Here is a 109283-nt window from a genome sequence, read left to right on the forward strand (position 1 = left end):
ATTTTGTTCTGTCCAGCACTCAGCCTTCTCCAAGTCCCAGGAGAAGTCTGGTGGGAATCCACAACAGCTTTCTCTAATGGAGGTCCTTTCTCCCAGGCAGAGCCATGGGAATGGTATGGATTTTTCAAGTCCTTTGTGTAGGCAAAAACTATTTTAGAAAGATTCTGAAACCACACAATTTTGGATTGAAATATGCCCTGGAGAAAGGAGGTGAGATAGGGAATTTTGCTGCACACACTTTCTTTAAGTTGCCCCCACCCTGGATTTCACCATGTGCTTTTGCTCTTGCCCTGCAGGCCGGGGTGCCATGGCAGAAGTGTGGACCATCGTGGAAAGAGTTAAAAAGATCCTTGAAGAACGGGATGTGCCAAGGCAGAGCTGATGTTTTGGCATGTAAATGGTGGTTTTGTGCCTTCCTGATGGTTTGGAGATAAAGCCAGCAGGAAGCTGGGTTCAGCTACCCTGGTACCATGGCGTGCATACCTTGAGCTGCTCTCCAACAGAAGGAGCCAACGGTTGTCTTCCAGCTGGTGCCAAACTGAACTGTGGTACCTCACCACAGACTTTCAAAAACCAGAGCCAAGAATGTGCTGCTTTAGTGTGGAAAACCCTGTGGTATTTTGGGAGTAACTGTTCCTGAGGCTGCTCAGCCCCCAGTGCTTCACACCTGCTCTGTTCTGGGCAGGCTGCAGAAGGTGTTTGAGCTCCTGTGGTTCTAAAGAGGAAAAGGCCCTGCAAATTCTGGTGCAGGGTAATTGCAGCCCCTTCTAGCAAGTGTCTCCTGGACCATTCCTGCTCTACAAAGCTTGGTCCATAGCTGTGCTGGCTGCATGTTCCTCCCAGCAGGAGTCACTGTCCAAACAGATTTTTCCCTCTGGGAACTTAATAAAAAAGAGTTTTTAATCCTTCTCCTGATGAGTTGCCTCTTGTAACTGCTTTGGCCAGTATCTTTGCTAAGTTGTGTCTGCTTAGGGTTTTTATCAGAGAAAAAAAATGACTGAAAGGAGCTCTGCAGTCCTTTTGCCCTTTTGTAGCTGTTGTCTGGAGAGGGGTGCAGGTGTCAGCCTCATTCCAAAGTGCTTCCTGCCCATCTGGGTGCCCCAGTCAGGAAACAGGCAAGCCAGGCCCTCATGGAAAGCCAAGGCTGTGTGTTTCCCATGGGAATGAAGTGAAACTTCACCTTTGATGACCTTTTCAGCTTGAAAGTTTATTGCCTGGTATGAATAAACTGGGAATCCTGTGCCCTTGTGGGCCAGACCAGGCAGGGCTCTCCCAGTGCAGCCTTTCTTTGGGAACATGATCTTGCTCCTAAGGGGACTGGGAGCTGTGGAACATACTGCTCCAGCAGAGCACTGCTGACCTACAGAGTTCATTTTTGGCTAAACCCAAACAAATCTGAGGCCTTGGGTACAGCATGTGCATCCTGCCAGTGAGAGAAACCTCCAGCCTGCTGTGCATGAGGGAAGAGGTCATTAGGTTAGGTTTGCTTAACTTACCCATCCCACAGAAATAAAACCTCTGAACCTTCCATGTTTTGGCTCTTCCACTGACAGAAATCCATGTAGTCACAATTTCTGAGAAGGATCTTGGTGTGAGCAGAGCTTGTGGCTCAGACAGAGGGCTGGAGTGGGGTTGTGGCTGTGATTTCTGCATTTTGCCAGGATTTATGGAGTGAACTGCATTGTTTGCTCATGTTCTCAGCCTATCACAGGACCTTCCCTTAAGCTCACTGACAGTAGCAGAGGTGTTTCTGGCTTCCATGACTTCTGATGTGAATGGTGTTTCTTCTGCTCACAGGACAATGTGTCTTTTGGCTGCTCAAACTGGCACTTGTCCTTGGGATCTGTCATAGCTATCTCCTGTGCCTGGAGTTGTTTATCCCTCCTCCTGCTCCCTGACTTGGCAGCACAGAAAATCCAACAGAGATTCCTCTATCCCAGGACAAAACACCACGTTCCTGATAAGAGCCTTCCTCTCTTCCAAGCCTGCTTTGCTGCCTTCAGCTGCTCCAGAAATGTTGAGAAGTGATCTTCTGCACAATTGCTGTGATTTTTCTTTGGCAGCAGGTTGTGATGGCTTCCCAGGCTGGGATAAACCTGTGCCCAAACCACCTTTCCCTCAGGGCAAATAGAAGAAACAGTTAAGCTCCTTCTGGGAGGCAGGAGCAGCTTCCAGCCTGGCACAGGTACAGGTCCCCACACGTGGCCAGGGAGATGCAGGAGCTGTTCCCTGTGGAAAAGGAGCATGAATAGAGCTGGGGGAAGCCCTGTCTGCTTGAGGAGGTGACTTTGGGACACTGTTTTTGTAGGATGAGGCTTGGGGTGGTGATGAAGGACGTGATTCCAAACCAGGGCTCTGTGCCAGCTTGGGCAGTAGGCACTGCCAGGCTCTCCTTAGTCAGTGAGGTCACCAAGAGGTGTTGAGGGATGGATCCCTCAGGGCATTCAGGCTTCCACCTCCATCCCTTACAGCTCTGTGTGTGACCCAGGTTCACAGGGCAGGCCCAAGACACTTCCCATGAGCTTTTTCTTTTCCTTCAGCTCTTCTTTTTGAGCCTCATGCTGATTTTTTTGTTTCACTTTCCCATGAAACTGTCGGGTGACCGAGGCAGCACTCCCATGAATCTTGCTGTGTTGCAATTTCATTCATCCTGCTTAAAACTGTTTCTCTCAGCATGGCTTGGGAGTGGTAAAGAGCCAGGACAAAAGCTGAGCAAAGGCAGCAGCCCACCTCCTTTCCTGGGCTTGCACATGCCTCTCAGCATCCCTGGCTCTGGCTGCTTCCCCCCATCCCAAACTCTGTGGGATCCCTTTGCTGCTTGGATTTGGGGAGCACCAGAGGAGGATGGAGATGCCGTGGTGGTTTTGGTCTGGATTTGATCAGGAGTTGGGATGGGAATTGCATCATCTCAAGTGCCTGTCCCATCCCACTCCTCCATCTTGGGACAGCAGGAAAAGAGCATCTGAAAAAAGTGACAAAACCTCCCAATATTTAGATTTTGAGCAGCGGTGTCTCTGTGGTGCACCTGGTGCAGTGGCTTTGCACCCCAGGGCTCCAGATTTGACACCTCTTCCCCCCTGGGCACGGGGATGCCACCCACTCCAGATGCCCAAAGCACGTGAGGTGGCAGGAAGTGGCTTTGTCCCCAACCACAGCCCAGCCAGGCACTGAGGGAGGCCAGGGCTTGCCACAGGGTGACAGATCAGCGGTGGCAAGTGAGAACAGGGGGTGTTGGGAGGTTTTCTCCTTTCCTTGCTCTGGCAGGGTTCAAAACAACACCATGAGACACAAATCTTCCTCCTGTAAGAGGAGTGACAGTGGAAAAGGGAGATGATCCAAAGGCATAGTGGTGGTTCCAACCTCTGCCTTCATGTTTTGCTTTCCATGTGCTTAATTTTTTTGTCTGGCCAGCCCTCCTGACTTGGGAGATGCTGGAAAGCAGCTGCATGACCCTGACTGGTGATAAGGTGGTTGCCAAAAGAGCAGCAGGGCTGGGCACAGACTCCTTGGCACCAGCAACACAGATAGCTTAACTTTGGTGGGGCAAGCACCCAATTAAAACTTGCAGGTGCAGAGTTCTTCCCCTGGCCACCTGCCTCCGTGGGTGCTTGAAAAATTGTGTTCAGGAGTAATTGAGCTTAATTAGAGCTTGAATTCCCTGGAGCTGGGATGCTCAGAGATGCACAGGGGACTGAAATAATCTGATGGGGCAGTTCCCTCCTAGGTCTCTGGGGTTTTCCCTCCTCTGTCTGGGGTTTTATTCATGGGATCTCATGTTGTCCTTTAAATGGGGATGGAGTTTTTTCTCTGGGATTGCTGGCTTTGGTGTTGTACCTCACTTTTCTGACTCTCTGGGAAAATGGGATAAAGGGGACGGAATGATCAAAAAGCCTTTGTGCTGTCCAGGGAGATGAGGAATAAAGGTCACTTTAGTCATCACAATGACGATAAAATGAATATACTCTTGACCACAGGCTCCTGGGATCCTAAAGAGAAATGGGCTTTGCATGGAGACTCCTAAAATGAGACTTAAAATCAGATTCCAGCAAGTGTGATCACAAAGACCCCTCAGTCTAAAATCAAGGAGTGCCTGGGTGCTCCCAATCCCTGTCCCATTGCATTCAACCCCTGGCAGGTCATCATTGGCCACTGCCAGCTGTGGGGGAGAGCACCCCAGTGACCCTTTGTCCCTCTAGTCCCACAGGAATATTCAGAAAATTCCCCCCCATCCTTCTTCCAGCACTGGGTGAGCGTGCCAGGAGAGGCAGTGCCAAAACAAGCTGGGGAGGGCCAGCACAGCGATAAAAGCTTTATGAAAGGGATTTATTCCTCCATGGCTCCTTGGATGGCTGCAAGAGCCTTTCCCCAGGAGAGTTGTACCCCCAAGAGCAGCCTGAGCCCCCAGGCCTGGCTCTGCTCTGTCTTGCTTGATTTCCACGGGGTGCTTGGGTGGTTTAGGAGAAATATGATTCATGAACTCCAGTGTGATAAGGATGAGGGAGGAAAGAAAAGCCACGTCAACCTGAAGGAATGTGGCTGGTAGAGAGCCCAGCCTGTGGCTGGCAACAGCCCTGGGAGAGAGGATCAGGCATAAAAAGGGACAAGATGAGAACATGTGCCGGAAAAAATGGCTGAAAGCTTCCCATCCCTGCTTCAGGGGCTCTTGTCCCCCAAATGCACTGCAGCCTGAGGCCATGGGATGGCTCCAGATAAACTCCATGGACATGGATCAGCCAGACTTCCTAACTGGGGTAATTGATGGCCCAAGCTGCTGTGTTTGCACTGGGCTGACTGTGCTCCCGAGGCTCTGCATCCCTGAGAATCAGGAACCAGCGTGGGGTTAGGAGCCAGCCATCCCAAAGCAAGCTCCTGAGGGGAGCATTGTCCCTTTGTCCCCCTGCTCTGCTGGGCAGCTCCGTGTGCCTGCTGGGCACATGGCTTGGGCAGCCAATGCCATGCCCAGATTTCCTTCACCGGTGGGAATGAGGGTGGCAGGGAAAGCCCTGACCCGGTTCTCGCTGCCCCCTGTGCAAACACACCACGATTGCCATCCTGGCAAACACAGCTCCTTTATAAAGGCAGCAAAGTTTGGCTGTGATGAGAGAACACGGCCATTATCAGAAAGAATTCCAGCTCTGGGATGTGCCAAGGCACACACAGGCAGACCTCTGCCCCCTGTTCCCATCCAGAATATCCTTCCTGAGGGCGGGGAGCTCCTGCTCTTGCAGCAGCATCCCCAGGGAGTCTGTATCCTGCATACCCTCGGGCTGAGTGTGCTCTGAGATGTTCAGGGTGGATGTTATTTACAGCAGCAGTTGTCATCGATAGCAAATCGCTCTTGGTGCCGGGAAAAAGCTGCTGGGGTGCTGGCAGGGTGCGGGCAGGGTGCAGCCGGAGCACCCAAATGCCTGCAGCCCGTGAACCCCGCCGGTTGCCTCGGCACAAAGTCAATATTGACCCTTGCACGCAGCGCCACTCCCGCTGCCACAGCAGAACAAAGCCCAGCGCGTCCCTCCAGCACCGCCTCTCTGGGCCGCCTCTTTAAAAGCAATCAGCATTAAATTGTTAGGTCTGCTGCGGCTTTGTTGGAAGTCAAATACCTGGGAAAAGCCGTAGAGAAAGAGAGCTTCAGCTGCTCTGCTTCTTACTCCTCACCCTTCTCTCCCTCCCCTGACCCAGCATCCATCCTCTCCCAGAGCACCCATCCAAGCTGCATCGCTGCAGGGAAGAGGCATCACTTCACATCCCTGTCACATCCCCAGCTCCTCGGAGGGCACTGTCGTGCCAGAGCCGGGACATGGGAACTGGCAGCACCCCAGGGAAATAAAAGCTGAAGTGCTTTGAAGGCTTGGCCTCCGAAGGGGGAGGGTGATGGGGGAGCGGAGAGGAACCAAAACCCAGCAGCGGAGGAACAGGCGGAGGGCGAAGGGGAAGTGAAAGCAGCTGTGATTACTGAAGGCTCAGATGTGAAAGAGTGGGAGCACTATCTTGGGGCTCTCACTTCCCTGTCTGTGCAGGTTTTCTTGGCTTTGGGCTCTTTTTAACCCCGTTCCTGTCTTTGCTCATAAATTCCACCCTGGGGTGGGTGGGGAGGTGAGTGCCACATGTGCCACCAGATTTTGGAGTCTGGGGACTGTCGAGCATCCCTGGATGGTGGGGTTTGGGGGGAAAATCCACATCTCTGCATGGTGGGGTTTGGGAGGGGTCACCCAGCATTCCTGGTCTGCTAAGTTTTGGGGACTGTTCCCTGCCAGGGATGCAGATATATCCAAGCTACATCACCCCTCTCCATCCCCTTTCCATCCCATGGCACCTGGGCTGCATCTGCATGTTTGGCCTCCAGATAAGGAGGTATTTTAGTCTTTTAAGCAGACTCACAAATATGTGGTCCCTGTCCCTGAATATTTTCTGCAGGACTGAGCCCTGGTGGTGGGGCAGAGTGGGGTGTTTGGGTACATCAAGCACCTCAGTAAAAGCCTTTTTAACGTGGAACACCATCACCAAGGGTTGAAAGAGCTCCTAGTCTGGTATCAAGCAAGGGTTTTCTTTCTCAAAAACTAGTAAGTGATGCTTCCTCTAAATGGTCCTTATCCCTGCAACCTCCACACTTAGTTTTGGTTCACAAAATTCTGCAGGGGTGTGGATTTAAGCAATTTAACAGCACTCATTAAAACCCTGCAGACACACACCCACACACACCCCACCCAGCCCCATCCCTGGAAAGTCAGCATAACTCAGCGGTGACCTCGGCTGGGCTGTGTGACTACTGTCCTCTGTGGGACCTCAAACCTGGGCTTAAAGTTAAGCCTGGGATTAGAGGCTGTGCTGAAGCCAGCAGGGTGAGCCCCTCGCTGTCCTGAATCAGCAGTGGCCGCACAGGGAAGCCCCAGAGCAGGCAGGAGGGAGTCTGGCAGCTCGTGGGGTGTTGGATGCTCCAAGGAGGGAGCTGGTCAAGGGTCCCCTGAGCTGCAGGGGACAGAAATCCCAGTGAAATTAACACCACTCCCACTGGGTTTAACCCACTTAAACCTCTGTGCCTTGTCCTGGTGTGGAAGAAGCACCCTCATTCTCCCCCAAAATTCTCCCAAGGCTGTCTGCCTTCCTTTTAAAGCCTCTTCCCTCTGCTCTTTTAATGCTGCTGGGTCCATTTACCCCAGTTTAAGGACGGTATCGTTTCCTCTATACCGTCCTTAAATTCCATCATTAACAGGTCAATGCAGTCGGTCCTGTTCCAGGGCTCGGGAGGGAGACAGCTCCTGCTCCGTGCTGAGGAGGGGATGCAGAAGTGTTAAAAACGAGAGCAGGCTCCCGGTACTAAAGTGATTTCAGCATTTATTATAATAAAAATAAAGGCCTAAAGCAAGGGGGGCCGAGCAGGAGCGTTCCCTCGAGGATGCTGCAGCGCTGGGGCTGCTCCGCAGTGATGGCCCCGGTGTTCCAGGTGGAGCAGCAGGGGCTCAATGGGTTAGAAGCCCCTTTTAATCCTGTTTTTTGTCCCTTTGGATTGGTTTCTTTTCGGATCCTTCATTTGCATGAAGGTTTGAGGCGCCTGATTGGCCCATTACTGTTCTGTCCAGGCTGGCTCGTTTCACTTTACTGAAACTGAAATACTGCACTTTACTGAGTACAGTATTTCTTATAACTACCCTTTTACAATATAATAACCAAACTAACAGTACGTGTTTAACAATTATCAACTATTTTACAACAGTTTCTAACCTGTTTTTAACAGAAGGAAACATCTGGGGACTTTCCCTTTGAAATAAGCCAACACAAGAAAGAAAGGATAATATAATTAGGCAGAAGAAAAGCCACTCCCTAAAACCCAGCCCCTTTCATCCCTCAGGGAGATCACAGGCGAAGCTGGGTCAGATGTGCTGGGACACTTCCAGGCTTGGAGTGTTTAAATAGAAAGGTTATGTACTCGGGAGATTCATTTCATCTCTTAATTGCTTGTTTGTTTGTTTACATGACTCGGGAGCTCTTTTCTCCTGTTGGCTTTGCTGGCTCACTCAGCTGCTGAAAATCCCGGCCGGCCGCGTCCCCACCCGGCCAGTGCCGGGCACGGGGCTGTCCGTCTGTCCGGCTCCTCCCCATGAGCCCTTCCCATGCCCCGGAGCCAGCAGCCCTCCCGTGGCACCCAGGTGTGCCCCTGGGATGCTCCAGCTGAGGCTCCACCGTGCCAACATCTCCTCTGCCCTTGTGGAAAATAGGAGATGGTGGGGATGGATCCTCTGAGCCAGGATTTGAAGATTTCCCTCTCCCGAGCATCCTCCCAGGCCCAGCAGAGGATGAGATGCAAAACGCCACGGGTTTGGGTTTGGTTTTCTCCCTGGTTTTGGTTCTCTGCTGGCTTCAGCCTGCACAAAATTTTGGAGCAAAATCAGCTTTCCCCCACCATGGCCCTGGAGAGGAGTTTTAGAAATACCTGGAGAAGTGCAACAGCTTCTCTCTCACCCCCCTCTCTTGGCTATATATATATTTTATGCTAATTTTCTCTTGGTTTTATCTCGGTTTATGTTAATTTCCCCATATCCAAGCGTGCCCAGACAATGGGCACGAGGTGCCCCGGGGCTCTTTGGCCCATCGAGTGTCCTGGTGGCAGATGGTCCCCTCCACCTCGTGCTTGGATGGGAGAACCTCTTTCCATCGAACCTCTTTCCATCCCCCTCCCTGGAGCCAGTGGATCTTTATCTCAGCCTGGCATCCATCCCTGGAGGGGAGAGGGGAAGCTGCAGCTCCTGGTTGGGCAGATAAGGAGCAGCCACCCAGATGGATCACTGGGATGACCTTGGGAGGAGCAGCCTCGGGGCGATGGGGAAGCCGAAGATAAAGGAGGGCATCGTGCCCAAGATGAGCTGGCACCAGCACCCTCGAAATGAGGGAAGTGTTTCCAAAACAGGCGGCTTAGCCCCAAAACACGTCCCAGCTCCTGCGGCTCTCCTGGAACTGATGTCAGCAGTGGCCACGGGTGTTTGGGAGGAGCTGATGGGCGTCAGTGCAAGAATGTGAGGATCTGGGGCTTTTTTTCCCATGGGTTTTTGGGTTGCAAATGTGTTAACATCTGTTTTTGGGGTTTTTTTTTCTTTCCAAAATCAATCCCTTTCTCAATCTTTGCTGGATGCAGAGGAATACACATTGCTAAGAGCTCAATCAGAGCCTCTGCTCCTCCTCCTCTTCGTCCTCCTCTCTCTTTCCTCCCTTTGAAGTCTGCATCAACACTGATAATTAAAACCACGTTTGGGAGAAATTTATTGATTTATTCTCTGGAATTTATTTTTCCTCCTGGACTTTTGAAATGCTGTCATGGAAAAGGACTTCTCCATGTGCTGCCCACACGTTTTTGTGGGGATATGATGGAGATTTTAGGGATGCCATTTGCTTTTGTTAAAATTTTAGAAGTTTAATAGTAATGAAAATAGTAATAATAATTAGGACAATAAGTCTGAATAAAACAAAAAGCAAAGGATTACTGACATAGGGTGCCTGGCACTCTGCCACAAAGCACACTTTGCTAACAAAGGATTTCCCCTTAAAAGCAATAGCCTATTGCATATTCATAGATCTCATACATGATTCAAACATTGCTTTCAAACTAGGGGGTTTCTGCTTAATTTCAGCTGCCCCCCCTCCCCATCTTGTAAATCGACCTTCTTGGTTCCTCAAAGTCTGAGCTGTCCTGATAAGGAGGCAATAATTCTTCTCTTGGGATCTTGGTGTCTGTTGCTGTTATCTCTATCCACATAGGATAATGCGAAGAATTTCTTGATTATCTTTTCCATTCCTTGAGCTAGGAATGAAAAAGTATACAAAATAATACAAAAAGTATCTTACATCACGTAGTTTCTATTTTAATATCATGCTGTAGCCTAAAAACCATATTTATCACACTACTTAAAAGAGATTAATACAGAATAACTTTCCAACATAACACATCTAATATTCATTTTAATATTTGCAAAGAGCCAATAATGCCATATGCATTTTTCACAGCACCAACTTACAACCATCCCAGGCTGTGATGGTGTCTCCAAGCTTTGAGGCTGTGAGAGCATCCTGTGCTGCCTCCCCAGTCTGTCCCTGATCCCTTGGAGTCAAATCCACCAGGACACAGCCCCAGGCCATCCACTGAGCCCCATGAGATGTTTGGAGCAGCAAGGAGGTTGGGAAAGCAGGAAGCCTCCAAGCTGGTGGTGGCCTGAGGTGGTGGGATGGGAGGACCAAAGGCTATGGGGGATTTTTCCCTTTTGCTGCAGGGAAAAAATATGTCAGGATGTGGTGATGGGATTACCCAGCCAGGGCCATGCTGGGTAATGGAGCCTTCTCCAAAAATTCATCATTGTTTGAGGCTGAAAAGTCCTGCTGGGGCTAGAAGGCCCAAGCTGGAATTGTGAGCTGGGAATCACCTTCTGGAGAGCAGATGGGACCCTGCCCTGAGCATAATTCTTCTGCTGGTGCTGAGCTTTGATGAGAAAGTGCTCAGTGGGTTTTGGGACTGTGGAAAACAGCAAAGACTCATCCAGGATTTTCCTGGGCTGGGATTTATGTATGCCACTGGCCAGCTGATGAAAAGTCTGGAAAACCCAGGACCTGCCATGTCTTGCAGAGCCACTGGCTTGGCGCAGGCAAAGCCCAAGCCACTAATTACCTGCCTGAGGACAAAAAACTTGTGGATTTGTGTTTTCTTAGTGTCTGTTCCAAGGAGGTCCCCATCCAAGTGGCACCAAGAGTGCCCCAGGGAGATCTGGCGTCCTTCTGGAGAACATGCAAAGCAGGAAAAGCTTTGAAAGCCAAGAGGAAGACGAGATCCCTGAGTGTCACTGAGCATCTCCTCCAGGCCTGGCTGATGCAATGTGAGCCCTTCCAAAGCTGGGATGCCCTGGGAAGTCCCCAGGAACTTTGGTAGCATCAAGGCCAGCTGCCAGCTGGGGCTGGGGAGTCCCCAGCCCAGGGGCAGATGCTGAACTGGAGCCAAGCTGTGGTTCCCTGTGGGAAGGGCTGATCCAGCTGCTGTGAATCAGATGGCATCAGATATCCCTGAGGGAGGGTCAGCCAAGAGTAAACCTCCTTCTAACAGGTTTCCATGAGCTGCAAGATGATGAGGACATGGAGTTGGGTTGGGGAAGAGCAAGGCAGGGGGTCATTTCAGCCCTAACCCTGAGCAGCCATTCCTCTCCTCTCCCTGGCATGATGAAGCCATGCCTGAACTGGCAGTGGGGTTTATCCACCACCTCCTCATTCCCAGCCCTCTCTCCTGAGGGTTTCCATAATAAAAACCCTGCTGAGGGAACTGGGGTCATCCCCAACATCAGTGTCCCAGTAACAGAGGGATGGGAAAGGACAGATTGTGCATCCAAGCAGTCAGCTGGGGCATGTCCTGTCCCACACTGGGCTGGAGAAGGTCCTGCAGCCCCATCCAGGGATTCTGCAGCAGGCACAGCCAGAGCCTCACTCATTTATTGTTATTTTCTTTTCCTTTGCAGGCACTGAAAATTGCTGCGTGGGAAGAGAGGTGTCTGAAGGTGATGAATGGCTTTGCTATGTTTGCCAAGGAGATGTTTTCCTTTGATGGGCACCAAAACACCTGGGCTTGCCCTTCCTGGCTGGAAGAGTGAAATTCCCTAAAACAGCTCACAAATACAGGCCAAATCAGTAGTTTCAGGAGAAAAAGAGGAAGGCTGGAGGTGCCATTGCAGAGGAGGGGAGAAGCCAGGCTCAGCAGTCTGAGGTATGTGATGTCCATGTGCTGCATCTGTCCCAGCCAAAGGGATTTTCCAATGACCTGGATGTGAGCAGGGCACACTCTGTCCCTCCCACCAGTCCTGGCTCAGGGGAACTGGGTTAGATAAGCATCCCTGAGTTTGGAGGAGGAGAACCACACTGGGATGGAGGCTCCCAGGTCCCAGGGGTGCAGCACCCCAACCTCAGCTCCTTGGTTTGCGTGTTGAACTCGAGGTTTTCCCATAACAGGAAGATTGTGGTGTTGCCTCTGCTTCCTTGGTGGAGCAGCATGTGGGCTGTGAATCATGCCTTGGACAGCAGAAGGGAGATCTTCAGGGCTTGCTCCTTGCTCCTCTAAACATCCATCCCTTCATCCATCCATCCATCCATCCATCCATCCATCCATCCATCCATCCATCCATCCATCCATCACTCCCTCCCTCCCTAAGCCATCCCACCAATCCCAGGTGCTCCCTGTCATCCCAAGCTCTCTGCCACTGCTGCTTTCCTCCCTGAGGGTGCGATCACAGGGAATCGGGGCTGTGGATGTTGGTGCACATTGTTTATCCTGGTTTATCTGCTCTGTTTGGGATGTATTTGTACTTTCTCATGGTACTTCTGAGGAGCAGAACCCAGACAGCTGTTGGGCTGGAAAAACTTCAGTGAACTGGCACAGATGGATTTCTTCAGAGAAATATTTTTAATCAGGGAAAAAAAGGGATATATTTATAACATTTATTTATTTATTTATCTATTTATTTATTTTTAACAGCTTTATTTATTTTTTTTTTTAACTTCTTAGCTGGTTCTTCAAGGCATTCCTCCCCCAGCAGCATCCCGTGGTGAGAAGTTCCCTGGATGAGCACGCAGCCTTAGCTCACCTCTGCCAGGGCAGGGACCTGGCACTGGAGCATCACCAGTAATTTTCCACCCGTCTCCACGCTGTGGAAATACACCCAGGCATGGAAAAAGCCTAGAAGGGAATAAAGAAGACACTTGGCCAGTAGAGCTTGGCCAGCTCCCAGCTCAAGGAACAGCTTCAGGTTCATCCCCAGCTCTCCAGTGCTTGGCAGGCTTGGCTGTCTCAGCTCCTACAAACGGGACAGGCCAGCAGCATTCCTGCCAAAAGCCCGGGTGCTCCAACAGCTCCCTGCACCCACGGGTTAGCTGCAAGACAAAAGGGGGGGAAAGTGGCCTTTTTGTGGGGTTTGCTTGGGATTTTTTCCTTCTCACCGCAGAGAAAAGGAGAAGGAAATACTTGGCACGGAGGGCGGAGCGGAGCGAGGGGCAGCTTGGGGACAGCGGGGATGTGGCAGTGGGAGGCGAGCGGGCCCTTTATGAGGCTTTAATTACTCCAGCCAAAACCCACATTAGCCTGATGAGTGAAAAGAGGTTTTTACGAGGGCAATAAGATGTCCCAGCCTGCCGGGGCGGTGATTGCCAGCCCGTGGCCTCGGGCTCTCCGTGGTGCTCCTGCTGCAATCCGACTCCAGCTCGGCAAGAGGGTCCGGCCGAGGTTTCCCAACCTCGCGGTGCTAATCCCTCTTACCTCAGTGGTGCAGCAATAACCCCCGGAGCCAGCAGCACCTCCCACTGCCGGCGGCTGCAGAGCACGCCGTGTTCCCAGCCAGGGCTCCTCACACCCTGCACAGCCCCGGCAAACAAGGGCGGCTCCCCAAATCCCACCAGCATCCTTCCCCCAGCAGCTCTCCTTGGAAAACACCCTCGAAGAGTCACTGTCCCCAGCCCACTTCCTTGAAAACAGGCTGGGAAGGGGGCACCAAGGGCACAGTGACCAAGGTCTGTGATACCCTCATGAGTCCAGAGAAGATAAGTGATGAGAGGGTGATGACTCACTGCCTCTTGTGCAAAACCCAGCACCATCCAATGCATCCAGCATGTCCAAAGATGTTTCTCCGTAGGATATCTCCTGACAGGAGAGGATGAGGGTGGCTTCAAAAAGCAATTCCTGGACGAGGAAACCACCCAGGACACCAAGACCACTCACTCTGCTGGGTGTAAAAGCTCATTGAGGTCTGATGTTTTTGTGGGATCTTCTGCTTCAGCCCATGGTTGTGGAGGAAGAAAACCAATCAGCAAGGGTTGCTCCCACATCCAAGGGACAGGGAGTTCCTGGGGACAGGTTGGCCAAGGGTTGGCCAAGCTGCAGGGTCAGGAGGGGGTTATTTGGTAGAGGTAGTTATAAAGGAAACAAGATAACTCCTTTCCCAAGGTGCCTGAAGAGAGTTGAAGACACCAGGATTTAGCTCCTGGGAAGAATGAGTCAGTCACAGGGGTGACCACAAGGATCTGTTATCACAAGGATCTGTTATCGGTGGAAAATCTGTCTCATGAGGGCATCAAAGCAGCTCCTTGTGTGCCAGAAGGAAGGGGGAAGGGGAGGAAAGGAGGACAAAGATCTTCAATGCCAGGCAAGGAGAGTTCTGTGTCCCCCAGCCCCTCTGGGATGGTGCAGGAGGGGGTTCAAAGCCCTGTGTCCTTCCATTTGAGAGCTTCTTCAGCCCAGGGGCTGGGGCAGCTGTGAGGGGAAGGTCTCACTGACAGCACTAGGGAGCCAGAGCTGGGCCCAGAGTGTGTTACTCACCTCGAAACTATGTGAGTAAACAGAGAAGGCTCCTCTTCCTGGTCCCACCTGCAATTAGCCTGCAGACTGGAGCAGAGGAGCCTGAATGCACCCTGGCAGGTCATGGGGATGCTCTGCTCTCTCCTCTGCTGAATTGTCAGGCCAAGCCACCCAGGAGAGGAGGATGGTGAAGCTCCAGTTGGCCTCCTGGACCATCTCCTCCTATATGGAGCTTCTTGCAGATGTCCCACCCGGAGAAAAGCACCCCTTTCCCATCACTGCTGGTGTTTTTATATGGGAATAAATCACGTGGGACTTGATTTTCTTCATGGTGGAAAAAGCCCATTCTTTATTCACATAACTCCTGTTTATACAGTTTTACACACCTTGTGTGTGACTCCAGTGGGTTAGTAGCTTTCCTGTCAATTATTGGTTAGTAACAAGTTGCTATTCTGTATTGATTAGTCACTCAAACCCCCGGGTGTGCATGCAGGAAAGCTGTTAGTGAGAGATACTTTTCATTTTTCTACCTAATGGTGTAAAAACGGTTTATACAGGTGCCAGTTGTTTTTCAGCCAGGAATAGATTGTTGTGCTAACAAACTGCTCACAACAGGATTGCTTTTACATGGGAACTTGGAAAGTGCCTTAGAAGAAATGACAGGCTAGCCAGAGCAGGCCTGATTTCATGAAGCCTTTCTTTATGATTTTTCTACCTTACTGCAACATTTTTATAACCTGTATCACTATTTTTTGTTGCTGAGCAACACTCATGGCTCTCTGTGACAAGGGGGAAGTGGAGCCAACTGGGAAGAACCCAGTTGAGAGACTCAGCACCAGCTGGGAGGACGAAGAGACAATCCCACAGGAAAGGGACCTCCCTGCTGGCACAGCAAAAGCCTCTGAGCTCCAGGGCTTTGGTGGCTACCACTGCAATCAAGAGTCCCATTGGATCCTGACACTTTGGTCCTTGGGGTTCCCAGAGGGGCTTGGCTCTTCTCTGTGGAAAACCTTCATCCATCTTGGTGTGTTGTTCCCCACCAGTGCCTAGAGGAAGAGGAGAGACCACCCTGGAACATCCCCTAGAGGGAAGAGAGCAGCCTGCAGAGCAGCACTGAGCCAGCCCAGGGCCAGTCTTGCAGAAGACTGAAGGGTTTCCAGGATTGACAGTGGTTTCTGCAGGCAGGAGAGGGAATAAAATGGTCAAATTGCTCACAATTCCATGCCTGTCCTCCCACACAGGGTAAAGGAATGCAGGAGATACTGCAGCAATGCCATGCAAACACCCTGGAGAGGTGAACCTCCTCCTTACCCCAGCTAGGAGAGAACAAAAACTGTTTTAAAGACTTTTGGAACATCTTGATGGATCTGTGGGAGGCTTGTGGGCACTGGATGTGTGGGAAGCAGCTGATGGGTCGATAGCCTGCAGGAACACCAAACACATGGACATCAGAGATAACTGCTGGAGACAGAGTCCAGAGATGTTACAGAGACCTCCAGCCATTCCCACACTGGGAATCATGCAGAAATAAATTAATTAATCATTCCAGAGCTTTAGGTACAGGCAGCAGCATCTGTGCTGGCACAGACACAGGGATTCTCTTTGGAAATAAGGCCACAGATGGGAAGAGAAGGGGAAGAAGGTGCATGAGTTGCTGAGGTCAGACTGGGTGACCTCAACCAGAACAGAAACAAAGGGAGGGTAAAAAAAAAAAAAAAAAGGTAAGAAATGGCAGCTTCCTCAGGCTGATCCCTTGCAAGACTTACTCAGAGTTACATCATGGTGCTTATTAGGATGCAGATCCCTGAGAGCCAGGGCTCCAGAGCCTCTGGAAGGATCCCTGGGGATGTGGGGATCCCTGCCAGCAGCCAGGGCAGTAGGGATGGCACCCCAATCCCAGCTTTGCCACTGAGGCAAGCTCCCCAAACACGGGCACTGCTGCCGTCCCCACAGAGGGACTCGGCTTCGTTTGGGAGCCCAGGGAGGTGAGGGGTGTTTGGGCACGGGGCTGCCTCCTCCTGGTGCTCCTCCCGGTGTTCTGTGACAGGGACTGCACAGCTGCTGCTGGCCAGAGCTTCCCTGAGTCGGCTGTCACCACACCCAAGGCTTTCCCAAGGCCACAGGGCTATTCCTCAGCACACAGCACTGAGCACGGTGGTTTCCCTGCCCTGGCTGCTCTCCTCCTCTGAACCAGGAGTGCTGGGGTGTCCCTGGAGGTGCCCAAGGAACAAACCCAGATGGGGGGCTGCTTCCCCCTGGAAGGACAGGATGTGGAGGTGGGGCTCACAGGGGAATCCCAGCCCAGGAATCTCTGCTCCTGGGTGTGAGATTCCTGCTGAAGGTCTTCTCTCATGCCCCAGGATGCTCATGAGAAACTGTGCCGTGGGACTGGCCTGGGTGTTCCATGGGTGTCCATCCTTGGGTTTGGAGGTGTTTCCTTCCTGCAGGCAGGGAGCAGGTGAGCCACCCCAGTGCTGAGAGAGCAGGGAGCACATCAGGAGCATCCCCAGTGCTGCCACCATGCCAGGGCTTCCCACAGAGGAGCATCCAAACGTGCCAAGCTCAGCGAGTCCAGCCAGGAATTCAGCGCTGGAGCCGTGGACTCCAGGCCCATGTCCCAATACACAAGTGACTTTCCTCAGCTTTGGATGGGTTCCATCAGCCTGCAGGCTGCTCCAAGGAGCTTCTCCCTCCCTGCATCCTCCCCCAGGGTTTTGCAGGATTTCACGTCCCGTACTGGGAAACAAAAGCAAAAAGAAACACCGCGGCTTTTTTGTAATGAAGTGCAGGAACGGCGTGTGAATGCCCGGGCAGTAATTCAAGTGGAAACATGGAGCTGGAAAGCTTTCAGCTCCCAAACTCAACCCAAGCCTCAGCACTTGGCTTTGTGCTGCTCATTCATCCACAGGGTTATTTTTGGATTCCTCCTCCTGGGAGAACAGGATTAGTTTTGTTTTCAGTGTTCCTTGGAGAGCAGCTTGCTGAGGGAATGATTTAGCAGAGAAAAACCCTCTTGGCTGGTGGGGTCTGCTTGATTCCATGATTCTGGGTGGGATTGTGATGATCTGTCACGTCTCTTGGGGATTTATTCCCACTCTGCTCTTGCTGGAGCATGGGTATCTCATTACCTATGGATAATTATCTAGAGATAATGAGGTACCTGCATCTCTGTGTTGCTGGGCCTTGTCTTTATTGCTTTCCTGGGTCAGCAAGCAGAGTAACTTGGGATTTTTATTTATTTACCAATAACTGTAGACCCTGGCAGGTTCCAAATCAAAGTTTTGAAGGAGATAAAGCTGGAAAAATGTTGGATGAGCAACCCATGCCATATTTTCTTGGAATCATAGAAGGGTTTTGGTTGTAAGGGACTTTAAAAATCATCCAGTTCCAGACTTAATTTTCTCCTAGTTCAGCCTAAAAGGGGATTTTAGAAGAGAGGAGAGAATAGAAGGAGAATATCTCCCACAGAAAGAGATACAGAGCAAAGAGGGGTGGGAGAAGCTGTAAAGACCCACCCCAAAAAATTCTTAAAGTGTGGGATCTGACCTCAAGGACAGGGAAAGATGTGCAAGTGGGCATTTCAGAGGATATTTGGGTCTCCTTGTCTCACTGCCAGCAGTTATTTGGAGGTTTGGAAGGAGCTGGCAGCTTCCAAGGCCTCAACTCCCTCTTGGCTCCAGAAGAAATGAGTGGGATGAGGAAACCTGGATCACTCTCTTCACAATAATTGTACTTTAAATTTAACCACAATGACAGCTCTTGGGAGCCCTCCCTATAATCCTCCCTAATCTTCCCCCCACCTCTCCATCCCTTCATCCCTGTTTTCCTCTGTCCCTCTCCTGCAGCAGGCTGTGCATTGGGACTGTCTCTACAGCTCTCTTATTCCAATTAGCTCGCTAATTAGAGCCTCATCAGGGGTGCTGCTGCCACCAAGGATGTCTCCAAGGCAAGAGCTGCTAACGAGGCTGGGAAGTCCCTGGCAGGAGCCCTGGGGATGGTGGGGTGGGATAAAGCTCCCTCTTGTCCTCTTGGACAGAGCAACAGATGCTGGTGTCCCAAATTCCTTCTGGTGGGATGGAATTTTGGGATTTTTTTGGGGGACCAAGGAGATTTGCCTTCATTCCGTTTATGGGATGTGTTTCATCTGTAGAGGAGGGCCCCATCCATCTCCCACTCCCTTCCAAATGGCTCCTGAGCCAAAGAAACCATCCCTGTCTTGGCTCTGTTGCATAATTTGGGGGATTGCCCGATGATTTGAGGTGTGGAGAGGGGTTCTCTGGTCCTTTGGAGCAAACCCAAAGTCATTTTGGAGGGCTGCTGTGTTTAAAACCAGGGAAGCCGTGGGGTTTGTGGCAGCAGGTGACTTTTAAATGCCACCCCTCCCTGTCACCAGGGCATCAGTTGTGTAGCTCATCTCTCCTGAACCTAAAACATGACTTTATGGGGAAGCAAATCAAAGAGAAGAGAGGAAAAAAAAGAGGGAAAATGAATAAAGGTAGATGTTCCTGGACAGATCTGCCACAGGTCTCTGAGCTGGGGACACCCACCTTTCTCCATCACTCTGGGTTCTGTCCTCCTAGAGGGGGTTAAATCCTTCTGGGGGGTTGAATTAGCACCAGGACAAATTGGGGAGCAAAATCTGGGACAAGAACCGACCCTTTTTGGGGAATGGGAGGAGTGGGGTGGCTGTGGAGCAGCAATGAACTCCAAGTGCTGCCTGGATGCCCAAAATCCCACCTGGAGCCCCCACATCCCTGTGTCTGCCAGGGTGAACCCCAGGATGGGTGTCCCACAGGGACACGGAATTTGGGGACCCTGCAGGCAGTGACAATGTGAGCACTGCAGGTTTCCTGAGCACTGAGGGGGAGCCACAGCCCAGAAAACAACAGATTGAACAGAGATGCTGAGAAGCCTCAAAAAGAGAATTGAAAACCACACGGCCAAAATTTGAATGAATCAGTCAAATCCTCACCTCCCCAGCAAGCCTTTGGGGATTCTGGGGCTGCTCCCATCACTGGGTACCAAACAGAGAGGATGCTGATGGCTGGAGGGGCAGAAAGGGTGGGAATGGCCATGCCCTGAGTGGGAATCACCACCCACCTTTCCCCCAAAGACAAACTCCCAAGTCTTTAAAAATTAATATAAAAAAATAAAACAATTAAAGTTAAATCATGAGGATTTTTTTAAAGTTGGTGTCTCCTGTTCCAGCAGGTTTGATGCCTCAGCAAAGAGCAGCTCAGATCGTCTGAGTTGCCAAGGCAGAGATGAACCACACAGGGAGCTAAGAGAAGGAAATTCACAGGAGAAAGAACAAAACAGCAGGTATTTGCTGGGACAGCAGGTAGAAACTCCCCTCTCTGCACCAGAGAAATGTAAGATTGAGAAAATGTTGTTGAAATTTAGCTTTCAGAGTCCAGCTGGATGCCTGGCAGCAGGGATGTGGCCAAACCAGTATGAGGAAAGGTGTTTCTTGAGTAAAGTTATGTAAATGTATGAGCCAAGTCAAGCTTGAAGGGATTATCTGCCATTCTGAGGGAATTGTAATTCTGTTCAGTTAGGTCAAAATTAACACTGATAGTTTTAATGCCCATAACTCTAAATAACAACCTGTATTATGCACCCATTTGCTTGTTTCAATATATATTAACTGTTCTGTGCGGCACACTAATATATAACATTTCATAATCGAATGCAATAACCATCCTCTAATTGCATTACCAAAGAGAATATTAATGGCAGCGCCTGATCGATGAGCTCCAGACAAAGCAGTGTGTGTAAACTTTGGAGCCAAGGGACTGGGAATTCCACCCCTGCTCCTCCCAGATCCTTGTTTTCTTTGCTGCTGCCACAAAACTGCTATAAATTAAATCTGTAAGTTGAAAATAATGCTTGTGAGGCCAAGGAAAGGAGAATTTAAACCCTGCTTTCTTGGTCTTTGTTCCATGAAGTCATGAAAAAGGGGAATTATTTCTTTTTTCACTTTGAAATCTTCATTTCTTACTGCCTGAGGGAGCTGAGCTTCTGCCACTGCTTCACTCCACGGCCTTGGGTAACACACAGTCTCCCAGGATCTGTGTCACTGGGTTAATCATATTTACGTGCCTTTTATGAGGGTTAATGATTAGTCTGGGAATGTTTGCATGGACTTTTCCAGACGCGACTCCTTAGATAAACGCTCCGTGTTAAGGCTTGGGGCTGGCAGGGGTTAAATGCAGGAGGAGGGGCTGTGCTTTGGGGCGGGGAGTGACTCTGAGGGGGCTCAGAAGCCATCCCCAGCCCACCCCAGGCTGCCAGCGGATCGCTGGCTCTGCAGACGGAATGGGAAAGCGAATTTTTGTGAGCACAGGGAGTTGTGTGCGGCCAGAGCCGGACCTCCGGCCGCATCCCGGGAAGGCTCCTCTGTGCTCTGTAAAGGAGCTCCTGTTTCACAGGAACCCCCACAATGCACGGGCTGAAATGGGGGGTCCTCTTCGTGGGGACTGCCGGTAAATTGGGAAATAAAACTCCTTAACACTGGTGGAGGTCTAAGAAGCACACCCGGATACAGGGCGGGTTTCTCCGCCTAAGGTGCGCTCATGGCTCAAGATGATTCACGCCTTTATTGAGCGGCGCCAATTCATCAGAAAAATGTTACATATGGAGGTCTTTGCTGTCAGGGTGAGCTGTGCGCGCGTTTTTGAACCATTTGTTACTCAGGCAGCCGTGGAGCCCCTAAACTGGATTGGGCGGCACGGAGTTATTACCGATCCCCTCGATGTCCCACAGCCGCATCACCTCCCGTGAGCCGGGACACCCGCACCGGGGGTCCCCTCCATGCGGCTCCTCTCTTATGGGATTCCTGTAATTGGGGGCACATCCCTAATGGGCACTGCCTGTAAGTGAGGGGTCCTTCAGGGGTCCCTCCCTAATGGGGGCTGCTTGTAAGGAGAGTGCCCGTAAGGTTGCTCCTCCCTAATGGGGTCGCCTCTTAGTGTGAGGGTAGTTCCTAATGGGGACTGCCTGAAATGGTGGCCCCTTTCACTGGGGGCTCCACAAAATGGGGGTCCCCTTCATGAGTCACCGTAAAATGAGGGCTGCTCTTAATAACGCTCCCCTGCACACCGTGGGCTCTCCATGCGGCGCCTCCTCTATAATGGGGGGCTCTGTGTAACGGGGACCCCTCCGTGGGTGTCCCCGTCCCGAGAGACCCCGCTCCGAGCGCAGCCCAGCTCAAGCGCACATGTGGCTGGGCTGTCCTCTGCTGTCCCGTCCCGTCCCCTCCCCTCCTCCGGCCGGCCCACACGCACACCCAGCCCTCCTCCTCCTCCTTCTCCTCCTCCTCCTCCCACTTCCTCCGCACAAGGCGGGCTGCCGGCCGAGCGGGGCAGCGCCCCCCGTTCCCCGTGCGCGCCGAGCCCCCAGGCGAGCCCGTAGCGATGCGCCGGGGGAGGCCCCGCGCCGCAGCCGCAGGTGAGTGCGGGCCCGGAGGGATGCGCGTCCCGCAGGAGCCGCGCAGCGATGCGGGGGCAGCGGGGCGGGGGGACCCCCAGCCAGCGCCGCGCCTGCCCTGGGCTCCCCCCGCGGCTGAAACCCTCGGGCAGGAGGGAGCCCTGCACGCCTTCCTCGGGATCGGCTGCTTCTCCTCGGGCCGTGCGAGGAAAAACGGGTTGTGAGCTCCGCATCCCGGGATTTTACCCATTTATGGACACTTTGGATCATGCGGCTGATTCGCAGCGTGAGTGCGCTCAAGCTCCTGCCAGAGGTTTCTGTGGGGCTCGCCGGAGTGTTGGCCACCCTGATGCGGTGGCCGTGGCCGTGCGGAGGGGACACAAGGACGGCCACGGCCACGCAGCCCTGCCACATCCACACCTCGTGTCCTGGCAAGCGCCTGCCAGCACCGAGGAGGTCCCAGCCGTGACCGTGGCCAGCCTTGGATGTGAGTGACATCGATGGGCCGGGATGGCATCGATGCCTTTATGAGGGGTTTTAATTCCCCAAGCAGAAGGGGACGCAGTCGCTGAGCACTTCTGGTGACTGCTCATTGCCCCGTGAAGTTCTGGGGTTTTTAAACAAAAGTGAGCATTCCTTGGGGAAAAGGGGAGATTTCAGCTTGAATCGACCAGCCGTGGCTTGGTGCATGCATTCCAGAGGGATACTGCCTTAAAAAGCAGCGGGCTTGGTTCACGGGAAGGCTCCGGCTGGGAGAAGCTGGGGAGCTGCAAACTTTGTGGAAAAGGGACAAGATGTGGAATGAGGGGGGGCTGAGGCCGCTTGCTTGTTCTCTCAAATGCCCGAAGTTTGGGGGAGCGATGCCGGTGAGCTCATCCGAGCCCGCCGGCCATGGGAACGGTGACCTCCAGGGCAGGATCCCAAAATCCCCGAGGTTGTGAAACCGGGATTGCAGGCGGCCGGGGGAATCCGCCTCCTTCCCGCTGGAGTGCGGGGAGAGCCCGGGCCCCCCCCGTGCCGCAGCCCCTCGGGGGGCTGGGCTTGCCGGGTGCCAGCGGCTCCAGGAGCTTTTATTGCTCGATTCCTGCGGCTCGGCCGGGAGCTGGCGGCTGCTTTTGGCATCACGTGGCGGTGGAGGAGGCGGGAGAGTGCGGAGAGAGGCTCCCGCTCCGGGCATCGCATCCCAGGCAGGAAATTCCGCTGATAACACCCGCGGGCGCATTGCTGGCGGCTATCGGGGCAAAAAGGGATGTGTGAGGTGTTCCCCACGGCCTTGGCAGGCCGGGGGGGAGAGGGAGCCCTCCCGTGTCCTTTGGACAACCAAAGCGCGGCAGATAAGGCTCCCCCCGGTGCTTATCAGGGAGGTTTCGCTGCTGCGGACACGTGTTCACTCTGAGCTTGGTTTTACTTTTACTCCCTCCCGGGCAAACGGCCCCGTGTGGGAAAAAGCCCTGAGAAGAGGGAAGAGGGGGAAAAAGGGAAAAGAACACTAAAAAAGAGGAATAGGGGGTTGTGTTTGTTGCACCCGCCGCTTTTCTCAGCTGTAGGGTTTCGGAATTACTGGCTGCATGTGTTGGGGTTCTTCAAGCATCGCCCCCAGCGCTGATTCCCACGTGTCCCTCTCCTTCCCCCTGGCTGGGACAGTCCCCGAGGGAAAAGGCTGATGGTGGCAGCAAAAGCAGAGCAGTTTTTTCCTGTCCTGGCACAGGTGTGGGGATGGCACAGGTTGGGCAAAGTCGCTGTGGATTTCATGGAGAGAGGGAGCCCCTGTCCCGAATTTGGTTCATGAGCTCAGCCCTATCAGACAATTCCTGCACTGGGATCCCTCGTGCTGCCCTGCAGCCCTCCAGGCAGATTTTAACTCGGAGCTGGGTGGAACAGGGCGGCTGCATGTTGCCCGGTGGCGTCACTCGATCCCGTGGTGACAGCGGTGTCACAATGTCCCCACCGAGGGGAGTTGCAGATCCCAGGGGCTTTGGGAAAGGGAAGCAGCAGTGGGGAAACATCGGGACTCACAAGATCCTGGATTTCTGTCCCAGCTTGTCCTCCCCTAACATTGTCCCAGCTGGGAAAGGATCCCACGCCTGCATGGCCCTCCCATGCAGCATCTCCCAGGGAGATGGATTTAAACACCACCCTCCCAAGAGATCCCTTTTGGAAGGAAAAGAACCCAGCCTGGGCTTTTCTTCAAGCTTGTTTCCATTTGAAGGGAGCTGTTTTCCCTGGATCTAAGTGCTGGAAATTGAATTGGCCCTGCACATCTTGGGAATGACCCCAAGGATTTATCCTGAGGCTAAAGCTGTTGGAAATGGTGTGGGGGAGCTGCTGCCAAGGGTGCAGGCAGGGAGGAAAGCACTGTGGCTCCCGTGGGGGTTTCCAGGGGATCCAGGGGAGCAGTGTCCTTCCTGGGAAGGGATCAATTGTTGGAGCTTGCATGAGAATCCCACCAGGAGGGCTCAGTGAGGGGTGCAGCTGTTGCCCGATTGATAAATGACACAAAACTCGGATAAGTTTTGTGGGTGCTTTATTAAGGGCCCGGGGAGCCGGTGGACTAACGTCCCAAGCCCGAGCCCCCAATTTCACGTATGGGTGCTTCCTTTTTATACATGCGATTCATAACAAGGTCTCCAAGAAACAGTTCCCCTTGCCTAGCCACAGACCCCTTGTGATACATTCCTTAGTTCACAAACAAAATTATAAATCTTCTGCTTATCTTATTCTTAGAGCATTGTATGCTGCCTCCAGACAGGTTAGCATTCTTACTTTCCTACGCTAGTTTAAATATTTATTAAATCCCTAAGACTACCTGCTAGGTTACACACAAAACCCAACACCACACTATCAACGGCTACAAAACTGCTTTTAACAAACCAATTCACACACAACTCATAACTGAACTATAATTAAACATTTTGCTAAATTTCATTTCTTTTCCAACACAGCCTCGGCTGTGCTGTTCTGGGCTGAGCTGGGGCCCCTCCTGGCAAAGCTGCAGCAGCACCAATGGCTCTCTCCCTTATCTCCCCCACAAGTCTCCCTCCATATCTGCCCTGTTTCCTCTGCTGTTGATGTGGCTTTTATCTTATCTCCACGTGCTCTTCCTCCATTTCCTCCTCGGCTTCCCTGCTAATGCTGCAACAAAAGGAGAAAACCACCCCAAAATGGAGGAGATCCTACTGCAGGGAGTCCATCCCTGGGCTTGGGGGTGCTGGGCCGTGCTGTGTGACAGGGGTGACATTTGGCCATGCTGGGAGAGTGCTGAGTGAGGCTCAGGTTTGTCCTGGGTCTGCTTGGGTGATGTGCAGGATGCTCAGGTGATGCTGAGGGATGCTGGCTGATGGTCCAGTGCTGCTCTTGGGGCTGTGGGATGCTCAGGAGACGTTGGGTGTTGCCAGCTGATGTTCAGAGGACACTTGGGCCTCTCAGGACGCAGGGCTGTGCTGGGACAGGCTGCCAGCTCCACCTGCTGGCACCCACCTCCTGTCCCTGCGGGCCAGCCCCACCCCACAGCAGCCCCAAATCCCCTGAGGGAGAGGCTGAGCTGCTGCCTGGGCGTAAAAACCTCACATTACTTTACAAGGTGATGCCGGGGATGGGAATTTTGGGCACTCTGGGTCTGTCTCTGCTGGCTCCTCACCCGAGCTGACCCAGCTTTGCTCCTGCTGCCTGCAACAGATGCTCCTTGAGCTGTGGAACCAAAGCAGCCAGAGCTTTCCAGGGCATTTCCAAGGAGATGGATGAATGGAGAAATGCCCCACCAGCCTCCCAGGAGTGCCCCCACCGGCAGGGAGGGCCGGATCCTGTGGAAAGGGGAGATCCCTGCACAATTAAAGCCCTCAGGACTGGCCACACTGTAGAATTGTACAGCAGACTCTGCATCTCCAGTTAACGCTGCACACACAGGTGTTGGACCTGCAGTGACATTCCCCTGTGGAAATGGACTCAGATGTGCAGAGATTCCCTGTGTTGATCTGAGCCCTGCCTGATGCACTAAAAGTTGTGCTAAGATTATCAGACATTATTATATCTATAGATGTTTTATTTGTGTTTTCATCAAAAGTAACTCATTTGGAGACCAAATATTAGTCAAACAACTTTTATACATTGTTAGTTTCATTTTTGGTAAGTTTATTTACTCTTTTTACTTGAAAAAAAAAAGTGGCAAAAGTTTATTTTATAACAAGTATATTTATTTTATTTTAGTTTAGTTTAGTTTATTACAGAAGTATATTTTTTATTTGAGTTTATTTTATTACAGAAGTATATTACCGAAGTATAATTTTGTTCCAGCCAAACTTAGTGTGGGAGTTTGTGCAAGGATTAATGCATATTTGGAACAAAAAAGATATGTACTAACCTTCCATGTTCTGCCTCAGAAGGTTTGGAATTTATGATGGTGAGGCTACATTTTTCAGAGATATTAACAGGAGATTTGGACAAAGTAATAGAAGAGAATGTTACATGACCACCTGTCCCATTACATTGAAAGCCACCACGGTGTGAGATTTGGAGCGAGCAGCAGCAGAAGAGAACCGATGGAATGTTTGAGTCGGGGGTGGTGTGTGAGGCTGGAATGTTCATGGTTAATGCCTCAAACAATGGAGCATTTGCAGCAAGTGCCCGAGTGCAGAGGGGCACACCCCCAGCCCAGGCTGCAGGTACCTGTTGGACAAGATAAGGGGAGAGGCTGATAAGAGACAAATCCTGCCAAGTGCCGTGGTTAGCCTGTAGGTATTCATCCCCTCTGATGGGCCATAATGCACCTACAAGCAGTTGTGTCACAGGCAAACAAATACGCAGATAGGTGTCCCGTGATCCGCAGCATTACATCATCCCAGTAAAACTCCCTGCCCCAAGGGAGGTACCTGGCTGTTCCCACTGAGCCTGAGCATTTTATTACCCCCTGGAACTTTGTGCTTCTTGCCCTTTCCTCACCCCAGGTACATCATCACCGTGCAATTGCAACCTCCCAATCTTGTTGGAAGATCCATGGGTGATGGGATCTTTCTGCTCTTACCCTTTCCTACCTTCTCTTTTCCTTAGGCATTTTTGAAGTGTTATTTTTGTGTTTTTATATTGCTTTATTAGAGTAGATAATAAGCAAAACGGCACCACTGCAACTAAATTGTTCTAAAATAAACTTGATATTTCTATATATGTATATATATATATATATTTATAAACACCATTTAATCAGCATTGTTTCACTCTAATCAGCCCCAAGGGATCAATTAACAAGAACCTGGGTTACCCTTATATCGCAGCTGACACTGACACATGACACCACACTCGAGGTTCATGTGGCAACAGGAAAATTTTTTTTAATTGCAGTTCCCTTTATGTATTTTCAGAAAGCCCACACAGTTGGGCCTGATGGGCTGAATTTAGTTACCACCCAGCTCACTGGCCAATAGCTAACTGCATCTCTAATGGCCCAGACTGGTTCCCCAATGACCTCAAGTTATAATTGGGGTTATCTATGACTGTGGGGCCTCCAGGCCAGCTGTTAGCCACCACAGTTCCCCCTTTCTGTTTTTAAATACAAAGGCAATGTTTGTTGTCTTCTGCAGGGCCCTTTGCAGACAGGGTGACAGACACTGCACAATGTCCAAAATAATTGACACAAATAATAAGCTTGGGTTGGATGAGGCTCTGCATCCATCTTGATAAGTCTGGCCTTACCACTTGTTGTGTATCCCATGTACCATCAAAAAGGATTTTTCAAGCATGTCCCAGAGCCATCAAGCACGGCTTCTCAGGGTGGTATGCTGCACACTATTCACATTCATAGTTACACTAACAAAGAAAATTGCATTTGACTTGCTTATAAACTGTTAAACTTTAAAAACTATCATGCTTCTGCTTTTGATATGTCCCTGTTATATTTGCCCAATTATCCCATCATCAAAAAAACCCAAACAATATTAGAGGTAGTAGCAATTTTAATTGAATAGCTTAGAAAATATATAAAATCAGATACACTTGAATTATTGACAATATAATTTGGTTAAAATAAGGGATAATTTGGTTCCAATAATAGCACATAAGCAAAAAAAAAAAAACTGCATGGGGTATGGAGCACGGGGTTCTGGGACCCTTGCCACCTCATGTACAAGCTTGTCAAGCAAAAATCCCCCCTTTTATGCCGTGTATCAATGCCATCTCTTCCCATTTTGGATTCATCACACTTCTACCTCCGCCCTCATCACCACCTTTACCATGTGTGCTCCACCACTCTTTTAGGTGGTCGCACCACTTTTTGGAGGTCGTCATTGATGAAGACCTCTCCTCTTCCTCCATGTCCTTTAATTCACCTTCGGGTTACACATGTGCACCAAGCTAGTATAATGTAAGCCAAAACTAACATAATATAATATTTAAGCATCAAAGCAATGAATCTCATATAATTAACATTTTCCCGGGACCCAACCAGATTTTACTTTCTTTCTGGTAATTTTTAGTAGCTGTTATCTCCTGCTTTTTCCCACCTTGAACATCTGCAGGAAAGGGGGGGTTGTGGAACCCTTCCTCTCCCTTTCTTTCTTGGCATTACACCTTTTAACTGTTTTATTATTTCCAAATATTAATTACTGTATCAACATTGATTACTGTTTCAATTTTGTCAGCACGAATCATACCTATTTACCACATACACTAAAAGCAGCTTCTGTGCTTGTGCCCAGTCCATGCCTCTTACACCATGACAGCGAGGCTTGTAGAGCCTGTTCATAATATTTTATCTCAGTTTGCATGAAAAGAGGGTCCATACCTATACAACAGCCTTCTCCTCCAATAATGATACTTGCATCCCCATGTTCCATCATTTGCCTCACGACCCTCACAAGGACAGAGACCCGGAAGACCCCGACTGGAGTGCTGGCAGGTTGGGGTGGATGCTTGCCAAGTGATTGTTTGCAGGTCTGCATGCTGTGCTGCCACGGTACACTGCTTTGGGCAGGGACTGGCACGGAGCAGCTTGCTCTGTACTCTTACACCTGCTTCATGGAGCAACAGGCCTCTCCACAATAGCCCATGAATTTCCCCACCTCTTGGCCAGATGCCACTCGCTTTAGACAAAGACTATAAAGAGTAACTTTCTGAGGTAACTTTGATGATTCCCCACGGAATGAAGATGAATCTATTGGCTGGACCATGAGGACTTTGTCCCTCTGTTGGTAGCAATACCCTCACTTCTCTCTCTCTCCCCTTTACTTTGTTTTCTTTGTATCTCTCTCTGTGGCATAATTGTTGTTGGCCCTCAGTAAAGGTGCGCTGCTGTGATTAAACTGAAGGTCCCCTGCTGTGTGTCCTTAGCACTCTGAGATCAGTGAAATCATGACCTCTGCTTGTACCAGCGGATGGTGGCACCTTTATATAGATTCAGAAGCCCTGTGTGGTTGGTCCTGACTGGGTGAATTCAGTTACCCCCCAGCTCAGTGGCCAATAGCTCTCTGCCTCCCTAACGGTCTACACTGGTTCCCCAACGGCCTCGACTGGTCAAGGTATAATTGGGGTGATCTATGACTGTGAGGCCTCCAGAGCAGCTGTTAGCCACCACACTTTCACCTTCTGGGATGGCTTGTAGCCCTCTGGCACCCTGTGCCATCACAGGCTGCTGGCTGTGGGGACTTGCCTTGCTCATGGCTCGTTCTCTCTCTTTTGCAGGCAGGCCAGCTCACCTCTCCCGTGGGGACAGCAGCACCGAGGTATAAATGGCCTCCAAACGGTACTCGCAGTCTGCAGGCCCCGTGGTTCTCAAGAAGCTGCCTCGTCTGGCGCCCGCCCCCAGCTGCCTGCCCGGCAAAATCCCTGGCACATCCAGCCCCGTGCCCCACCCTGGCTCTGGAAACCATTTCAGCTACAAGGGCTCCTACTTTGCCTGCCCTCTGCAGAGCCCCGAGGGCCCCGAGCAGCCCCCGGCTGGCTGGAACCCCACACCTGCTTACCTGCACTATGGCCCTGGTGCTCTGAGCCAGCCCGTGCCGGCCGAGGGGCCACTGCTGGGCCTGCTGCTGTACCCCCCAGAGAGCCTGAGCACCAGGCTGCAGCCCCCAGACACCCAGAAGAGCAAGGACAGCCTGAGCCAGGAGCTGCTTATGGCCAGGAAGAAGCTGGACAGTCCCAGGTGCCCCTTGCCGGTGAAGAAGCCGGTAGTGGTGAAGAAGGCAGCTCCTCTGGCAGTCCCCAGGCCTGTGTACGGAGCCCCCGCCTCCTTCCTGGCTCCCAGGATGGCTCTGCTGCTGGGAGCACAAGCAGAGAGCCTGCAGCAGCGACCAGGGGAGGCAAACTGGGCCCTGCCTCCTGCCACCCACCCTCTGCACCCCAGCGAGCCCCACAAGAGTGGTCCTGGTGCTGAGCACAGCCTCCTGCCGCTGCCCTCCAGCCTGGCCCTGCCTTCCAGGGAGCAGCTGAGCTCCCCCGCTGCCTTACCCCACTACTGCCTCACCTTTGATAAGTATGGGCCACCCCCCAGCACCCCGTTCCTGGAAGCAAGTTGTCCCTCTGCCCAGAGCCAGAAGAAGATGCCGGAGATCCCCAGCCTCAGCCTGGAGCCCTGGCCCAAGCTCCAGCCACCTGACAGCAGCCCAGTGATCCAGGAGAGGTCAGCAATGTGCTTCCCACCTCCCCCCTACCCACTGTCACCCCACAGATCTGGCCCCCTCCACCACACCCCAGCTCCCACTGTGGGGGAGCCCAGTGCCCTGCCCAGCTTTGGCTACATGGGGAGCAGGGAGCCCTTTCCCAGCACCTACCTCAAGCCCCAGGAGCCCAGGAGTTACTTTCCCAGCCCCTTGGAGCCCTACGTGCCGAGGCCAGCGGGTGCCAGGCTGGGGGTGGCACTCAGGGATGCTGAGGCAGCCAGGGATGCCGAGGTGCCCAGGAACAGCGGGTACCCGGGGTTTGCCCTCAGCCCGGGCAGTGCATCCGTGTTCCAGGGCTCCTTTCCCGGCACGGAGCCGGGCTGTGGGCAGCACAGGGCGGGCAGCCCGCAGTGGGGAGCAGCACCGAGGCACAGCAGCGCTTTCCAGCCTGTCTGTGCCCCAGAGAGGCTTTCTGGGGGCTCTGCTGGACTCACTGAGACATTTCCTGAGAGAGGAGGGAGCTGGGAGAAACCCACGCAAGGGGAGGAGGAGCCCCTGTACCCAGGGAGGAGGAACAGCAGCCCAGCCCCTCAGGACACCCCCCATGGGGGACCAGGACAAGGAGATGCCTGCAAGGTCATGGATCCAGCCAAGGAGCTCATCTGCCCTTCTCCATCAGGTCTGGAAGGGCTGGAGCACCTGAGGGACACCAAGGCTTTGTCATCCTCCCCACCAATGCCTGTGATCCACAACGTCTTCAGCCTGGCACCTTACCAGGAGTACCTGGAGAAGGCCAAGGGCACAGACCCCATCCTGTTCTGCAGGAAGCACCTGTGGGAGCACTCCTCACCCCAAAGCACGGCTGGCAGCCAGGAGCCTGCTGCCCTCAGAGACGTCTCGGTGGTGCCCAGCCTGAGGTCGGGCAGTGATGCAGTGCAGAGCCAAGGGGAAAGCTGTTACAGGAGCGTCCCTAAAAAGCCAAAGCCTGTGCCCCAAGAGCTGGAGTCTCAGGAGGGCAGCCCTGACAGGGTGGGCACCAAGGAGTCACCGCCTAAGGACATGGTGCTGGACCTTAGCTTCAAGAAGAGACTGGTGGAAGCTGGGGACACACAGAGACCCCCTGGCTGTGCGGAGGGGCCACTGGAGCGAGAGGATGAGAAGGAGAAAGAAGCTGGAGGAGGGAAGGTGGGGTTGGGAGAGAGGGCGCAGCCCCAGGTGCCTGAGGCAGACTCAGGGGACAGGAGCAGCTTCCAGAGCTCAGCCAACTTCATGTTCCAAAAATACAAGCTGCAGCCCTCCCTCCTGGGCAGCACGGAGCCCCCCCAGCAGGATGGCAGCTCTCAAGCCCCCCAGCCCAGCCCCCCCAGCAGCACCCCCACTCCAGCTCCTCCAGCCTCCTCTCCATCCAGCAACCCCCCGTTCCCACCGCCGAGCCCCCAGCTCAACGTCGTCCAAGCCCCAAACCCTCCCCAGACTGTGCTTCCCAAAGCCCCCCCAACTCCAGAGGAGGAGAAGGTGCTGGTGGTGAAGAAGGTTGGGATCCCCTCAGGGACCCCCTCGGGGCAGTACTTCAGCAGCCTGCACACCTTGCTGTGTGACACCATCTCCGGCTCGGTGTCCCGCTCCTCCCCGGAGCTCCTGCGGCAGTGGCTGAAGAAGGCTGAGCTGGCAGAAGAGCTGGGGGAGATGCCCAAATCCCTGCCCAGCCCCAAAGAGGCCTCCAAGGCTCCCAATGCTCAGAAGCCCAGCAATGGCAAGGAGATCTGGCTGGCTTTCCAGGACGTGGCCGCGCTCCTCACCAAGCTGCTCTCCCAGCTGAGGACCTTCATGTCCGCTTGCCCTTTCCCGCACGTGGTCCGGGCGGGAGCCATCTTCATCCCCATCCACGTGGTGAAGGAGAAGCTCTTCCCAAAGCTGCCCGGGAGCTTCGTGGACCAAGTGCTGCAGAAGCACAAGGTGGAGCTGCGTCCCACCACGCTCTCGGAGGAGAGGCACCTCAGGGAGCTGGAGCTGAAGAGCTGCACCTCCCGCATGCTGAAGCTCCTGGCCATCAAGTGGCTTCCTGAAATCTACCCCGACCTGCTCAACCTCCACTGGCACAGCTCCATCCAGCAGCAGCTCGGTAGGTAGCCTGGCATCTCCTGGGGATGGGTCCCTGGGATGTTCCAGCTGCACCTGCCCTCCAGGTGCTGCTGTTCTTGGGGAGCATCCAAAGGTGCCTCAGCATCCCTGTCCTGCTGAGGGTTCTGCCCAGATTTCCCTCCGTGGGTTGTAGAGGGGGAAAGTTTGAGCTGGAAGGGAGAAAACTCATCCTGGGCATGTCAAGGAGGTTTCAGACAGTTCCATGCCACCGCTGCCCATCCAAGGGCACAGTGTCAGACCTGTCACCCATGGCTGTCCCATCCAGCTGATGACTTCACTGCTGTGTCCAGATAACCTTTTGTTGCTGCTCAAGGCCATTAACAGCACCTTTATTTCTTTCAGATTCAAGCTCAGAGACTGGCCAGCAGCCTTCCAAGTAAGTAACTCCTCTTCCCAAGTGTTTTTTTAGGAATTTGTGGGTTTTGTTTGTCATTTTGTTGAGGGGTATGTATGTGGATTTCATGTGATGATGAGCAGCTGGAGCTGGCTGGGGTGGCTCTGTTCCTGGGGCTGGGCTGGAGCTGGGAATATTCAGGATGTGGAGGTGTGCCCTCCCTAACCACTCCTTCCTCTCTCCCAGGTAGCCCTGGCCTGGAGGCACTGGTGGAAAAGCAACAGCCACAGAGAGATCAAGGAAAAAGGGGCACTGAGGAATGTGCCAAGGGCAACAGCCAAACGATGACAGGAATGGGAAGGTCCTGAGTCCCCAGAGCTGAGGGTGCCGACACCACCAGCAGCCCTGCAGGCAGGTGCTCAGGTCCCACCGGCATCAGGATCATCCAGGATGCTGATACCTTGGCAGGGACCCTCTGGGGTGCTGCTCAGGGTGGACAGCAGCTCAGGGTGCTCCAGGGACACACACAGAGTTGCTGCTGGTAGGTTATCTGGGCCCGCAGACATGGGCTCGAGCCCCTCACGGCAGCTGGAGCTGCTTTTCTTTGAATGGATCATCTCTCAGTGCATCTCCCGCCTCCATCTGTGATTGCCCTGGGGAGCTGAGAGGGAATCGCTGGAGTTCCAGTGGAGCTGGAGCAAGAGGAGCATGGAAATGGCCACAGCACCGTCCCCAGCCTTGGAAAAAGGGACTGCAGGGATGACATCCCACCTCCTCCTCTCTCCTCTGAATCCCCCTCCTGCTTTATCCATGCCTTTCCCAATAAACATCCCCTTCGTCTGTGATTTTAACCTTTAAAGTAACACCAAGACCTGGCACAACAGCAGGGGCAAGGGAATCGTGACTTCCATAGTCCCAGGACTAAGTTGGTTTTGTCATAAATGAAGACATTTTACAAACGTTCTGGATTAACCTTTATAAGGAGCTGCTGCCTTCAGGTCATGTGTTTTGGGTTGGTTTTTTCTTGAAATACAATAATTTATACATGTCTTTTTATTTAAACTAAAAGGCTGCAAGAAACTCTTAAAGAGACTGTTAAAGAAAACGAAATCACTTCATGTCCCAGATCCTGTCCCAAAGGAGAACATGGGAGATGCACATTTAGGGACCACCTTGGTGGAGACTGAAGGGGCACAGAGGGGAATGATGCTGCCAGAGCTTGGCAGGAGGGATCCTTTCATCTCCAAGGGTTATGGGCATGCCAGGAGGGATGTGGGCATGCCAGGACCAATGGACAGCCCCTCACCCTGGGGGGCTGCAGCAGGGTACACAGCAGAGGCCTTAAAAACTCATTGCTCAGGTGTTCTTCAAGCTGCTGCAGGGCACAGGGAGAACAAAACAAGGGTTATTCTAATTTTTTATTTCACTACAGGGAATATTTATTTTGGGGTGGGGGGTGGGTAGAAATGACCCTACCCAAACTGTACTTTTTTTTGCCAAACGGTGTGTTTGCTACTGGGGGATTTCTGTGGGTGCCTTCCTGGTTTTCCATGGGGATGGGGTGGCTGTGGGTGTGAGGGAGGTGCTGCTGTTCTCCTCACTCCCCCCCACCACTCCATGCCTGTGCACAGTGATTTGGAAAGCAGTGTTTGTTAATAATGTTGGTTTTGTACATATATAAGGTTCCAGGGAAGAAAGTTCCTTTCCTTTATTTAATTTTTTTTGTAAGAATATGAAGAGTTGCCTCACCTCACCTGGTTTAAAGGAGTTTGGCTTGTTTCCAGACCTGCCCTGCTTCTGTCTCTGCTTCCCAGCTTGGGCACAACGGGACCTTCCTGGGGCTGGGGGGTCCCCAGATCCCCCACCCCATGCACTTGTCCTCTTCTCCCTGCAGCAATCCACAAGTGCTGTGCCCAGCCCCTCTGTGCCATCCCTGGGGGCTGGATCCAGTGTCCAGGATGCCACCACAGGAGCACATCCCAGCCTCCGCTAACCCCACAGGTGACAGCCTGGGAAGAGGCTGCTGGTGGATGTCTGAGCATCAGAAACGGGGCAGGAGAGTCTGGGGTGCTCAGGGATGCAGCCTGGGCTGACCCACGAGACTCTTCGCCCTTGTGAGCCTCCATCAGGCACAGAATCCGCCTGATCCCAAAGCCAAGTGCTGCAATCCACAGCTGGTGGAGTCCAGGAGGTGAACACTGCCACAGCCCCACAAACAGGGAGTTTTGGGGAGCATCAACAGGGTTTGGGGATCACCCTGCCTGGAGGGACAGGCCCACCCCCTGCTGCTGCTGAGAGCTCCATGAGGAGCAGAGGGAAGCTGAGACCCCTCCAGCTGCACCTGGGGGAGCTCCGATGAGTTTGTGTTAATTGGGAGCAGCTGGGACAGAGCCACCTCCTCCCCTGGGAAAGCAGATAAAAGCCAGGGCCTGGCTGGGCCTTGGTGCTCTCTCCTCTTGGGCTGCTGCCAGGTGAGGGGTGCTGGGAAGCCTGGGGAGGTTTCTGGGGATGAGGAGGGTGTTTGGGGCAGGGAATGAAGGAATGTCTGAGCCCAGGGCTGTTACAACCCTGGGAGCTTCCCAGGAGGTGCTGAGGCTTGGCTCAGCCTTTCCTGAGCTGGGAGCCTGCTGGCGATAAGGGAGGGGTTTTAATGGGAAGCTTGGGAATGGGCTGGACACTGGGATGTGGGAGTGCAGGGAGTCACCCTGAATCCCCTCCTGTCCCTCTCCACAGCTGAGCTCTCGCCGTGGGCTCTCCCAGAGGAGCGGAGGGGTCGGAGCACCGGGAGCCCCCTGCGGCAGGAACGATGCCCCGCGCTGAGCGGGGAGGGGCTGCGGGCACAGCGCCCTGTCCTGCTGCCCCCAGCCGGTGCTGCAGAGCCCTCCTGCTGCTGGCCGTGTGTGCGTGTGCCACTGCTGTCCCCTACGGCCTGGCTGCTCTGGCTGCTGTCACCTGGGCTCCCCCGGGCTCAGCAGCCTCCCAGCCAGGGGCGGGTGACACTCTGGGGACAGCCTGTGGGGACCTGCTCTCCTCGGGCTGCGTCCAAGGGATCCAGGGAGTTGTGACTGCTGAGGGACAGAGCCTGGGGACACAGACACCTAGGACCTCCCTGCAGGGGCAGCCTGGCTCTGGGGACAGGGAAGGGCTCAGGCTGGGCACAGCAATGGCTGTCACACTGTCCCCCACACCATGGCCTGGCAAAGGGATGCCTGCTGCCTCAGCTCAGCCCTTCCAGCCTGAGGGTGTCCCCAGCCCTGGCTCCTGGGATCACCTTGCTCGGGGTGGCCTCCACAGAGCAAGACCAGGTGATGCCACACAGATGCCAGCAGTGAGTGCAGCTGGTGGCCTGGGGCAGCCAGCGGGCACAGCAGAGCCCCAGAGCCCACAGAGAGACTCTGAGGCCACCCCCAGAGCTGGGATTGAGACAGCTGCTGGTGTCCCTGCCACCTCCCAGCTGTGGCTGCACCCTCCTGCCCTCCCCACAGCTGCTGCTGGCCCCTCTGCAGGGGCTGCAGTGACTCAGGTGCCACCCACCCAACTGGTGCCATTCCGAGGAGCAGCTGTGGGGTCTCAGGTGCCGCCCGATGTCTCCACATGGGCACCAATGGGTGCTGGCTCCTGGAGCCCCAGCCCAGCAGAGCAGGTGGTGGCCTCTGCTCTGCCAGCACAGGGGACACCCAGCTGGGCCCAGCTGAGCCCTGGCACGCTGGGGGTGTCCCCTGCCCTGGCACCAGAGGGGCTCTGGGGCACTGCTGGCACTGCCCTGCCTGGGGCAGCTGCTCCAGGAACTGGGTCTGGACTCCTGGATGCTGTCCTGGTATCACTTCCTGCCACTGCAGCAGCTCCTGGTGCCCACCATCAGCACCTGCTGGCTTCTTCCCTTCCCATGGAGGCATCTGGGGCTCCTGCTGTCACCCTGGGGACACAGAGTGAGTGGCCTTGTCCCCCTGCACAGCCCAGGGCTGCCAGCCCTGCAGGTCCCACCGTGACTGGGATGGGCTCCACAGCCCCTGGTGTCACCCCAGAGCTTGGACAGACGTTTGTGACAGGAGAACCCAGGCCCAGCCAGCCCAGGACAGCAGCAGTGGGACCTGTTCCCACTCCAGCAGGAGCTCCAGGGCCCAGCCCTGCCAGCCCAGGCTCTGTGCCTGCCCCCAGCTCCACAGAGCCAGCTGTGCACCTCACTGCCACCAGCAGCACTGTGACGTCTCCATCCTGCCTGCTGTGCTCTCCTGGGGCTGGCTATGCAGCCAGCTCCCTGCCCAGCTCCCAGAGCCTGGCTGTGCCCACAGCACTGACCCTCCATGCCCATGCTGTGCCCAGTGGCTCCAGCGCTTCTCAGAACTCCTCCGCAGCCTCGGAGCAGCTCCCTGCAGCCACCAGAGCGGCCTCCAGCCCAGCTGAGCTGATGACAACGGGCACACCTGGCTCTAGAGGGACAACACGCCGTGTATGCCATCCCTGTGGCCTGCCCTTGCCCGCCCAGCCTGTGCACGTGCTGCCCCTGCAATTCCGGCTGCTGGGCATCGCCTACGCCCCGGCCCTGGGCAGCAGGAATTCCCTGAGCTACCGGCGGCTGGAGGGAGATGTGACACTCGTGGTGGGTGCTGGGGGTGCCTGGGACACGTTTGGCACTGTGGGGTGGTGCCAGGCTCTGATGGGGGGAGCAGCCTGAGTGCTGCACCAGCCCTTAGCTGGTTGGGTGCCCACCTGACCATGGTGAGGGTGGCAAAGCCCTGGAACTGCTTCACTGGAGCTTGGTTAGACCTGGGACTGGGCTCCCCTCAGCCCTGGCAGCCTGCAGGGCCCTGGCACAGGGCATTATTGCTGGGGTATTCCCTCCTAGGATGGGGGTGGCTGCTCTGGGTGTCCCAGCTCATCCCCAGCATTCCCAGAGGGCTGGCACTCCCCTGGGCAGCCTGAGCTGGCTTCCCTCTATTTGTTATTTACTGCCCACCTGCTCCTGCAATTCCCCTTCACATGGGGGAGCTTGGAAATCCTCCTCAATTAGTTACCGGGTGCTTCTTCCTTCCAGCTCAACCGGATGCTGTCCAGCTATGAGAGCTTCCTGCAGGCGAATGTCCTCGAGTTCAAGTGAGTGTGCAGCTGCAGGAGCGCTGGGGTTTGCAGCAGCAGTGGCCTCTGGTGGCCACCCTGGCCTTAAGGAGAGTCCTGAGTAGGAGAGCAACTTGTTACGCTTTGATAGATGCTGTGTTCCCTCGGGAGAAGCGCATTTCCAGCGGAATGGCTGCAGCCATAAACACCGCTGTGAATGGTTTTTCTTTGGCTCCCAGAAGGCTGCGAGGTGGATGCTGGAGTGAACGGCTGATAAGGGCCGAAACCTTGTGTGCTTTAATGAGTGTTTGGTGGTGCAAGCTATTTTGTCTTTGCCCTTACACATTAATGAGATTTTCTTCAATCTTTCCCATGCTAGAAACATAAATATTGGAGTGTGTGCAATAAAGATGGACCCTGCTGGAAGAAGCAGTGGTCTCTGTTTTTTTCCAAGCTGTTGCAGCTTGGGCTTGGAGGGAAGGGTTTGCCCAGAAAATGCTCCAGACAGGAGCATTGAGGGGCTTCACTCCCTCCCTGGTGTTACCATCCCGAGGGATCCCTGTCTGAATTCCTGGATAAATGCACCTGGAAAAAATAAAAAAGCAGTAGCTGCGCTGCCCACTGTGTCCTGTCCCTGCAGGAACGGCTCCGTGGTGGTGAGAGGGGAGGTTCTGTTCCGGGGGGATGCTCCTGCTCCCACCAACTCCCACCTGATCCGCACCGTGGTCACAGAGGCGAGCAAGGGGAGGAACATCTTCAGCTGGCAGCTGGAGCCCCAGTCCGTCCAGTCTGCTGGTGAGTGCTGAAGGTCTTCCCACTGCAGGGCTGCTGCTGCTGCCAGGTGCCCTCCTTGTGCCTCTCTCCAAGCCAATACCCATGCAGTTTGGGTTCCAGGCTTTTCCTTCACTGAACATCCCTGTGTAAAGCCACTGTAAGGATGTGGAGGGTGGTGGAGGGCACATCTGTAGCAGCTGGATCTGTGTGGGCCAGGGCTTCTGCTCAGCTCCCTGGCCTCCCCTCTTTGCCCCAGCTCTGCTGGTAAATGGTGCATCCTGACCCCTTCCCACATGCAAAGGGATCCCTCCTCACTCAGCTGCCCTGCTGCTTTCTGCCTGTGCTGTGTGGCCGTGGGTGAGCTCTGGGCTGAGCACTACCTCCCAAGGAAGCTGCAGGAACAGGTCTGAGTGTAGCTTTTCCCAACTCCCTTAGGCTTCAGCCTGGAGAACCTGGACCCAGAGAAGCTGTCCATCTCCCTCACTGGCTCCCAGCTTGGGGTGGACAGGATGGACCTGCTGGACAAGCTGGTCCAAGAGGTATGCCAAGCCCTGGGGGCTCTTCCAAAGGGAGATGCTGGGGGAATGGGCACAGCCTGGGTGCTGGATTAACCTGTGCTAAACAGGGAAAGGTGTGAACTGTTGTCTTCTCCCTGCCCAGATTACTGCATCTGTCAGTGGCCTCTACAACGTGAGGAATTTCACCATCTCCCAGCTCAGGTATGGGGTGTAGCTATTCCTATGCCAACCTCTTAATTTCATTGTCTTCACTCTCTCCTGTGCCCTCTGCAGCTCATCAGCTGTGCTGCAAGGATGGAGGGGAGGGGAAAAGCTGGCAGGGGATGTGCAGCTGGAGCAAACTGGAATTGAGCCCCTTCTGTGGGCTCTCAGGAGAAAACCTCCAGTGAAGGTGCTGGGGCTGGGTCCCAACCCTCCTGCCTTGCTCAGAGCTCTTGTCTCCCCTCAGGAACCTGGGTGGGCTCACGGAGATCACTGGAGACCTCTACCTAGACACAGTTGTCCATGCTGACGTTGAGGAGGTTCTGGAAGCCCTGACTGCACTCTCAGACCTCTCCAAGGACCTGAGCTCCATCTCGGTGGAGGGTAAGGATGGTCCCTGTGTGTGCTGTGGGCAGAGTCGCTCCAAATGTGCTCAGCCAGGGCTTGTTTCTTGCTCCTTCAGGGTCCAAGCTGGGTCTGCTCGTGTACCCTCTGTCCTTTGTCGTCACCAACAGACCCTTCAGCCAGAAGCTTCAGGATCCTCTCTCTGAAGAGCACCACAATCTCTCCAGGGAACTTGGTGATGTGGTAGGAATGGGGCTGGTGGGGTTGTGGTCCTCCCAGTGGGGTGATAAGGGAGGGAGAGGGGCTGCTTTGGGGTGTCCAAAGTGCCCCAAAAGCTGACAGAGAGCTGAGCACACCCTTTCTTCCAGGTGGCCAGAGCCCTGAGGGATTACCCATCCTTCCTGACAGCCATCATCAAGGAATTCCTGTGAGTGGGAGCAGGGGTTCTGTGGGGCAGGGAGGGCTCCCTTCAGACATCAGCCAGCAGGTCATGGCTCACAGCTGCACATTTTTGGCTGCAGAAGGATCTGCAGAAAGCATTAAGCCATTGCAGCTGTGGTGACTTGCTGGACCTCCAGGGATGTCCCTTCCATCCCAGGGCTCCCTGAGTGCACAGATCTCTTCCTGCTGAGCAAAACCCTCTGGGAGGAGGCTGGGAGTGCCCACCCATCCTTCCGTGGGGTCATGGTGGGCCTGGCAGGTGCTGGAGCTGTTCCCAACCCTGTCTGCAGGCCTGGCTCCTTGCTCTGCCATGGGAACATGATCTTCCAGCACCCTGCTCCAACCAGCATGCAGGTGCTGAAGACCCTCGTGCGCTCGGTGGGGCCAAACCAGGCTCTGGCTGGCTCTGACATCCACGTGGATCCATTCTCTCTGGCTGTGGGAGGTAAGCTCCCCTCTGGCACCTGGGTACCTGGGAAAATGACTGACATGATGATTGAAGAATGTTTTCTGGTTTTCACTGTCAAGGTGATATCCGTGGGTACAGAAATCACTGACAAAAGAGATTTGTCATTCTAAGTAGATGAGGACTATCTTGTGAGCCTTCATGGTGGCTGTTTTAGAGTTGTTGTAGGTTTGTTGTCTTTGGAGATAAAGAGGTGTGTCTTTAAGCCTTTAGGGACAGCAATTATTTCAGCATCAATATAAGGATTTTTTCACCCAGTGGGCAGGGGATAACAAAGCTCCAGAGCAAAGGGTTACAGAATCACGGGATCATCAAATTTGCAGGAGACCTTTAAGAACATCTAGTCCAACCATTAATTGAGCACCACCACAGTCACCCCTAAACCAACCATATCCCCAAGTGCCACATCCAGATTCCAAGCTCCGCACCTGCACTGGGAGCAGGGTGGATCCACAGCTGACCCCATCCTGATCCCCTGTGTGAGGAGAGGCTCAGGTGTCTTGGCTGCTGAGCTGAGCAGGCAGTGACATTTAGTGGCAGTTGTGCCCTCTGCATGGCCTGGGGCATTGGGGTTGGGGACCTTGTGCTGCAGGCTGCTGTGGGATGGGAGGAGAAGGCATGGAGGGGGTGGAACGGGAGTTCTTAAATCCCCTGTGTTCATCCTGGGGCAGTGGGTGGCTGGCAGCCTGTGGGGCAGAGCAGCTGCTCCAGGCTCTCAATGCTCTGTTCTGCTCCAGAGGACACTCTGGATCCTCCCAGGCCCCAGCCAGGATTCCCAGCCTATGGAGTGGCCTTGGTGGTCATCGGTGGCCTCTGCATCGTGGCTGTGCCCATCGTGCTCGTGGTGAGGGCTGGTTCTGTCTGCTGGGCTGGGCTGGGGGGCTCTGTGGGGCTGCTGGGGCTGCAGTGCCTGTGCTCTCCTCCCCAGTGCCTGGGCACCAGGAGGCTCGGCTGGCAGGCTGTAGAAACCCTTTGGGACAGGAGAGACCCTGAAGTGGCAGTGCAGACGTTGGAAATGGATAACCAGGGCTTCTGGACAGAGGTGAGTGGCCTTTGCATCCCTTGGATTATCTTCTGTGCCTGGGAGCTGGTGTTTCTGCAGCTCACAGGTTCTCCTGTTAGCTGGTGAGGATCTCTGGGGCTGGAGAACCCTGTGGGGAGCTGGAGGGCTGGGACCCTCACTCCTGCCTTCACTGGAGGGGTTTCAAGTGACTTCTTCCCTCTCCCCTGCAGGACTCTGAGGATGGTCACTTTGAGTGGCAAAGCACTTCTGCCTGAGGAGAGAAGCAGAATCTGCAGCTGGGGGGAGCCTGGAGAGGGGCTGTGTGTGGGAAGGAGATGCTGAGAAGCTCTCCCTGACCTTATGACAGCAGCTGCCAGGTGCTCCCTGAGCAGAATGCAGACTCAGGTGTGTTAAGGAATCATTTTGTGAATTTTGTATGTTAAATAAACTGTTTGTAGACCGTGAAACCCAGCTGTGAAGGATGTGTGTCTGCTGTGGGGGTGGTGTTGAACTGACATCCCTCCTTGGCTCCCAGTACCACCCCAGCCAGGTGCTGCTGCTCTGACTGGTGCCTGCGAGCTGGGCTTGGTCCTCTGCAGCTCTGGGAGGTGTGTTGGGGAGGTAAAAAAGCAAATTTTTAACCCATCCATCTCCCACTCCCCTCCAAACAGCTCCTGAGACCAAGAAACCATCTTTGTTTTGGCTCTATTGGATAATTTGGGGGATTGCCCGATGATTTGAGGTGTGGAGAGGGGTTCTCTGGTCTCTTGGAGCAAACCCAAGGTCATTTTGGAGGGCTGCTGTGTTTAAAACCAGGGAAGCTGTAGGGTTTGTGGCAGCAGGTGATCTTTAAATGCCACCTCTCCCTGTCACCAGGGGATCAGTTGTGTAGCTCATCTCTGCTGAACCTAAAGCATGACTTTATGGGGAAGCAAATCAAAGAAAAGAGGTGGTATGTGAGGTCATTGGATGGAAACAGGGATGGCCCAAATTCTCAGAGATCCATGCCACATGTGAAATTGGGTGATTAGGAATCCCAGAGTCTGCAAACAACTGACAAACCTCAATTTAGTGAGGGATTGGATAATTATTTCTGGATAATAATTCCCAAGCTCACTCTAGAAATAGGTTCAGCTGTAACATATAAAGGGTCAAATTGCCAAGTTAAAGTGACTTGAATCTAGTTTTGATGCAGAAGACATCTGGGTTTATTGGCAAATTCCCCATCCAGTTAGACCCAAACCATGCCACCACCCAGGCTCCAATTGGGAGGGAATTCCCTAAACACATTTTAAAACAAGGCTCCTAAAACTAGCAGTTATGAGTAAAGGCCTTGGGGTTAAAGACTAATCAAACCACCTAGCTCTGGCATCACTCTGAAGTTTCCTTCAGGATAGAGATGCTTCAAACACAGCAAACTGCTGGAGTACTTCTGTAATAATAACTGGGAAAAACCACAAGACTAGCAGTTTGGAGGCTTTCAACAAAGCTCAGATGTCTTTTCTCGGAACTCTGAAAAATGCTTAAAATTATGAGACAGCATTGGGTCAAACCATAGAGCCAGTGCAGGGACCAGCCAGAGAGCTAACCTGATCTAAGAGATGCATAAACAGCTAGAGAACAAAGAAGAAGGATCCTGAAATGACACGTCTTTTAGATAATTACACAAAGAGATGTTAAAGCATAAATACACTAATAACATCTTATGAATAATGCCTATTATTGAATTGGAAAATTCACATCGTGTAATCAATATATCAGCCATAAACCTCTGAGGAAGTTGAGATAATGCCTTTCTAAACAGTCATATACCTATGACAGGAAAATAAAGGAAAATGCTAACACAGCTTATAATCAATAACAGCCATAATATAAAATCATCACTGACTCTTACTGTGTTATCTCTGGAAGACAAGCCAGCAATTGGAACAAAGATTGTAACAAGCAGTAGAATCTTAGACAAAATCAAAGGTGAACACACTGTATGTTTTTTATCCACAAACAGGTGTTTATCAGTGTTCCATCACAGCTCTTTCAGTTGGATTTGTCTTACCTCTTAAAAGAAAACAACTATATATCTTACAATGTAGAAAATATTTAACAGTCTTAGATTGCAATGCAAGATGTAACCAGATGTATTCTATTACCATCTGTTAAAACCAGGTGGGGCAGGGTTCTTTATCTCTTCCATGACTCATCCTCCCACCAGGGAGATATCTTCTGTTAATGAGCCATTGTCACTGCCCAACTGATAAAATTCCATCATCCCATTGTGAGATGCTCTGTCCAGGGGAGGAGCCAAGCATTCCTACCTGGATACAATCTGGGACTTCAAACTCCACAGCAGCCTTTGCCCACTGCATTCCCAGAGGAGAAACTTTCCTCTCCCACTGGTTTCCCAGAGGAAGATCAGACCCTTCTACTTCACCAGTGGGCCTTCAGAGGAAAACTCCCTGATTCTGCAGGATCACTGCTTACACAGAACCACAGCTGGCACTGCTGGAGGGCTGCAGCCACCACCCTGACCCACAGGGTGTCAGGTTGTACTCTGACTTTGCTTGAGCAGCAAAATTTTTTTTGGTGAGCTAATAATTCCTCAACTTTAAAGAACTACTGCAGATAAAATTCAAGGTTATAGGACTTAGTTAAGAACTTTCAACTAATTGCTGCAGATAATCTTGGAAGAAGAGGAGAGCTGCGGGCTGGGCGTGGGGCAGAGCGGACGGTGTACGTGGTCAAGATGGTACTCACCATTTTTTTACCAGCTCCAACCCATTTGTCCCAGGATCAGCTAGAACTAGAAGAAAGAGCAGAGCTCAGAGATCCAGGCAGACTGCTCTGGTCTCCTCACAAAGGGAACCTCCCCCATATGGTTACCGGAAAGGAGGGATACCACAGGCCCTAGAGGATTTTGGAGATGGGGGTGCCTTCCCAGAAATTCATGTGGCCCAATATCCATTGGATATGGGCCAAAAGAAGAAAATTTCCAATGCTTTGGCTCTTCAGGTGGATGCAGAAGGAAAAATAAAATACGATGCAATTGCTGGACAAGGGCAGTCAAAGGACAAGGTTATTTATAGCAAGTACACAGATCTTGTGCCAAAAGAGATCATGAATGTGGATCATCCTGAACTGCAAAGACCAGATGAGAACACAGTTAGAGAGATAACAAAGAAGACAAGAGAAGCCTTGGAGAAATTAATCTCCCAGAAAGTTGCAGCAGCCATGCCAGTTGGAGCTGCAGAGAAGGCAGCTCCTGCACAGTACATTCGGTACACGCCATCTCAGCAAGGAGCTGCATTCAACTCTGGAGCAAGGCAGAGAGTTATCCGGGTGATGGAAATGCAAAAGGACCCTCTGGAGCCTCCAAGATTCAAAAGCAACAAGAAGATTCCGCGAGGACCACCGTCTCCTCCAGCACCTGTAATGCACTCTCCGAGTAGAAAGATGACTGTGAAAGAGCAGCAAGAGTGGAAAATCCCTCCGTGCATTTCAAACTGGAAAAATGTGAAGGGTTACACCGTTCCCTTGGATAAGCGTCTGGCTGCAGATGGCAGAGGATTGCAGACTGTTCATATTAATGAGAACTTTGCCAAACTTGCTGAGGCGCTCTATATTGCTGACAGAAAGGCTCGTGAGGCAGTGGAGATGCGAGCCCAGATGGAGAGGAAGATGGCTCAGAAAGAAAAAGAGAAACATGAGGAAAAGCTCAGAGAAATGGCTCAGAAAGCCGGGTAGAGAAGAGCAGGGATCAAAGCCCGTGTTGAAAAAGAGGATGGAGAAGCTCGAGCAAGAGATGAGATCAGACATGACCAGCGCAAAGAGAGACAGCACGACAGAAATCTCTCCCGGGCAGCTCCTGATAAAAGGTCAAAGCTGCAGAGAAATGAGAACAGAGATATCAGTGAAGTTATTGCCCTGGGGATGCCCAACCGCAGGCCATCCAACGAAATCCAATATGACCAGAGGCTGTTCAACCAGAGCAAGGGGATGGACAGTGGCTTTGCTGGAGGAGAGGATGACATCTATAATGTTTATGACCAGCCATGGAGAAGTGGCAAGGATATGGCCCAAAACATCTACAGGCCAAGTAAAAATATGGGTAAGGATATATATGGGGATGATCTAGAGGCTTGAATAAAGACCAACAAGTTTGTTCCTGACAAAGGGTTTTCTAACTTGGATCGTAACAGCAGTGGCAGGAGCAGAGATGGACCAGTGCAATTTGAGGAGGATCCATTTGGTTTGGACACGTTTCTGGAAGAAGCCAAGCAACACGGTGGTTCTAAACGGCCATCAGACAGCAGCTGCCCTAAGGAACATGAGCTTCAAAGCAAAAAGAGGAGGAAGGACTGAATGTGCTCCTTGGGAGGGAGGGAAATGGACTGCAAACTTGGATTTTATCAAAAAGGATTTTTAATATTGGGTGTACAGGAGGATGGTGGTGTAACACAGCAGTTCACAACTCTAGTATGCACACACTAATTCTTCTACACAGGACAGCTAGCCAGGGAGAGAGAAGACATGGAGGCCACCTGGAAACATTTCATAAGTGAATTAATTCTTCTTTAGCAAGTTCTCTGACTTTGTTGATTCCCCACTGCCAGGCATCTAAGGATAAGAGTGTAGCCCCCCTCCTACAGCTTTAGATTTTTAGGTACCTCAAGCTTGATCTGTTAAAAGCTTTCCTGCTGTATATAATGATTGTCTTAAGATGTAACAGATGCTGGGATGTTCATGATTCAGTGTTTTAGTTTGGCTATACTGTTTATTCGAACAAGGGAGGGGAAACAGCTGGATTCTGTTTTAAAACAAACATTCATAGTTTCTCAGTAATCCTTGTTTTAGTTTCTTTACATTTAGTGAAATAAAGCCTCCTTCTGTGGTAGCAGCTCCCTGGTCAGAGAGACAGAGAAGCTAGATAAGTTTTCCCAGAATTGGCCCCAGAAGCTTTAGGGAGCTGGAGAGAAAGAATTTGAAACAATTCTTATCTTGCTGCACCTGATGTTGGGAACATGTGGAATGTGTTATGGAGATTTGTTCACCTTTTGTTTAACCCTTTACCAAAGGGTGGTTTCTTTACCTACTCAATGGTGATGGTGTTTTAATTAAAGGACCAATTAGTTCCACCTGTAATGAAGTAGGTTATAAAAATAATGGGTTTCTTAATAAAGATTATTAGTCTTCTGTGAATATCTTGAGAGTCTATGTCACTTATTACGTGGTCCTGGCTTGCTGCGCTGACATCCTTCCAACACTCAAAAAAAGGAACAGAGCTGCACCAGGGCAGGGTGGGGGGAGGTCTACATGTGGCCCCATATCTACATCAGGTCTCTTAAATGAACAGCAATTAAATGTTCCAAGTGATGGGCAGGCACCACCCCAAAACGTGGGGGGCTGAGCTGCCCTGCACTGCCACTGCAGCCAACAAGGGAAGGGAAAACTCTGTGGCACCATCCTGTGGCTGTGAACCAAGCCTGCTGTACCATATCGCATCCATAGGGATTAGATTCTTAACTCTGGCATGACTGGCTAGCAGTGGCAGTGGAAGACCTACAGACCCATCACAGCACCACCCTGCACCTCTGCAGCTCTATTCTCCCCCAAAATACACTTGTGGTTGAAAAAGAGGAGGGGAAAAGCAATAAAAACCAAACACTAAAAACTGCACACCAACATGAAGTTGGCTGAGCTCTGGAAGCTGCTCCTGTCCCCTGAGTCTGCCTCAGGCCCCCGGGGCTATGCCCCCTCTCCCAACCCCACCTTCCCTCCTCCAGCTTCTTTCTCCTCCTCATCCTCTCGCTCCAGTGGCCCCTCCGCACAGCCAGGGGGTCTCTGTGTGTCCCCAGCTTCCACCAGTCTCTTCTTGAAGCTAAGGTCCAGCACCATGTCCTTAGGCGGTGACTCCTTGGTGCCCACCCTGTCAGGGCTGCCCTCCTGAGACTCCAGCTCTTGGGGCACAGGCTTTGGCTTTTTAGGGACGCTCCTGTAACAGCTTTCCCCTTGGCTCTGCACTGCATCACTGCCCGACCTCAGGCTGGGCACCACCGAGACGTCTCTGAGGGCAGCAGGCTCCTGGCTGCCAGCCGTGCTTTGGGGTGAGGAGTGCTCCCACAGGTGCTTCCTGCAGAACAGGATGGGGTCTGTGCCCTTGGCCTTCTCCAGGTACTCCTGGTAAGGTGCCAGGCTGAAGACGTTGTGGATCACAGGCATTGGTGGGGAGGATGACAAAGCCTTGGTGTCCCTCAGGTGCTCCAGCCCTTCCAGACCTGATGGAGAAGGGCAGATGAGCTCCTTGGCTGGATCCATGACCTTGCAGGCATCTCCTTGTCCTGGTCCCCCATGGGGGGTGTCCTGAGGGGCTGGGCTGCTGTTCCTCCTCCCTGGGTGCAGGGTGTGACTGCTGTAGCTAGTCTAAAGCTACACAGATAATTTGGCCTAATAGACACCAACTTGACTAGCCTAGCTCATTAGAAGATAGGATTAAACAAGTCCCCAAGTGTACTAATGATAGTCTGGACTTAAGCTCAAACAGGGGATCTGAGCCAATTGTTTTAAATCATGGATGCTCTCCTATCCTTGGCTAGTGAGCTGGACAGAGTTAAGATCTTTAGCCAACCATGTTTATATGAACAAGGGATTTGAAACCCCTATAAAAAGACCATTCAGACAATAACCCTTGGCTCTTGCTGCATGAGCACTATGTGTGCCTGTAGCATTCCTGTCTCCAAGACCCAAGCAACATTTGGTGTCCTGTGTGAGGATAACAAGCTGCTGCAGTGTTGCAGAGAGACAGGGCAGTGGAGATTGCTGCCAGGCACCTGGGTGGGCTGTGAGAAGCTGCGGGCAGTGGAAAGAGCTGCTGGCAGCTGAAGGACATCAGAGAGCTGTGGGCAGTAGAGAAAGCCATGGGCAGAAGGGACCTTGTCTTAGATTGCAATGCAAGATGTAACCAGATGTATTCTATTACCATCTGTTAAAACCAGGTGGGGCAGTGTTCTTTATCTCTTCCATGACCCATCCTCCCTCCTGGAGATATCTTCTGTTAATGGGCCATTGAGTGTCACTGCCTGACTGATAAAATTCCATCTTCCCATTGTGAGACGCTCCACCCAGGGGGAGGAGCCAAGCATTGCTTCCAGGATATAATCTGAGACTTCAAACATCACAGGCAGCCTTTTCCACTGGATTCCCAGAGGAAGACCAGACCCTTCTACTTCACCAGTAGATCTTCAGAGGAAAACTCCCTTCTTCTGCAGGATCTTGCCTTCTGGAAGCAGACACCAGTCTTTCTAGCCAAGACTGAGCGGCGGGCAGCAGAGGAAGCTGCGGGTGGGCAGAGAGCACTGCAGGCAGTGGAGCGCTCTGCCTGAAGTGGAGAGTGTGGCAAGGAACAGCAGGGAAAGCCACGTGGATCCAAACACCTTTGTGATTTACAGACACCACTGAGATAAATGGGAGCGTGGGCATCAGTGCCAGAAGACCCTACACTCCAGGTATGGACTCTTATTTTAACAAGAAGAGGGATTAAATATGATAAACAGGCTTTACTGGCCTTACTAAAGTGGTGTGGGAGCCATGGACTGGACGTGTCCAAAGAGGCAGCCTTGGACTTAAACACATGGGATTGGGCTGGCAGATACATACTTGCAGCAGCTGCCACAGCTGATGAAACTGCCATCAATGTTGTCAAACCCTGGAGGCTCATCCTGGACCTGATAAAACAGTTAGAGAGTGAGCGAGACATGAGGTTGCTGCAGGGGATGGCACTGGGCGGGCAGGGGAGGAGAACGGGCGGAGCATCCCCCACGTGGTGCCAGGGAGTCTCCCCAGGAGGGGGTGACCTGTCTGCAGAGTGCCCTGTGGCTGCCTGGGGCCATGCCACTGCCCAGGGCAGGGACAATGTGCCAGCCAATCATCCCACCATGGCACAGAGCCGTGGGGTCAACCTGCACAGGGATGAGATGCTGGTAGAGCGCACCGACACTGAACAAAGCAGTGGAGACAGCCTGCACTCCCAAGCTGAGTTACACAGGTGTCCTGCAGCCACCCTGGGCTCTGCCTCTTCTCTGTACCCTGCTGCACCAGCCTTTGGAGCCACCACAGGCTGCCCTGCCTTTCCTCTGTGTCCTGCTGCTTCAGCCAAGACCACCGAGACCACAACCACCTGCTGTGAAATGGCAAGCTGCTGTGGAGCCTCCTCTGCCTGCTGCCAGGCAATGCTCGGCCACTGCAGGGTAAATGGCTGCTGTGGAGCACATGGCTGCTGCAGAGGGCTGCCTGCCACCGAGCCTGGCTGTGCCACAATGGCAAATGAGCACTCTGTGACCAAGCCTAGCTGTGCTGGCTCTGCTGCTGCGCTGCAGGGACTCCCAGCTCTCGCAGAGTCAAAGCACCTTAGAGCTGTTCCAGTTATGCCTGTGCAGTCATTCCAGCAGCATGCACCAGGGACACACACATGCCCGGATACAGCACACATGCCAGTACTGCCTCCTCCCAGAGCCCATTGGTCCAGCTCTGAGACTGCACTTTCTGCCCAACTGCCATGGGGTGAGTCCAACCATCGCTGCAACTCAGGGACAGGCCTGGGAAATACATCACCAGAAATCCCTGGAAAAAACAGCAGATCAGGGAATCCCTCAGCAGTCACTGCTGTGACTGCACTGCCACCATTGGAGCAGAAGATTGCTTTGGATTGTCTACCAGCAAAGGATACGAGAGAGAACCAGAGCCATCATCCCTCAGCAGAGACACAAAATATCGTCACCATTGCCGCATTACCAACAGTTCTGCCCAATCCTACTGGGCAAAAGGAAAACGATCATCTTAGTCTCCTGGAAATAAACCAAGAAGTTGCTCCAGCAGTTCTGTCATCTAAAGCTGCAAAAGTCGAAGACTGCATTCGGATGTATGAAGAGATGCACAGGCTGAAAGCAAGGGAGAGGCTGAGACAGCGGCAGGAGAAGCTGGAGCAGATGGTGAGGGCAGCCTATGCCCAGGCCAGTGGGCAGCTGAAGCACTTTGATGAACTGAGGGAGCTGAAGCGGCATCAGGAATTCCAAGAGCTGCAAGAAGTAATGGAGAAGAGCTCAAAGGAGGCTCAGAGGCAGCAAGAGAAGTTGAAGGAAGAACACCGACGTAGAGCAAAGATATTGAACCTAAAATTGCGTGAGGCAGAGCAGCAGAGGCAACACCAGGAAGAGCTGGAGCTTCTGCGCAGGAAAGAGGGCCAGGAGAGACTGCACCGCCTTTACTCCATCCAGGAGGAACTGCTGCAGCTGAACCAGCAGATTGATCCCAGCTCCAGGCACAAAGATTTGCCCAGAATGGATCTGTCTGTGTGCAGCAATCGTGGCAACCAGATCTGTGCACGGGTGTCAGGGCTCATCCGCACCACGAGCAAGAGGGGGCTCCCAGATCCAGCAGGTGTGGCCAGCTCTGAACAAGCCCTGCAGGAGATGAGAGGGGTGATATCCAGCATGCAGCAGGAAATCACTGCAGCTCTAGAAGGAAGAAAGAGGAAATATGAAGAGGAAAAGAAACAAAACCAGAAAGAGATAGAGAAAAGAGAGCAGATGATGTGGCAGACTTCTGTCCCTGCACAGCAGTCGTGGGGAAAGCAGGAGAAGGAAGGACTTCAAGTTGAAACAGAAGGAAGCATCATGCAGTGGTACTGGCAGCTTCAGGATGCTGCTGAGCAATGTGTTGCTGCTTTCAGTGATATTGGAAACTGCAGAGGCGACACTGAGGTGAAGAAGATAAAGACAAACCTGCAGAAAGCAGCTACAATCCCTGTGAGCCAGATCTCTAGCACATCAGGCTCTCAGCTGAGAGAGGTGTTTGATAAGATCAATAACCTGCTGTCTGGGAAGCCTGTTCAGACTGAAGGCCAAACGGTGTGGGTGACTCAGCATCCACAGGGGCTGGAATTTGTTTGTTACAAACTTGCAGAGAAGTTTGTGAGACATGGGGAAGGAGAAGTATCTTTTCACCACGATTCAGCTTTCCCAATTGCTGCAGTGCTCTCAGGAATCTGGGAATTACACCCTCGAGTTGGAGACATCTTTTTAGCTCATCTGCACAAAAAGTGCCCATATTCTGTGCCATTTTACCCCGCTCGGAAAGAAGGCACTTCTATGGAAGAGTATCAGAGGATGCTTGGATATGAAGTTCATGATTCTAAAGTGGAAGAACCAGATCATTTTCTTAAAAGGATGTCAGGAATGATTCGTCTCTACGCTGCCATCATTCAGCTCCGCTGGCCTTATGGAAGCAGACAAGGGGCTCATCCTCACGGTCTGAGCTATGGATGGCGCTGGCTTGCGCAGATGTTGAATCTGGAGCCTCTGGCAGATGTGACAGCTGTGCTGCTTCTGGATTTCCTGGAGGTGTGTGGCAATGCTCTGATGAGGCAGTATGGGATTCAGTTCTGGAAAATAATGCTCTTCATCCAGAAATTCTATATCCCAAGAATTGAAGCTGTGACCAGCTCGGGCCAGATGGGCTGTTTGTCACGTTTGAAGACTTTTGTGCAGAAATGTCTACAGGCAGAGGAAATTCCATTACCAAAGGGCATTCTGACACCTTCCTTTTGGAGAACATAAGTCAGTCTGTATTTCCTTTCCCCTTCATGTTTAATTTAAGAAGATTTATTTTTTTACACTTAGAAGCTAATCTTTGCATTAGATCTTTATAAGTTTTTGTATAGTTATTTTGTATAAGTTTTGTATAGTAAATTACCGAAACTTCAAGACTTTTCCTTCATATGTTTAATTGTGGAGGCTGGTAAACTGAGGAGAAGCTTACCATACTCCCTTGGAGGGACAACCCTTAAGCAACAACCTCCCTAGTCATGGTGAGGAAAAAAGCTTCCCTCAGAATGCATTGTTGCATGTTGGCTCTGTGTATCCCATTTGCCCTTCCCCTTTGTTCCACCCCTGTGCCCTCATTTAATTCGTTCTGATGTTCTGCCCTGCCCCTCAGTATCCCTTTATAAACCCTGCTCTCATTGCCTGGGAGAGTTCTTAATCCCTGGACCCTTTGGGGGTAGGAGCTCAATAAAGACCCTCTTTGGAACCCCATACAAAGATTCTCTCCTTTTCTTCTGTGTTGCTCGTGGCTGAAATCACCCAAGAGCTGAAATCACTGGACGAGAGCACGATATGCCTGTGCACCCAGGACCTGTTTTTAGAGATGCTTCTCTGGGAAGGTCGCAGCACTCTACCACCTCTGCCTGCTACGACATTTAATCATGTAGAAAATGCTTTAAATCCATTATCCTGATGGCTCCAGAGATTAAGGACTCTTGGACTGAAAAGCTGCACAATGTAATGCAAGTTCCATTGTGCAGTTCATCTCATGGAAGTGAAAATACCCACAGAGCAGAGTAGCAAAAGCTGCTTACACACTGAATCACTTAAGAGGACCAGAACAATCCCAAAACCCAGTAATCTTAACCCATTTCCTATCATTACAGTCATCAGGTGATGCCCAATCACCTAAAGCAATGACAAAAGACATTCTCACAAACAGGAGGGAAGGTCCATGGGGATGTGGATATGGGTGCATTTCCACAGACATCAGAACAGGATGGACACCAGCCAGGTGTGTCTGCCCTGCCCTACGTCCTGCTGGGGACCAGAGACTGCATCCTCCTGATGGTCCCTCAGCAGATATCATGGACCAGTGATTTTAACAACTTCTACACCTCTTACACGGAGATTTGGGACCTTCTGAAGTGACAGTTTAAGGATTTTACCTATTCAAACGACGCAAAGATTTTATAATATGAGGTCTTCAGTATTTTATATATTTAAAAGTCAAAACCTGAACTTGAGAGGTTGTTTTCCATGTTATCTTCTCACAGTTCTAAAGTTAAAATGTTTCCAGTTCATAGAGTTAAGTTATAAGTTTGTAACCTCCCAGTTATAAGCCTGGGGCATGCCAATTTGAAAGTTTGTATTGTTTGTGATTCCGCCTGACAGCTCCTGGGAATGAATGTTACAACTTCATTGTAACAACATCACCGGCTGAGAGAATCTAGGCTTGTTGAGTTGAGCAGATTCATCTGTGTCACCACTCTGTCCTGCCATCCTGTGTGCAAAGGGCCCTTGCAGAGGGATGACAGAGAACACCTTGCATGTTTTAGAACAGAAAGGGGGAGCTGTGACAGCTACAGCTGGCCTAGAGCTGCACAGGAAATTTGGCCTAACAGACACCAACTCAGCCAGCCTAGCTTGTTAGAAGAGAGAAGTAAACAAGTCCCCAGGGACAGGATGGATTTAAGTTCAAACAGCAGACTGTCACTGATGGTGGAGACAGGAATGTGACATACACACACCGAGGTTCATGCAGCAATAGCCAACATCTATTGAAGTGCACCCCCTTTCATAGGGGCTTTGAATGTCCTGCTCTTACAGACAGGAGGGGATAAAGGTCATAACTCTGCCCAGCTCACAGGCCAGTGATATGTGCGCATTCTCGGTTCAAAGGGATTGCCTGGGTTCCCCTGCGGCCAGGTGCAGTTGCTCGTGCACCAGAACAGGATCTTTATTTCAGGTCGAGGCCTGTGAAGCTTCAGCCCTGGCTCCGAACGCCACATTTCCTCTCCGGCTCTGCGGCCGCGGGTGCGAACGCGAGTGCGGGTCTGAGGCGGCGCCTCCGCTGCCCTCAGGGCGGTATGAGGGGCCGGGCTGGGTCGGACTGCGCCTGCGCGGGCTGGGCTGGGCGGGACCGCGTCCGGACAGAAAGGGCGGCTGTGATTGGACAGAGCGGAGAAAGGCGGGCTTGGATTGGCGGCTGTAATTGGACAGGGCGGGGATTGGCGGGCGGAGCGCTGTGAGGGGCGGCCCGTGGGAGCGAGAGGTGCCGGTGGGGCGGGGCCTGCGCTGCTGGACGGGCCGGGGGCGCCTCGGGTGCCGCTCCGGGACCCCCGTCCCCTCCTCCGGCCGCTCTCCTGCCGAGTCCCGGCCAAAAGGCCCCGCAGAGCCCCTACCGGAGCGCCCCGGCTGGGAGGGGCGTAGCGGGCAGGGGCCCGGGAGTGGTTCCGGGTCGGAAGGGCGACTCTGCCGTAGCAGCGCGGACCGGGGAGCGGCGGCGACATGGTGGGGAGGGGTTGGGCGGCGGGGAGCGGGGAGGGCGTGCGGAGCCCGCTGCCGGCTCTGACCGCCTGTTCTCCCGCAGCGCTTCCGCTTCTGCGGGGACCTGGACTGTCCCGACTGGGTGCTGGCCGAGATCAGCACCCTGGCCAAAATAGTTAAGTGTCCCCCGTGTCCCCCGTGTCCCCCGTGTCCCCCGCCTGCTGCGGGCCCGCCGTTCACCCTCCTTCTCCCCCGCAGTCCTCCGTGAAGCTGAAGCTGATCTGCGCCCAGGTGCTGCGGGACCTGCTGGGGGAGCCCATCGAGGTAAGTGTGGGGTACCGCAGTGGAGGCCAACGCTACAATGGCATAATCAGCAACGTTAATTAATCTCGTGTTCTTCATGCAAGCCTCAGCGTTAAGAACGCTACTGGCCTCTACTAGTAGTACTAATATGCATAGTAAGTTTTATTATTATTAATGTTTAGGTAAGACTTGTCAGTGTTAACGCTGGTAGTGAGTGTGTTAGCTGGTGCTCACCGTATGCTCTGCTCTCCCACAGTATGACAAGATCCTGAAGCTGACCTCAGATGCAAAGTTAGGTGAGCACTGCTGTCCTTACCAGGATCCCCCGATGGAGCCACGCTGCAGGGATGGGCAGCAATGGATCTGGGGCTGCCTTCCCAAGGTGACAGAGCTCGCCCTCCCTCCTGTCTGCAGAGTCAGGGGATGTGAAGGCGACCATTGCTGTCCTCGGCTTCATCCTCTCCAGTGCAGCCAAGCACAATGTAGACAGTGAGTCTCTGTCAAGCGAGCTGCAGCAGCTGGGACTGCCCAAAGGTAGGGAAAACCCTGAGGGTGGCAGTTCCCACCCAGATGGAGGGCAGGCTGGCTGCTGTGCTGTCCCCATCACCTCCCATCCGTGCCGTCGGTCCCTGGGGTGCTTTGGGGGGTTTGGCAGCCGCAGGTCGGTGTGAGCAAAGGGGTTTTCCCCTTGTGTCCCCTGACGAGCAGAGCATGCCAGCGGGTTGTGCCGTTCCTATGAGGAGAAGCAGAGCCCCCTCCAGGACAGGCTCAGGGCCTGCAGCCTGCGATGTGAGTGGGGTGCTGGGGGTTTGGGGTCACCCTGCGGGAGAGAGCCGGGCTGCTGACACCATGCCACTGCCCACCCTAGTGAGCCAGCTGGGCTCGGTGCGCTGGCGGGTGGATTACACCCTGAGCTCCAGCGAGCTGCAGGAGGTCAATGAGCCCGTGGTGCACCTCACCTTCAACGTGCGCGACAGAGGGTGTGAGAAGATGACGGCTGTCCCTGTGACGCTCTCGGCCAACAAGTTCTGGGTGCTGCTGGCAGGTGAGGCACTACGAGGGGTGGCAGCGGGGACCTCCGTGGGGGATCCTGCGGGGGGAATTGCTGTGGGAGGCATGCTGGGAATGGGATGCTGGAAGGGATGCTGCAGTACCAGCAGCTCCCCTACATCTCCACATCTCTCTGCAGAGCTGAAGCAGGCCCAGGCGCTGATGAACACCCTTCTCTGAGGAGCCAGGAAAAGACCCCGGCCACGGCGGGAGGCTGCGACACTGAGCTGGGAGTCCAGATTGGTGCTCCTGGCTGCAGAGCAGGACGTTTCCCTTCCCTCCGGGCTCCCGAGGCTCCTCGGGGCAGCTCCAATAAAGTCTCGGTGACAAAGCTGAGCCGTGTCCCGCTGTGTCGCCCCGCGTTGTGCAACCTCCGCCCGCGGCGGGACCGCCCCGGCAGGGCACCGACCTCCGGGATCAGCGCGCAGCCAATGGGAGCGCGCACCGTCCGCGCCGCAGCCAATGGGAGCGCTCCCCGCGCCCCGCGCAGCCAATGGGGGCGGGCCGTGCCCCGGCGGTGGCGGCGGGCTCGGGCCGTGCCGTGCGGCCGCCACCATGCCCGAGTGCCCGGAGCTGCACCTGGCCGGGCGCTTCATCAACGGGGCCTGCGGAGCGCTGGTGTTCGCGGGCGGCGTGGAGCGCTCGGCCGTGGGGCGCGGCCCCGAGGTGCCCTTCCGCAGCGAGGCCTACGGCATCTCGGCCGTCGCCCGAGGCAAGGAGCTGCGGCTGACGCTGAGCGCGCTGGACCCCGCCGCCAGTCCCCCCGCGCAGGACCTGGTGTTCCGCTTCGGCATGTCGGGCTCGTTCCGGCTGTGTCTCGCCGCCGAGCTGCCCCGCCATGCCCACCTGCGCTTCCTGACCCGGGAGAGCCCCCCCCGCGCCCTCTGCTTCGTGGATCCCCGGCGCTTCGGGTCCTGGCGCCTGGGGGACGCCTGGCAGCCGGAGCGCGGGCCGTGCGTGGTGTCCGAGTACCAGGCGTTCAGGTGAGCCCCCCGGGAACGCCCCCGCTCGGGTTTGGCCGCTTTCCCTGCACAGACATGGCCGGGTGACTCTTCTTGATGGCCCGTGCTCGCTTGCAGGGAGAATGTGCTGAAGAACCTGGAGGACAGGGCTTTTGACAAGCCCATTTGTGAGGTGCTCTTAAACCAGAAGTATTTCAATGGAATTGGGAATTACCTGCGTGCTGAGATCCTGTACAGGTAAGGTGGGTTGAGCACCCACTATATAGTATTATATAGTTTTGGGGTTTATAGCCTAATTCATAGAAACTGTGTAAGTTCTACTAGACAATCTGCTCCTTATGAAAATTTGTTTACCACTCTTGTCTTTTACTTAAAACATGCCTCAACTCTATGCCATGCTGTAGTTGTGTGAGAAGGACTAAGTTTCCCACTCCTGAGTGTAGGAATTAAATGTAGCTAGAGTTAGAAAGAGCCATCAGGGCAAAGAACAAGGAAACTGCAGTAGAGGGGTACAGGAAGTGGGTGGGAGTTGAGGGAATGCATTTTTCCTAAACGTGGAATTGAAATGAAATATACCAACTAGACATTGAAACCTATCGTGAAAACGTGTCCCTCAAAATAATAGATTGTTATGGACAACAGCAGCTTCTACTACTGTTGCTTACATTGTTTTCTTTTGTTGAAGAAAAGGGGTGACAAGGACCTCCTTTGTATAACTCTCTCAGGTTGAAGATCCCTCCCTTTGAAAAAGCTCGGACCGTGCTGGAGGCCCTGAAGGAGCAGGAGCAGGAGAGGAGGAAGAAGGTGGGGAGCACCAGGTGCTTTCACAGGCTCAGAAAGCAGCAGGTTTCCAGACAGATGCCAAAGGCAGAGGTTTGGTTGCCCGTGGCCCTTCATGAGCTTCCTGCCCTAAGGAAGTCTACAAGTGTTTTTGGGGTGGGTGGAGAGGAAGAGGAGAGGGAAACAAACACCTTGCAAGCTTAAAATCCCCAAGGGGAAGGCTGCAGTAAAGCCCAAGGCTGATCTTGTGGCCTCAGGGGAGAGGAAGTGGCTATTTTAAGCCTGAGAACAAACTACACGACCTGCTGCTGGTGTTTCTGTGTGTTAGCCCTCTTTCATGGCTTTGTAGCTAAGCTGGAAGGCTACTGTGTGGTGAGCTCAGGGCTATTGTGTGTGGAGAGCTCATCCTCTGGAGGGCAAGAGATGGGGAAGAGGACGGGAGGAGAGAAGCTGAGGAAGCAGAGGCAGCTGGCAGGTGACTTCTGTGCCCTTCTCCATGCCTGCAGGATCCTTCCCTGACACTGAGCAAGAAGGTGAAGCTGAGGCAGGAGAACCCAGATCTGCTGGAGCTGTGCCACAGCGTGCCCATGGAGGTGATCATGGCAGGTGAGGGGACGGGGCTGGCAGGGAGGGCAGGGCTTGGCATGCTCAGCATCAGGAGGTCTGGGGGGCCACCCTGACATGGTGATCACAGCTTCTGCTCTGATTCTCTCCTTTCCCTGTCTGCCCTCCCAGAGAAGCAGCTCCTGGACCCCGAGCACCCAGATAATTACTCCAACTTTAAGAACTGGCTGCAGTGTTACTTGGTGCCCGGCATGAGCTCCCTGCGAGACCGCAGTGGCAGGACCATATGGTTCCAGGTAGGAGCCTGGGAGCCCCCAAACCACTCCTCCAAGGGGACACTGGCTTGTTTTCTGCTTGCTGAGACTCCCATTGCTCTGTGTGCCTGGGGGTCTCCCTCTCCATCCAGCTCCTGGGCATGGGGGGTGACAAGGACCTCCTTTGTGGTGGGCAGCCAGCTAATGGATGGTGGGCAATCTGCAGCAGATGGAGGGAAGAGGGGGTGTTTGGGTGGTCTGACAGCCCTGTTCTTCCCTCCTGGGCCCTGTGCTTGGGGCCTTGCAGGTACAGGGAACGATGGCAGAGTCCCCAAGGCAAAGGGCAGGCAGAGCAAGCCCAACTCTCCTGTTTTCCCAGGGAAATGTGGCTGTTTCCCTGTTACTGTAGTGGCTGGAGGATGGAGAAGGGTCAGGGATTCTGCTGCTGCTGCCTGCAGAATGACTGCACCCCAGCCAATGCTCTGTGCCTTCCTTACAGGGAGAGCCTGGCCCCATGGCTCCCAAAGGTGAGTTTCCTCTCCCCTTCCTGTGGGACCTGCTCCAGGAGGGCTCCTAGGAAAGCCTGTTCTTGCTGTGCAGCACAGGGGCACAGGCAGGAGCAAAGCCATTCTCTCTGGGGTGCTGACACTCCTGTGACAGCCGTTGGCACCAGGGGACAGAAGCCATTTGTCCCCAAGGCTTCTTACCAGCATCCAAACCTGCCTGGGGGCAGCTGGTTTTTCATCCTCACTCAGAGCAGCATCCCTGCAAGTGGGATGCTGTTCCAGGCCCTGCCTCACCCTCTCCTCACCCCACATCCTCTGGTGCAGGGCAGAGACCCCGCAAGGCGCCCTGCAAGAAGAGCCCAGAGCTGAAGGCAGAGCCCGAGGCACTGAGCCCCAAGGTGAGCAGCTTTGTGGCTGTGTCTGGCTGTCCTGCTGCCCCTGCCCTGTTCATGGTGATGATCCCACATGGAGTTGCCCACCTTGGTCATCTCCAGCTCTGACACTCACCCAGGTCACCCCCCGTGCCCCGAAGCAGCGCCGCAGGGCTGCAGCGAAACCCCCAAAGGAAGTGAAGGAAGAGCAGGAGGAGAAGGAAGTGAAGGAAGAGCAGGAGGAGCAGGCTGGCAGGCCAAGGAAGGGCCGTGCTCGTGGGAGGAGGACAGTGAGTGCTGCCCCAGCCTCGCCTGAGGTGCCTCAGAGTGTCAGGAGAAGCCGCCGCGCATCCACTCGCAGGGGCACAGGTGAGCCTGGCAGTGCCTTTGTGCACCCCTGGGGGCTCTGGGAGAGCTGCCTGGTGGTAAAGGGATGGAGGGCAAGGAGAGGAGCCCATGGGGCAGAGCTGGATACCCCTTTGCCCTCTGACTCCTCATTTCCTTCTGTTCTCCAGGTGCAGCCCCTGCCGTGTGAGTGTCACCTGCTGCCACCTCCTGAGGGGCCAAGAGGAGCTCAGGCAGGGCCTGGCCACGGACCAGGGTTAGTGCTAGTGAAAATGGAGCTGTTCCCTGCCTGTGCTCACATTTACTTGCTGCTGTGCCATGCTGCCAGTGTGGGAGGGAGAAGCTGAGCCTGGTGATGGGGCTTTTCCTGCTGTCCACAGGCATTTCAGGGAAAAAAAGGGTCAGGTCTATGTGTTGTACTGGACTCTGACTCTTCCCTCTCCCTCCTCCCTTTCTGGCTGCTGACCAAATCACTGTTTTTAGCTGACTAATAAAGTATTTTGTGTAGAAATCATCGTGCATGCCTTTTCATGCAAAGGATAAATCCCTCTGTGCCCAGCCTCTTCTCCACAGGGGCTGGAGCAGGCTTCCCTTCTGCCTCATCCCCCCCAAAATAAAGGTCAGTTCAGCCTCCCCAGTGCCAGGAGTGAGGTCCTGCTCAGGCAGACACTAAAAGAGCAACTACAGCAAACACCTGGGAGGAGGCAGGTCAGTGCAGTTACCTGGAAACAGGTTAAGAAAACAGGCTGGAGCTTGTTTTTATGTAATTCTCTTGATTTTTTTTTTTTTTTTTGTGTTTCTTCTTCTGCAAGGGCAGTGCAAGGGGCAGGCAGGGGGAGAAGGGAAGGAGTGGAGTGTGTTTTTACACACTGCTGGACAAGATGAAGGCTGTGACACAGGAGTCACTGTAGAAGCTGCTGGTCCCCAAACCTCTACAGCAGAAGCAGGGGCCACCAGCCTATCTGCACCTTTGTCCACACTTAAATGAGCTCAGAACTCACTCAAGACCACCCACTCTGGTCGGGCAGTGGGCAGCTGCCCTCCTTCCCTGAGGAGCAGGGTTGTTCAATCCCTGCTCTCCAACACTTGGGTGCAGGACAGAGGGACAGTGCCCTGCCCTGGAGCTGCTGCCTTGCACAGCTCTTGGCATGGGGAACAGCTCAGCCTGTGATTTGAGCTCCCAGGGCTGGTCCAGGTGGCTGCAGCCCCAGTAAGGGACGATGTTTGGGGTCAGTGGCTCCAGACCAGGAGCACGGAGAGCACACGGAAGGGTGTGAAGGAAAGCCTCAGGCCCTGCTTCTCCAGGGGCAGGTGGCCCTGCGCAAGGGGACGCTCCAGGAGGTCACAGCTGGGGACAAAGCACAAGGCTGAAGGACTGATCTCCATCCCCACACACCCCCAGCCCTCCTGCCTGCACTCACAGCATCGCCTCCTTCACGGGGAGGGGGGTCTGGAGCCAGGCAGTGACTGTGCTGCCGTGGGCCTCGTAGAGACGAACCACCACAGCCTCAGGCCTGTCCTCAGCCTTGGGGGAGTTCAGACACATGAGATCAGACAGATGAGACAGGCACAGCCCCTCCAGCACAGGCTGCTGTGCCCAGCTGAGCCTGACCACCAAAGAGCAAACCCTGCTCAACAACAGCTCCTCAGCCCCTCTGCCCTCCTGTACCCCAGCACCTGCCTGCTTGACAGCCTCCAGCACGATGGCAGGTGAGCTGACAGAGAAGGCACTCCAGGCTGGGCACTGGGCACAGCTGGCTGGCACCACGTGGAGGGGGAAATTCAAGTTGTAGGCTTGCTGAATCACACCGGCCTCCTGGAAGGAGCCTGCAGCACAAGAACTCTCTGTGGTCAGTGTCTGTACACACACAGCCAGGGGCACTCTCACCCCAAGGCTCACTGGAGCAGCTGCCACCCTGCATGTCCCCACAGGGCCCAGCTCTGTCACTCACCCTGGTGAGGCATCACAGCGTAGGTGAACTGGTGGTGCCCAATATCTGCTGTGGCATCAGGGGACTTGGGTGCTCTCAGCCTAAGGCAAGGTGAGGGTAGTGAGACTGGTGCCTTGGCAGCACCCAGTGTCACCCAGAACACTGTGACAACACTGCTGCTTCCCGTGCTACCTTGAGCTGGGCCCTGATGTGGAAGCAAACACACAACAGCAAACAGACCCTGGACAGCTCTAGAAGCTAAAAAACTGGAGTGTCATCCGTGAAAATTGCAGCTCACTAAGTCAAACTGAAGTAGGCATTTTGTTTTAGCTTTGTATGCACCCTAACATTAACACTCCTGTTCCTTTCCTCTCCTTAAGCCTCCCTTCCTGGTCAGCAACAGAAAAGCTACCTGCTACAAATATAAGTCTGATCTTTCCTCAATTATCTTTGAGCACAGTTCACAGGAATTAGTTCTAACTGACTAAAATAATTCCCAGAAAACAGCCACCCACCAGGCTATTTCCTTGTTATAACTGAGGTCATTTAGGAGCAGGTGTTGCCTTGATTTCCAAGGGACCCCTCAGAAGGCAGAGTGCCCCAGCAGCCCCCCTCAGCCACCCGCCCCTCACTCACAGGGAGAGGCTGAGCACGTTCCTGTGGGCCGATGCTCCGTACTTGCAGTCGTTCAGCAGAGCCACCCCAAAGCCGTGCTCAGAGAGATCCAGCCACTTGTGAGCCCACACCTGAGCAGGCACAAGGGATGTTCAGCACACAGGGGCACTGCCTGCAGCAGGAGCAGCCCCAGGAGCAGAGCAGCTCCCTCTCACCTCGAAGCGAGCCCAGTCCCAGGACGTGTTCCAGTGCGTCGGCCGCTGCAGGTGCCCAAACTGGATCTCGTAGGTGGCGTTCGTGCTCCGCACCTGCACGGGGAACTCCACCTTCAGGAACTTGTGGGCCTCCTTCCACTCCACCTAAACGTGGCAGTGGAAGGATGTCACCATGGGGGACTGACAGGCAAACACTGCATTTCTCATGTCCTGGTGTGCAGCAGCCAGTGCATGCCAGCTACAACAAAATCACACCAGAGTCTCAACACGGATCAACTGGTGGGTCCCACCTCCACCCCTGGCCCTTGGGACCCCAGCCTTGGGCTGCTTGCTCAAGCAGGGGACTCCAGGGAAGAATACAGCGAGGGGGGATATAATTCAGGCCCAAGGTGCAGCTCCCCAGCTCCCAGCTGCACAGGGTGTCAGTGTCACACAGCAGCCACGGGCCAAACCTGGGTCAGGAAGCGGAGGTAGGGGCACATGGCATCCAGGATGATCTCCTGGGTTAAGGTGCTGCTTTTCCCCACCTGCAGGGAGAAGCTCACACTTCCCCGCAGGCCCCCAGCCAGGGTGATTTCCAGAGGCTTCAGCAGTGTGGTCACTGGCTTCCTAGAGAGAGGAAGGAAGGCAGAGAGAGTCTCAGCCTGGTAGATCCCAATCCCAATGCAGCAGGCACTCACTTCTCTCTCACAGCTAGGACTGACAGGGAGGCAGGAATCTCAGGGCAAACCCAAAATCCAGGTGCTGCATGCACTGCTCCTCTACCTGGTTTGCAAGTGATAATCCATCACATCCCAGGCATCCCAGTAGAGGGGAACATCATCAAAGAGTGCAAACTGGTTGGCATAGCAGCCATCTGGGACTGACTCTCTGAAAGAAAGTGGAACAGGGGAACAGCAGCATCAGAAAGACTGGCAGTGGAGAAAGGTGCACAGTGAGAAGTCCTGGGAGAGGTTTGAGGAGCTCAGGGCCAGGAACTGGGTGACACAGACCTCCCTGAGTCCAGCAGCTGAAGCGAGGTCAGGCGCCCCATCGTGTCCAGGCAGACAGCAATGACCCCATTCTCCATGGTAATGGAGCCATCCTCCTTGGGAAAAGGCCAGAAACAGGTGTCACACACCCACACCTGTGGGAGCTGTGCCTCCAAAGCAAATTTAACATGTGGATTCCTGAGATTTCTCCTCCTTTCAACCCTAACCCTGATTTCCACTCAAACAACCTCTGATGTGGGGAACCTGAGGAAATCTGCCTTGTGCTTACCTGTTTCCTCACTGCCACAGGCTGAGGAGGCACAAATGGCTCCTGCACCAGGGCATAGCCCATGCTGGGGACTGTCACCAGAGCTGGAAAGAAAAGAGGTTCTGTGTGACCGTGTTCACAGGGGTCTCAGGCTGAGGGAAGAGATGAGGATCTGACTCCATGTTTCAGAAGGCTTGATTTGTTATTTTATGATATATATTACATTAAAACTATACTAAAAGAATGGAAGAAAGGATTTCCTCAGAAGGCTAGCTTAGAATAGAATAAGAAGGAATGATAAGAAAGGTTTGTGGCTTGGCTCTCTGTCCAAGCCAGCTGACTGTGATTGGCCATTAATTACAAACATCCAACATGAGACCAATCACAGATGCACCTGTTGCATTCCACAGCAGCAGATAATCAATGTTTACATTTTGTTCCTGAGGCCTCTCAGCTCCTCAGGAAGAAAAATCCCAAGGAAAGGAGTTCCCATAAAAGATGTCTGTGACAGTTCTGCTCCAACACTCACCCCAGACTGAACCCTAAGTGACACCACTGCTGCCCTGCTGCTGTCATGTCAGATCTACCGCCTCCTCCCATACCCTCCTCTTCCTCATGCATACTTCAGAGCACTTTATTCCCTTTCAAGTTGTCCAAAGAACAAGCTGAACAGTCAATAAAAGCCTCCCCAGGGGAGGGAAAGGCAGAGCATTTCCCTGTTAGGAACTCCAGGTCAGACATACCCAAAGTCTCTGTTCCACCTGGTCCAGGGCTGGCGATCACCTCGGTGCGTTCCCAGGCCAAGGTGTTCAACACGAGGGAGCTGTGGGTGCTGCAGGCCTGGGGCTGCAGCAGATCCCTGCACAGGCACTGCACAGCCTCCTCCTGCAGCTGAGCACCAGCCCTGCGGATCTCTGGGCAACAGAAGGGCCTCAGTTGGCTCTGAGAGAGCTTCTGGCACTCTCCATGCAAATGTACACACATTTCATCTCCTTCCAAGCTACAATTGCTAATTATCATTAATTGCTATTATCTATTAGCGATTCAAGTGTATAATTATTCCGAACTTTGTTGTTACAAGATTACAATGAGCTGTGCCAGCTCGGCTGGAAAATTCCGGTTACCGAAGCTCCTGCAAGCACCCCTGGGCAGGCAGAAACAAACCTTGCTGGGGGCCTATCCTGGCATGCCAGCAGCAAGCAGAAAAGGCAATAAATTGGGATGGTTCTCAATCCCCTGGCTGCTAATTTAACACCATTTCAGACATGCCTGCTGAGCTGGCCCTGGCAGCCCAGGGCTGGAGCCTCCCCAGCCCCACCAGGCAGCAGCTGCTGCCACAGGTGAGCGCCCTCCCAGCCAAACTCCCTGCTCACCTGTGTAGTATTGCAGGGCATCCTCAACCACCAGCTGGATGCAGCTGCCTGGCAGGACATCGTGGAACTGGTTGAGCAGCAGTAACCTAAAACAGAGAGCAGAAACCAGGGAAGAAAGTGGCACAGAGCGCCGGATTTGTGCTGGCTTAGAACAAGCTCTTCTCTCAAACAAGAGCCCTGTTTGCAAGACAGACAATCTTAATAACTGTTCCTTATTCCCCCATTACCCAGCACTTGAGAGAAAAGGATTTTTTCCACAGCATCCTTTAAATCCCTTCATGTTAGGGCCCGTCAGCTGTCAGTAAACCACAACCACGGGCAGTAAGAGATATTTGTTTTTACCCCTCAGGGCTATGAGATACCTTGTTGCACAAGCTCAAACAAGCCAGAACTGGGGAGGAAGAAGCTTTGGTAGGAAATGAAGCTTCCAGACAGCAGAGCAGTGAGGGTTTGGAGTTATCTTTCAGCAGGAGAATCAAGCAGAGCAGCAAATTCTTTCCAGGTAGGAAAATTTGCAGCAGGGGCTGTGCACACACAGTGCTCAGCACTGAGCTCTGCCCCAGCACCAGCAGTGCTCCCTCCCTCACTCACCTCCAGAGCTGCTGGAGGTGGCTGGCAGGGTACTGGAACGCTGAGTCCTGAGCCACAGCCAGGCTGCTGAGCACTTCCATGTCATGCAGAATCCGCTCACACTCTCGATTGCCCTTCTTTATCTGGTAAGGACAGAAGGGAGATGCTCAGGAGGTGGGTAGCTGGGATGGATCTCTCATACCAGCAGCAGAATCCCTGCTCCAGGGCAGCAGGGTTGGCTGCTTGCAGGTGTTGTGAGTGTGCTTGGCCCCCTTGCCTGGGATGGGACCCTCACCTGGGCCTGAGTGGTGTAGGTGCCATTGTGCAGCTCGAGGAAGAGCTCTCCCACCCAGGTGCACAGCTGGGATGATTCCTTCTCCAAGACAGAAAAGAGCTGGTCTGGAGTGGAGATCTGCACCCTGTGGGACAGACACACAGACAGTGATGAGCTGGGGAGAAGCTGGGGAGAAGCCTGGGGAGAAGCTAAGAGTGCATCTGGGCTGGAAAGGTGTCAGGCCTCAAAATCTGCAGCACAACCATACAAAGTATTCCCCTCTCCCTTCTCCTACCCCTCTCCTGTGACATTCCCCAGGCACAGCTGCTGGGCTGGCCCTTCACCCCACAGCTCTCCTGAGGGCTCACAAGCAGTCCATGGCTGCCCTGTGGACCTCTTCTTACAGCTCTTGATGATGGAGAGATTCCATGCCCTGAGAATCCTTCCCAGCCTTCTGCTTGCCCATCTCCCTGTCCTTCTCCCTTTCTTTGGCACTGCTGAACACCAGACCTGGCTCAGAGCAAATGCCCCTGCCAGGAGAGAGGGTGGGAGCACTCCTCTCACCTGGGCAGCCCATCTGTGTCTCTCATTCTCTTCATCCTGTCCAGCATCTTCTGCGTGGGGCCTCCTCCTCCATCCCCAAAGCCGAAGAGGAATGCGCTGTGGTTCACACGGCCTTTGTCCTTGTTGTTCTTCACTGTTTTCAGCACCTGGAGGGATTTTTGGGCAGCTGCAATCCCCTGGCACCCAGCCCCAGCTCCCACAGCTCCATACAAGAAAGCCAGGTCAGTCTTTAGGGTGCAAAGCCCAGTTTTGCTCTTCTTCCCCAGCCCAAAGTGCCTAAATCAGGCACAGGCACATCAGGCACCCCAACAGCCTTTGTCCAACAATGCTGCCAGGTATCCTGCTCCCCCCCACTCTCCCAGAGCCCCTCAGAGGGCTGGCACTGCCCTTCTCATGCAGGTCTGGCACCTCACTCACCTCTGCCACTCGCCCCTGCATCCCATAGGAGTCACCAGGGGGGAAATGGGTCAGGACCTGGGAACCGTCAATGCCTTCCCAGAAAAAGGTGTGGTGCTGGAGGGGAGAGAAAGGAAAATTGTGGTGCATAAGGGCATGGCAGAGCCTCCTCAGGGTTCAAAGTGGGCCTTCACTTTCTCTCCAGGGAGGTGCAGGATGCCCTGATGGATCAGTGCAAGGAGAGGACAAGAACAGGGAATGCCACCAGGGCAGGGGCTGGATTGCTGTCCGTTGGATCTGCACACAACTCACAGCTTCCCATCTGGAAGCAGAAGGAATATCTAGGCCAGGGGCCTGGCTGGATTAGAGATTAGACATCTCTAATCATGTCCTTCCTCTCTCCTGAAGCCTGACAGGACATCCCTGCCACCAAAACCTAGCGGCTCCTGGAAGCAGAGCCTGTGTTAGCTGAACTGAGGAGCTGTGGAACCAACAGGTCCAGCCCTGCAGAAGACTCCAGCACCCACAGTGTCCATCCCCTGAGGAGAAGGCAGCAGAGCTCACCGGGAAGGAGTTCACCAGGTTCCAGCTGAGCTTCTGCGTGAGGAAGCGCCGGATCCCAGAGCCACGCATCAGCTGGGGCAGCTGGGCCGAGTACCCAAACGTGTCTGGCAGCCAGAACTGGGGCACAGGAGCACAGGGAGAGACACACACAGGTCAGCCCAGCCCCACAAAGAGCAAGGGCTGCAAGGACACGGTGGGTGAGGAGGGTGTGATGGAAAAGAACAAGTACCTCTGTGCAGATCCGGCCAAACTGCTCCTGGAAGAACCTCTGGCCCTGGAGAAACTGCCTCACCATGGACTCCCCGCTGGGCAGGTTCCCATCCTGGGGAAGGCACAGGGAGGCCATGAGGAAAGCCAGGCAGAGGGAAGGAGAGATCTTGTAAGACCTCCATAGGAGCATTGTACTTTTGCCAGGCTGGACGCTTCAGACAGCTGCTGCTCCTAGGCCTGGAGACCACCACCAAGCAGACAGGCTCAGCAAAGGCTCTGCTCCCCCCTGGTCCCAGAGGGTGGCACAAGGAGGGTGTGCCAAGCCAGGCTCACCGTGCTACTCACCATTTCCACCCAGGTGCCCCCCACAGGGATGAACTGTCCCTTGGCCGCCAAGTGCTGAATGCGCGCGTAGAGCCCGGGGTAGCAGCTCCGCACCCACTGGAACTGCTGAGCCTGCCAGGGCACAGGGGTCAGCCCCAGCTCCCCACAGCCTGCCCTGCCCCCTGCAGCACTTCTGGCTCGTCACTTGTGGGATTGCAAGCCTCTCTGAGCTCCTCAGAGAGACACATGAATGCAGCGGCTGAATTAAAGCCTTTGGAGAAATTAAGATGTATTAAGCCACATAGATACGAAGCAGAAGTGTAGGTTTAAGTGCAAGTGTAAGTTACAGTTTTAAGAAAGTAGAAATATATTTTAAGTACCTTAAGAAACTGTGTTAGCTAGTAAAGGCCCTAAGGCCTAGTTTAAAGTTCAGTAACTTAGCTCCAGACATATCAAAAACACAGCAGAACTTTGACTGCATCTCTAGAACAGACAGAACTATATGTGTAAATAGATAGAACTATTCACATGAATAGATGATAAACTTATACATGTAAATTATAAGTAAGAAAACAGATAGTGTATCTGTGTATATAGACAATATTATATACCTAGTTTTTTAGGTAAGAGCTGACACTACTTTCATACTACTTTCGCAGATTAGAATGAAGTTTAGATTGGTTTAGAAAGAATGTTTTAGAATCATGCTTTTAGCTTAGATTGGTAGTTTTGTGTATAAGAGTCCCCCTGTATTAAAAGGAACAAGAAGAAGAAGATAAGAAGGAAGAAGAAAGAAGAAAAGAAAGAAGAATAAAGAAAAAAGAAAGAAAGGAGAAAGAAGAAAGAAGAAAGAAGAAAGAAGAAAGAAGAAAGAAGAAAGAAGAAAGAAGAAAGAAGAAAGAAGAAAGAAGAAAGAAGAAAGAAGAAAGAAGAAAGAAGAAAGAAGAAAGAAGAAAGAAGAAAGAAGAAAGAAGGAAGGCCGTGGTCCCTGCTGCTGCTGTTCCTGCACGAAGCCTGGGACTTCCCTACACCAGAGAGCAGCTGTTGCAGCTGCAGCTCTTGCCTGAGACTCTATGCCAGAAAGCTTTTAGCATGGGTTTTAATACTTTAACATGGACTTTTAACACCTTGAACTCTCTGCCTTCAAGACTGATGTATTCATGCAATAAACAACTTTATATCCACTAACAATTGCCCTTGTCTCCTTGAAGAGCCCAGACCCCAAACAGCCTCAACCCAGTTACATCCCCCCATCTTCTTTGCTGGAGAAGCAACATGCCAGGAGCAGAGGAGAGGTGTCCAGAGGGAGATCCCTCACCTGGGAGCAGGCAAAGGTGAGCTCTGGATTGTGCTCCATCAGATGCACCACGGTGACCCAGCTCCGGGCACACTTACGGATGGTCTCCTCATAGGGCCACAGCCAGGCTGCAGGGACAGGCAGCCATGGTTATCACCTAACACAAGCTCCTCACGGAGCTGGAGCCTCTCTGAAACCCCTCCTGGGATGGGAAATTGAGGGGTGAAGCCCAACAGGTGTAAGACAGCAGGCTGTAATTCACCCCTCATCCCCAGTCCCATCAGTGTTCCAAAGGGCTCAGCCAGCCAGACTCACACTCCTCACTGCCCCAGTGACAAACCAGCAATGTGGCAGCACACAGGGCCCATTCCCTGCTCTCAAGGTGTGCCTGGAGCCCAAGGGCAGCCTGTTCTCCCCTTGGGCAGCACACCCTGGCCTCCAGTGAGAGGAGAGGGAGCGCTGCTGCTCTCACCAGAGTCAATGTGGCAGTGTCCCATGGCATGGATGGTGTGCTGGCTCTCGCCGTTCCTCTGGCTGAAGATGGCTGCAGCCAGGTCCCGTGCAGCAGGGAAGGTGGAGGGGTCTGTAACATCACACACGTTGACCATCTGGTTGGCAGTGTAGAGTGCCTGGAAACTCCTCTGGTTCTCCTCCCCGAGGAGCTGGGGTTGAGAGGGATAAAAGCATGACTCTGGCCACTGTATCAGCTCAGATGTTACCTGTCTCCAGGAGAATCTGCTACCTTCTTTCAACATCTATCTCAGGCAGTCATAACAGGTAAACACCATGTCTCTGCTTCACAAACACAGCCTTTGGCCTTTTCTCACATGCCTTCCCAATCCAGGTTCCACATATGCCCATTCCAGGGGACTGTGGTAAACATAGCCTGCTTTGGAGCAGAAAGCAGATGAAAAAACACCTATTGGCTTCTCTCAATTCAGTTTTCTCCAACTCTAGAATATCCTGAGTTGGAAGGGACCCACAAGGATCATCAAGCCTAGACAGTGTCAATTGTGCTAAATTGCAGAAGCAGCAAACATTTTCTCCTCCAAGGTCTCAGGCCATAGAACAGCAGCAGGAGAAGAAGCAGTGAAGCTGAGGAAAAGGTGAAAAAGGGAAGAAGAGCTCCCAGACCTGAGCCATGTCCAGCAGTATTTCCAGATCCACCAGCAGTTCATAGACATCTCTGTTGAAGACAACCAGCTCAGCCTTGCTCAGGGTAACCCTCCTGTCCGGGTCTGGAGGGGCGATCATGCTGCCCTTGCCAGCTCCAAAGAGCCCATTGCAGGCCAGCTCCACGTACAGTGTCAGGCTGTGGGGACATGAGGAAACCATCAGGGAGCAGTCACAAGCACCAGGACACAGACAAGGACGTGTGTGTGTCCTCAGCCCCTTGGCTTCCAGCAACACCAAGGTCTCCCAGCAGCGGGGGGCTCTGGCATGCCTGATCACCCACCTGTGGGGCTCTGACTCTTTCAGGCTTCTTGTCAGGATGTAGCTGGTCTTCTCACCTTCCTTGGTCAATCCCTGCACAGGGAGATGGCACATTCAGCAGAAGTCCATGACAGCAGGCTGGATGGGCAGGATAAGATACCCCAAAGTCCAGAGGGGCTGGTCCCACACACTGTGGGATAATTGTTGGCACAGGAACAGGAACAGAGCCCTGCACAAACCACGATATGGATTCCAAAGGTCACCCTGTGTACACAGCAGGGCACTGGCACACCTCTGATCCGTGTCTCCATACCTGGACGGGCTGGGCATCTCGCCACACCATGCCCTCCCCGTCACTCTCCCAGACGAAGTGCACTTCCCGCCCTGCCCACGCCGGGGGGATGCTCAGCTCCACCTTAAACCAGCACGTCTCCCACCTGGAAGAGAGCAGGCAGCAACCTCAGTCCACTGTGTGACCTTCTCCCGAGGGACAGCACGCTCCCTCAGAGCCCTCCATGGAAAAACCAGAGAGGGGACAGCCCACGAGTTTGATGGGATTCACACACAGGATGCTGCCTGTCCACATACACACCTGATTTAACCTGTGCCTTTCTGGAACCCCAGAGAAACCGGCAGTGGCATCTTGTCTGCCCACTGCTGGGTTAAGAATCTCCTCCCAAACTTGACAAGCAAACACATCCCCCCAAGAAGCGTCAGAGACACAACCACGGTCACAAGGAGCTATCAGCAAAAACCAGCAAGAAACTTGTGAGTTCCCTCATGAAATCTCCCTTAGGGCTTCTGAGCAGCCACCTCCAAGCACTCAGCAGGGAAGATCAACTCAAGCCTTCACCAGGGAGAGCTTGTGAGCACCCACCCACACAAACACCTCTGAGACACGAGCTCCGACCCCACCAGGGGCACAGCACCACCGAAACCTGCTACTCACGTGGGCCCGAAGGATTCTCCCACTTGCGCCGGCCCGAATTGCTGCGCCACAGCCTCCTGGTACGGGATGCGCCGCGGGGTCTGGAGGCAGGACAGCGATGCCGGGGGACAGCGATCCCCGAAAAGCCTGCGGTCCGAGACGGGCACATGAACAAGATCAGTCCCGCTCGGACAAGCCCAGGGACAGAGAGCTTTCACAGCTCGGCTGAATCGCCCTGCCAGCACCCATCACCCTCAATAATATTAACAGATGGCTGGGGAATAAAGGGCCTGGGCGGCCAGGGGAGGGCAGGGGGCTGCGGGGCTGTGCCGTGGAGCCCCAGGACAGCGCTCTATGCCCACTAAGGAGAGTGTGTGTGTGTGAGATTTGTCCCCTCAGCGTGAGACCACTGAGCCCCCCGAGCCCCGCACCCACGGCCGGCAGCGCCCGGGGCAGCGTCCCCAGCCCGCGGGGACCCAGCGGAGCGCCCCGAGAGTGTCCCGGAGAGTCCCCGCGCCGCCCACCTGCCCCGCAGGTTGCAGTCGGTGAAGTAGGAGTCGGACAGGAACTTCTCCACTCGCTCCAGCGCCGTGCGCCGGTGCTTGATCGCGGCCATGGCAGCGGCCGAGCCCCCGCCCCGCCCGGCTCGGCGCAGGCGCGGCCGAGCCCGCCCAGAGCCGGGGATCACATTACAGAATACAAAAAGCAAGATCAAATAAAAAGAAAATTGGAAAAAAAAGCAAACCTCTGCTATTGTACAGGCTGGGAGCAGAGCTGGGGTGTCAGATGGAGCACCAGAGGCAGAGGTCTCCCCATGGTGTGTCCCAGGGACCTGCACCAGCCCCCTTGGCTCAATGACGTGCAGGCATAGGACCCACCAAGCAGCAGCAGCTGGTACTTCCAAGCTGGCCAGAAGTCTTAATCACCAAAGATTTTCCCTCCCACATCACCTTGAGCATACACCAGAATAAAAAAAGGGGGGAAGTAATAGGGGAGCGTGCATGATACCTTTGGAATGGAAGAGGACACATGAGAGCCCCTTCCTGCCTGGTTACAGCAAGGAGAAAGGACGCAGGTGATTTATTGCTAGCAAAGTGTGTGTTCTATGATTCTGTGAACCTGCACAGTGAGTCCAGGGACGATGGAAGCCACTCCAGGTGTGCAGCACTGGCAGCAGGGATTTTTGCTAGGAAAGCCACCTCCGTTTGAGGAGGCACGGTGCAGTGGTGGCTGTCGCGGCTTACAAAGTCTGTGCTGACTTCTTTATTTTTAAATTCAGAATCTTCCCCCGTGTTTTAAATATCTGCCAGCGTTAAATTTCTCTGCTTAAAAAAATATATATCCCATATGTGGATTTCTGGAGTGAAATGCACCAAGCCCCCCCTCAGTCCCTCCTCCTTCTCTTGCCCACACACACACACACAGCAGCTCTGTCGAGTACTGGCTTGGTATTTCCCATGATGTTTTCTCCAAGACAGAAAGGGAAAAATACATCAGCACAATCAGCCCCAGCTGAGTTGCTCAGCAACACTTCCCAAAAGCAAACATCCTTGGAGCTGGAAGACAAGGTGGATAAAAATTACCCACCAGGAAAAAAGCCAAACATTAAAAAAAATTAAAATTATATACTCTATATTTATATTTCTTTCAGGCTGCTTATACCTCAGTTGTTTAACCCCCAAGTGCACATGCTGCTTCTGCTGTTTCCTCTTGCCAGCCTTAGAAAAGGGGTTGGATTACACCTCCCTCTTCCCCCCTCCCCTCTCCCACCCCAAAACCTGCATGCTGCAACAGTGCCTCAGACCAGGAACACGGCTGTGGGTGAGCGAGTGTCTTCCTCCAGTTAAGAACAAAGACATTATTTTTTTTATTTACAAAAAAAGGAGAAAAAAGTTTCCACACAAAAGCACTACAATGATAACTCCCTTTGGTAAAAAGTGTAATAAATGTCTCCATCGGTCTGTCTGTCGGTACTAATTCTCAAGCCACCTGGTACTATGGTACACAAGAAGCTAGTACAGTTATGCTAGCACATCAAGCATAATTCCTTTAATTAAAAAAGAAAAAAAAACAAAACAAAAAAAAAAACCCAAAAAAATTGACAATTTGTACATTTATTTACAAAAAAGGAGGGGAACATGTTAAAATCGTGTTGTTCTCTGCTGTGTGTGTGTACGTACGTGTGTGTGAAAAGCTGGTGCATGGCACTAGGAGAGACTAGTAAACAAGCAGGTACAAAAAAAAAAAAAAAAAACAAACAACAAAAAAAACAAAACCAAAAACCCAAAATAAAAATAAAACAGTTCCACTGGCACTAGAAAGGACAGACCGATCTGCACAGGGTGAGTCCAGCCTGGGAGGGAGGGGAGGGAGCGAGAAGAACCCGGGCTGCGCTGCCCCGGCCCGCGCCGGAGCCTGCCGGGAAAGGGGAATCCATCCAGTGGTGACCTGGGGACTTTAGGGACACATCCCAGCAGTCCAGGCACCTGGGGACTTCAGGGACACATCCCAGCAGTCCAGGCACCTGGGGATTTTGGGGACACATCCCAGCAGGCCGGTGGTGGAGAGCATCCTGTTCCCCTCCCTCGCCGCTCGGGGCCTCCGGGGAGTCAAAGCCTCAACGCTGCTGGTGTGTACGAGCTCGTGGTGTTTCTCTGGGATGGCTCAGTTCAGAGAAGGGTCCTTCCTGCCCACAAAGGGCCATCAGCCCACGGCCCCGGGCAGAGATCCACGTCCCCAGCGGGACAGGCTGCACCAGCCACGCACTAGTCAAGTGGCCATGTGACGGAGATGCACAGTGAGGGGAGAAAGGCATCTCCCTCCTTCCCTGGCTGCGCGCACACACACACACATCCCCCGGGCTCTTCCTCGCCCCGGGGCACTCCTAGGGTGTCTTGAATATCGTGCCGTATTTGACGCGGTACTTGTTGATGCTGACAAAGTGCAGGGTCTCTGTGTCACAGGTGGTGGTGCAGGGCACCAAGCCCTCCAAGCCTTCACCCATGAGCCACTTGTTTGTCTCGGCTGCCATTTCGCGGGGCACGTGCTCCTTGGTCCATTTGTCCACCCAGGCCTGGAACCGCTGGTGCAGCCGCTTGCTCACCCTTTCGTGGGACTGCAGAGACGGAGAGGTGTTAGGAAAAGGCAGCTCTGGCCCCCAAACTCCAGATTACACCAAGCCTGGCTACTGGGTGACACAGGCAAGGGGATCAAACACACAGGGAATTTGTAATGCAGGCACTGGACTAGCAACAGAGGGAAAGCTCTGATGAAGGCTCGCCCAGTCTCCTCTCCAAGCAAATACGTGGTAAAATGAGGTCAGAAATATAGTGAGTCCCTTCTGCATTACCTTCCTCTGCTAGCACCCAGGACCAGGCAATCCTGCTCTTTCCAGCCCTCAGAGTCTGTCCAGAGCCCCTCAAGAGGGCCACAGTCCCAGGAAACAAATAGTTCAACATGTGTTACACATAATGGGGACACAATTGCTACAGAGAATTAAGACCCAGGCCAGGTCTAACAGGCTCAAGAAGCTCTGACTTAACAGAAACATCAGGAGAGGAAGAAGTGTGCACTTTTTTGGGTAAGAGCATCTGCCTAAGGAATGTAAAATGCAGGACAGATGGTATAAAGCCATGGCTACAGTCACAATTAAAAACAGCCAATATAATTAAACCTCCAGATTAAAACTTACAGATTTTATTATTTGTTTGTTCTTCTCCCAGAGACTGAACTGCTTTGGGCGTTAACTGCTAAATCCAATAGCTTTGTTTCCAAAATCCAATGTATCTTCTACAGCTTCCTCAGTTTATTCCAGTAACCAAGGGATAAGCTGCACACTACATATTTAACACTTCAAGAACTTATGCTCAGATTCTCTGTAAAGAGCACTGGCACACAGTATCCTGCTTATAAGCTTACATTTCCTTGAGGTTCGTGCCAGTTGAATGAGATAGATGGAATTCAATCAAAATCCTCAGTATCAGCATGTATCAGTATCACTATGCTGCAATAAAATGCTCTCATCTGACGTGGATGCAAAGTTTAAGAGAATTACTTTACAACTAATGAACTAAAGCAACTACCTGTATCACATCAGCAAGAAACATGGTAAACAGTTGTTTTATAAACCTAAATACATGACAGAAGTGGATGGAAATATTCCCATAAGATGAAAAAAGGAGTGTGTCAAAGCATCCAGATGACCAGATCAGTTTCCTCCAGTGCAATCCTCCAAAATTTCACCCATCTGGAGTCACAGGCTGTTTTCATTTTGGACAAACCCAAACCTTTACAGCTTCCCAAACAGCTGGAAAGGCAATGCCTCCTCCCTTCCCCTGGGTCCCAGGAAACACCAGCAGCCCAGCCCGTTCTCTGGCTGGCTCCTACCTGCTGAGCTCGCAGCAGCGCAGTCCTCCTATACATGTAATCCTCTGATTTGATCACGTACACCATCTTATAGGAGTTCAGCTTGAATTTACACTCCATCTTGTCCAGGGTCTCTATGTTCTCCACGGACTTCTTACTGTTTCCCTCCTTCCCTTCCTTCTCCTGCTGCTCCCGACCACGCTGACACTTGCGGATCCGCCTCAGATTCCTGCAAACCAGAGAACCCCTCTTGGGATTAGCACTCACCCACCCCTGGGTGTAAGCTCAGCTTAGGCCAGGCTGGACAGGGTCTATGGGAGGTGTGTGCACATGGCGGGGGGTGGAATGAGAGGAGCTCCAAGGGCCTTTCCCAGCACAGGCTGGCCACTCACCTGGGCAGGAAGACGGGTTTCTGGGCCAGGTGCTCGCGAAGCTCGGGGGAGGTAGAGTCGGAGTTGACGTACCGCTCCACGTAGTCAGACCAGCGCTGGAAGCAAGCACAGAGCACACATCAGCCACTGCCCTCCCACCAAACAACTGTAGGGCTTGAGGAGGCTAAGCTGGAAGTCAGAACACAACATGCCTTCTGAAGGCTTCTGTGCACCTTATGCCCAAAAAGGCAGGTACAATGGTTCTTTATGTGGCTTTGAGTATTTTCTAATATGAAATAAACCAAGAAGGATTTGCCTGCTCACATCAATGGAAGCTTTAAGGCACATCCTTGATGTTTCTTTGTCTTGTGCTAATGGACCACACCATCACTCAGCTGGACACTCAACCTTGGCCATCGCAGTCAGCTCTCTGGACAAGCTGCCCTTACCTCTGCTTCCACAGGGTCATCTGAGTTTTCCTCTTCTGTGTCCAGCAGCTCAATGGTTAACTGAACTTGACCTCTGCTCTGAATGAACATCAGCTACAAAGAAAAAGCAGAAGGAACTTCAGCAAGAGGAGGTATGAAATAGAAACAGACACCTTCACTTCTCACTGGGGCAAAGGGACAATGAAGCAAGTTGGTAGTTTTGGGGCCTTCTTGGGCTCTCAAATTAAGTTTGTGGGCACAGGAAGAGATATTATACACTCAGGCTTTTATCCAAAGTACTTCTCTGGCTCAGAAAGGGCCTGACCACTTCCTGCCTCTTCAGCAAAGGAAGTATGGATTTGATTAGCACAGGTTTATTAGCAATGTATGCAGGCAGCAGTGATTTAATGCCCAGTGAGCAGTGGCAGATCTCCCAACAGTCGACAAAACTGAGACACCAGAGAAACAGGAGAGTTTGAGCTAACAAATCAAAGCGGGGGCAGCCAAGCAGTCAGTATGATACAGCCCAAAGCTGCTGTAAAGCACAGGGGATATTCATTGCTGTTCCAGGAAATATATTCCTCCTTGAAACTTCATGTCTGAGGGGCCCTTACAGAAGCATTAACCTATGTTCCAAAAGCTGGCTGCACGTGCGCTGGTTTTGGCTGGGACGGAGTTAATTTTCTTCATTTTTGGGTGCCTAAACAAGGCTCTTTTTCAAAAGACCAGTGTCTCTCCCTCCTTCAAAGGCACCCCCTCAGCTCCTATTGGTTTTGCACTGCATTCAGAGCCTGGCTTTACCTTGAAGCAGTTCTCCTCGGACATGAGCTGCTCGGCTTTGCGCTGGTAGGCGGCCTCCAGGAGCGTGCGGGAGGACTGGGACGCCAGGAGCCCTCCGGTGGCCCCGTTGCTGTTCTCTGACAGGTACAGGTCTGTCACCTGCACACAGATCTCATCGCTCACGATGTGCTGCAGCTGCAAGCAGGAGCAACAGGGACAAGGGGTTTGTCAGGGAGGCTGCTACACCCCCATCAGAATAGAATAAAGTAAGGGTGCGACAATGGAATTGAGCTCAAGCAAAAAAAAAATCCCTTAGCTTCTTCCACTTGCAGATGATCTCTGCTGCTATGTGAAAAGCTTACAAGATCTTTAGAGAAATTAGCAGGTGACAAAGCACAAGTACTCAGAGAAAAACTACACACAGAGAACATTCTGATCAGCAGCAGGGGAGGAAGGGCCAGAGCTCCATGACACAGCGTGTCCCCTCCTCACCAAGAGGCTGCTGCTGTGTCTGAGAAGAGGGGTGGGAGGTTTAAGATCAAATCCATATTTTGTGTAAGTGTAAAAATCAAAGGTCTCCCAACTGTCTTCTGAATTCAGTTAATCTCTGGACTGAAGGGCTTCTGAAGAGCAGCTCTACCCTTCTGAAAGAGGAAAGCCCTTTCAAGCTATTCCACTTCCAGCCCCTTGTGTCTGTTTTTGTTCTTTATGCTACAAAAAGGCACAAGAATTTTTCCCTTGCTCACGCATTCTTCCTACCAACCCAATAAAAGGACTGGAGTTTAACAGCCAAAATGAGCTACTCCAGCAGCCAGATAAAAGAGACAAAAGGTTTTTAGAAAAAGCATGCACTCCTACAGCACTGATGGAAAGGAAAGGAACTATTTAGATGTAATTTCTTTGTTTTTTTTTTTTTTCAAAGCTAAAGCAAGATTAGCTCTGGACATGCTTTGAATACTTACATCCTAAAAGATATGGAAAACTTTAAAGAGGATATTCTCAATAATTCAAACAGATCAAAAATCACTCTCTATCACTTCTTTACTATGAGGGTCAGAGAGCTGGGTGAAGAAATACCTTGAATTTAGCTGAAATTCCCCATGTGGGCATACAACACTGCCTCCAATGTGAGCCTGGAGCAAACAGCCTGCCTGCTGTCCCTGCCCCACCCCACCCAGCCCCCAGGGCGTGCTGCAGGCACCTGTCTGACAATGCTCTGGATCAGCTTGTCCATGGTGAAGGCGATGTAGGCGTGGATGGTGAACATCTCGCGCAGCGAGTCCTCGTACTGCGACGAGTCCATGTTCCCGTCCAGCAGGTTGCGCACCATGTCCAGGAAGGCCGGGTAATAATCCTCAACATCAATGTCCACTGCAGCAGGAGAGAAGGGGACACATGGAAACACCACCCCCAGGAAGGGCTGCTGGGATTTTAGGTCCTCAGGTGACCCACATAAGCTGAAGAGTTACTTGAACTTGTCCTTTATGGACATAAATCTTTGTACATAAAACCATACCTTTTATGGCCACAGGTATTTTCACAATATTTTGCTTTCTAGCTCTAGCCTCCTCCATGAGCAATTTATTTCTGAAAGGTTTTACTTAGGGAACTTAAGAATACACAAGTGTACAACAATGAAATAACTACTGCTTATTATCCTTCTGCTAGTGCAAGTCCTATGTTTCCCCATCTTCCCAGGGATAATAAAAGAGAGCCCATGTTAAAGGCTCACTGCTGTCACGTGTCTGAAGACACCAAACACCCTGTCAGCACACTACAAACAGAAATGTCGCAGACAACTTTTATGAAAAATCCTTTCCTTAAGATTTTTCCTCCTGAGAAGCCTCAAGAACAAAATGTAAACAATGATTATCTGCTGCTGTAGAATGCAACAGGTAGATCTGTGATTGGTCTCATGTGGTTGTTTGTAATTAATGGCCAATCTCAGCCCAGCTTAGACACAGAGCCTGATCCACAAACCTTTGTTATCATTCCTTTCTTTTCTATTCTTAGCTGGCCTTCTGATGAGAACCTTTTCTTCTATTCTTTTAGTACAGTTTTAATGTAATATATATCATAAAATAATAAATCAAACCTTCTAAAACATAAAGTCAGCATTCTCGTCTCTTCCCTCATCCAAGAACCCCTGTGAACACCCTCACACAGAAACACCATTTTCCCCCAGCCTCCCAGCAGAAGTCACTCACTGGGCTCCTTGAGTCGCAGCTGGATGGCAGGACTGTCACTCTTGTCTCGCTTTATGCCCAGCACTTCCCTCTCCCACTCCCGTTCCCGCGTCTCCTCCTCGATCTGCCGCTCGGCCTGGGTGCAGATCCGCAGCAGCCGCAAGCACAGGATCTGGTGCAGCCTCATGAAGATGTACCAGTTGCTGTTCACGTAGAAGAGGTTGTAGACCTCATCCATGCCCCGCAGCTTCTGGGCTGTCGTGTTGTTGAACATCAGCTTGGTTTTGGGAGGGCTGCCCCCAACACCGTTGTGCTTTTTTGCAGCCCCAGTGGCTTCATCCACATCCATTTCTTCCTCTTCTTCCTCTTCCACATCTGAGAGTTCACCTCGCTGAGCAAACAGCAGGTCTGGAATGAAGTGATACATGATCTGCTTGATTTTGTACTTGTCCTCTTTCTGGATTCCTGTCTGCCGCTTCACGTGGTGGATGATGAGAGAGGCAGCATCTTCCAGAATCTGCTTGTCTTCATAGGCTAGTGAGAGGTGTGGGCCTGTGGGGACTCCAGCATTGTCTTCTGAAGCCTGTTCTTGCCTCTGCAAAGAAGAAACAGCATAAAAATCAGCCTAAACAATCCCTCTCCACCACCCAAGAGCCTGCTAGAAACAGATTTCCTCCCTCATCAAGCTGTGAGGAAGAGGAGCCGAAACTGGACTAGCAAAATGCATAAGCTCGAGGGAAGGAAACTACTGGTGACCATCTCACCTCATCATAGATGCTTTCAATCTCATTGAGGAGACTCTTTGACCTTAGGACCTTGGTATCATTCTGCTTGAAGTTGATGCCCTGGTGGTCCAAGGATTTCAGGTAATACTTCTCATTCTGCTCTCGCCAGACTTTATTAAATCCTCTCTGGGCTTCTCGCCACTCTTCCTCTTTCATCTTTAACCTTGGATCAAGAAAACAAAGGTGAGCTAAGAGGTGAGCATATAAGAAAAACCTCAGCTTGTGGTTCTTAGTGAGTGTAGACAAGAGCTGAACTCCCAATGAAATGGGCATGGATCAAAGATCCCACAGAAAGGAGCTTTCCAGGAGGTGCCCCCTCAACACACCTTTCTGGAGAAACCACTCTGGGATCCTTTCACATTTAGGTAAAACCATGCAGAAACAAAGTAACCCTAGGAGAGGGAATAAAGGGACAGGGAAGGCAAAAACGGCCCTGGTCTCTCAGAAATCCCCAGAAAGCTCCACCTGTGGAATGAGGGCAGCTTAGTTTGGACAACCAAACAAAGCATGGACACCTGAGTATCCTGGGAATGCATTCCTGAACCTTGACTCAGCATCCCAAGCAAAGCACCCCTGATTCAGCTGAAGAAGGGTAGGGAAACTGGGACCTTGCAGGCATCCTGGGAAGGCTGCTCTGCCCAGCCCCAGAACTCCAAAACACAGGACCAAGAGCCCCACAGAGATAAAACAGCATGTGCTGCTTACACATCCCCTCGACCTTCCCCAAGGAGTTGCAGCACCCACTTCCTTTTAACTGAGGAAGGGGAGGCTGACAACAGAAACAGGACTGGGAATCTGAGCATAGCAGAGACAGCAGGATCTGGGCACACACACCCATAGGATTTGGAAAGGGATCACAGTTACCCTAGGACAACAGTTCCCTTATCTTACACACAGTGCTGACACCAGGGAAGAAAAAAGCTCAACAGGAGACAACAAGAGCTCTATATCCTTCCAGCTGAGCTGTAAGGATTTTGCTTGAGGAGGGCAATTCCCTCTGGGTGATTATTTTGGAATAACCAACTGTCCAGAATATAAATGAATTTTTTAGTTTCACACAAGAATAGAATCATGGAATGGCTTGGTTCGGAAGGGACCTTGCAGATCATCCTATTCCACCCCCTGCCATGGACAGGGACACTTCCCACTGGACCATGTTGCTCCAAGCCCTGCCCGGCCTTGAACACTTCCAGGGGTTGGGCAGCCACAACCTGTTGCAGACAATTTTTATGGAAAACCCTTTCCTTAAGATTTTTCCTCCTGAGAAGCTGAGAGGCCTCAGGAAAAAAAGTAAACATTGATTATCTGCTGCTGTGGAATGCAACAAGTGGATCTGTGATTGGTCTCATAGAGTTGTTTCTAATTAATGGCCAATCACAGTCAGCTGGCTCGGACTCTCTGTCCGAGACAGAAGCTTTTGTTATCATTCTTTCCAATTCTATTCTTAGCTAGCCTTCTGATGATATCCTTTTCTTCTATTCTTTTAGTATAGTTTTAATGCAATATATAAAATAAAATAATAAATCAAGCCTTTTGAAACACGGAGTCAGATCTTCGTCTCTTCCCTCATCCAAGAACCCCTATGAACACAGTCACAACAACCTTTTGGGGTAAATTCACAGCCTTGTGGAGGGCACACTCAGCCACGTTTCCGTAAATTTGGAGGGCATAGAGTGCATCACCCTTGTGAGGGGAGCCTGGGGCAGGGTGCTGGGGCAATCAGTACCTTTTCAGCACGATGGGCACAGCCACAGAGGGGTTCTTGCGCAGCCCATCGATGATGTCCGCTGCTTTGTCAGCGTATATCCTCTGGAGAGCCTTGCGGTGGATCACCTCCGAGGTGCCCCCCAGGGTGTTGTCCAGCCGGAATTTGGCCTGCTCCTCCGCAGACAAGCGTGACAGCTTCTTCTGGATTGCCTCAAGAACGCGGATGGTTGCCAGGTTGGTCTCCAAGACAACATCCAGCTGGAGAGAACAGTGCCATTAGCCGCAGCGTTTGAATAGACAAAACATGATACTTGACGGAGGCAAACATTCAAGTGACACGAATCAAGAAGCTGCGCCTGTTTAACAAGGTGTACTCGAGCACTTTGGTGTTCAGCTGCTCTAAAATAACCCAATTACATTTCATCTGCTACCTAAATAATACTGTGGAAGAATTTAAAGGCTACCAGAATGATACAGTTCGGAAATTACATCTTCCAGCTGGGAATAGAACACAATTGACAGTTACTCTACAAAAGGACGTGCCAAATCTGTGCAGATTCAGGTAACTGCCCAGCTAACTTCCATTTCCAGTCAAAATGTCATTTAAAATCCTGAACATATTGCTTTGCAGATGATTACAGGGGAATGCATGTTCTCATGTACTATGTGGGGGAAGAAAAGATGCAGCAATTCCATGCTTGTCCATTCAACAACTTCATGTAGAGCAGGGTGAACTAAATTCTCCACACAAAAGGTGAGGGGCAGGTGTGGCAGCTTAGTGGTTATGCAGCCACTGCTTCTTGCATGAAGAGAAAACAAACTTTTATGCCAAGACCAGGTGGCAGACACAATAAAAGATGCAGAATTAAAGGTATCATTACATCAAACTCATTAACTGTTCACAGAACAGAGCTTTCTGAGACATGAACCAAGGAAAGGCAATTTACCTCAAAACGCTCGTCCTCACACCTGTAGATGTGCTCTTCATATTGGGTCTTCTTGGAGCTCACAAATGTGGAATCTTCAGACCAGGATGGGAAGGAGACCCAGGTGTCATTCAAAACCTTTGAGGGAGGCAGAGAGAGAACAAGAGTTGTGGTCAGTGTTGAAGGGGATCACACCTGGCCAACTTCAAGAACAGTCTACTGATGGGGCAATCTAATTTCCAGCTGGAAAAAGTGTGTGTGCCTTCCAAAGCCCAGCATTCACAGAGCAACCCCAAACAGCCAGAAGCCAAACAGCCAGGCAGCCTGAAAAATTCATAGGCTGGAGCTGTGAGGAAAAACCTTATGGAAAGGGGGAAAACAAAGGTGAAAGGAGCTTTTTCTGCTACTTTGGATTAGTCAGCTGCAACCAGCTGGTTCCCCATGTGTGATTCACCATCAACACTGTATAGTCACCACAGCAGACCTGACTGTTAGACAGGACACAGTTGCTGCCTCCAAATAAGGCTAATTGGAAGTATAAAACCATACCCCAGCATCATCTTTCCTGACAAAACAGCTCAGCACCTGCAGCTTTCAATATAGGAGCAAAATATTAAAAAGCAAGCAAACAAACAACCCAACAACCACCTCAAAGAGGCCAAAGGCATAGAAACAGTAATTTTGGCAAGTAGTCTTGAAAACCAGATCCAGTTTCCATAAACTCAAAGCCTGAACAACTGAGTCATTAGATTCTCACAGGAGAAAAGTTTGTAACTGCATCACACAAGAAGCTTTTGAGAGACGTGTCAAGACATGGATTAAAAATTCAGCATTTCAGGGAGAAAGAGAGATGCATCTGAGGGAATACGTGGGAGAATCTGTCTACAGAAAACATGATTTTCTTTTAAAGTTGGCCTAGAGACAACTCTGAAAGCAGACTAAGTGAGAATTTAGGTAAAAAGGTGGCAATAATCCTGAATTACATACTACCTTGTAAAGGACCTCTGAGATCACATTAAGATCACACAGAAAACCAGTTCTGTCATCTCCTACTTAAGTTTGCAATCTTAATGTTCCTTTCACAGGTCATACCACATAACACATCATAAACAAGATGTAGGAGCATTAGGTATGTCAGTAATTAACCATCATAACTATTCAGTAGGTTTTTCTCCAGCTGCCTCCCAACACTCTATGCAAACCTTTCACAAACTTCTGCAGAAGAGCTGATGCCAACCATCACAGCCACGTGGCTACCACAACTCCCAGCATAACCCAGTTCCTAGACTGACACCTCAGCCTGTGCAATAACTTCTGGCTATGATCCAGATGTTTATGGGAGTGCCACCAGGAATTCCTGAGCTGTGCTCCCCTGGGGCTGCCACACGCACAGTGGTGATCCTGAGCCAGGATGGTGTGCCCACACATGCCTGGCTGCAGGAGCAGCATGCATCAGTGCTGGGAAAGCAGCTGCCTGACCCCAGCCCCATGCCCACCACCCCCAGGAACCTTTCCAACACAGGGATACAAACAAAATCCCCCATCCTGCTCTGTTTTGCTCTAAAAAGGCTGGGAAGAGCCTTGCTGTGTGGCACAGCCCCTGCCTTACCTCTTTACACAGTGGAGTCCTCCCCGTGCACTTGGGCTGCTGGTAGCTCTTGGGCAAGGCTCTGTAGCTGGAGCCCAGCCTCTTGCAGGAGGCATAGTCAATCTCCATGGCAATCCCCTCAGTAGCCCGTTCCTTGGGATATGTCTCCATGTGAACAGACTCCTTATATCCCAGGAAGTTTTTAAACCAAGTGAACAGTTCTGGGAATTTCCTAAAATAAAAGGAACAAAGTGAAAAATGAGCTAAACAGAATGCAAACAGTGCTGAGCTGTGAAGCTGAGGCTAGGATTGATTACTACAGAGAATCCTCTAAATTATCAATCTGGTGAGAAGACCCTCTCTGCTCAACCCCACTCCCACAGAGCCTGAACAAAAATGGGACACAAGCACCTGCTGTTGATCAGGTGGGGATTGCTCTCCTGGTGCAGCTAAGGTGCTTTAGGATTAGTGACCAGCAAGGAGCAGCTGTCACAGCTTTTGCTACAGGGACAGCACTCATGGCACAGTCACATCTGGGTCTCCCAAACCACCCTGGTACAGAACTCAGGCCAGGCTCCTCGTTGTTTCCCAATGGTTTGAATGTTAAACCAGACCTTTCCTTTCCAGAGGCAGCAAGAAGAAACCCAAAGGCAATTCTGTAACTACACAAAAGGTTTCAGTGCCAAGCAATTGCTTCAACCAGACTTCACAGAGCAGCATGAATCACAGAGAAACCTTTGCCTGCAAGGCCCAAGTTTGCCTGTTTGCAGAATTTCCTGAAAAATTTATTTGTCTAAAATACAGCATTTGTTCACATCCTCTTATTTCATGCAAAGCTCCAGCAACAGGATGAACTGAACCTGTTACTAATTGAATCACTAGTTATTAAATGCTTTTTTGTTATATGGCAAAAGACAATGTCCAACCCCAGAATAAAAACCCCCCTGTATTTTATCTTTCCCTGTAGTTAGCAGCACAGGCAGTAGATGGGAAAAGTACAGAATTTTCCTGTCAAATATTGCACCTTTTTTACCTAAAGTCAGGCATCCTGCTGATGCCTGGCTAATTCCAGTGGACCTACAGAGAGAGTGGAAGCTCCTTAGGGCAGTTTCTCTGCACAGTAGCTACTGTAATGGGGTCCTGAACCCAATTTATGTTGCTACTGCCTTCTCCCTTGGAACCAGGAATTCAGTGCCCAGATAAAAGAAACACTGAAATCCTGCTGCCCAAAGTAGATGAGAGGATATCTGTTGGTTTTAAGCAATTAATAGAGCTGTTTTATACACTGCTGACAATCATGAAAATCATAAATTCCTATAAGTACAGATTACTTACAGGAATTATGATTACCATGATTTAAAGTACAGAGTTCCTCTTAACATTTTTGGTTTTGTGACAGAATTCAGCTGCTTTTTGGAAACTTTAGTGAGCTTATATCAGCACTCTGCTTTTTTGGGGGGACGTTTCCCTGTGTAATTAGACAGTTGATCTTTTCTCAAATGACATAATTTGAGAATGATTCCAGAGCAACAAACTGCAATAAAACAGGCTGCTAATAATTTTGTTTGCCCTACTGGAAAGGGAAGGCACATAGCAAGCAACACCTGTGCTGCTCCTGCACGCTGCCTGTCAGGACACAGCTGGGAATCTCTCTGGGATAAGGAACAGGAAAGGGCAGTGCAGAAGACCATGAAGGTGAATGTTTCTTTCCTCGCTCCACAAGAGAAACAGACCAGGAAAGGGGCTGCACTTACCCCAGGAATGGAGAGACCAGCTGCACGAGCTCAGCCCTGGAGATCACCTCCTGGTTGAAGATGACCAGGCAGCGCAGGAAGTTCTCGTACGCCTCGGTGCTGCGCAGAGCTTTGCGGACCTGAGCCAGAGAGACAAGAGAAGAGGAGCTGTCAGGGTGACACTCAGCATGGGGAGGTCCAGGAGACCTGGGTTTGACACTGTGTTTCCCACCAAGGCACATAAATCTTTGAGTTTAACAGAGAGAACTCGCCCTGTACACAGGGCCAGACAAACTGGTACTGCTGGAGCCACCCCCATGCTGGGATCCCCTGCAATGTCAGCACTGGGGCATTACTCTAAGAGAGGAGCTGCAAGTGAAGAACTAAATCCTTCATAGAACCCTCTAACAGCTGGATCACAAAGCACTGGAATCACTGGACAACATCAGTTACAACTGCAGCACCACAAACCCACCTAGGCTGCTTTTAAACTTCATATAGTATTTCAAGCAGGGAGTGGGGGATATGAGACCCATGCCCTGGGTAACACCTCTCCAGCCTCTCCCTCCTTCCAGCTTGGATTGTCACAGACAATCCTTCTTCTGTGACCTCTGTAATCCTCCTTCTTGTAACCCCGACCTTCACAAAATGAGAAAGCCAAACTATTCATCCCAACACCACCACCTTTCCCACAACAACAGCAGGATCTACACATCAGACTGAAATCTATCACTGTTAAGTTATTCATCATTATGGCTATAATTCCACAGCAGGGATTCCTAGGTTTACTCATGTTAACACCTACACATCCTCCAAGCAATAAATTGGTTCCCAGTTACCATTAGCTGGTTCCCATCACGCTGCAGAATTCACCAGATCAGCAGGGAGCAACCAAGACTGTCATCAGTGCGTGAATATTGCTTAAAAGATGGTTTTAACTTCATCCCATACTCCCCTCTGAGCTATAAGGCCCTGTATGGACATCTCAGAGAAGACACCAAGGTACCACTTGGAAACATCCCATATCTCCTTTCACTCGATCTGTGTGCTAAACCAGCAACAGGTAGCAACTGTGCAATTAATTAGATTAATCTCTGAGGGGAAATTAAAAAAACCCAACCCAATGTAAACATGAATCAGGTGCTTTGTAAACTGAGCTCCCCCCCTGCAGCCAGCTGGCTGTAGATGGGTACAAGCTGTGCCAACACAGCAAGACACATCATCAGCTGTAGGGGGATCTTATAAAGGGGAAAACCACTTGGAGTGTGGGCTACAAGAAAATAATCCCATTCCCTTTAAACAAATTGCCCAGCAGCAGCAGGTGGAAAGCTGGAGAAGGAGTTTTGGGGAAAAGACACATGTAAAAAATGTCATCAATTTAAAAAAAATCAATGTATCTGACTTAGAGGTCGCAGGACACATCTGAGGTTAAGCTGAGAAATGTTATCAGGGTGGTGTAAATCTCACACTTCACTGTGATAAAAATCCAGATGTGTACATAGGAAGGACATACATCAAGGACATGCAACATCTGCATCCTGCCTCTCACCTTCTCAAAGAAGAGAGATTCTGTCCCCACACCATGTTTGCTGGCTTCTGCCAAAGACTGGTCTTTCAAACCAAGCAGCTTTGGTTTCTTCTGTTATCAAAAAAAAAAAAAAGAAAAAAAAAAAAGAAAGGTAATTAGACAATTAAAAATAAAAGGTGTGTTCAACAAGTTGGGATAATTTGATTATTTATCATAGGTGAGTGCCAGCTCCCTGACCTCAGCATGTGCTTCCCATTAAAGGAAAGGTGGCTTTTTAAAGAAGAAAAGTCTATTAAAGCATGTGCTACAAGTTAATTTACTGAATGTTAATAAGTAGCATGGCATTCCACATATCTGTAATACATTGTTTCACCCTTTCCTGTAACTAGCTGATTGTTTCAATCACACTACAGCGTATCTTACTTTGATAACTAGTTTGGAAAACTGCCAGAATAGATGATTCTCCTATCACTCATCCAGTTTTGCAAGTCTTATATCTCCCCAGAATGACAATTTTTTTCTCTCTTACATTCTACTGAAAGATGTTTTATTTTCCCCATTCTCAGAAAGGCTGAAAGGTGCTTCCAAAACGTGCTTTATTTTGGTGCCCTCGATTTGAAGAGGAGGAGAAAGGGCAGAAGGGGACTTAAATGGTACAATTATGCCTGCTAATGCTTCTCATGACAAAGGAAGATATACTGGCTTCAAAAAAATCAGGCAAATTTATCCCTCATGCACAAACACGAGGCCACCTGGCCACAGGACAATTTTTGTTGCACTACAAAGTCTTGCTGCTCTCACAAATCATGTGTCATTTGAAAAGGGCAAACTCTGCTGAGAGAGTAATCATTTATCATTGCATTAAAAGCTTCATCACAGGAAAGATGAGCAAACATGATTCTACTGCATCTCCTCCAAGTTCTACTACAACAAAGCTTTCAGGCACACCTTTTCAGCTCATCTTTTCCTACGTGCCTTAGGAACACTTGCTACAAATATTGGGCAAATTTATTCTGTGGCATTACTGAGACTTTTGTCGCCACACTCCATCACTCCCCCTCATTAAACACTGCTATTAAAACTACATCTTTATTAGAAAGTGATGAAAACTCTGTTTCCCCAAGCCATTAAAGTAACTATGTCCCACCCTCAGGAACAGATACCACCATCAGTTCGCAAAAATCAGAGGCCAACACTTGTGCTTGGAAACAAGGACTTCTGAAAGGTTTAAAGACAAACACTATTTTCCATGTTCTCAAGCTGCAGCCTGTGCCACAAAAACCACAAGGACTTGGAAGACACATCCTGAAGGAGCAGCCCAGGCTCTTACCTTCACCGGAGGGGTGGCTCCGGTGCCCGAGTGCCGTCGGATCTGGCAGCCATTCTGGTTGGGTCTCTGCTGCTTGTTGTTGAGCTGTGGCTTCTTCACTGTGCCCCCGTGGTCATTCCTGACTGATTCCACTTTCTCTGCAGTTGTCTTGCTCAACAGCTTGTTCAGAGACAAACCCATAAGACCATTAAGGGCTATGTTCCACACAAAATGTCACTGAATGGGTTGGGTTGGAAGGGACCTTTAAGGTCATTCAGTTCCAACGCCATGCCATGGCCAGGGACACCTCTCACTACTCAAGTTGCTCAGAGTTCCATTCGACCTGCCCTTGAACACCTCCAGGGATGGGGCAGCCATAGCTCCTCAGGGTAGCCTCTGCCACCCTGTCTCACCACCCTCACAGGGAAGAATTTTTTTCTATTATCTAATCTAAATCTACTCTCTTTCAGTTTGAAGCCATTCCCCCTTGTCCTGCCACTCAATATTCTTGTAAAGAGTCTCTCTCCATCTTTTTTTGAGGCTCTCTTCAGATACTGGAAGGCCACAATTAGGTGACCCCGAGCCTTCTCTTTTCCAGGGAGAACAATCCTAATTCTCTCAGCCTTTGGTCACAGGAGATGTGCTTCATCCCTCTGATCATTCTGGTGGCCTCTGGACTTGCTCTGACAGATCCATGTCTTTCCTGTGCTGGGGACCCCAAAGCTCATAGCTCTAGATGATCAATGGATTTTACTGCAGTTACAGCCCTAACTTAGAAGAGCCTTCTTAGGCAAAGGAATTGCATTTAAAATAAAAGTTATTTAAGAGACAAGTTGTAGCCAGAAAACACAGTCTACCCCCCTGATCTCCTTCCTACACCCCAGGAAAGCTAGAGCAAAAGCTCATTTTTATGAACACTGGCTTCATACAGAACAGTCTGCACTAGGTATTTCACCCTGTCTCCAAGGGTACTCACCACAGAGCTGTTGGCATCAGGCAGGAACTGCCCGAATTCTGAGAGCAGATCCTCCTGGTTCTTGAAGAGGCGAGCCACCTGGGCATAGACCTCCTGCTCTGTCAGGGCTGGTGTGTAGTTCCCTCCTGCCTCCTTGGCATTACGCTGCTCTTTCTGCCAGAGGAAAGAGGAGAGGTGTCAGAAGAAAGGATGCACAAACTATTCAAGTGGCAAAGAAAAAACAATGGGAATAATGGAACAGCAAAGGTCTCAGCTTCTTTTATAAAGCTATATATATTAATGGTATGACTCATATATTCTAAGTATATATATACACTACAAATGCATCCTAAATGCCCAACTGGCCCTGGAACAGTAAGACACTGACCAAGGAAGTGGTTTTTTTTTTGCTTTTAACATAGAGCTACAGCCACATTGCCTCATCCTGACACGTGCTCATAGAAAAACGCCAAACCCAGTTTCTAAACAAGTATTGCAGAGACTTCCAAATAAAGATGATGGATTGAGATCTATTACTTCATCCTGCTATGTAATCTTTTTAACTTGCCAGACTTCTGCTTAGTTCAAGCAGACTTCAAGACCAGCTGGGCAGGGCTTGGAGCAACCTGACCTAGCAGAAGGTGCCCCTGCCTATGGCAAAGGGTTGGACTAGACGATCTTTAAGGCCCCTTCCAATCCAAACCAGTCCATGATTACCTGCCGGCCACTGCTAGTACAGCAGAAGACCCAAATGCAGGTTTTGGAGAGCCCTCAAAGCAAAGCAAGAGGAAGAACCATACACAGACACAAACTCACATTTCCAACACTCACCTGATACGTATGGAGAATCTCCAGGAAGGCTTTGTAGATGTCTGGCTGTCCCTGGAAGCGGTTTTTGATCTTGTTGACGTAGTTGATGGCGTGGTTGAACTCCACGGGCTGATTGTTCTGCAGGGACGGTGTGGTGCCCAGGGAGATTGTCACGGGCGTGTGCGGCTGCACCGGCGGCGAGCGCGGCGACGCGTACGGCGGGATCGGCGGCGTCTGCTGGCTGGCAGGAGTGTGGGCCTGCAGCTGCGATGGCTGAGGGGAACACAGGCTCTGTTAGGAAGCAGCGGATCCCCCTCATGGTCAGGATAAAGCAACTTTAACCCACTTAGGTATAAATAAATCAATAAATAAAAATAGATAAATATTTAGCGGGCTAGCAGAGATTAAACTGCAACTGTGATGGCTGAGGGGAACACAGGCTCTGTTAGGATGCAGCAGACCCCCCTCATGGTCAGGATAAAGCAATTTTAATCCACTTACGGATAAATCAATAAATAAATAAAAATAGATAAATATTTACTGGGCCAGCAAAGACTAAACCACATCACCAAGACAAAATACCTGGGCCATTCAAGCAGTTATTATTTTCCTTGCTAACTGCTTTGGACTGAAACCTGACAAGAGACACAAACTACCTCAAAAACTTAACAGAGACAAGATGCATAGATATAGCTGGCTCCCACACAGCCAGTCACTTTGGCACTAGTCAACAATTGTGGGATGAATGGAGGCAATAGCAAAGGAAAACATGAGTTTCTTCAGACAAAAAGCAGGCAGTGAGTAATTATTTTGAATACTCTCGATGGACATTGAACAGCCAGGTGAAAATTTAGTTTTGAGGTGGCATTTGAAATGGAAATGGAAGTACTTATTCCCCTCTGTTTAATATGAGTTTTGAAATTTAAAACATGAGTTTTCAGGACTGAGAATTTAAATAACTGTCTTAGGATGGGCATAAATATCGTGTTACAATATCCTGTCCTGCCTTTACCTGCCTGGTAGGGACATCTTACCTCATTGTCTAGCCTGTCCCTCAGGCTCATTTTAAAGCTTCAGCAAGGACAGTTCAACACTTTGCAGGTGTGATAGGGAGAAAATCACTTATCCTATGGTGTTAAGGAGACTGCTACATCTTTACTGAGAGCATGTACCTCTTCAGAAAAAAATCCCTGAAATCTATCACAGGCAAGTTCATTCTGGAATGATCTGCAGTGTCCAGCTTGGCAAATCTTTTAGCAAATCTTTCAGCATGTTTTTGTTTGCCATTTCTGAGCAGGAAGTTGCATGTCCCAACAATGTTTGCCCAGAGATCAGCTAACTGCCACATTTTAAACCCTGCTGCTTTTTAACTGCATGTTACCTCTTCCTTTAGCTTTTCCAGGCAATTGTTATCTAACAGTTTAGGGATTAACCCTGGAAACTTTGGAGATCCCCTCCCTAAGGCTCTGAAATCTTTTTGCACTTCGAGGCTAAAATACATGAAATTTCATCTGGAGTAATCTCCTTGAATGTCTATTATCCTGTTCTGTTTCACACAAAATAAATTTTTTGGACAGTAGAATCTGGATTATATCTAAACCAGAGTCAAATTTCCTTTGTTACTCAAAGGTCTCTGTTTTGGACAAACACAACCAATACCTACAGGCAACACCATGGTAATTCTGCTAAACTCTTGCACTTTAGATGTTGCCAATAACTCCTGAACCCTTCCAGCTGACAGCTGAACCAGACCCCTCTACAAAAAACATTCAATCTGAAAACAAGACTTCAAGCAATGCAGAAGCCACCAAATAACAAATGAAGGTTTCCTAAAGGCTTAATTGCCTCAAGCATTTGAAATTACTCACACACTTCCACACCAAAGAGAACATCTTTATCACAACCTCTGTTTTATGGGCAATTTTTTGGGACTTTAGGTCTAAGACAACACACACAAAAGCAGGCAGATAGTGTGTGCCCAGTGCTTTAACTAGGAACCTTTTCCCTAGGTTGCTGGATCACTTCTTGAATAATGTGTGTGCCATTTACCAGATGTCTGACTGTCTTTCAGCTCCCCACTGCCAGCAACAAGGCTTCTCCAAACCCTTAATGTTTTGGAAAGCTTATTTGAATTGCTGTCACATTAACTTCTTCAAGTTTGAAAACGAGAAATGAATCCAGCAGCAGAAGGGGAACACATGAAGGTTCACGAATACTGTGGGAAAGCAGCTGGGAGTTAATTTTTCACCCTCTAGCTGCACACCAGCTTCAGCTGGAGGCAGCAGGGTCTCTGTGCTCTCAGAGCAGGTCACCCAGAGCCCCTCACCTTGCTGATTTTGGCAGGTGTGGGCTGTGGTGCTGGCTGTGCTGGTGTCGGGGTCGACTGCGCCGAAGGCTGCGACGGATGCGGCGGCTGCGGCTGCGGCTGGGGCTGCAGCCCGTGCGTGGGGATCTGGTGAACCTGCCCCGGGGTGGTCACGTTCACCATGTCATTGGTCTGCACCTCAATCTTGTAGCCAGGTGGCAGGAAAGTGTTGAAGCCCATGATGAGGTCAGGGTGGCCCTTGAAGAGCTGCGACACACGGCTGATCACGCCCGGAGTGTCGATGCTGGGCGAGGAATAAGATCACAATGTCACCGTCCCCTGGCACCTTGCACTGGGACAAAGTTCTCCACACAGCAATCTTCCAGTACACTTTTCCTTCCCCTTATCACCTCTAACACATAAAACAATGCAAAAATGAATCCTACAGACTGCTGAACTCAAGAGTGACATTAGCATTATTTTATCAGCCCAGACAGGGCTTTATATCCATGAGATCCAGTCCCAAGTCTGACCATTATTAATGGGCAGACAACCAGATGAATCAGCTGTCAAGGCTGAACTTGTGAACTCCCACTCTAGGCAGAGATTTAGTATAAATGAAGGGATGCATTTCATTTTCAGAAAATAAAGGACACAACTGCTTTTACATCATTTTCCAGGTGTGCTGTTCTGTATACAAAGGACAGAATTCAGCTCCTGCCCTGTGCTCCCATGTCCACACACACTCTGGAAGGAAGAAGCAAATGCAGCTTGTTACCTTTGAGATTTAAATTCCTTCATAATATCCAAGAAGTCATTGTAGACCTGTGGCTGACTACCAAACTGTAGCTTCACCTGGTCAAGGTAAGACAATGCATCCTCCACCTGGAGACAGAACAGACAGGTCATATTAGCAGAGAAGATTTGATTTCACCTCCCATTGTTCTGTAAAACACTCAGCATTTGAAAACACAGCTGTTAGCCCTGAGCCTGGGCAGGGAATTAAGGAGCAAAAAGCTCATGAGCCTGGTTTGTGTACTACCAGCACTGTTTGAATAAGAAGTACTCACTCCCCACTCCTGGCCCACAAGATAAAACTGTACCAAAAAAAAAGAAAAAAGCCAAAAAGGAAAAAAAAAAAAAAAAGCAACACAGATCAGCAGAATTACTCAGAATGAAAAAAAAACTCAAAACCCAACATGCTCCAAATCTACCATCACTGAAGTGACTGCTAGGATAAACAGAACTAGACTGAGTATTTTTCCTGCATTCATATGTGGAAATTATTATGGAACTCTAAGAATAAGCAGAAAGTGGAAATGACATATTCAGTGTAGTAGATGTCTGCCAGGTACACGCTTGCACTTCTCTCAAAAAGCCAGACATTTCAGTTCAACATAGAAGGGCTTTGGAAATGGCAACCGTGGGTGGCAAATTGTTTTACACCTCAAACAGCAAGAGGTTCATGATTTGTGTACCAACAGCCAATTTTCAGAGGTGCAGGAAGAAGAGTCCTGGCCCAAACAGAGAGTTCTGGGTCCCTGAGCCTCCAGCAGCCTGGCCAAGCACTCAGCAGCTGCAAGAGCTGCACATGGGACCCCTCTTGGGTCTGAAATTACACAATGGAAGAAAAGCTCATGTATAGCCCCAACCTTGCATCAGCACAGGACTTTCCATGGATTTCACTGTGAGGAAGAAGCACTCTTTTTGAAACTGGTTTTCAGAGGTTTGTAGAAATGAAGTTTCCCACATTCAGCAAAAGGAATGGTGGTTTCCACCAAAACTGGAAAAGACTCACACCGTATTTGGAAGAAGCTGAAACAGGCATCAATTTGTATGTATGTGCCTTCTCCAAATGTAGCAACTTAAAGGGGTTATTTTTGGTGGACTTTTCTCTTTGTTTAAGGGCTTTACAGCACATAATCTGAGAATAGAGCCTTCCTTACTCCCAAATTACTCCCACACAACCACCCACATATGCCATGTGTTCAGAAAAGCACCAAATGTTTTGGTAATTTAACCCATTCATCCAAATACTCTTAAGCAATACATTCCTCCTTTCCCTCCCTGCCACAAATCTTTTCCTGGCCAGTCCAATTTCTTTTTATTATGGCTATGTGAGACAACAGGGCTTCAGCAGAAAGAGAAGTCCATTTCTGTGTTTAATAGACTCCCAAACATGGGAAAGGAAAGGGGGGAAAAAAAAGGAAAGGGGGGGAAAAGGAAAAGGGGGGAAAAGGAAAAGGGGGGGAAAAGGAAAAGGGGGGGAAAAGGAAAAGGGGGGGAAAAGGAAAAGGGGGGGAAAAGGAAAAGGGGGGGAAAAGGAAAAGGGGGGGGAAAAGGAAAAGGGGGGGGAAAAGGAAAAGGGGGGGGAAAGGAAAAGGGGGGGGAAAGGAAAAGGGGGGGAAAAGGAAAAGGGGGGGAAAAGGAAAAGGGAGTTAAAAATGGACAGAAAAAGGGACCTGGCCACAGAAGGAATTTTGGGAGAGGATGGCTGACATCAGGCAGCTTCTGATGTTACCTTGAGCCTCTGGAACTGCTGCTGGCCCTGCACAGGCACGGCTGGGGGCGTGGGGTGTGTGTGGCTCTGCACCACCTGGCTGCCGTGGGGCTGCACGGGCGCGGGGTGGTGGTGGCCGCTGTGCACGGCGGCGATGGCCGGCCCGTGGCTGCCCGAGCTCTGCGGCACGGCCGACACCTGCCAAGGCAAACAGCACATCAGGCACGGCCTCCCAGCTCCCCAGACACTGCAGGACAGTCAAGGAAGCAGAAGGCAGCTGGTTTGAGCTTTAACCATGACTGCTAACAGCTTTGCTTGACCAAATCCAGACAACTCTCATCCCACCCTCCCTGCAGACACGTGCCAAACACAGGTTGTCCCCAGCCTGCACACTCACTGCCTGTCCTGCACATCCCCTGACACAAAGACCTGGAAAAGGAGGGTAAAATGGAATTTTTCATCTGGCAAGAGCCACGGTTCTCTCCTTTCCCGATATGTCACAAGTAATAATCTGAATGAATGAATTGACAGTCTTGATAATTCAGTTTGGGTACTAAAACTCAAATTGTGGCTCTCTGGCATCAGCAGGCTCTAGGGGAAATACCAAGCTCAAAACCCAGCTTGGTATTTCCCCTAGAAAACCAGGGAAAGAACAGAAACCATGCACTTTCAGGACTTCTTCATACCATAAACCAGGAAAATTTCAATTTGGAAAATCATTTTCACAAACCCAGTTTTCCATCCAAGCCTCTTTTAGATGGGACATACTTAATTCAATCTTCATGGACAAAATAAGGTTTCCCTGCTGGCCCATCTAAGTTCTTTTTAGGAAGGACTGCCAGTATCAACACACCCTCTTACAAAGGGTCTGCCTGCAGCTCTTCAGCTCAGTGGCTGCCACTATCAGTGTGAATATCCTTTCTGCAGAAGCAAGGATGAAGCTGTGTGTAAAATCAGGCACTGGACAGGGAGAGCAGCTCACCAGCAACACAAGTGTGGAAGATTGAACATACCAGAAATGTGGCAGAGACAAATATGCCACAAATAGCTGTCAGTGAAAGAGAAGGAAAAGGCTATCTCCAGTGTACTCTTAAAAAGATTCTTTTTTTCCCTGTTCCCACCTGCCAGCTCCTTGTAAAGGAGGCAAGAGAGGGAAGAGTGCCACCTAAAGACTCTGGGGTAATGTTTTACGAAACATTTCAATTTTCCTGAAAGTCTTCAATCTAAATGCTGATCTAGTCCGTTAAGCTTAAGATCACCCAAGATACCATACGTCTTTTACAACAGCAAACCTTTTCCTGCTGAAAAACAGAAAAACAGAGGAAAAACCCTCCACAAACCAGTCTGATTCAGAGACCTTGGTCTGAGAGAACCATGTTCAAGAAAGCTAAGTCACACCATGTTGGTTCATGAATGAAGCCAACAAAGCAAGTACTGACAACGAGACACACATTGTCCATTTTTTAAAGAAAATCCCGGTTACCAAAACAAAACTTTGTGTTAAATACGGAACTCTGTGGTGCTACAACACAGTGCTGACTGTCCATGGAGCTAAGGGCTGAGCACACACACCTGGTAGCTGGGAGTTACAGAGTACTGGATGCCCGTGGCTGACTGCATGGTGTCGGACACGGCCTCATAGACCGGCGGGGCCGGGGCGAGCACGCGGTGCTGGTGCGGGAAAGCCTCGGTGCTGCTGGTGATACGTCTCTGCTGCGACGCATACACGGGAGACTCCTGCTCGTCCAATCGCCGCTTCATGCTGAACTCATGCTCGGGAAGCACCTCAAAACCTGGGGAAAGCACACAGGGAAATTGATCCAGCGCTCCTGTCCTGCAGAGATCACCGTGACCAGGCACGGTGAGTTTCTGTCCGTTCCGGTGCTTGTGTCTTGTAAAGGGAAAATGGAATTAAAGATTTAGCTTTCAGCATAAAACATGCAACCGTATCCCAGCACAAAAAGTACAGCCTTATTGTTGTAGGAACTTGAAAGGTAAGGATTTCTTCAGTCTCACCTAAAGGATGTTGCTAACACACAGATCCCGAGCGATGCAGAGCTCGTGAACACAGTGTTTGAACACAACAGGCTGGAGAAGGATGTGTTACCTACACACTGTTCGTACTGACAACAGAAAAAAAAATCCTGTTGGTCAGTCCAGGTAGGATCACAGCTGTGAGAGATCCTAAAGGATGTTGCTAGCACACAGACCCTGACTGATGCAAAGCTCGTGAATGCAGTGCTTGAACACAACAGGCTAGGGAAGGAAGGATGTGTTACCTACACACTGTTTGTACTGACAACAGAAAAAAAAAACCCTCTTGGACAGTCCAGGTAGGATGAGAGCTGCGAGAGATGCTTTAAAACATGGGAAAAAAGCAGAATGCAGAATCACAGTTTGAAGCTGCTTACAAAGCCCCAAAGCATTTAATACGTGTGTGTATTTAATACGTGTGTATTTCATGCGTAACTTTAGGGAAATACCTAGGAGTATTTTGGGTACCACATGCCACACCTGTGGTGCTGCCAGCACCCTGGCCCCACTCAGAAGCTGGATTCCTGCCTGTCTGCCAGGGAGCACAGGTCAGCAGCTCCCTCATTTACTCCCCTGTATTTCTTTTCATGTTCCTGCCCAACCCCAAGTTGCTTTTCTGCAACTTGATTTCACTTCAAATCCAACAGGTCATTCTGCCACTGTCCCACTCCAAAAGGAGCCATGAATTCCTGGCTCTGTTGGATTGAACCAGTCACCCCAGCACTCTTCACTGCAAGCAAATCCCAGTGCTGTTTTCTGTCCATTGATAGTTATTGCCATCCTTGAGATGTTATCTGCTGTTTATCAAAAGCACAGGCAGCCTGGTAAGATGTTGGAAGGACAGAAAACAGTGAAACCACCCTCTTTAGACTCAGGATCTCTCCAAAGCAAGCCCTCTTCAGTTCAGTGCAGTAAAGACACAATCATTGCTAAGGCAAGCACATGGATAAATGAGAGGGAACAACATTCCCACAGAATAATGGTAACAGCCAACTGAGCCAATCCCCATCTACCAAGTCAGGACAGCTCTGCACAGTCTAAACCTGTCACTAATCAAATAACCCAAAGACCATTCACTGAGATCTCACATCAAATATGGAATCAGCAGGACAAAGGTGCAAATTTTCTTCTCCATGACATAAAACATGGAAAATTTGGAAAAATTTGTTTTGGAAGGGACCCTAGAGATCATTTCATTCCAGTCTCTGCCATGGGCAGGGACACCTTCCACTATCCCAGGGTACTCCAAGCCCTGTCCAACCTGGCCTTGGACACTTCCAGGGATGAGGCAGCGACAACTGCTCTGGGCACCCTGTGCCAGGACCTCCCCATCCTCAACAGGAAAAAATTTCTTCCCCCTATCCAATATAAACTTTCCCTATTAGTCCCTCCTTTCACTTGGAGAGGGCAGGACAACAAGGAAGATGACTTAATTTATTTCTGAAGTTACTCTCCAAGTTTAAACCTCTCAAGAGGTCCCCAAATCACCTGGCAGGTCACAGACAGGAAGCAGAGGAGGACTCCTTGTTCAAAGTAAAGGGGAAAAGCTCATCAACTGCATCTTAATTGCAAGTTACAAACCATGAGTAAGCCTGGAACCCCACACACACACTCAGCAAGCAGAGGAACACACTCCAGGAGCTCACTTCTCTAATGGTGCTGCACTGGTTGGCTTTTCAACCAGTCTCTGCTGATAAATGAAGAGCCAGGAAGGTTAACATGGAGCTACTCCCCTCATGGAGATATCCCTCTCAGGCACAGGCCACATTTCGCTTTGCAAAACCAGAGTTTTATGCTAATAAGGCTGGGACTAAACTGAGTAAATCTGGCCTCACCCCATCCACCCACAGCAGAGCTGGCCAGGATTTTGCATGACAATGGCTGAGTGCATGACTAAAGTCTGGGCAAAGCCTTGGTGGCAGCTATTTACAAGCTACTCACCTACTTGGAAACCTTCCTGCTCTGAACCCTGCTCCCCCAGCCAGCCCTGCCACTCACCTCTGCCCTCCCAGGCTGGTTCTGCCCTCATCCTTCCAATATTGTGTGCAGATCCACGTGGTGTGGTGGCTGCTCAGTGTCCCACCCCTGGGACTCACTTCCCAGAGCATCACTCCACACTCAGCCCTCCAGATGCACTCACCAGCCCCTGCAGCAGAGGCTGTTTGAGGGCAGAGGATGGCTGCAAGGCTCATGTGCCCTTATGAGGATTAAAATGCCACCTCAGACTGTCTGAGAAGACTTTTCCCTGTGAAGACACCACAATTCTTGGCCTGTGAGGCCACAGGAATCATGACAGCACCAAGGATCCATCACCACACACACACCAGCAGCGTGAACATCAGTTTTTGAAGCTCCCAATTCTTGCAGGCCAAGTGTACAATTTTCCAAAAATCTAGTTTATTCTATGGTTGAAACTTCTGTAATTTAATTGTAAGTTAATTGAAACTTCTGTAAAGCAAAAACTAAAGCTCATGTATGTTCATCTTCCTTCTGAATTCCCCTCACCTTCACCAACTAAGCTTAGACTCTGCTTTTATTCAAGCACTGGAGCTGCTTCAGCTGTGAAATTCTGTATTATCTAAGGGTGTGTATATAGATATATATACAGTCAATATATAGGTAATAGTCAATAGCAGCAGTCAATTTCTCCATTTAACTAACACCAAGGGTCTGCAACCCACTGAATAAGAGTGTCTCACAGCAAACCAGCCCTTAATGAAGGCTGCTAATTGATTTAATAAAATCCTAGCAGAGAGATGGCATCAAAGCTCTGCTGTGCCCAGACAGAGACTGGTGATGGTAACTCTGCATCCACCACCACCCAAACTAGAGAGAGAGAGGAAAGCAGACCAGCACCACAGCAGTGACTGGTCTGCATCCTGCAGGAGGAGACATGGTGCTGGATGGTCCCAAAGTGCATTCATTTCCTCACTGAAGTCCTGCTGATCTTCACCTGGCATCTCCCACCAATCTCCTCTGTTCAAAGCTGGAGAAATCTGTCCTGCAGAAAGTCCCTCTCCTCCTACAGCCCACCAAAAAAAAGCTGAGGAAGGAACAATGAGAGAAACCCAGGACTAGACATGTCATTTTGAACTGATTTAGCAAAGCACGCTGCTCTAAGGGGCAATTCCACCCACTTCCACCCTCAGTAACAACTGATTTCTCCTTAATGATGGCAAAGCCCAGCTAAGGGAAAGGTATTTTGAGAATAAGCACACAACATCAAAGACTTGTAGCAAGAGTTTTCCCTCCACATTACAAACAATACTATGCTTATGCATCATCTCAGAAATGCAGCACACATCTCTGGCATCCCCTCATGGACTTTGAAGTGCAGATTGAGAGAGCCCCAATTCAAGCTGCAACATCTGCAACCTTAATTTGAGGGTTGAAAAGCCCTCAAAATACAGCAGGGACTGAAAGTAAGTCACAAAATTCAGGTACTTTCCTTTGTTAAAAGCATCAACAGGATGTATGCAGGAGATCTTAGCTCCACCTGAGCAGACCAAGTCAAGAATTGAATTCCCCAGCAGCATTTCTACCCAAATTCCCTTTTAACTCCTTAAAAGGAGCACACTTCATTCTGTCTAGGGGAGGATGAAAATTATTGGGGTTATTTTCCCCTGAGGTTTTTAGTTTTTAGGCTTTTTGAGGGTTTTTTTTTGCAGGAAAAGGGAACACATCCCTGGACCTTCCCACCTGTGCCACCTCCCAGCTCCGTGCCACAGGTAGGATGCATCAGGCAGACACACACAGGATCTTCAGCTGGTAAAGCACAGGAAAAATTAAAGGAAAAGCTATGTTGTATCTCAGTAACAATGCTAGAATTATGGAATTTTACCTCACCAGCTTCATCAGGGGGTTTCCCCATCCATCTGCCCCACATGAGCTGGTGGGACAGATAAGGGCAAGTGGAGCACATCCCTTCCCCTCTGCTGAGGAAAGCAGAGGAATGGCAGTACTGACACAGAAGGAGAAGGAACAAAGAGGGGACAAGGCTGGATATAGCTGGAGGAGCACTGCAGGGCTCTCCTCCTGCCTGCTCACTGCTCCATGGGAGCAACAGAGGCACCCTCACAAAGCCGCCTCATTGGTGGCAGCTCTGCTCCCCAGCTTTTTACCACAAAATACCCCAAAAATCTCCATTATCTCTACTGCAGGTTTTCCCACAAGATAAGCAGGGTCTTCAGGCATTGGAGATCAGCTGGTAGAGTTAAAAGAAAAAGCCAAAGAGGGATTAAGAAGAAAGCAAATTGGGAAGGTGCAGTGCCTCAACACCTGTTGGAAACGCAGCACACCTGTGGATAAACACCAGCTCCACCAACAAGCTGTAAAAATCCACTGGAGAGGATTTGGATCCCTCTGAGAAACTGCAGGGAAACGGCAGAGCTGCAGAGGACTTGTTTAACACACGTGAGGGTTTTTTAAAAGGTTTTCTTTGAGGGAGAGAGGACTCAAAAGTAGGGAGCAGCAAGTGTGTCAGCTCTGCTCCCGGAACAGTCACGGATGTCCTGCAGGACACATCCCACACGGGATTATGGAGGTGTGCACAGCAGTGCCTACTGAAAGGAGCCAGCTCAGGTTCCAGCAGTGCTGCTAACCCAGCCACACGACTTCCAGAACATGACCCAGCTTGTTCAGCAGTCACTGCTACACTTTGTTTTCACGGTGCCACACAGCCCTGCAGCACGGGGATAACCCCTTGGCCACAATACAGAAAGGCACATCTGGGATCAGAGCATCGTTCCACAATGAAATGAGAAGCATCCTTAGAAAAAGGTGCTGGAAAAGCACGACCTGAAGCTTTGGGAGAGTTTTCTGCAGGGTGACATTGTGCCAGCGCTCACCAAGAGGCAGATGGGACACAAACAAACCCCACTCGTCCAGATGAGGAACAAGTTGGTGAGGCATTGATCCCTGCTTAGCCAAAAAGTGGCCCAGGTGCCAAACTCCACCACAGACACGATCCAAAACACGCTCAGAGGAGCTCAGAGCACTGTTCTGCCCTGTTTCCTAACTGCACCTACCCCATGCACAGAGGGAATGATCAGAATCCTTTTATTTAACCAAATGAAAAAAGACAAGACCCCAGCAGGGTTGGAAAAAAGTAGCCTGGTCCCAAAAGCACAGCCCAGGCTGAAGTGACAGCTATTATGGGGCTCTTTTCTGCTCCAGCTCCAACAGCCATAAAAGCTTTCCAGCGCTGGAGAAGTCCAGAACAGCAATCTGGACAGAAAACGATTCATAAATCCTGGAAACGTAAATGATCCGCCTGCCAATTCCAACACGATGCTCCCAGCCCCACACGTGCCAGGAGCCTGAGCAGAGGGCTCCCCCAGCAAGCCAGGCTGGGGCCAGGGGGAGAGCATCCCCCTTCCCCACACTGCTCACAAAAACAGCCTGACTCTCCCCAAACTTGAGCAAATTAGTGCTGTTTTTCTGGATGAACGACTACGTTGCAGCGTCTCAGACTAATTCATGCTGAGAGCATGTGTCTTCTGCCGAAGCAGAAGGTGGGAGGGATGAGGAGAAGAGACTCTGGGGGGGAGAAAGCACGATTTCCTTTTGCAAAGAGCGTACCCATGTGAAAAACTGCTAACTTCATCTCAGCAGGGGAAAAAAAAAAGACCCTAAAAAGGGGTTTTCTACTCTTGGAGATCCAGCACAGGCTGACACCAGGCTGCCAAGGCACTTTATGTGATGAAGAAAGTTTTACAGATGCTTTAAAATGAGTGTATTAAAATAAAACGCCATTTTAATTTAAAATACTACACTGTACAGTTGATCCTATATAGTAATGCTTACTTTTCTGAAAGTGTATTTTTTAAAATAATTACAAGTCAGGAGTGGAAAATGGCCAGTACAGATACAGCTGAGCTGTACTGAATTAAGTTGGGCATTTCCCACTTGTTTACTGAGCCTGCACCTTATAGCACAACTAAAAGCGGCAAGTTAAAAGAAACATGAGGTGTTATGTCAGCCTTAAGCTACACTTTAACACACAGACCAGGTTTAGGTTCCTCTGGACAGCGTGGGAGACTGAAAATCAGACAGCTGGAGCTGCCTTTGATAATGAGTTTAAAACAGAGCTGACACAACTTATTTTGCCCCATTTCAGTGGTCCAAATAAATAAGTTTCTTCAGGGATGTAACTTGTATCTGAGCACGTGTGCTATTCACACAAATGACTGTTAAAATTCAGAATGGGCCTGAACCCAGGCCAGGAAGAGGCAGAAAAAACAGAATTTAGTTAAGCAGCTATAAAGCACAGTCATACTTTTAAAGCTACCTGAACTCCACCAGCCTCCTGCTATCAAAAAAAACCAACCCTAAAGTAGTTTGTAGGGATGTACAACGGCCTGAAGAATTTAAAAAAATGGATGAAATACCGATGTAAGCATGTGCCAAGTTCAGAGCACGGGAGGACGCACAGAGGGCTCCGGCTCGCTATTGAAATCGCAGATAAATTAACGGGTGCACGGGGAGCTCTCGGGTTTCCGCGCCGGTGCCGCTCCAACAGGTCCTTCCGGAGAGCCGCGCTGCGGAGCGGGAGAGCGGCGAGAGCCACGGGGGAACCCCGGCCAGCCCGGAAGCGCGGGCACCGGCACCGGCACAGCGCCTTCATGGCAACTCCGCCGGCAAGTTGGGCGAGCACCGGCACCGGAGAGCTCCGCGCCGCCCGCCCACCTCTCGGAACGCCCCCCGGGCGGGCGGGAGCCGCGGCGCGCGGCGCGGCCGGTACCGGGGCCGTGCAATGCGGGCGAGCGCTGCCGGGGGCGGTCCCGCCGCAGCCCGGGAGCGGCACCGGGCGGAGGGCGGGCGGAGGGGCGGGGGGAGGAGGCGGCGCCCGGCTCGTAGCGCGCCCAGCGGCCGCCGCACGCTCCGCCCGCCGCTCCCGCCATGCCGGGGCCGGGACACCCCGGCGGGGCGGGGCGGGGCGGGAGGACGCGCGGCCGCCCGCGCGGGCCGGGGCTCCCCGGGGAGCCGCGCCGCGGGCACCGGCCGGCCCCCCCCACCAACCCCGCGCCGCCGCCGCACCGGCGCCGGGCCCCGCCCCCTACGGATCGCCGGAGGGGGCCGGCCCCGGGCCCGGCGGCCTCCCGTCCCCGCCGTCCCGCTCTTCCTTACCTCGAAGCGGCTCCTGGCAGCGGCCGGGTCTCCCTCAGGGTCCGGGGGTGGCGGGCACCTCCCGGGCGGGCGGCGGGGGCGGGCTGTCCCCGGCGCAGTGAGAAGGGGGGGTCCCCGCGCCCCTCCTCCCGGAGGGGGGGGGCGGGCGGGGGCGGCGCCGGTGCCCAGGCGGGGGTGGGGGGCTCGGCGGGGGGGGTAAGATGGAGTAACCGTCTGTCGGCCGCCGCGGCGGAGCGCTGCCCGCTTCTCTGTTCCCCGGGAAATCCCGCCCCTCCTCGCGCAGGGGGGGAGCCCCGAGCGCCCGTTGGCTGAGACGCGCGCCCGTCACCGTCTCGGCCAATGGGAGCGCTGGCCCCGCCCACCCGGCCCACCCCTATTGGCCGCGGCCCCCAGGAAGGGGATGTGGAGAGGAAGGGAGGGAGGAGAGGAGGGGGGGGAGCGACCGCCGAAGAAAAATGTCCGTATAAGCAGCGCGCCCCGCCCCCGTCCCGCCTCCCCCACCGCCCTATTGGCTGCGATACCAAAGCGCCGGCCAATTGCCGAGCGGGGCCGCGCCGCCGTCACGGCGAGAAGCCCACCCACGCGGCGAATTGGCCCCGCCCGCCACCGGCGAGACCACGCCCCCCTCTCTGGGGAGCCCTTTTGTGGAATGTTTACATCGCGGCCGCGGCCCGCGCCAGCGGCTCCCCCCGCCGTCCTCCCCCCGGCCCCGGGCACCGGTGCCAACCGGTTCGGCGGCGAGAGTGGAGGGGGGGGCTCGGCGGTGGGGCCCGAGCCCGGGGGCGGCGCGGCGCTGCCTTTTGTCCCCGACCCCTTCACTTCCGGGATGGCGGCGCCCCACGTGGGGCGGGTCGGTTACACGTGCGGGCGGGGGGCACAGGGCGCACACACACACTCGCTCCCGCACACGCCCCGCACACTCGCACACGCTCACACTCACGCACGCACGCACCGAGGAGGAGGAGGAGGGGGGCCGTGGGCGGTGCGCGCCGCGGGGGGCGGTGCCTTCAGCAGCCACAGCCAATGGCGTGCCAGGAAGGGGGCGTGGCCGCCGCGGCAATGGCCCCCTCCCTCCCTCCCCCCCCCCCCGCACACACACACTCAGTCACTCGCCTCCCCCCCCCCGCCCGTCGCGCGCTTCCCGCCGGCGGGATCCGGAGCGCGCGCGCGCCTCCCTCCCCTCCCACCCCCCCCGCTTTTCCCTCAGGTTCCCGCCCGGCCGCCCGCCCGGCCCTTGGGAAGCGATTCCCGTGAAGGGGGGCGAAACTGGGAAAGTGCGTGTGGGGGAAGCAGCTGTTACCTACCCTCAACGCGCAGGCGAGCAGCCCTGAATGGAGGGGGAACTCCCCCCGGGGCGGATTGGCCCCGCGGTGCCGATCGTCACGGCCGCACCGCCCACGGCGGGAGGGAGGGAGGGAGGGGGGTGTGAGGGACAGGCCTCTCCCGGCGGCGGAGGGCGGGAGGGAGCCGGGCCAGCCGGTGCCCCCGCGGCGGCAGCCGGCCTTCCCCTCCGCTAGAACACGAGGTGGACGTGGGGGTTGATGCCTGCGATCACCGTGTTCCTCTCCCTTTGGAAAGTTGTGGAGTGCGCTGCTGGGCTCCCCAGACGGAGGCTGCAGCAGCCAGGCCTGGCCCGCGTTAGTTCTCGTCTGGGCATCTAGAGCGTGCTCGCGAAAGGGTGAAATACAAACACACATGTTCCACACTTGTGTTAAAATGTGTGTTACAAGCACCTTTACTCAAACAAGGTCCAAATCTCCTAGTTATTTTTTTTTTTCTTTGCAGCTGTTCTTCCCTTCCTCAGAGCGGGAGAGCGTTGCAGGCGCAGGCAGCGGGGTGGTGCCGGGACAAGCAGAGGAGCTCTCTCCTCTCTCTCTGTGTCTGGGAGCTGCAGCTCGGTTTAACCCCTGGAAGGGCTTTCGACACGGGGGTTTGAGCCTGCACGGACTGCGGTGCCGCTGGAGATCGAGCCTGAGCCTTGGAAACCGGAGGCAAGGAAGCAGAAGGGCTGGGAAATGAAGCGCTCTGGAGCCAGGCTCTTTCCAAACTCCCAGGGTACAAAATTACAAGCACTAAAGTAATCGTCATTAGCGAGGCGTGCGCGCAGCCAAGAAAGCCAAATGAGACAGGTGGGCACAGCGATGGCAGCGCCGCTTTAGGATTGCCCTGCAATGCCTCTAAATCCCCGTTTCCAAACTCCTGCAGAACTTTGGATTTCGTTCTGTGTTGTTAACTTTTGCCCGTGGTGGCTAATCCCCATCTCTGGGCCACTCCAGGGAAGGGGAGATCCTTCAGGCACCAGGCTGCTTGCATTCAACAGCCCGTATTTCCCACCGCTCTCCAAACAATACAAAGTTTTTCTTTCCAGTAACTTTTGGCTGTCTGGGTGAAGTGACCATTTCCAGAGAAATCCTTGTTTCTACTGCTGAGCAGGACCTGTTGGCACAGAAGGAATGGATGGAACAAAACATCATGTTGTGCAAGAGGACTGAAAATGCTGGCTTTGAGAAGAAACACAGCCCTGGAAATAGTAAGGGAGGGTGAATGTTTGGGTTGTTTTCCCATAGAAAAGGTTTACAACCTTTTCCTCCGCCTCCAGCACAGATGGGCTCTTCATCCCTCCTCGAAGGGAGCAGCATATCCGAGCTGTTCCCATGCAGAGCCAGAGTTGGTTATCTCCCTCCCTCTTCTCTGGTTATTCCTATCAGATAGCCAGCACGTGAGTCTTGGAAACCTTTTGGTTCTCTGTGCCCACATCCTGTGGGATTGACCTAGAAGACACAGCCACCTTTACTGTGTGCACAGAGCAGGCTTGGTTGGGATTTCACAGACATGGGCTGGGCACATGCGTGGGGCCACGTGGGACACTTGGCATCACCTGCAGCTTTCTGATCTGGATCCAACACTTTGCCAAAAGCCCCGCTGAGCCACAGAGAGCTGCTGCTGACAGCACAGGATTAACAATGAACTGCCAACACTCCCCTCCTGCACGTGTGCAGAGAAGAAATCCCATCTGGGTGAAAAAGTTTGGCAGTGAGGAGGGAGGGCCCCAGGAGCCTTCCTTCAGAGGGAATGGGAGCCTGGAGGGAAACTCTGGGGCAGCCTGAGCCAGAGGAGCAGATCACACTGCCTGGGCTGATGCTGCTCCAGGAGACAGCTGGGTGGAAAATGGTACCTGGAAGGATGGGACACTGCAGCTGAACCAGAATCACTCTCAGGCAGGTTGTGCACAGCTCCAGGGGTGCTCCCAACACCCACTTCTCTCCCTCCAGTGCACTATGCCCTGAGACATGCAGCCCTTCCAGACAGATTCCCTGCTGCCTCTGGTTCTGTTCCAGCCTTCCAGTGCTTGTGTCCGACCTCAGTTTGGCACAGCCACGCCAGTCCACCCCCAGAGCACAGGGGAAAGCTTCTCCCTGTGCTAGTCCTAGAAAGACACTGGCATCCCTCACTTTTGTAGGCTCCAGCTGAACAAACACAGGTGCTGCTCTTCACACCCGCCAGCTGCCCTGCTCTGGGGCACGAGCTCTCTGGCTGGCTCTAGGGCTTCATTTGCACAAGCTGCCTTTTTTATTCCCTCATCCCTAAGCCTCAGGCTGCTGCTGCTGCTCCAGGACTGGCATTGCTTGCACCTGAGGGCACTGGTACAGCCCAGGAGTTCCCCCTAATTTTTCTGCCCTACATGCCATCTCAGAGGGGATCCAGAAGCACAGAGGCCATGCCTGCACCCCCAAATCCTGCAGCAAAAGACAGCAGCAGGCAGATCCCATGGCCAGACAGGAGCCTGATATCCTGAGGCTTGTCAAGGCCCTGGGAAAAGAGGCAGGAGCTTGGAGCAGGGTGGCTTGTGCCCCCCTAGCTACGCCAGCTCATTGTGCTGCCTTCCCTCCTGACACTATCCTGCCTGCCCAGGAAAGCTTCCTGCAGCCTGGTTATCTCTGCCTCAGCCTCACCCAGGCCAGAAGAAGCCCAAAACACAGCCCTGTGCTCCTCAAAGTCCACGTGTAGCCAGGGATGGGGCCAGCTGGTTTTTAGAGATCACAGCCCATGCAAAGCCCTGAATTCTCTCCTTCTGTCCTTCCCAATGCCCCCACGACAGCAAA

The 109283-nt window shown here is 51.9% G+C and overlaps 8 protein-coding genes and 1 pseudogene across 9 annotated transcripts in view; 7 read left to right on the plus strand and 2 right to left on the minus strand.

Moving 5' to 3' along the window:
* The window catches only part of PPCDC (phosphopantothenoylcysteine decarboxylase), a 13677-nt gene extending 12802 nt beyond the window's left edge, over positions 1–875 (plus strand). For both annotated transcript variants that reach the window (XM_058811157.1, XM_058811158.1), the window contains one exon: positions 297–875. In XM_058811157.1, the coding sequence (XP_058667140.1) occupies positions 297–382 (86 nt within the window). In that variant the 3' untranslated portion in view covers positions 383–875. The remainder of the gene's footprint in view (positions 1–296) is intronic.
* Positions 876–29445: 28570 nt separating this feature from the next.
* Positions 29446–34218, plus strand: C10H15orf39 (chromosome 10 C15orf39 homolog). The gene is made up of 5 exons (XM_058811080.1): positions 29446–29927; positions 30135–30335; positions 30384–32437; positions 32800–32833; positions 33038–34218. The coding sequence occupies exons 1-5, from the start codon at positions 29446–29448 to the stop codon at positions 33039–33041; spliced, it is 2775 nt and encodes a 924-aa protein (XP_058667063.1). The 3' UTR covers positions 33042–34218.
* Positions 34219–35156: 938 nt separating this feature from the next.
* On the plus strand, positions 35157–42057 carry LOC131561742 (uncharacterized). The gene is made up of 13 exons (XM_058811116.1): positions 35157–35262; positions 35525–37391; positions 37827–37885; positions 38487–38641; positions 39056–39159; positions 39281–39339; positions 39587–39723; positions 39803–39927; positions 40053–40111; positions 40416–40570; positions 41329–41435; positions 41520–41633; positions 41825–42057. The coding sequence occupies exons 2-13, from the start codon at positions 35598–35600 to the stop codon at positions 41867–41869; spliced, it is 2913 nt and encodes a 970-aa protein (XP_058667099.1). The 5' UTR covers positions 35157–35262; positions 35525–35597; the 3' UTR covers positions 41870–42057.
* Positions 42058–44313: 2256 nt separating this feature from the next.
* Positions 44314–45950, plus strand: LOC131561762 (SNW domain-containing protein 1-like; annotated as a pseudogene).
* A 3569-nt stretch (positions 45951–49519) lies between these two features.
* Positions 49520–52198, plus strand: LOC131561710 (mRNA export factor GLE1-like). Its single transcript, XM_058811081.1, has 2 exons — positions 49520–49774; positions 50276–52198. The coding sequence occupies exons 1-2, from the start codon at positions 49520–49522 to the stop codon at positions 52196–52198; spliced, it is 2178 nt and encodes a 725-aa protein (XP_058667064.1).
* A 2259-nt stretch (positions 52199–54457) lies between these two features.
* On the plus strand, positions 54458–56361 carry COMMD4 (COMM domain containing 4). The gene is made up of 8 exons (XM_058811160.1): positions 54458–54697; positions 54777–54848; positions 54932–54997; positions 55233–55272; positions 55391–55510; positions 55685–55765; positions 55845–56021; positions 56166–56361. Exons 1-8 carry the CDS (start codon positions 54695–54697, stop codon positions 56204–56206), a joined length of 600 nt encoding a protein of 199 aa, XP_058667143.1. The 5' UTR covers positions 54458–54694; the 3' UTR covers positions 56207–56361.
* A 205-nt stretch (positions 56362–56566) lies between these two features.
* Positions 56567–60272, plus strand: NEIL1 (nei like DNA glycosylase 1). The gene is made up of 9 exons (XM_058811135.1): positions 56567–57009; positions 57106–57225; positions 57714–57792; positions 58275–58374; positions 58504–58628; positions 59086–59113; positions 59417–59490; positions 59604–59832; positions 59979–60272. Exons 1-9 carry the CDS (start codon positions 56582–56584, stop codon positions 59996–59998), a joined length of 1203 nt encoding a protein of 400 aa, XP_058667118.1. The 5' UTR covers positions 56567–56581; the 3' UTR covers positions 59999–60272.
* Positions 60273–60641: 369 nt separating this feature from the next.
* On the minus strand, positions 60642–72358 carry MAN2C1 (mannosidase alpha class 2C member 1). Its single transcript, XM_058811083.1, has 26 exons — positions 72267–72358; positions 71764–71889; positions 71128–71251; positions 70837–70907; positions 70515–70692; positions 69853–70042; positions 69402–69508; positions 68105–68215; positions 67779–67871; positions 67550–67666; positions 67007–67102; positions 66590–66735; positions 66047–66170; positions 65773–65894; positions 65182–65267; positions 64552–64722; positions 63830–63912; positions 63562–63656; positions 63335–63439; positions 63022–63178; positions 62570–62713; positions 62376–62485; positions 61761–61840; positions 61490–61635; positions 61230–61333; positions 60642–61156 (listed from the first exon to the last, which is right to left on the minus strand). Exons 1-26 carry the CDS (start codon positions 72356–72358, stop codon positions 61039–61041), a joined length of 3096 nt encoding a protein of 1031 aa, XP_058667066.1. The 3' UTR covers positions 60642–61038.
* A 1673-nt stretch (positions 72359–74031) lies between these two features.
* SIN3A (SIN3 transcription regulator family member A) lies at positions 74032–97779 on the minus strand. The gene is made up of 20 exons (XM_058811113.1): positions 97591–97779; positions 96040–96216; positions 94297–94403; positions 93540–93822; positions 91235–91486; positions 90425–90577; positions 89470–89628; positions 88161–88250; positions 86633–86751; positions 84900–85110; positions 83312–83428; positions 82384–82622; positions 80637–80820; positions 79894–80467; positions 78888–79057; positions 77708–77881; positions 76928–77020; positions 76500–76594; positions 76129–76336; positions 74032–74857 (listed from the first exon to the last, which is right to left on the minus strand). The coding sequence occupies exons 1-20, from the start codon at positions 97777–97779 to the stop codon at positions 74627–74629; spliced, it is 3825 nt and encodes a 1274-aa protein (XP_058667096.1). The 3' UTR covers positions 74032–74626.
* Between the last annotated feature and the right edge of the window lie 11504 nt (positions 97780–109283).

This window comes from Ammospiza caudacuta, chromosome 10 (assembly GCF_027887145.1).
Source record: "Ammospiza caudacuta isolate bAmmCau1 chromosome 10, bAmmCau1.pri, whole genome shotgun sequence".
NCBI classification, from domain to species: Eukaryota; Metazoa; Chordata; class Aves; order Passeriformes; family Passerellidae; genus Ammospiza; species Ammospiza caudacuta.

Bases quoted from the DNA above. Each gene is read 5' to 3' on its own strand.
- C10H15orf39 (XM_058811080.1), top strand. From the start codon at position 29,446: ATGGCCTCCAAACGGTACTCGCAGTCTGCAGGCCCCGTGGTTCTCAAG. The intron at 29,928-30,134 runs GTACGGAGCCCC...CCTGCCTTCCAG, and splicing joins CTGGCAGTCCCCAGGCCTGT to GGAGCAGCTGAGCTCCCCCG. The intron at 30,336-30,383 runs GTCAGCAATGTG...GTCACCCCACAG, and splicing joins AGCCCAGTGATCCAGGAGAG to ATCTGGCCCCCTCCACCACA.
- LOC131561742 (XM_058811116.1), top strand. From the start codon at position 35,598: ATGCCCCGCGCTGAGCGGGGAGGGGCTGCGGGCACAGCGCCCTGTCCT. The intron at 38,642-39,055 runs GTGAGTGCTGAA...CAACTCCCTTAG, and splicing joins CCAGTCCGTCCAGTCTGCTG to GCTTCAGCCTGGAGAACCTG. The intron at 41,436-41,519 runs GTGAGGGCTGGT...TCTCCTCCCCAG, and splicing joins CTGTGCCCATCGTGCTCGTG to TGCCTGGGCACCAGGAGGCT.
- LOC131561710 (XM_058811081.1), top strand. From the start codon at position 49,520: ATGGCACAGAGCCGTGGGGTCAACCTGCACAGGGATGAGATGCTGGTA. The intron at 49,775-50,275 runs GCAAGCTGCTGT...CCATTGGAGCAG, and splicing joins CAACCACCTGCTGTGAAATG to AAGATTGCTTTGGATTGTCT.
- COMMD4 (XM_058811160.1), top strand. The intron at 54,998-55,232 runs GTAAGTGTGGGG...GCTCTCCCACAG, and splicing joins TGCTGGGGGAGCCCATCGAG to TATGACAAGATCCTGAAGCT. The intron at 55,273-55,390 runs GTGAGCACTGCT...TCCTGTCTGCAG, and splicing joins GACCTCAGATGCAAAGTTAG to AGTCAGGGGATGTGAAGGCG.
- NEIL1 (XM_058811135.1), top strand. From the start codon at position 56,582: ATGCCCGAGTGCCCGGAGCTGCACCTGGCCGGGCGCTTCATCAACGGG. The intron at 58,629-59,085 runs GTAGGAGCCTGG...CCTTCCTTACAG, and splicing joins GCAGGACCATATGGTTCCAG to GGAGAGCCTGGCCCCATGGC. The intron at 59,833-59,978 runs GTGAGCCTGGCA...TCTGTTCTCCAG, and splicing joins ATCCACTCGCAGGGGCACAG to GTGCAGCCCCTGCCGTGTGA.
- MAN2C1 (XM_058811083.1), bottom strand. From the start codon at position 72,358: ATGGCCGCGATCAAGCACCGGCGCACGGCGCTGGAGCGAGTGGAGAAG. The intron at 70,043-70,514 runs GTCTGGGAGCTC...TCTCAACCCCAG, and splicing joins TACTGCTGGACATGGCTCAG to CTCCTCGGGGAGGAGAACCA. The intron at 61,334-61,489 runs GCAGGTGCTGGG...AACTCCCCCAAG, and splicing joins TGCTGGAGGCTGTCAAGCAG to GCTGAGGACAGGCCTGAGGC.
- SIN3A (XM_058811113.1), bottom strand. From the start codon at position 97,779: ATGAAGCGGCGATTGGACGAGCAGGAGTCTCCCGTGTATGCGTCGCAG. The intron at 96,217-97,590 runs GTGTGTGTGCTC...TTGCCTTGGCAG, and splicing joins CTGTAACTCCCAGCTACCAG to GTGTCGGCCGTGCCGCAGAG. The intron at 91,487-93,539 runs GTGAGGGGCTCT...TGTTCCCCTCAG, and splicing joins CACCTGCCAAAATCAGCAAG to CCATCGCAGCTGCAGGCCCA.